This window comes from Colius striatus, chromosome 7 (genome assembly GCF_028858725.1).
Source record: "Colius striatus isolate bColStr4 chromosome 7, bColStr4.1.hap1, whole genome shotgun sequence".
Lineage (NCBI taxonomy): Eukaryota > Metazoa > Chordata > Aves > Coliiformes > Coliidae > Colius > Colius striatus.
This window is the reverse complement of record NC_084765.1, coordinates 17,612,197-17,739,679: the sequence shown is the minus strand read 5'-3', so window position 1 is coordinate 17,739,679 and position 127,483 is coordinate 17,612,197. Positions and strand designations below refer to the sequence as shown.

The window sequence follows — 127,483 nt, the reverse complement described above, 5'->3', positions numbered from 1 at the left end:
TTCAGAAATCATAAAATCTCTCGATCATTAGAGGCAGTGGTAGACGAAGGGATTAGGCCGTTCCTGAGCAGGGAGCATCCAGTGGATTCGCCTGCGAATGCAGCGGTTGAAGCCGCCCTGCCGACCCCTCATGGCGAAGAGTCGCCTGCCCGCCGTGCCTCACGCCGGCCAGGGCTTCTTTGCCCGGATGATGGTGACTGGTAATCGCGTCCCAGCAGAGGCATGGCCGATCTCCGGGACTCAGCCACCGAACGAGCACCCCTCCCAGCCTGTAGGAACGGCCGGGCTCCTGCGGCGATACCCGTGGGCCGGCGCAAGGTGCCGGGGGCCACGCCGGGGCCTCTGCCCGCGGCCGCGGCTGTGGCTGTGGCGGCGGCGGGGAGGCCCAGCGCGGCCCACTGTGCCCCCGTCCGCCAGGTGGCGCCAGATTGCCGCGCGGCCGCCGCCCGCGGGGGCGCGGGAGCCATCGCGGCGCCTGCGCGTTGCACAGGCGGCGGTGGCAGCGGCCTGAAGAGCCCCGCGGGGAGAGCGGGCGGCGTTGGTGGTGGTGGGGGTAGTTGTGGCGGTTTGGCGTGTCGCTGGGCGGCCGTGATCGCGCGCCACGATGCCTGCGGTATCGAAGGGCGATGGGATGCGGGGTCTGGCGGTCTTCATCTCCGACATCCGGAACTGTGAGTGGCGGCTGAGGCGCGATGGGGTTGGGGCCTGCGCCGGGCCGGCCGTTGCTACGGGCTGTTGCCCCCGGGGCTGGGGCTTCTTGTCCTCAGTTCCCTCTCTAATTCTCCGCTCTTCCCCTTGACCCGCGCAGCGGGCTGGTCGGAACGCTCCTGCCTCACGAAATGGCGACGCACCGCGGGGGGCGGTGGGGGAGGCGGCGCAGCGGGGGCGCAGACCAGGGCTTCTGGCTGCGGGCCTGGCTTGGTTTGCGCGTTTTGGTGGATGGGCAGGTTGGGGTGTTTTACTCCCGTTCCCCCTCGCCTTTGCGAAGGGGCGCTGGATGTTATGCTTGCGGCTCCACGGGAAAGGGGTGCCGGGAGGTTGGTGCTGCCGCCGTTGTTTATGGGGTGTTGGAGCGCAACTGGCATGTACTTGGGGTGCGAGTGGGTCAGTAGTGGACGGGGAGAGGCGGCTCTGGTCTCATTCCCAGTCCGGCAGCAGCTTTCAATTCAAAACGTCACTGGTGGAAAGCAGGCCTCTAAGGGCGCCTGCGAGCAAGGCCTTCTGCGGGTTGTGCCTAGGCTTGGCTCAGATGGGCCTTAACGTTCCGCTGTGATGGGAATCGGCCCTTAGGATCTGTGTAATGAAAAATGGGATGAAGAAGGGTGCGAGTAAGCATCCTCATAAGGGAAGATGAGGGAGTACGCCTGGGATCGTGCGGTGCAGAGATCCAATCTGCTGCTGCCTGGTGTGGCAGGAGAAGGTGTGTGACTGGAGCACACCTTGGTCCTCAGCTTTCCTTTTTGACTGAGAATGGCACCTGATAGCAGTTTAATATTAATCTCAGTTAGAAATCTAAGTGTATGATGTGGCAGGAATTGCCCGGGGAAGGGCTAAGGTCACTGTGGTTGTTGTGGTGAAACAGCTCTGTTTTGTCCACCTGTGTGCGTCTGTAAATTACTTGAGGCTACTTTAAAAGCAATGGCAGTAAAGTTCCCCCTTTAGCAGGTAAAGGAGATTTGCAGATTTTTTTTTTTTTTAAATGCAAGTCATGATGATCTAACTAGGCTTATATGGGAGTAACCACACCAACTTGGAAAAAATCATGTTGATGGCTTCTAACATGCACAAAATGAGACAGTCTAGATGCAGAGTGTCCTTAAGCTAAATTCAGGTGATTTGGACTTCTAGCTAGGTGAATGTGGGCTTTGTCTCTAAAATTCAAGGTGGTTAATCTTCCTTATGGCAGAAGCTGTCTCATTGTGCTTTCAGAACAGTTGCAGGTCTTTAGATTCCTTCAGAATTCATTCTTGTATCTGCAAAATAAGAATTACAAAGTATGTTGTATCAGTTCAGGTTCATATGGATGCTCTTGTGCTTTTTATCCGGTTGGCCTCAGTGTATACTGAAAATTTTCCAGTGCTCTGGTATTTTGTGCAAGCTGCATGTATAGCATAATTTCGCCTAGTGTTGTGCTATTTAAGACTTGCTGTTCTGTCTACCTGCTATTTTTTAGTTATTGCTTTCATTCATTTAGCTAGAAGTATAAAATTGTTTTTCAATGTCTCTTATGTCTTACCTCTCTAACACATTTTCTCAATCTTATTTTCAGTGGAATTCAGTAGAAAGGAATACAAGAGAAACATTCAAGCTCTTAGATTCCTAACTAATCTTTAGAAAGGTGGAATAACAAGATTTCAGGTTATAGAATAGAACAAATTAACTACTTATTTCCCTACAAGCTTGGCAGTGTGGGAACTCTGCTGGAACAGATTGGACAGTAAACCTCTCTTGCTCTCAGAGTCTGCACCAGGTGACAAAGATGTATCTTGCCTGTGGAGCAAATGTTAACACATTCACTGTTAAAATAAATATCAATATTTCTCAAATGTTTCGTCCCTGTCTAGACAGCTATTTGGAAATTGTAATTATTTTTGTATCCTTCTCATTTTCATAATGAAGAAAGTAACCATGTCTTCCAAATAACTGAGAAAGAGCTGATGATTCCCACTAACTAGCAGGTGATTTATGCAGCTTCCAGATAGCTGTCTAATGGCATTTGAATCTTTTTCCTTTAAGGGAGCTGCAAGTGTTGCCAGCTAATCGTGGGCTGGTGTATGCTGACTAACATTCCCAAAAATACTTGAGCACTCTCTAGAGACTGTGCTTTGCAGGCATTTGTATTGGCTTAGTTTCCATATTTTCCCTCTTCAGAGTGGGGAGCTAGGTATTTGTCAAGAATACAAAGTAACAGCTTTTCAGGTGAACAGAAGCTTTTGGCATGTAGATCTAGGAAAAAGTTCTGAGATAGGAGGGGAAACTGGACATCAGGTGCAGCTCTGAACCTCTCTTTATAGTCTTCAAGTTGGATTAAATACTTGACAGTTGCTCAAATGTGCAGAATGCCTACTGGCATTCTGAATTTCACTGGTAACTTTGGCTTTGTTGGGCTTATTTATCTCTTTGTAATAGTACCTTTAGGACCTGATGGTTTTAGTTCACCTACAGCCTTTCCAGAGTATGAGTAATGATGAGACATGATGTGTGTTTAGGTTGTTTTTCTGAAAGATTTTGCACAGGTAAGGAGTCTACATTATTGATGTTGCTAGAAATGCAGTTGTTGTGTACCAGTTGTTTTCAGATGAATGTACAGCATGTGATCACAAGGTAATAAAATAACCTAAACTTCACAGGGGTACTTATGTAAATTTAGACTATCTTTGGAAATACTTTAATCTTCTTACATCAAGTCTTCTTTCTTGGTCATTTGTACTTACAATGTCTGCAGCCCTAAATGCATCATTCTCTTACAAGTTTATTATATTACTGATTTGGGAGTGCTGCTTGTCTTGCCTATTTATTTTTACCAGTCTATTACAGGCTTTCAAAAAAGTCTTACTTGATAACAATTATCTGTGCTTACAGCTCTAGTTGATTGTGAGTGAACAGACAGCTCACACTGCCAGTCTGATTTTAATTGTTGAAAGGCTGATTGTCACTTCTGTGTTGGTTAGACTTATTTTTGGCAGTTGAGTTACTTGTTAAGCTTATCAATTCATATGTTAAATGTGTCTATGCCACATTACTATGAATGTAAAAATTACTCTGTATGTGACTTTTAAAACTCTGCTTAAAATATATTGCATTCTTTCCATACAAATATAAAGTGAATTTGGAAAATCTCATAGTATAAGAAAATTAATTATCCTACAGTTCCTGATAAATCTCCAGAATTTTGTTTTGGGGCAGCTTCTTGGGTAGGTTCATGTGTTTTACACATAGATCCTAGTACAGATGGCAGGAAGAGAAGTTTTGAAGAGAATAATCCTTTTAGATGCCTGACAACTTGCCAGTAGATGTGTGGGCTTTTCTAGAAACATGCTTAATTGGGTTGTTTTTAACAGCTGTGAAACAGTACAGCAAGTAGCTTTTTAGCTATATTATCTTTTGTAGACAACAGTAGAGTCAAGAAGGCTATAGATTGAAAGCTGAAGTACTGGGTTAATGCAGCTGAGTTAATTATCATGTAGTTAATGTGGCCCACTGAAAAAAAATTGCAAGGTGTGACCATACTGCAAAACAGATTGTGGTGGTAGTGGAACTGGAAAACTCTGAATCCTGTGGCTTGGTGAAAGTGCCATCCAGACTTAGCAGCTCAGGTCAAGAAGAGTCCTTGTCACTGCTTGAATGAAGTGTCTCATGAGCTAAAACCTAGCAGAGCCACATGTGTTGTAAGCATATGGACTCCTGCAGGAAATAGTTGTTCTTAAATGGTGTGTTAAATCTTTTTTTGTGTATGTACTGCAGAGCTGCTGAAGTGATTTGGCTTATGTAAAATGGTGCTTTATAAACTCTCTAGCTGACAGATACATCATCAGCTGTCTTTTTTTTTTTTGAGAATAACTTTATGCTTATCTGGTGATTAAGTACTTTTAAGTTTTGTCACTCAACCTATTCTGTTGCAACAACAGTATTACCTGCTATTCCCCCTGAAAACTAGGGAAGCTTGCTTTTTTTCCCCTTTCTTTTGGAGGTGGTAGTATAGAAATAGTTTCTATCACAATATTAAGTGTATACTGGTAACCTCCTTATGCACTGTAAAATCAGAAAGTCATATCATCTTGGTTCAATGAAGTGGGTCTACACAGAAGCCAAAGTCACTTTTGCTGCAGGCCTGGAGCACAAGAAAGTTTTTCATTTCCCTCACTACTTTAGATAACCATTGAATCACTTCAATGTCACCTCAAAAGTTGGACACAGGGAGAAGGGATTCCTTTTGTTTGTTCTCCAAATGTTTCTATGTATATTCTGTTCCAAGATACTATTCTGTTCTCCTTGGGGTATATTTTCTTTTTCCCTTAGATAAACACCAACAGATATTAAACAAATCTAAATTTTCTCATAGAAGTCAATGCATAGTTCTTTTTTTGTACTGGATGAGGAGTGTCCAGAGGCTTTATCCTGAAGTCTGACTTCAGTAGCTTTGCTTCACTGGAAGTGAGACTAGTGCATCAGGTTCTGGATAAGCAAGTGCGGATTAAAAAAAGTCCAGTTGGTGAAATTCGTCATATGATGATTACACTTTTAACTGAATGGTAGATAATGGAGGGCATTGCCTGTGCACGTGGGAGGGGTATGCATATAAATTAAACAATCACATGGATATGTATAGAGTTATTTGTTCTCCATGAGAACACAGGTTGAGTTGGGCACATACTGCTGACGTAGGGAATTAAAGCTTATCTCTTTCAGTGAGTAGGCTGAAGTTACTGTATTCCTTCTCTGACATGTAGGTTCTTATTTGATGTGTGTATAGTTTTAGAGTAGGACTTGAGTTATGTGTCTACACAGTGACTTTTCTTTATTTCATAGGACAATAGAATGGTTTGGATTGGAAGATACCTTCACAGTCATCTAGTTCCAATCCCCCTGCCATGGGCTGAGACACCTTCCACTAGACCAGGTTGCTGCAAGCTTCATCCAACTGGGTCTTGAACCCTTCCAGGGATGTGGCAGCTACATCATCTCTGGGCAACCTGTCCTAATGCCTTACCACTCTTACAGAGAATGTGGTCTTCCTGATACCTAACCTAAATCTCCCCTCTTTCAGTTTGAAGCCATTACTTCTCATCCTACCACTATGTGCCCTTGTAAAAAGTCTCTCCAGCTTTTGTATTGTTTAAGTACTTATCTTTTTGAAGAAATTTGATTTGCTTTCCTGTTACTCTTGCAAGACTGTGGCTGCTCATTTAATATTGACAATTTCTGTACCAAAAAAGCCCTAAGAGCATGCTACTTACAGCTATAATAGACACAAAGTCTTGTATCACCCACCAATATTTGAAGGAAGGTGATGTAAGTAAAACACAACTAGACTAAGATTAATCTGAGGAGGATGTGTAAAACAAAACTAATGTTCAGCTGATGGATTCTCTGTCTTAGCTTTCTTTCGATCATTTCATGTAACTCCAAGGGGCTAGGGTTTTTTGTTTGGGTTTGTTTGTTTGTTTGGAGTTTTTTGTACTTGCTGAAATTGTGCATGTTTGCCTGAGAAAAGAGGAGAGTAGGCAAAGGTGATAATTAATAGATCAGAGGTAGTAAAGAGCTAGAGTCTTTCATGTTGCATCCAACCTCTCCATTAGAGACACTATGAAATATAATGTGCTGAATTCGAAATCTTTTGCATAAAGGCTGCCTACCAGGACTCGTAAGGGGAAGTTAAGGACTATTGCAGAGGCTGTTGTGTATCTGCATCAACTAATGAGCTCATATAGGATTTTTTAAAGCCCCTTGAAGTAGCAACTTAGAAGTTTAACTAGGAGACTTTGGATAAGCCTCAAACTGTTCTATTATTTGAATGTGAACTGAGGCAGAAGAAAGTCCACAGTGACTTGTACTAAATCAGTGTAAATACTATCTTACACTCCCTTCAAAAGAGTGACTGTACAGTGTAGACTACTGTTCAAGGAAATGACTACTAAAATGCTCAGTCAGGGAAGGAGGAGGAGCTGCTTTATGTAGTAGCTTAGCCACACACTTCTGGTTTTACCTATCTTCTTAGCATAAAATGTGTCTTTTGATAGGAGGCAATATTGTTTTGTCAACTCAACTGCCAAATAGATGTTCTGTATATCATAAAGTCACTGGAATGTGAGCTTCCAGTAAGCTGGGGAAAGATCTGGTCTTAAACCAAACCCTATTTCTTAGTTATGCTTCAAACTCTTTCACAGTTTGACTGTAGTGGCTTTCATATTTTATGGTGCATAGTTAGAAATATGGTTGATGATAGGCACCTAAAATTATTAAACTTGTATTAAATTTCTGCAGTTAGAGTATCTGAATTATGATAGGGTTTGGAAGCCACTGCATGCTCTCCTGCATTTATTTCCCTTCCCTTATGAGGACAAGGAGTTAATGGATTACTGGATTACAGTAAAGCTCCAACTCCCTGCTGTTTCATGAGAAGTAGTGTTATAGGGGCAAATCTCTAGCAGCATACTAGAGAAAAGTAATTTATGTGGATAGTAATTCACTCACTGTACAAAATATTAGAAAATGTATTCTGCAGAGTTCTTAAATGTGATCAGTAGGTCACTGATCTCTTTGTGTCTAGTAATGGATATCTAATCACAACAGGATATCCTAAGACATGACAGTCTTCCAACTGCTTTTGTACAAGTGCAATCCTCAATGGAAAGGCGCTTCTTTCCTCTAATCAAACGTATCTTGCGAAAGGACAGCATACACTGCCGGTCTCCTTGATAAAAGGATGTTAATACATCATTAGGCAAAAAGCAGCTTCTTCTGTAGTCTTGAACTGGTCAATTTCTGAACAAAGCTGAAGCCACAGAAACATCTTGGAAGGTGCAGTACTTTAAAGCAGTCCCTTTGGATTAGTTGTACAGTGAGTTTGTGAACAATAGCACCAGCATCCTCTTTTAGACATACTCTAGTGGACTTGGAACTTGCACCTCTATTGTACTCTAAATAGTTTAGTCAAATGAAGGAATTTAGACAAAACCTGCAAAATGAGAGGGCTAGCATACAGCAGACTGCTCTAATGCATTGCTGTGTAACCTGCCTCACTTTTGTCCCCCTTTCCTGCTGTGCTAAATAAACCTACTGAGAGATTAGGGAGAGGTGGAGGGGTCTGAATTTGGTGTTTTAATTTATGAAGCTAATCGTATGTGTAGCAAATGGCTAATCTGTACTCTAGAGCTGTAACATGAGTATCCATCCTGCTGGCAGGTGAAAGTAGGTGTTTTTTTTATATGAAATGTAAGTACTATAAAAATGCTCTTTGAAGATAAGAATGGATGCACTGATTACTTCTTACATGAATATTTTTCTGTAAGTGTTGGCACCATTTTTAGTGTAGAGATGCTAGTATTTGTTTTGGTTTAGGCCTCTTCTTTCAACCAGTTTTTTACAGTTCCCTGACAGCAGAGTTTAAGACTGTAGCAGTCTCAGCATCATGCTTGTGAGGTGTTTTAGCATTAGGGAAGGCAAGTAGGTAATTTGATTGCTTTATGCCAACTAACGTGTGTTTGCATTACTTGCCCTTTAGGTGTTCAATGAAGCAGTCCTGCTTTCTGCTTTTTAGCTCCCTATCTGACCCTGCAGCATTACAAGGTGGTAGCAGGAATGTGTATGCCAGGAAGTAAACAGTGCTCAGGAACAGTCTGGCATTTTATCTTTTAAGAAGTATAGCCTTGAATCAAACTGATAATGAAAGTATAGCAACAGATTTTGCTTAAGAGAAGCTAGTAGTTGGGAGAGATACCACAGTCAAACTGATAACTCTTCAGTCAGCTTTCATGCTGCTAGCCTAGAGGACAGTGAAAACATAACAAAGATGAAAAATTCTCATTTTTGTCAAACAATAACTCGCTCTCAAGAAAAATATTTAAAAACATCTTTGAAATTGAGAATTTGTCTTTTGTGTAAGAACTGTCTTCTTCCCAAGGGGATGTTCTTAGCCACTACAGAGTTGCTGCTCTTAGCCTTGACAGTGTTTGTATTACTGCTCTCCTAAACAGAGAACTAGAGTAGGCCTGTCTTCAAGGCCTGTTTGATAACTGAATGTGAACAGAGAGGCATGTTCTGTTGACAAATGGTAGTGCCACAAATACTAACTGACAATACTACATGCCTTCAAGAAGCATGACTGAATGTTGGCAAGCTTTTTCTTATGCTAATGGAGCCTTCTGCCCAACATGTTTTATAGCTCCTTATACTAATAATGGCACATCTATTATCATAGAACCTCCAGAGGACCACAGGGCAAAAAAGGCCAAGAGGTAACACAATATAACGATTCTGACCTGTGCATAAATTAAAAATAAGTGAGTTATTGGGTGGGCTCAGTTGCACTGGCTGCTGGCCATACACAGATTGGAGCCAAATGAATACTAGGAACATCTACACTTCTGTAACTTTTGGTTTAAATGTTATCACTTCATTTGACTCACATGAACTTGCCTGCTCAGTATTTGTATAAACACTTCTATAGAAAAGTGCTTCTCTGTTCCTTTGGGAAGTAAATGTGTAGATTTGGTCAGAAGTATACTGGGATTTAAATGGTTTGTGTGAAAGCTAACAATTTTGAGTGGTTCTCATTAATCAGCATGGATGTGCTTGTTGCCTCAGACTTAGCTTAGGCAGTCCACAGTTAGTATAGCAACAAGTTAATCTTGATGGAGCAGGTGAGTGTTTGTGAGCCACAAACAGCCCTCCAATTCCAGCCTAGAAGCACTTGCTTAGTCCTGCAGCCCCTCTGCCAAGTATTAAGCTATGTCAAATGTTTTCTTTAAATGAACACATTCAACATCCCTTGTAACCTCATTTTCTTATTCTTCTGTGGACTGTGATGCAAAACTCCCAAAAAACTGAGGTACAGAGGTGCTATACGTGCAGTTCTGAAGCTCTTACTATGGCCCGTATTACTAAGATTTAAGAATAGTAATTGACTCTCTGAAGAGCTAGATGACTTTTGACATTCTCTAGTCTTTCTTTGCTAAACAAGATGGCAATTAGAGAATGGTGTGCTGCAGACTAAATTTACATTGCCTGATGAAGGCAGTAGGTAGCAGGAGTGGAAGCTGAAGCCTGGCAAACTGCCAAATGTGAAATAATTACTTATAAGTGCCTTAGACAACATTGTGGCTGGTTATGGCTTTGCTTGTGTACTCATGGAGAAAACTGTTTATAGTCTTCTAGTATATTTCTATTCTGCAAAATAGTCAGAAAAAAAACTTACTGACTTGTAATCACTTCTTTTAATAACTTGTTGTGGATATTTAATCATAGTCTTGCTAAACTTGCAAAAGCCTGAATAAGTGAAAATGAGAAGGATGTCCCCTGAATTGACGTGGAACATAGTGGACTTGTGCTTTGTCTTAAAAGCTACCCTACCAATCAGTTTGTACCCAACATGGGTGGAATGCAGCTCTGATAATTTCTTGAAAGTGGGAGCTGTATACCAGCCTGGAAGTACGGTGGAGCCATTACCTCTGCAAGCTTTGAAATGTAAGCCTCTAGTTCTGCACTTCTTTGGCTGTCATCAGTAGTGGTCTTGTCTTCCTTCTTATAACCATCTTTAAATTTACTGAAGTGTTTCTATTGATGATAAAAATCAAATATGTATGTAGAAATTCTTCAATGTGTGTTACCATGGCTGAGCAATGTGATGAAAACTTCTCAATTAATCAAACATATTTTCTTTGACATCCCCTGCCCCCCCCATCTCTCCCCACACACCCGCTTAGTGGGAAGAAAGATTTAGTTAAAAATTTGTCCTTTTTTTTTTGTTTTGTTTTTCCCCCTTTTTTCTGTACATAGAACAAACCGAAGCTGCCTACCGCTGTGAGATATTGTTTTGCTTTGTCATCCTCTAATGTGTGCAGTAAATTAAGTTTTATTAAGGTTGCTATATACTAGAATTGCTGGAGTTGAGGAAATCTGGTTTTAGATGCTTCAGCCTGGTTTTAACTTGTAAGTTAAGCAGGTGGTGCAGCACTCTAAAACTGCAATTTCAGGCACATATAGATAGTAATCAATAATAAGGAAACAATTTAAGACTTAATAATTCATCTCGATTTCCAATGTATGGAGTTAAACTATCACCAGGTCTTTATATTTGACCAGGTCTAGGTGAGATAATGTACTACATTCAAAATAGAATAGATGGAAGGAATAATTTAAATCAGTCTTTTATGTTGTTCAATTTTATTAACTTTGAGAGAATAAGCCTTCAGTTGTGAATTTGCTGTTTAGTATGAATGTTCCTGTCAACTCACTGCTACATCTGTGTCCACAGGAGGTGGGATTTTGAGTTTTGTATTGCTGAGGCTGCAGTCCATTTCTGCCAGAGGTGCTGACTTCACAAATTCCTGAAGTATTTTAGTCAAGCTTCCCTTAATGAGCTTGCTTGGGACACAAAGAACACAGTTTCTAGCAGTAACTGATAATCTGTGAGCATAATGGATAGATAATGCTGCTTTAAAAGTTTACTGAGACATTATGGCATTTTTTTAAAAAGGCAACCTTGATTTTTACCTTGGGCTAAGAAAACACTGTTTGACAAATACTTACTCTTGTTCCCCCTTCCTCCTGTTGTTTATAACAGTGATTATTGCCACACTTGTTGGTTGGGAACAATTGCTAATAAATCACAGTAAACATTGCAATGTGCTTTCCTTAGAAACTAAAGAAATAGAGCAAGGACCTAGCTCCCAAAGTGAGATAACAGTCTACTCTGGTTAGGAATATCCCAGACTGTTGATGTTCTCTGCTCCATTAATCTAAATGAAATGCAAAATCTCCAGAGTCTATGGTAATGTTTAATGAGATGTGCTCTTACTTGGTGAAAGTGAGAAGTAGTTAATAGTTCTAGAAATTAAAATTTTCATCTAAAGCAGATGAATTGCTGAAAATAAGGGAAGTGTTTTCAAGTCTTTAAAAAAAGCTTACAACATTGGAATGATGTTTTTTTCCCTTGCACCCTTTTGGCGTATGTTAGTGTGTCCCTCTGATCGGAGCATGGACTCAGGAGCCAAAGACTTACTTCATTCCAGTAGTGAATTCCTAAAGTTGGCAGTTATCTTAGACATGAACACTTGAGTATCTCTGCCATGTGTACCAGACAAATAATCTAATCCATTTAAGACAAATCTAAAATCTATAGTAGAAGACACTTCAAGCCTTAAAATTTATGTTGCTTATACAGACAATAGTGTTACTGTTTTAAAAACAGCTTGCTTTAGGTTGGCAAATTATATTGGAAGAAAACAGTGTTGCGTGATATAGTAGTGAAAACTAGTTAAACTTTGTGATCCTAACAGAGAGATCTTATAAACTGAGAGAAATATTCTTTGTTCTCTAGCCTTGCCATTCTAGAAGTTAATTGGTCAAAATAAAACAGTGATGCTGTCTCCTGTCTTCAAGGTGCATACAGAGGGCAACTACAACTTATGTTTCAGAACAGGTATCAAGAATTTTTGAGCTCTGAAAACACTTAACTTCTTAAAAGCAGTAAGTCAATGAATAGGTATAAGTAAGCACAAGTGGTGTTGGGGGATTTGGTATGGGGAAAATTGAAGTTCTTGCCAGGTGGAGTGCCTACTGGGGTACCCTGCACTACGTTGTTTTGAGCAGTAGCACTTAAATAGTGTTATAAAAAGGAAAAATTCCATTTTAAGCAAGTTGTAGGTATTTTGTTAAAAAAGCAAGGCAAACCAAAGTAGTTGCTTCTGTATACTTTGTACCTGACTCTTTTTCCCATTTGTACAGTGTGCTAGTATGATGAAATGTCTCTCTACTCTTGTGGCCATTGTAATAGGCATATTAATGTAAACCAGTTTTCTGGATATTGTGCAAGAGTTGCTTTTGGAAGTGTGTAACTTCAGTTTCTTTGAATCTAATTCAAGAAATTACAAAATAAGGATTAATTTACTCTTTGTGTGGGATTCCCTTATACTTTAAATCCTTTGCTGTTATGTGTCCTGAGGCACCTGTTTCCTTGAGATGCTTAGTCACCTTTATTTGGCCTGCTGTCAAATCGTCTTTGTTATCACTCACCTTTTCAGTCATTGGGTGGCACTGGAAGTTTGGACGTGCAAATGTAGTGGGGTATTTAAATGCTGTGAGTTCTTCTTTTGCTTATATAGAAGAAATGGGTGAGATTTGAAGTGCTTGGGAGTGCTGGTCCTGATCTGCTCTTCAAGCCTTGTCGCATAACCTCCTTGCATTGACATGACTGTAGTCATGATTGGAGTGGTATGAGGGTTGTGAAAGCAGGGCATCTGATCCTCTCTGCTAGCAAAATTGGACTACTTTCAAACAGGGACAGGAGACTTTTATTCACAGCCTTGTAGCCCAAATATGTGATGAAGAGTAAAGGAAGCAGGTTTTTTTTCTGCTGCTAGTTGATGTTTTGGAAACTGCTTGAAAGTTTAAGTAGGTATTGGTCTGACTTTCCAACAAGACCAAATAGCCAGTTCTGTATTGCTGAAGTGGACTCTGTTTCATAGAGTCATAGAATTGTTTGATTGGAAAACACCTTTAAGACTATGAAGTCTAACCACTAACGTGCAAAGTTAGTTGAGGTGCTGAGGGTTAGTGCTGGGCTTTCATCTACATGCTTTTAAATATCTCCAGGGATGATGAGTCTGCCACCTCCCTTGGCAGCCTGTTCCAATGAAGTTTGCTTCCCTCAAACTTCAACCAACGATGTATAATTCAGGAATTGGATCTTTTACTCTAACATACTCACTTATGTAGGAGATAATGGACTGAGACCCCTATAGAATCTCAACCATCAAAAACTAATATGTGAAAGCGTAATAAGCTGCTTTGGTTTGGACAACACAAGGATTACTTGAATAAGCTTCAATTATCAGAATTTAAACTGTGGCTTATTTCTTAAAATATCTAACTAGAATCCTAGTATCTATTCTTGGAAGCAAATGTTGATATGAAATATAAACTGCACTGAAAAGCCTAAGGTGGTAAAGTCACCTAATGAAATGTGAATTTTAAACACTTCAGTTTTTTTCAAGTGACTGAAAGACGTATCATGTCTGAGGTCTTTTGGCTGTTCGTAAGTTTACGGCTTTTCCTCTTCAGTTTTTAAAGCTGTTAAACTGAATGATCATTCAATAGAGAAACAGTAGATTGGCTTTTCCTTAAGGTGAGAAATAACACAAGATGTTTGTTTATAAGATTGTGCTTAGGAGACTTCCCTTCAGAGCCCTATCAACCCAATAATCAAATTAGAAATAAAATTCAGTTTTCTCTTGGTGTAAGGAACAAAGAACTGAAGTGTTTGTGCAAGTTAGAAATAAAGGCATGTCAGATTAATCGTATGCAACCGATACCATCTGAAGTCTGCAAAGCTTCTTGAACCAGGGAGGTCTTTTTAGCTTCTCAAATTCCCTTCTAAAGTGATGCTGTAGTTACTTCTGTGATGTTTGCCTTTACTCTTTCTCTGTTATTAGGTCTAGATAATAATTCCTCTTGATGTTTCAATGTTCAACAGCATGGTTGTGTTGAAAGAAGCTTAGGATGGCAGAGGGCTGTCCAAAGCACTGTATACTGATACATGTTTTTGTTGTTTTTTTTAAATTTCAGGCAAAAGTAAAGAAGCAGAGATAAAGAGGATAAATAAAGAACTAGCAAACATTCGGTCAAAATTTAAAGGTAAGTGATTTGATCATATTAAGCTTTATGTATTTGCTTATATGACATTCTTCTGTGGGTTTTTGTTTTGTTTTTGCATGTTTAGACTTTTTTTTTCTTGTCAACTGCTGTTGCAAGCAAAATGCTAGAGCAGAGTGTTAGAATAACTATTGGAACATTCCCTTCAATAAGGAACTTCCTGACAACCTTGTGATTCTTGGCTATAGCAGAAGGAAACTCCCTCCTATATCAAAGAGTTGAGTTACTGTTCACAACCTTTTTGCTTCCTAGCCATGTGACTCTTCAAACTACTTCATGACCTTCTGGAAGAAAACAGGATGAAGAAATGTGGGTAGATGTGATTATTTCTGGTGAAATAAAATCTGTTTAAACTTCTGCTTTCCCCTCTTTTCTTCCAGACTCCCTGGCCCCTTTAAGAAAGTAGTGGTATAGGATGTCTTACTGGCAGAATTAAGATAATGTTTTGTTGATTAAGCCATTTACCTTGACCACTCCCATAAGGAACAGTAATATGAATTGCATGAAACAAAGGATACACAGTGACCAATTCCATCCCTCTGTGTTCTAAGACACAGCAGTTCACTTTTAAGCAACACATGGTAGAACTCATGCTATGACTGTGTATTCAAGTTGCATGTGTGGTCTCAAATTTAAAAAATTCTGAATAGTAGTTGAGATGCTGTTGAATAGAGTTGTACGAGTAGTGACTGTGGCAAACATTCTTAAAATAGGTAGTATGTTTAAATAGATATGGGACTCTGTGTAGCTAGATAAGGTGTTGTGGTGTGGCGGTTGTATACTTGGCTTCAGAATTTGCTGTATTTTACTTTAAGTAGTTTACCTTAGTGATCTATCCTGACTTAGACTGTTGTCTCTATTTGGAATGCTCAGTACATTAACAAAGCCTGAAATAACTTTCCTAAACTTCATAGGGATCTGTTGCTACTAATTGGCATGTCTCTTAAAGGCATGTGAAGACCTGCAGACACTTGAGTGTCAACAGGAGCTTGGAAGGCAAGAGATGACCACAGGGCAAGACACTCAAAAGTTAAGATACTCTTCTAAATTAGAAGCCATCATGTGCATTGTGCTACCATTATGCTCTTTGAAATTTCAGCATACTTCATCCAAATTGAGGACTTCAGTTGTAGGGTAACTGGTGAGGTTTTAATGGCGTTTTTCTAGGATAAATAGAAAAAAACTTTCATTTAGTCACCTCCCTATGCTGTCACATTGTTTTTCAATTCCTTTTCATTGACTGATGTTGGTCTGTTTTTTTTCTAGAAGTAGCAGGTTTTGTATAGTCTGTTTTACAGGATCATCTCAATCACCCAATCCAAGTCTGAAACTTTTATTCATTTTATAGTCACAGTGATCATTTGTGTCTCTTTTTCCAGACAGTGACCAGCACATGCATTCATGTGCTAAGTATGTATTCACACTGAGCAACTATCATGTAACAACCATTGGAACAGCCATTTTTCTTAGTTCCAGCTGTATGAGAAAAATAGTTCATCCCATTGCCTAAGAAATTCAAGCATAAACTTAAAACTTAAAGAAGCTTAATTTCCAAGTAAGATCTATAGTAAACATAGGAAGCATATCTTTCAGATAGAGGTTGAGCTTAATTTAAAACTGTTTAAAAAGTTTAATCAAATTTTCGTGTTACTTTATCCTTCAACTGATGACAGTAAATTTATTAATCTAGAATATACAGCCACAAAGACTGCATTTGTTCTCTTAATCTGTTGAAGTAAAACTTGTCAGGTAACAATGTTATGGGTTATCAGCTGTTGATGAAATTCATTTCAGCACCTAAAGTCTTCACTTAATTGTTTAGATGGGACTTTTTTTTTCTAGAAAGCATCATGTCACTTTCTCTGTAGGTATATTAACAGGTACTCCACCTATGTTCTTCTGTCATCAAGAACAGCTAGAAGTTACTGCCTAGCTGGAAGCCTTGCTTGAGTCATGTTAACACAGAAATATAGTTCTTTCAGCAGCATAGCTTCAGGCTATATCACCTTTTTGTAATCTTGATGTGGTTGATGGACAAGTTTTAGTTTGTTAGCAAAACCTAACCAGTTTTTCACTAATGAAGCTGGAGGCTTTCATCAGATTGTCTTCAAATTGCAGTGAAGGTCTGAAAACTTCAGAGGACATTAAAAAAAAAAGCAAGTCCTGTGGGACCTTGCTGCCTACTGTGTGCTTGAAGCATGAAGGTTTTGTCAGACCTGCTTACTTTCCAGGTAGAGGTAAACATGCTGTTGTAAAGGAAAGCAATAAGGAAATGCAGAAAAGTTCATAATGGCTAAAGCTACTTAAGTACTGACTTACAGGAAGATAGGCTAGTTCTTATTGTTGGGCTGTGGTCAAATCCTATTAAGTAATCCTCTTTAGATAGGAGCAATTAGTTTCTTGCTGCTTACTAGTCCACTTCCTTGTGTTTACACTGGATGTAAAATGCGTCTGTCTATGACCTGAAATGGGAAAGATTCCATGTGAAAGCTATGCATTCTAGAAAAAATGATGGCTTATGAGTTTTGAGTAATAGAAGTTAAACTTGATTTGGGTCAATCTGTACCCACATACTTGTGTCCTTCTGTAAAGCTGTGAGAGTGAAAGAAGTGTATCTGTGAATGGTTTGGATACCATAGCAATCAAAATTATTGGTAAAGTTATTGATAATGAATTATGCTTTCTGGGTGTACTTCTGGTAAAGTATTTTGTCAGTGTTTTATCCACATCCATCATCCTGAGTCTTGTCCTATGAAGTCTATGAACATATGTCCAGAAGATTGCTAATGAAAGGCTGCTGAACACATAGAGCTAGCCTTCACAGTTCTTTTCTGTGAATGTCTTTCTAAAAGCAGCAGTATAAGCCACTATTATTAGTTTTAAGAAAACTTGGTAGTAATGAAGCCCTAAGTGAATTGAATTCTGTCAGAATAGCATTCTGTGGTTAATGTAGGTAGTTTGTTTTATCAATGAGTAATCACAGGTTAGAACTGTTGATGGCATAGTTCATAAAAACATGTTCAGTTTTGTTCTTCTCTTCTGCAAGGTATCCTGTGGCTTAAGTACCAAAATAGTTACAAGTACCTGCACAGTGAATTCTCTTCTGGTTAATTGTGATGCTGAGTTGAAGTGATTGAAGGAATGTTTGACTGTGTAGAACCAATGATAGGAGAATAAAGGTGCTTTCAGCAAAGTAGTATGATAACTATAAACCTGCATACCCTGTGTAGCATCCTTTAAGCACACTGGTCAGCCTCACCTCCATCCCTGGAAAGGTGATGGAACAACTCATCCTGAATGTTATCACTAAACATATGAAGAAGAAGATGGTTATCAGGGGGAGTCAACATGGATTCACCGAGGGGAAATACTGTTAGACCAACCTGACAGCCTTCTATGAGGGCATAACCAACTGGCTAGATGAGGGGAGAGCAGCAGATGTCATCTACCTTGACTTCAGCAAGGCTTTTGACACTGTCAACTGATGAGTGGACAGTGATGTGGATCAAGAGCTGACTGAATGACAGAGCCCAGATGGTGGTGATCAGTGGCACAGAATCGAGTTGGAGGCCTGTGGCCAGTGGAGTTCCAAGAGCGATCGATTCTGGGGCCAGTCTTGTTCAACATCTTCATCAATGACCTGGATGAGGGGACAGAGTGTACCCTCAGCAAGTTCCCTGATGACAGTAAACTGGGAGGACTGGCTGATTCCCTAGAGGCTGTGCTGCCATTCAGCGGGATCTCGACTGCATTGAGAGTTGGGCAGAGAAACCCTATGAGGTTCAACAAGGACAAGTGCAGAGTCCTGCATCTGGGAAGGAACAATCCCCTGCACAGTACAGGCTGGGGGTTGACCTGCTGGAGAGCAGCTCTGCAGAGAGAGACCTGGGAGTTCTAGTTGATAATAAACTAAATATGACCCAGCAATGTGCCCTCATGGCCAAGAAGGCCAATGGCATCCTGGGATGCATCAAGAAGAGTGTGGCCAGCAGGTCAAGGGAGGTTCTTCTCCTCCTCTACTCTGCCCTGGTGAGGCCTCATCTGGAGTCCTTTGTCCAGTTCAACTCAATAGGGACAGAGAACTTCTGGAGAGAGTCCAGCACAGGGCCACCAAGATGATCAGGGGAATGGAACATCTTTCATATGAGGAAAGGCTGCAGGAACTGGGGCTGTTTAGTCTGGAGAAAAGGAGACTGAGGGGAGATCTTATTGACATTTACAAATATCTAAAGGGTGGGTGTCAGGAGGTTGGGACATACCTTTTTTTCTATTGTAGCTAGCAACAGGACAAGGGGTAATGGGATGAAGCTGGAACACAAATCGTTCCACTTAAACATAAGAAAAAACTATTTGACTGTTCAGGTGAGGGAGCCCTGGCACAGGCTGCGCAGAAGGGTTATGGAGTCTCCTTCCTTGGAGGTCTTCAAGACCCACCTGGACATGTTCCTATGCAACCTGATCTAGGTTGACCTGCTTCTGCAGGGGTGTTGGACTAGATGATCTCTAAAGGTCCCTTCCAACCCCTACCATTCTATGAATTTTAGGTGAAAAATCTTAGCCTGAAGCCAATAACTTGTTTTAGCCTAAATGAAAATGAGACACGATTGTGACAGTTTGGAAGATTAATTTGGACCACTCCTTTTCTAAGTGTTTGAGGCCTTGGGAGTGTGAGGAGGTGATAGCTTGTATCTTTTTGCTGCATAGGTTTTATGTGAGCTTTGTGCTGCATGCTTCTTTCCTGCATGAGGACTGTACAAAAATATGCCAACCTTCATAATGCATTTTTTTCTTGGTTTATGTAGGAATCATTCAATTTAAGCTAGTTTCTTTTATGTAGCTCTCTTAAATGTTTTAAATAGCTTAGGACAAGACAAATGTCTGACAATGAGCTTAAGCTAGAGTTCTTTGGTAAATAATGATGGTGCTAGTAATTGTGCACTGGGTTAATTACCTGCCAAAGATGCAGCAGTTTGACTCACTGCATTGCTACAACCAGGGGACAAAGTTACAATGAAGCAACCGTAGCAGTCATCCTTCTCAAAAGTATGCTCTTGCTTGGAAGTAGTGGAAGTATGCTGTAAGTATCCTTTCCTTCCTCTGGATCTTCACATTCTTCAGTGTAGTCTGTTGCTGTTCTCTAGATGCTTACCTTTTGTAACTTACACTGTTAACAGACACAGATTGAGTATTTCTACTTCTGTTCTATCATGAAAGTATCTGGCAAGTCTGTTACCTGCCTTTTATTTAAAATACCCTTGTACTTATCAGTCTGGGATGGAAGAGACTGCACACCCCTGGAATAGCTGTGCTTTTTTTCAGCTGATGTAATGTGTACTGTGGTTTTGAGTTCTGATCTTGCTTCTGTGCTCCTAGCTCTAAAATCCTGAGTCTCTCTACTTTAAGGTGATTTTTTTTTTTTCTCTCTTGTTTCAGCATGAGGAGGCTCCATTGCTGAGGTCAAAGTGTCCTTGACAGTTACTTTAAATGCTTCTGCTTTAAGTGAGATAAGATACCTATAGTAGAGAAACTACACCCGTGCAATAAAGCAGAAATTGTATGAGTTAAGCATGGAGCCTCTTACGTGTTCAGACTGTAAGCTGATTTTGCTTCTGTGCTTGAGCTAAACTAGAAGTCTGGCTGTCAAAGTAGTAATTGCTTTGTAAATGAGTGAAAAATATCTGGTTTATTAATTTGTTCTGTCATTTTGATCTCTCTGTGTACTAATTAAACTTCCTACAAATCTATAAGCTGTTTCTGCAGTCAAAGGAATTTGGTTCTCTGCTTGCTTCAGTCTTGTTCTTTTTTTCTGGATCTGGTGTTAGATTTTAATTTTGTTCTGATTGCTTAGTAGGGTTACAAGAGTGTTACAGTAGGTGTTACAAGAGTGGCTTATAGATTTCAGATGTGCTTGTATATCTTAGCTTTGGTTTTGCAGAAGTGCCCCAATGTCAGTTGGTAATACCTGCTTTTTTATTTTATTATTTTACTTCAGTTTACTTGTTTTCCCAAATTTGAGCAAGTCTTCTCTATTGTTCCAACAAGATAAGCCTCTAAATACTTGTCTTACACAGAAGCTGTAACAGTAAGTTACTTTCCTGGCATAATCTTTACATTGTAGATGTGTCTGGTTACTCATACTGTCTTGTGATTATCTGAGGGCTGAATGAAGTCATCAGACAGAAAAATAGTAGTGTATTCTCTGACAAAGTAAACTATTGGAAATAAAACCAGGCTGCAAATACCACCTGAGTAGTAGACTGCTCTAGTAATATTCTGTTCTGGTAGTAGGAGCATATAAGTAAATACTAGATTATGGATTTGGATGGGTTGTCTGCCACAAATATTCAGACTTTATTTAGAGCGCTTTGACTGACACTTACGGAAGGACAAATACTGTCTTAAGAGTGTAGATACAGTCAAGGAACTGCACTTAGCTAGTAGTAGGGCTTCTTGATACAATATAGCACTGGATTGCTGTCAACTGCATGAAGGTAGGTCAATGTCAGCCTAGGAGTGAAGCATGCTGAATGCAAAGAAACTTATGGGTAGTATCTATTATGTTTTTTATAAGCCATTACTGCAGTTAAAATGGTAAGATTGTCTTGTCTTTGAGAGAGAGCAATCAACCATCTGAATGCTAGTGAGACTTAAGTCCTCAGGTTTCCTTACCCTGTACCCTCCAGTGAACATTTTCCAGGACTAAGCTGTCTCCTTTACTCCTCTGGCTGGTAGCAGACTTTCCAACTCTATAGCAGACTGGTTTTTACGTCTACTGAATTAGATTCAAAAGCAAGTGCTGTGTTTTTAACTGGTTGTCCAAATTAGAGACAGAAGGTGCTGCTTGTGAACTGAAGGGTCTCATAATGTGTTTGTGCTTTGCAGCCTTCCAAAAAGGAGAAAAAAAATGTGTAAGAAATGTATGCGTAATGAAAACCCACAGTTTCCTCTTTGTATAGTAGAGGTGGTGCCCAGAGATGTGAAAGTAGTAATTATTTCTTAATAGTAGTATTATTTGCTGATCAACTGATAATATTTTTTTTTCTTAGAAAAATTACTAAAACTTTCCAGGGAAAGCCTTTGAAAAGCCCACTGTGCTCAAAACCTGCTGACATGTTCTGAATCCTTCCTGTTTCTTCTGACTTGATTTGCACTACTTGCAAATGTTCCTGAAAGTATTTAAAAATCAGATGAATTAAAGGAAGTGGTTATGTATTGCAATAAAGATAGCAGAATAGGTGAAATTTTCTTCTGCTGCTGTTCAGGTGTTTACTTGAAGCTGGGGGAAACTGTACTATTTTAGCACATACTTAAGCAATAAGATTTGTTAGTAATGTTTAAAATAGAAGCTTTATAACTCTCTGTAAATCCAACATAGGAGGGGGGGAATTGTAGAGTTAAACTTGAAATTTCTATAAGAATTTGAATCAAAGACTTCTTCAAAACGCAGCTGGAGTTGGACAACTCCAGTGATACTTTGACTGTGATGCTCTTTTTCCTGAAATTGCTCAGCTAATTAAATTAATTTTTTTAAAAGACAATGATGTTCTAATATTCCTAGGAACTTATAAGGCTTTTAAAAAGAGTTCTAGTAACTGTTACTTGGCTTGGTTTAAAAGCTTGCCTGTTTCTGAGAACCTTCACATTGCCCTCAGTTCTGCACACAAGGGACAGTAGCTTCTGAAAGCTGCCAGTGTACTTTTCCAGTCTTAAGAAAAAAAATGTTCAGGTACTGGTTTGGCAATATTTGTCCACATGATGGAGAAAGAAGGTGCTTTTTCCTTGCTAGTAGGATGATGATGTATTTTGAGTTTGATTGCAGGGCATAGCTTCCATGAAAAATGCTCTGAGATCTAAGGACTGTGAGGGTGACAGAGCATTGGTACAGGCTGCCCAGATAGGTTGTTGAGTCTCCTTCTCTAGGGACATTCAAAACTCACCTGGATGAGTTCCTGTGTGACCTACTCTAAGAGGTCCTTCTCTGGCAGGGGAGTTGGACTAAATGATATTTTGAGATCCCTTCCATCACTTGAGGTCCTGTGACTTTGTTAGTCTGAGCTCTTAGTTTCTTGCAATGATATAATGCTTTGAGTAGATGGGAATTGCCACACCGTGACAAGTACTTTGTCATGAAAGTTGTTGTGGCCGAGTGTATACGTACTTTCATTTGCTTCTATTCTTCATTAAGCGATTGAGTTGCAGTATTTTGTCTTCCATTTTGATCTCACAAAGTCAACACCAGAGTCATTTGAGAAAGTGAAAGAGTAGAGTGTCAGTTTGACATGACAGCCTTTTCTGGTAAGGGGGAAGGAGCTGTAAAGATGGCTTCTGTAAGAAGTTGCTCAGAACTCTCCCCAGCTCTGAGCCAGATCCACTTCTGGGGCTGAGTCAATTAGATGCCTCCACGATCACTTTTTAAGAAGAAGCCGGAAGAGGAGGCTTCTTCCTGTTTGCTTTTCCTGTTTCTCCTTTCTTCCGTCCCTTCTTCTTCTCCAGCTGGTGATGCAAGGAGTAGGAACAGTGAGAGAAACAACCATGCAGACTCCGAGGTCAGTGAGAAAAGAGAGGAGAAGGTGTGCTGGAGCAGAGACTCCCCCGCATTCTACAGAGAGGACTGGTGAAGCTTTGATTTGTTTGCGTTTTGTTAAAGATGCAGCATCAAAGGCAGAGACTCATTTTGCTAAAGGCCCCAGACCAGGGGCAGAGACTCGTTTTGCTAAGAACCCTGAGCCAGGGCCATTAACTATGGCTGGAGGATGCTGTGTCCTGTGAGAGGGATCCAATCACTTCAGTACAGACCCGGAACCAGGGGCAGTGATTTTCTTCATTAAAACTATGGCTGGAAGAGGCCGTGTGCTGAGGGAGGGACCCTGTATCACTATAACCAGAGTAGGCCGTGTCTTAAAGTGCTGGTTGTAATTGTCTCATCATCCTGCTCCCTTTTTGCTTTTGTTCCATTCTATTTCTTGTAGACAGTAGAATAAACTTTCCTACTTTCTTCTCTGAGTCGAGTACTGGAGTCTGTTTTGCCCGGAACTGTAATTGGCAGTGAGCCCTCCCTGCCCTTGTCTTAATCCACAATAACTTTGATTATCTTTTTCCTCCCATTTTGCTGGGGCCTCTGCCGTCCTAACAAGGGTGAGGGTGAATGGGGGCACCGAGCAAGATACTGTCGTGGTGCTTCTGTGCTAGCTGGGCCAAACCATGACAGCCTGTGACTTTTGTTTGTTGACCATTGTTTATATTCTGACAGGTATCTGCAGTTCAATGTCTTCGAGACTGGGTTTTTTCACTTATAATGAAGTTCCAGTGAAAGCTATTTTCTGATGCATTTTGGTATCTTGGAGAGGAGCAAATAATAATGCTATTAAATACTATGGCAAGTCCTCAATTACTTAGATCTCAGCTACTAGAGGAACACTGACTAAAATGGATTCAGTTTACTTAGTGTTGTCTCCTGTGAATCATAAGTGTCTGGTAATGCTATGCAGCATTGTGTGTTCCTTTAATCAGACATCTGGAAACAGCTGATTAGTCGTGAGTTGGCATGTTTTTATTGTGACATGATATAAAGCCTGCTTGGTTTATTCACTGATTATTTCTTTTCCTTCTGGATTTCATGGAGAAGACCAATTGAAAATAAAGTCCTAAGAGCTTGTAGGAATGTTTTTTAAGCAGTTGAAAAATGTTTAAAAACTGAAGCTGTCACTCTGCCTTTTTCTGGAGTATTTCTTTTTCTTGTCTCTTGAGGATATCTCTGATCTGCATCTCCCTACTATGGTGATGGGAAGCTTCCATCCCACTTTATTGGGAAAATAATGTAACAGGAGGTATTAATTTCCCTGCTTCTAACAGCTTGCTCAGGGAAGTGTTTGAGTCACCATCCCTGGAGATATTCAGAAGATGTGGTGATGTGTTACTTGAGAACATAGTTTAGCTGGGTTAATGGTTGGACTTAATCTCAAAGGTCTTTTTCCAACCTAAATGATTCTGTGGTTCTGTGAAATTATTCCTTTGCTGCTTAAGCCAGAATTTAAAGGCCATAGCAGATAGACATGACTGAGTATCTGTTTCTCCCTCTGTCTATAGCACTTCCAAAGAGTGGGGAAAAGACCCCCATTTTCTTCTGCTTCAGTCTAGATATTTTGTTCTGGTTCTTCCAATATTAACTCAGATGACTAGCAGGGCAAACTGCCCTGGATTTTGTTCACAGACTCATCAGTAAAACAGCCTTATGGCAGCAAATTGTAAATGTGACTTGAAGAAAACATGTCTTTGGTCAGCTTTTTGCAGAGCTAGCTGTTGTCAGAGAATCTTGCCAGGATCCAGTATAGCAGGATTTCACTGCCATCAGTATCTTCACTAATGCTGCTTCAAGTAGCTAAGTAAAATGTGATCCATATTGGCTTTCATAGTAAGGACCTGAAGGCAACTTTTATTTATGCAGCATAAAAATAGCTTTAAGGTAAAGCTCCTTTTTGTTGGCAAATGATATGCTGTCTGTACCAGTTAACAAAAACAACTGAACAAAAAACCCCAAACAAAACAAGAAAAACCCCTACCTTAAGCAGGAAGTGTCTAAAGACTGTGATGTGAATGGTATAGTCCACATTAAATGGCAGTCATGTGCTTAAATGTCTTCTAAGTTGAATTAAAACTACATAAAAGAAGTTTCTAGAGTCAAAATAGAGAGTAACCCCTAAAAAATGTTTAGTTGCACCCTGTAGACATAACCTTTTATCATTGTCTGCTTTAGTGTGCCAGTATGCTTTTTCTTGGTTCACTGATTAAAATGGCTTTGCATATTGATCGTGATGTTCATTCCTTCACAAACTGGGTTGTTACAGTGGCAAGATTTCCACTGTTTGTATATAGTCAGTGAAAGCAGGGTGATGTCTATAGGAGCTTTAGGTGCATGTTGCACGGGAAATCTAACCTGCCCCTACACTCTGCACCAGAAGGAAGAACAGGAACCTTCTAGAATATTAAAATTCTTTATTGTATATTTAGTTGACTGTTACATAAATGTGAAGCCTTTTTTTTAAAAAAAATAGGCAACTTGTAACTTTTCTGGTAAAAGCGGTGAGTTAGGAATATCTTACCTAAACTTTACTTTTATGTAGTGTTATTGAGGCTGAACTTGCCCATCACTAAGGAATACAAACCAATCTGACAGACTAACTATTCTGGGCCCAGAAAAAAGAGGCACCAGCATCTAGCAAAATTTTTCTAACCAGACTAAACTCTTAACATTCAGGCTTCCTTGATTTAGTGAATTTCCTATCTAGCTTCTGATTTGGGATAGGGAGAGAATGTTCTGAAAAAAAGTGTGGGTTTTTTTCATGTAGCCATCTTCGTAAAAGGAAGTGCTCTGCTTGTGAGTTATGAACTGCTGTGCTGTTCCATGATACTTTTCCAAGCTTCTAAAACACAATATTCTATTTAGGGTGCAATTTTCTTCTAAAACTGAAACACTTGTGAATACTTCCATTTTGCAAACACTTTAAAGCTGTCATGGTGATCTGTTTTAATGTTGTTTTTTTCAAGGCTTTGGGATTTACCTCTGTCTGCTGTCTCAGTGGAATTACTGGTTTTATTTTGTTGCTGCTAAATGCTCTAGTGTATTGCACTTCAGGAAGTGTGTCCAGACATCTTACTATGATAAAGGTTTGATGGCTGGTTTAACAAGAGTACGTGTGTATGGAAGACCTATAGCTGCTTGTAACAAATGGGAAAATTGAGAAAACATGTATGTACTGCCTCTTAGCAAGAAAATACTTTATGGAAACAGCAGGATAATCAGGGACTAGATGATGGTACTTTACTTCATGACTGCCCTTTAGGGTATAGATAATGTTAAATGGATTTAACAGTAAAATCATCAGGTTTTGGAGGTTGAGTTTTTCCGTGAATGAATTTCAGATTTATCTAAATTTTTAAAACTAGCATCATGTAAATGTCTTGCTGATTCAGTGACATCTCAGCTTCTTCAGAGTTATGCATTTTTCTGTCTTGGACCATTAGAAAGAGCCATAAACTACCTGTGTTCTATGACTGGGAATGATTCTTTTTTTTTTTTTTAAACCCAGGAGATTTTTGATTGTCTGCCATCTCTTGATAATGGTTTGTGATAACTTCCATGTGTTTAGCATAAAATGATGTAAAGACTTAAAGGACTGAAAGTCAGAGACAAGTGGATGTATGTAACGTTTTGCTCCCTGTAGTGTGAATAAAAACTGAAATAATAAAATTTGTGACATTCAAGTACTGCAATGGCTGAACCCTCAGTTTGTCAGTCTTAACTGTTAGGTACAACTGTAAGCCTTGTTACTGTAAGATATGAAGTACCTCAGTGGAACCAGATATAGGACTACATAAGCTTAATTGTTCTTTGGTTTTTTTTACTTTTCAGGTGACAAGGCTCTGGATGGTTACAGTAAGAAAAAATACGTATGCAAACTGCTTTTCATTTTTCTCTTGGGGCATGACATTGACTTTGGTCACATGGAGGCTGTAAACCTTCTCAGTTCCAATCGATACACAGAGAAGCAAATTGTGAGTACCTCAATCTATAAAAGATAAACTATTCTGGCTAATATCCTACCTCAGCTGTACAGACTCTAAAGGTCTTGTCTTTGTTTCCCCACTGCACCATCTTAGAGCCTTATTTTGAATCTAGCAATGATTCTGAAACTTAAATATCTTCATTCACAGGGAATCTTTAACCAATTGTAAAACCTAAAATGTGCACTCCGTGTTACTATGCTCCTTAAGAAACTACCTCGAGTCTTGCATTACTATAACTTTTTACTTTTCAGATTATCTTTTAATCTTCCTAGGTAAGGTTGTGGTTATCAGAGATATGTAACTTACTAGTGTCTGAATAACAAGCCAAATTCTTGATTTACTCCCATTCATCTAAAATGATGTTTTGAATATATGCTGACAGAGACTGATGAAACACCTAAACTGATAAATTAGGATAACACTCGGGTCACTAATTTTTGTTTACTTTGCTTAGTTTTTCTAGCCTTCACTCTGCTATCTAAATACCTTTTTATACTCAGATGTTGGATATTGGAGAAGTGTGTGACGTTAACAGAGAACATCATCTAAATCAGCTAAAATCAATGTATTTTCCTTTTCTGAATCACAGGGATATCTCTTCATCTCTGTACTAGTGAACTCTAACAGTGAGCTGATTCGCTTAATAAACAATGCGATCAAGAATGACCTGGCCAGCCGCAATCCCACCTTCATGGGGCTCGCTCTGCATTGCATTGCTAATGTTGGTAGCCGGGAGATGGCGGAAGCGTTTGCTGGAGAAATTCCAAAAATACTTGTAGCTGGGTAGGTATGACATGCTTCCTTTTGAGTACAACACCTATAAACTTTTTCAGCAACTCAGTTCCATTGCAGCAGCTTAATCTGTGCTTTACAACTCTGCAGCCCTGGGTTTGCAGTACAAATAGTGACAATTTCCAGTTACTTTGATATACTTGAGCATGGAATTGCTTGTATAGGTGCACAAATACAACATGGATATTCAGATTATGTCAATATCTTGAATATCTTTTAGGGCTTTGTTGTGATCCAGTTCTTGTTCTGTGTAAAAGTGTGTCACTGAACACCTCTGAAATGTGTATGTTTTAACTTCCTTATCTCTCTTGGTGTTTACACTACAATTCTGTTACAAAGTGAAGCTCTTATTGAAATGGTCTTGACTTCAAAAGAAATATGAGAGCATTCTGTTACGTGAGCTTTCTTGCTTCCTCTACCTGCCATGTGAACAGTAATTCTGTAAATGGCCAATAGTCACTGCCAACTTTCTAACTTTCCCTTTGTGTAGCAAGAAGTCTCTAAGCAGACCTGGCAAATGTCTGGAACTGTAGTTAAGTAAACCTAAAACCAAACTTATGATTGCAGGGCTAATTTGTTTTGGAACTTAAAATGTCCCATGTGTAAACAACATATTTAAACTCTCATATGGATATTAAACGTTTTGGAATATGCATCGATCTTGGTTTATAACTAAACATAAAAATGTTATGTTGTGCAAGAACTGGATTAATATTCTAAATGTCAAGTGCTGGAGCCTGCAAATGTTGTAAATGTGCTTGCTTATGCAATGCTAATTCTAACTGTCTATTATGTGCACTTCAGTTGAGGACAAGAGGAAGAATACAACATGTGGTATCTATTTTCAGCAAAACTCTTAGGAAATACTTCTGAGCTCTCGAAACAGTGTCTCTATAATGCCACACTTAAATGCTGCTACTATTTTGCAGAGCTGAAATGTGATATGGACCAAAGAGGAGCTAGTATCTAATGCTCAGTATGGGTTGGGTCCGGTGGAGGAAACGGGAGAATCTAGCCTGTAATTCTACCTTTCCAGATGTGGAATTTCCTGTGTAAGGGTGTGTTTAGAGATGATATGCTTTGTGGCCCTCTCAGTTCTGTTGCTATCCTGTTCTTCACAGGCCTTGTCAGGTGCTAGTCTCCATGCAGCATAGTGGAGATAGCACTGCACTGATGAGTCATGGGTTTTAATAATATAACCTGAAAAAGTTCCGAAAATTACACTTAGTCAGCAGTCACAGACGGAGCACACAACCTGCAGTTCAGACTTCTGTGAACTTTGAGCTGTATTTGTTCTGAGATCAGTCTTCAGGGCCTCATTCCTACTGCATTTTGAAGAGAATAGATATCTAATATGCGTACGAGTCATGTCTGAGCAAAATGGGGACTGTCAGTTACACTTGCAACTTCAGTTTAGCTCCTTTGGCTTGAATATAAATTGTAGGGAAGGAGTAGACAGGGAGGGGAGGAATAGATTTGGTTCGGTTTTTTGGTTTGGGATTTGGTTTTTTTTTTTTTTTGGAAAACTGGTAAATTCATAAAGAATAGGGGGACTGAGCTTCTCTTAGGAATGTGAAGATTTCAGATAAACTTTCAGTGCTAGCATTCTACTTTTTAACTGCTGTTTGTACAACATGCTAGATTGACTGCTCTGTGGAAGGGAGTTCACTGAACTAGAACAGTAGCATCACGTTCTTAAAATTTCTGTGCCAGCAGCATGGATAGCAAGGTGAATGGAATTGTGCATTTCATGATTGATGATGGCTAGGTAACTTGCATGTTAGCTATAGATGCTGAAGCTACTGAGTAGGTAACAATTGGTATGGATACACAGGACCTATCAGGAGTTCCAGCTTTGGTCCCATGCTGTACCTTAAGTGTTTGACTTCTGTTAGTTTGGAAGAAGCTTGTTCTTGTGGTTAGGTGAGCTTGTGTTCATCTTAATGATGAACTTTCAATTCTGATAAAAAGATCTGAAATATCACTCTTAAGTTGCAAAGAATTGTTATATAGAGGCTACTAGACATATGTAGTGGTTGAAAACTTGACTAGTTAAACTTAGCGGACAAAATTAAGAGCATTTACTTTAACATGGGAAGAACTTAGTGAACTTCTGCTGAAAAGGTGCTACCTGGCCAGGGATGCTGAGTCAGTGCAAAGACTAGCATAATGCTGTCCTGCAAATCTTTCTGAGATTTACCTACTGTATTATCCGTATTTATATCTTGCAGAGATACTATGGATAGCGTGAAGCAGAGTGCTGCCTTATGCTTGCTGCGTTTATATAGAACTTCTCCTGACCTTGTCCCAATGGGAGACTGGACGTCTAGAGTGGTACATCTCCTCAATGACCAGCACTTGGTAAATCAGCTTCATTATGCTTCTCGGGCCTACTCTGTATAATAATGTCACTTGTGGTGTTTAATACACCATTGATTTACTACTTATTGAGTCTTTCAAGCAAGCGGGTTATTGTTTTCTTCAGGCTTGGAGAAAGAAGTAGAAGTTGCCCTGTTCTAGTTGCTGTTTATATCGATTTTTTTCTTAATAAAGCTTTGTTTGCCTCTTTATTGGAGACATAAGAATGGTATACACAAGTTCTTTTTTTGCTTTGGCTGTAAAGAAATTAATCTCATGCCTTGTGATGCTAAGTCATATTGTACAGGTGTAATGTTAATTTTCCTAGGCCTTTTAAGATTAGATCTGGACTACAAATGCAAGACCTGATTTATCAGTGCTTGGACTTCTTTGTTTTGTAGTGCCAGTGTTGTTCTTACCTTGCTGGTTCAGTAAAACCTATTGTTCTAGATCAGCAACTCTTTTTCCCTCTGCCTAGGTACTTTGTGAAAATAAAGCTTTTAAGATCTGTGCTTCAGCAGTAATAAGAATGTGCTAGTTTTCAGTAGTATAAAATGTTTGTTTTACAAAGCCCTCTCTTTCTGTTGGATTGTCAGAATTCTTTGCTGGGTGATCTGCTGCATCCTATTTCTTCTACTAATGCATCTCTTGTGTAATAAGATGATTTGCATCCAGGCTTTATTTTAATGTAGTTGTGTTATCTTAGATATGTTATCTAATCATGAGACAAAGCTAATACAAAAATAGCCTGAAGCACTCTGCAAGCATGACAGTATCATGTTGTTGAAAATCCTGTTGGATTTTGAAGATGTGTAGTTAGTCTAGCTGCTAAACAAATAAAGGACTTTTAAACCTGAGGCTTTGTCACAGAAATAAACTTACTTTTGTTGTACATTAAAAAACACTTGCAATGAAACATGTAAATGGGCAGCATCTTAAACTGTTATGAAATTGGATACATTGTTTTTTCCTAGGGTGTGGTTACTGCAGCTACAAGTCTGATTACCACTTTGGCACAGAAGAACCCAGAAGAGTTTAAAACTTCCGTCTCCTTGGCAGTGTCTAGATTAAGCAGAGTGAGTCCAATGATAACCCTGATAATGCTTCACTGTTGCTTAATTTGCCTAGCTTTCTAGGTCAGGTTAGCTTTACTGTACCATTAAAAGTGAAGATGGTTCAGTTTTACTTCATACAGCTGGTTCAGCTAAAGTCTTTTAACACTTGTTGCTTGAGGGCAGAAAACTGTATTGAGTTGCCCAAACTTTCTTGATGTTGTCTTTGGTATGCTCCAAGTCTGTGTAGCAGAAAGATGTCTTTCTCTCTCAGCTACTTGTATTTGAAAGAATTCTTCTGGTGCAGTGGGGTTTTTAACCCTCATTTTATGTTAGTCTTAACATCACAGAGTAGTTGGATTGAAGACTGGTTCTCAAAAATACAGCCTGTACTTCTATCTTTAGATAAACTTCTTAAAAGATGAGTCGTCTTCCTATTCCCTCTTCTGAGCTACTACTAGGTTAATCGTCAGTGTTTGATAATGTAAATGAGTGCAGGTGGGTTAAGCAGCAGAGATGTTACAGAGATGTTTCTGTAAGTTAGCATCTTTGTGTTGGGGCGGAGGGGGATTGTATTTTGGAAAGTATGCAAGACGTGGGAAGGTACTACTTTACAAATGTATTTTAGACTCATTTATGTGGCATTATATGCAAAATTTCTCATAGTTCAGATAAATTTTAACTTTTTTAATACAAAGGCTTTGGCTAATAGTTAAAAGCGAGGGAGTGCTGAGGGAGGTGCATAGCTGTTCTGTAATGCAACAGCAAGAATTGGAATTTCTTTGAGCAAAGCTAGGGCCAAACTCATTCTTATCCTGCAGTCCAAGGGGGAAAGGAAATGAATGAAGAGGGCTGCTCCCTCTGAAACATAATCTGATCTTTATCACATTTCACTATGCATATAAACCTCTTCTGTGAAAGCTATTGATTGTTTTTTCTGGATTATGAATATTACTGAAGGTATTAGTTGCTCTTTCTGCTTTAGCTCACTCTGTCATAGCATCTTGTGCATGAATTACAAGTTCATTGATCAGCAGTCAACTATAACACTATATTTAGGCTTTCTCTTGGCTGGATCTAAGTTACTGAACCAAAGAAAGTCAAGCTTCTAGCTAAACATTTTGGTGTTATAAGGTGATCATGTTCATTCTTTAGAAAAGCAAGTATACTTTCAGGAAGACACTTCTTAGACTACTGTATCCATAAAACTGGATTTCTAGTACTAGGGAACCTGATGGTTTACTTAGTGTGACAACTTGCACCCAATTCATCTACTGAATTAAGCATTGCTAGTAACATAGTTTTGTAAGACTCCATCAAAGGTGACCTACAGTGTTTTTTCAATCCTTCTCATGATTGTGCTTCACTTCAGTAGCTGATACACTGTCCACTTATTTTATAGATTGTAACTTCTGCATCAACAGATCTTCAGGACTATACATACTACTTTGTTCCTGCTCCTTGGTTATCTGTGAAACTTCTGAGGCTGTTACAGTGCTACCCACCTCCAGGTAATGCACAAATCATAAAAGTGGTCATCTCTTGTGCAGTATGCTATCTCCAAATTGCTACTCTGCTGTAACATTGTTGTAACTTGTAGTGCAAGCACATTGTCTTGAGAGGAGGATACTGAAATCTGAGCTCTTCAGTGTTTGAGTTATGTTATGTTTAATTTTAACAGAATTCAGAAGACTAGCTTAGAGTGAAGAGTCAAGCCACTGTGCATCTTACAAGCTAGTTGCCGCTGCTATTTCAAGCAATCTTTAATGTTATCAACTATACTGAATCTTTGAGATATATTGTAGTCCGGATCATGTTTGACTTTCCTCATTCAAACAGAACTATGGCTTAAAAGTCTCTTTCCAACTATATATTGGAGTAGGGTGAACTTTTCATTAATGTATAAGAATGCTTTGGTTAATTCAAGTAGTGGAGGGCCTAAGGTAAGGACTAGGGTGTTGAGCAAAATGTAGTTGTCCAACGGCTTGTTCTTCTCCAGAAGACCCTGCGGTACGTGGTCGTCTAACAGAATGCCTGGAAACTATTCTTAACAAAGCGCAGGAGCCACCTAAGTCAAAAAAAGTACAACACTCAAATGCAAAGAATGCTGTGCTGTTTGAGGCAATAAGCTTAATTATACATCATGACAGGTGAGCTGTGAGAACACTTATGTTATGAGAGGATTTTTACAGTGAGAAGTTATGACTTGGTCTTGCATGTTCAATGGAATTTTATGGGAGGGGGGGAAGGGAGGGAGAACAGAATATGAAATTGCTTGCTAGATTGAAACACAACCACAGCAATGGTATTGAACGATATTAATGAACTGTGTTGCTGTCAGCATTTTTTTTTATTGCTTTTGTTTTTCACTGCTTCTTTTTTTGGTGTGTTTTTTTTTGTTGACTCCACCACTCTAATCTGAGATAATTTGCTCACAGTATCTGAATTTTCATTTCACCAGCAAGGCGTACTAGCAGACACTGAGGCATTTTAAGAAATTTCCACTGCAGAAATATTGTTCTATATTGAGTGATTCCAAACCTGTTGCTTTTAACCCTTTCACTTTCTCTCCTATTCTGTGCAGTGAGCCAAATCTACTAGTCCGTGCCTGTAACCAGCTAGGTCAATTCTTGCAGCACCGAGAAACTAATTTGCGTTACCTAGCACTGGAAAGCATGTGCACGCTTGCCAGCTCTGAATTCTCACATGAGGCTGTGAAAACACACATAGAAACAGTTATCAATGCATTGAAGGTAAATATTTAAGTATGCGGTCTGTTTTGAGTATTGTCTTCACCCTGACACCCTCTCCCCTGCTGTCCCAAGTCCCCCATCAAGCTAATAATACTTGGCGGCGACAGTGAGTCATTCTCGGAAGTCTGCTCTAGGTTTTTTCCTTAGTTGTGCCAAATCTTATTGTGCTGTCTGTGATGCAGGTCACCTTCAGTTCTGCAGCGTACTAGCAAATCTGATACTTGTAGCTTTGACCCCTGTAACACTTTGGTATCTCCTCAAGCTGTAGACTGAAGATAAATAGTTCTTTCAAAAAGTGGAGAATGCTGGGAAGACAGATATTGGATGCTATTCCTTCAGCCCAGTAGCTTTTCTGGGGAACAGTACAGCAGATCAATTTCTACTGCAGAATCAGAAAGACAGGAAACCAGAAAGACAGATTCCTAGGCCACACTTGTGTGGAAAAGCAGAAGTCAAAAGGGGAAGACAGATTTGCATGTAAATTTAGTTGCATTCTTCAGAGTTTACACATTATTTTCTTCCAAGCCTATACTGTATCATATTTGCCTTCAAGGTATGTATCTATTGTAGCTAGGCTTCTCTTGATACAAAGCAAGCTCAACAGTAAACCTGCAGGTAGCAGGTGGCCTGATCATGACAGTTTCAGCCAGTTATTAGTGCATTTGTGGCCAGTGATGCCAATTACCAGTGCACAGCAGACTACAAACTCATTAATCCTGGTTAGGGTACTAGTGAAGTATTCTTTGCAAACTCCTTCATCCTGGAATCTGTATAATAGAAACAAAACCTGATTATTTGAGTTTTTGTAATACTGTCTAAAAGCAGGAAGCTGTCTGAAATCTCCAGTGGCCTTTTTCTATGTGATTGAAAGTAAGAATAACATGAGAAACTCATAGCTTATATGAAGGGTATATCCACTTTCATTCTGCATCTGAAAGATGATTTAAAATGCATTTGTCTTAAATTTGACTATGGATTGTAGTAAGTTTCATTTGAAGTTTTTCATGTGCTTTTCCAAATAAATCATCTTGACCTTTTTCTTTTTTGCAGACTGAAAGAGATGTAAGTGTACGACAAAGAGCGGTAGATCTCCTGTATGCAATGTGTGACCGAAGCAATGCCCAACAGATTGTGGCTGAAATGCTGAATTACTTGGAGACTGCTGATTATTCCATTAGAGAAGAAATTGTGAGATATTTATGATTTTCCTTATTTTTTTCATAGTTAGCTTTGGTACCATATATTTCACTTACTGCTGTGATTAGAGATTATTTTTCATGGTGCTTTAAAAATAACCCCCCAAATCCCTTAAGTTGCTAGACTAATAGCAAAGAATGTTGTCCATTTAGGTTAAAGAGGGAAGCCCTTTTGGAAACCAGGAATTTTTTAAAAACTTATTTTGGTCTTGGAGCATTGCATATAGAAAGTGAAGTGAATTTTATCAATGCTTGAGCAAATAAAATCTCTGGATCCAAGGGTTATATTCTTCTCTAGTCAACTGTTCAATAGCTTCAAAAATCAGGGTGATAAATCCTTGTTTGTAGACTGAACTGCATACTTCACATGATCTGAGAGCATCTTCACAATCTAAGGATTCCCAAAACCAACACATTATTAGCTAAGAGAGGCCTGATATCGCCTTCCTCCCAGCAGGAAAAAAATGCGCAAGTAGAAATACTCACTTGGTTACCATTCTAGGAAGCTCATTAAAACCCGTACTTATTAATTATTTGGCTCAGTTAAGTGCTAAAGTTTCTTAATGGGAGAAGTTAAAGTAGAATACAGTGTTAATTGATTTACTACTTGTACTCTCTTGTGGTGATCTAGCTGTCTTGGCAGTTAATATGAATTTCATTCTGTTAATTTGCAGCTCTTAGAAGAATAGGTCAGTATAAATGCAACCACTAAGAAATTATGTGATGGTCTGTTCCAATGCTGATTGTTCATTTTGGGATATAATATTATTATGATCTGGAAAAGCTATGTTTTGGTAACTCTTCTAGTTTTTGATCTGTCTCTGCTAGCTTAGTTTCCATTTTTTGTTGGTTTCTTTTTCTAGAGGTCTCCATTTTCCTACTTGATCTCCATGATGGTTTAGATGGTGTTTTTATAGTAAACAAGAAAATGTTTAATAGATATTGATTGCTTAGGTACACAGCTAAAAAGCCCCAGATGCACTATGTTCATATACATTATGGGGAAAGCATTATATACCTGGCAACTGGTGTGTTCTGTCAGTACATGAGCAAGCTGATGCATCTGAAACTGAGGCTTCTGGGCTACCATGGGATATCAGTAGTCTATGTGAAAGTGAATCTTGATACATAGCTTCTACTATAAGCTAATCCACCTTCTTTATTCTCTAACATGTGTTCAGGTTCTGAAAGTTGCAATTCTAGCTGAGAAATATGCAGTGGATTATACCTGGTATGTGGACACAATTTTGAATCTGATTCGCATTGCTGGTGACTACGTCAGTGAGGAAGTGTGGTACCGAGTAATTCAGATTGTCATCAACAGGGATGATGTTCAAGGGTATGCAGCAAAGACTGTTTTTGAGGTGAGAATAACTGTTTTTAATTCACTTTCAAAGTGAGGTACGAATGAAAGAAATGACACATGATCTAGGAGGTGTGTGCGCTTCTCATGTTAGGAAGGAATTTTTCAACAAAATAGTGCAAAAGCTTTCCGTAAAACTAGCATCATAGATTTTTCAGAGCCAGAGGCTATATTAAGTTGATGAGAAGTTTTTCTGACTTGTACAATGTAGAATACACCTGGTACTGTTCTGGTTTCAGTGAGAGAAGACAGGGTGGGTTCTGCTGAGTCTTTTGTTATTTTGGTGGATGACGTTGAATGGATGGCTTAATAAAGAAGTTATATTACCTGGAGAATTACTGAAATGTAGAAAAGATAGAAGCCTTTTATAAAGTGCCTTGCCTTTAGGCAATACTTACATTAGAAGTTCTTCTATAAAGTCAGATCACCTATTGTGCTTTTCTCTTGCGTGCTTCATAGTGCCTAGACCTATGGTCTGCTCTTACAGGGAAGTAGACTAGGAAACTAGACATGGAAGTGACAGAAAAGATTTCTTTTGAAAGATCAAGGGCTGTTAATGTGTTTTTACAGGCCCTTCAAGCTCCAGCATGCCATGAGAATCTTGTAAAAGTAGGTGGCTACATCTTGGGAGAATTTGGAAATCTAATAGCAGGTGATCCAAGATCAAGGTAAAAAACCTACACTACTGATTTACAATAGTAATACTTTCTGTAGAGAGTCTAATGTCTACTTAATATTTCTAAGGGCCAGTTAACAAATGATGAGTTCTTGCTAGTAATGCATTAAGGATTATCATGTCTACAAAGCTGAACCATTTCTTATTATTCCTGTCTTTAAAGCCCCCTCATCCAGTTCAACTTGTTACATTCCAAGTTCCATCTGTGTAGTGTTCCTACCCGAGCTCTGCTTCTGTCTACCTACATCAAGTTTGTGAACCTGTTTCCAGAAATCAAAACTACAATTCAAGATGTACTGCGCAGTGACAGTCAGCTAAAGAATGCTGATGTTGAGCTGCAGCAGAGAGCTGTCGAGTATTTGAGGCTCAGTACTATTGCCAGTACTGATATATTGGTAGGTATAAATGTTGGGATTTTTTTTTTATTATTCAGAACTGCTTAACTGTGTCATCTTTTAACAAGTAAGCTCCATTAAACCTTATCTGATTGCTCAGAAATCTTAACGCAGGATTAAGGATCTACAATATGAGTGCTGATTCTTTTAATCTCCCTAATTCAGCTGTGGTCATCTTTAATTTAGAGCTAAAATCAAAGTCGATACTCTTTAGTGAGGCAAGTGTCTGTTAAAGCAATGCTAATCTGAAGCTGGGAAGCCAGTGAAGGCTGGCACAGTGGAGGGCATTACAGGATTCAGATACCAGAAGGCTGTCGCGTTGGTTTGAAAACTTGGTGGTGGTCAGGGAACTTGTGCTGAATTCTAGGGGGGGGCGGGGGAGGAGGAAGAAAAATCTAAGTTCGTTGTATTTTAACCTGACGCTCTTGGGTCTGGCCAGAGCATGGCACATTTAATCTGGACAGATAATTAATGCTTTAGTCTGACTAGATCCTTGGGAAATCTGTGGTTTCAGTCTAGGATTGCTTGACTTAAGGACCATTAGGTCTACTATAATCTAATTATTTTTTCTATTTTATTTATCACTATACCAGAGAAGTTATAACCTTCTGGTTTAAACAGCTGCTTTGGAGAACTTTGGAAAGTTGCTTTAAAAAAAAAAAAAATCAAAACAAGTCTTACTCCATCACTGTACAACAACCTGCATAGTCATTTCCTGTGTGGATAATTGTCTGCTTTTGCTTCCTGCAGTCTATGATGCTATATCTCTTTAAAGATCAGAAGGTGATTTGGCTTTTTCTGCAAGTTTAGCTAATGCACTTTTTTCCTGTGATAAGGCTACAGTGCTGGAAGAAATGCCTCCCTTTCCAGAGAGGGAATCTTCTATTTTGGCTAAACTCAAGAAGAAGAAAGGCCCAGGCACAGTTACTGACCTGGAAGAGATCAAAAAGGAGAGGAGTTCTGATATCAATGGAAGTGCTGAACCTGCCTCTGTCAATGCCAGTGCTGTTGTGAGTTTACAAAGAGCTATTTAACTAATGTAGACAAAGTGCAAGTGAGAACAGAATGGCTTCCTTAAAGTGTCTCTGGAGATTTAAAACTTCTCTGAAGTATTAAGGCTACGGGTGTTTGCTGTAAAATAGCCAGGGATCATACAGGTACTTCCCCCCTACTGCATGCTTGGATGCAGCTTTCTTTTGGAAATCTTTATGTAAATGAGGACAAACTGTATGTAACCTAAAAGAAAAAAATCCTTTTGTGTTGTTACTTTAAAAAATACTGCTGTAAACTGAGAAATGAGAATCTCCTTGCTGGTGAAATTTCAGTGAAGATGAGGTGAAAAAAATAATATATTTAAAAGGAGCAACTTGAATTGCAAACTACCAGCTCTTTTTCTGCTGTCTAACATGATGGGCATTTTGCATCTTGTTTTGGGTTGTAATTGTTTTTGCCAGCAGTGGACAACACTTAACAGCAATGTCCTTAAATCAATGTAATGTTGTTTGTCTTTATTTGACAGTATTGTTTGAGTTAATTTATGGTAGACAAGGCTACAGTCTTGTTTATTCTGAACTGAAACTTAATTTTATTGTCAATTAAAGCTAGTAGGATGAATTGTTCCCATAATACAATACTTGTTTCTGGTTTTAATGACTAACATTACTTGTAATTATATTTGAGGTATAGGAGTAGGTTACCTAAGAGGAAGAAATATTGTAGCATACTCCCTGCCCAGTTTCTTACAGCATAATCCTTTTACATACTGCAGTGACTAAGAGAGTAAAATGTTCCAAGTGCAGCATCTTTGAATGGATAGGAATATCTTTCCAGCTGAAAAGTTGCCAAACTTACTTTGCATGCCAAATTGTCTGAGGTGATTGGCAGTTAAAATTGCATTATGCTTCACTTAATGTGCTGCAGCCATGTAAGAAACTCTTGTTACCTTCATCAGTGGCTTTGGTGTGTCCCTGGCTTAGATGCCAACAATGTGTTCCAGATTTCCAAATGTTTGTTTCCAATAGTTCTTACTGATTGGCTTTTGAAATGTTTTGTTACACTGCATGGAATTCAGGCTTTGGAATATATTATAACTTTGAGCTGGCTTACAGAAACAAAATTTTGGACTCAGTCCAAATGCACCTCATGACTCATCCTCACCATATCTGGCATGTTGTAGGCTGTTGATGTCTAGTATATTAACATTTTGTTTAACAGTCTCTGCTTTGCTCTTGCACAGGGCTTGGGCACGTATATACAGCCTCTGTTGCATGATTCTCTGTCCTGGCTACTTGATTTGTTCTATTTGAGAAAAAAATTCAAAGGTCTTGCATCTACCTTTTGGCGTTTGCATTTTGAACTAGCTATAGGCTCTGCCTTTTTCCTGGTTAGGTTTTACATTGTTTCTAAGGTTTGCCAAGCTTCAAAAACCCAGGACTAAAATTGATAGTCGATGTTAAAAGATGCTATGATGTTTTCTTTTAGATTTATGTATAAGCTACTGCCTTCCTGGATGGATTCTTCATGAAGGAAAAGCAATGCACTTGAATTTTATTCCCTAAAGCACTTCATTTCCCTTGAAACTAAGAGGGGGAAGAGAGAGGGGTGAAAAACATTGTCATCTTTCTTCTGCAAAATCAAATTCTAGACAGATATATTGTGGTTTTTTATTTAATGTATAGGTGAATGTAACTGTCTTCAAAGGAGAAAAATAAATCCACATCTGTAAATGACCTTAAGTTGAATTGCAAGATGATAATTGCATTCATAAAGCCTCCTACATCCATTCAAAGCTTGATTTGCAGTGGGGAGAGGCATCTTGCCATGGCTCAGTTGTCTATGCAAGAGATACAGCTTTGAGTTTTTCTGTAGTCTAACCCCAAAATGTCTTGTCTTCCCTAGTCCACTCCTTCTCCATCTGCGGATCTGCTGGGTCTGGGTGCCGCACCTCTCACCAACTCAGCTCCCCCACCCACCTCTAGTGGTAGCCTGCTGGTGGATGTGTTCTCAGATTCAGCTTCTGCTGTTGCACCTCTTGCTCCTGGTTCTGATGACAACTTTGCAAGGTAATTAAGTCACTCTGTAAGGAAACTGGAGAAGAATGTGCCTATTAAAACAGGATTAGAGAAAAAAATACCTGCAATAACTCTTGGTTTTTTTACAGCTTACTGAATGCTTTTCTGGGTGGTACATATGCAGCAAGAGAGGTGTTCTTGAACTCTCTGCTGGATGTGCATCTTTATTGGATACCTATTCTCATGGAAGAACTGAGTTTGTGGTAGTCAACCTGAGGATATTAGCCACACCATATTGCCTAGTTTCATGCTATTTTTATTTCTTTGTTAAAGTAAGCTGCTTGTGCATCCTGAATGTGGTGGTTATCTGGCCTGTTAAGAATATGTTTATTCTTATTTCCTTAAAGTGTTCTTGTCTCTCCACTTCTGGCAAGCTGATACTGGAACTGTGAAATGGATTATGTAGAAATATACCAGTTCTCAGAATTTCAAGATGTATTTAAATTCTTTTGCTACTATATAACAGATGTGAAAAGGGGGGAAAAAAACCCCAAGAGCTTTTTCTTTTAAGAGGCTTTGTTACAAGTGTCTTCCTAAGTACATTGCCTAGTGTAGTGCAGGTGCAGTGTGTTATGAATCCTGTTATTAGTAACATTCATGTGTAGCCACAGTGGCTTTCACTTGTCTAAAATTTTGGAAATAAATAGTACAAAAACACAATATCTTTAAAAAATAAGGTTTTTTCATTGGCCAAAGAATGTGTTACTTTTGCCAAGGACCAAATTTTGAATGATGGCATGACAAATTCATAATGCATATTAATGTAAAAGACATCATTAAACTAATGTGCTTGGATCACTGAGACTTTGATCAAAACTCTTTACTAGACCACACATTGTTGCAGGTTTGCAGTGCTTAAGGCTTGATCCTGTGTTTCTCTTGGAAGGCAATAAGTGGTGTTTAATTGTGCTACATAATACCAGGACTTTAAAAAAAAAACAAACCACACACAACAAGCTTGTGTAGCTTCTTAAAGAAGAGAGAAAAAAGGAAACCAATTCTAGTAGCTTCATAAGCAAAAGGCACCTAAAAAGAATTCTCTTTTTCTGCAGAAGAAAGTGTAGCATTGGTCTGTCTGTAGATGGTGAAATGCTTCTCTAATGATACTGAGAAGTTGCCTATTACAATTTCCTGCCTCTCTCTAGTGCTGTTGTCACTTTTATTTCTAATCTGTTATTTGGGTAAGTCATTCTCTGTGTGCCCTTATATTCTTACCAGCACTTGATACTTGCATGTGCTTAAGAACTGATTGTGCAGCTGTAGTTAGTGCCGCTAAGGTTTGTGAGGTCACTGCTTTGAAGTGCACATTTGTAGCAGTTAATATACATCTACCTTTATGGTTTTGAACTAAAACTTCTTTGTTATCACACCTAAAAGGACTTGGTTCTTTAAGAGGTATAAATTTAAGATACTGAACACCTTCATCTGTCTCCTGCCTTGGGGAAGAATTGCTGGTTCCTTAACAATCAGGGAGGGGTGGGGTGGGGGAGAGAAGTGGGGAAAACCATTGCCTAATGCCTAAAACCTTTCTAGGTGTACTGAGCTAGGGCAGCTAATAATTTTTTCTTGCTTTAAACTCAGCAGTACCATTTTTGAGGAAGGAGGTAAAAGAAATAAGTAAGCACTAAGCTGTCTTTACTAACTCCTATCTCTGTCGCTACTGCCTTTCTTCCTTTGTGCTGCCTGAACTAGCCCTGACCTGGCTTCATCTGAGGTAGTTTCTGAGGAACCAGCTGATACTGTGCATGATGCTGATGAGCTTTTTCACAAGTAAGCAATACTAAAACCTTGCAAGGCTGGGCAACTTCCAGAATATAGTTATAAAGCAAAACTATATTGTGCATTAACTTAATACCAGCAAAACTAGAGAAACGTGCTGTCAGACTTGTTACTAGAACACCCCTGTAGATGCTGTAGATTTTATGACCAGCTCCTGAAGACACATGTTAGAGTTGCCTTTACAGATGAGTGCTATCACACACTACTCTGCAATGAGGCGAGGCCAGTGAATAGTTTTGCAACTATTCACGAATAAAGGAAAAACATGAGAGTAAATAGTCAAAAGCACTGATATTTGAGAATATGTTTTAAGTGCCTTATACACAAAAGGCTGATGCTGGCCACCTCTTCTACTTTTAAGTGAAGGGTGACAGAAAAGATTGAAGTCACTTCAGAATGGGCTTTCTTTTGAAAAAATACAGCTCTTAGTCGACTTATGTGATACAGAATGCATAAAATAAGGGATTCTTTTTTCTTTCAGGTTTAAACAGTCAAAGCTTCAAACTTTTCAAATCTGCACCAACCTAATGAGTTTCAGAAGTTGTCAAGAATATGAAAAATACTAGTCTGTTGCCTGGTCCTTTATAGACTCTGTGTGTATATATAGCATATAGTGGCTTCCTTTGTAGTTTCTCAGACATCCTATCAAATAAAAATTTTGGTTCTTTTAGTGTCCTACAAGTGGTGGTTTTGGTTGTAAAAATGTCTTCTAACTCTGCAGTTTTCTGCAAAGGCCTTTCTCACAGACTGATGCACTCTAGGTTAACCACAATCTTCATCCTGTGTGTAAACCCTCAATTTTATGGCTCTAAATATTTTTAAGTATGGCTCAGTTTAAAACATGCTTTCCCTCTCTTCCCCTAGGTTTGTGTGTAAAAATAATGGAGTCTTATTTGAAAACCAATTGCTACAAATTGGACTGAAATCTGAATTTCGACAGAACCTGGGTAAGATCCTTTAGGCTAGGTTGGTAGCTTTCTGCATTATCAATCCAGATGCCAGCACAATATTGCAGATAGGACTTGCTATTCAGCTACTTGAAAGGGAAATGTGTTTTCAGGCCTAACCTGTCCCAGGATCTCTGCTGGTTGTGTGTTCCTGGCTTCTGAGTGGCTTTTTTTCCCCTTAATCTCTTTTTAGTAGCTGAAATGAACTGGGAGTGTGAAGTGGGACTAAGCTCCAGCTCTTGCTGCTGAGTTATCAGACTGAGACAGGCGGGGTTATAAAGGACTATTCTCCTCAATTCTTGTAGCTCACAGCATAGCTTATTGTAATAATAACATACACAATATGTTTCGGGCATATCTGTCATAATACATTAATGCACAAGATACTGAAAAAACCTAGGAAAGAGCTGGGAAGTGAGCACAGACCAACACTAGGATTGCTTCCTTCTCCATCACTTTTGGTACCATAATAGCCTCTGCACATAAAAAGTAACCTTTTCTGGCAACTGAAAAGATCCAGTTATGATTTAACTGCCTGTGTTACAGCTAATGTGTGAAGGTCTGATGGTTTGTTTCAGCTTATTACATTTTAAGCTCTGAATAGCTTGAAGAGGAATCCATGTAAATTATGTGCTTGTTTATAAAAGTTCTTTTAAATAAAGATAGAAAGACGGTGTATTAGATATTTGAAGGACATCAGTATGATTACATGTGGTGTACCTAAAATTCTGATGTTGTCTTTTCCTTCTAGGACGTATGTTCATATTTTATGGTAATAAGACATCAACACAGTTCTTGAATTTTACTCCAACAGTCATTTGCTCAGATGATCTGCAGTCAAATATCCTTAAATGCAGAAGTGTGTGTCTGTTCCTGTTTGGGTTTTCTATTTTATGCCACACAATTACAGTTCAGCTGTTGGATGAAGGCAGTGGTGTCTTTGAACAGGGAGAAATAAAACTTGTTGATAACTTTCTAAAGCTCTTATTGAAAGAACAAGTATTGAGCAGAGATGGAAGGTTATCTCCTTAAAGCTTTGTTTGCAAACACGCATCTTACTGTTGAAATAAGGAGAAACTGGGCTAAATAAATGTTGTAATATAACTCAGTAGCTTTCTCCCCTGTCATGAAGCAGCAGGGCTGTAAAGGTGGTGTCCTTCAATTCCTGCGTTAGTAGATAACCTCAGACTTGAGATGGAGGTACAAGACAATGTGCACACACAGATGATGATACTTGAAAATAAAATTTTGGCTTACGGTTTGTCCTTAGTGCTCAATATGGCAGATGTAGGATTTCTGGGAGTCTGTGTAATCAAGCTCTGTACTCAAAGCATCCCTGTAATGTTCACATCAGAAGGAGAAAGGCCTGTGTGTTGTTTTTTATTGTGAAGCCTGTCTGTGCCTTCATACCTTACTTAGGGCATCTTTCTTTTAAGGAGATCTAAATACTTAAAATTGTGAGAGTTGTTGCTTCTAGGTGTGTCAGTATGAAAAAGGAACCTTTTCTTCTGTACAGGAGTTGAGCTTTGAATATTTAGTAGCATATAGAGAATGAGTGGAAATGATGTGAATTCCTCATCTAGTTCATTGAAGGATTTGCTGGTTTGAGTTATCAATCCATTGAACAGTTTCCTTAACTACTTCTTATGCCTGAATCTTCAGACAAAACCTGTTGACCCCACAGTGGATGGAGGTGCACAGGTTCAACAGGTTGTGAATATTGAATGTGTGTCAGACTTCATGGAAGCTCCAATCCTGAACATCCAATTCAGGTAAAACACAAGATCCAAATGCTAGTGAGTTAATTAAGTGAAAGGTGTTAAATCTGTCCTGGTCTTCTGACTAAAGTCTAGAATAGGGACACACAAAGCTGTTTTGAGTACTTCAAGTACATATTACATGGAAAGTTGATGTAACTAAGCTTTAAGCTTCTAGGGAATATACTTGGAAGAATGTGGTTTAAAAAGCACAAACTAATCAAGAAGCAGCTACAGATAAAATGTCTCCGTGACTTCTCTCTCTGCTGACCATGTAAAACAGCAGTCTTCCTGTTTGCTTAGGAAACCTTGACAGGAATATACGCAATAACTTCTGCCTTCTGGAGACCATGAACACTTCTGCAAACAACTTGGACTGGAAATAGATGCAGCCAAAAATAGAGTCTGGTTATGTTCACTCAACGTCAGCCTTTGGGATATCCTGATTTCTGGGCTACGTACTGTCATTCTAGTCTAAACTGGTGCTTACTGATATGTTTTCAAAGGGGTATATTTTCACTCCTTTGGGTGCTAGCTAGAAGGATAACAACTGCTGCTGAAATTGAGATGCTTATTAGAAGTTCTGCCAATTCACTTTAATGTGCCATCAAAGCAGAGTAAATTTCGTCAGTGGGGGATTAAAACTATCTTAGAAATACCAGTTGATATCTGCAGTTGATGTATTTTCATCCTAAACAATTTCATCTTTGTGTTTACCTGAGTGGCTTGGTTGGTTTAGGCTGCATGACTTCTGGCTATGCTGTATCTACCATGTGCATTCTCTCCCACATGCAGGTATGGTGGGACATTTCAGAACCTTTCTGTAAAACTACCCATCACGCTGAATAAATTCTTCCAGCCAACAGAGATGTCTTCTCAAGACTTTTTTCAGCGTTGGAAGCAGCTGAGCAAGTAAGACTTTGTCTGTACTTGGGCTTGAGGGTCTTGTGGTTGGCAGAGGGAAGAAAAAAGGTGTATTAATGGATGCAACTGGTGTAGTGCCCCATTATAAACTCTCTCAGTTTAATGAATTGCTATCAAACAGTGCTATATAGAACACACGTTATACCATGTATTTGTCTTACCTTCTTTTGCAGTCCAAAACAAGAAGTACAGAATATCTTTAAAGCAAAGCACCCAATGGATGCAGAGATCACAAAAGCAAAGGTGGGTGGTAGTGTGGTGGTTTTTGTTTGTAGTGTAAAGGCAGTTTTATAAGGAAACTGTTCGTGATTTGTATGGCAGCTGGATCCTTCTGTGACAGTATGAGTCCACCTTGGGAAATAGACCTTTGGCAATACTGGGTTAAAGGGACTGTTTCTCAGTAGGGCTTGAACTAGTTACAGGCTGCAATAGCAAATGGAAACTTGAAGCTGTTTAATACATAACAATTTGGTGCTTAAAAATGACTGGAAGGTACTTCAATCCTTAACTGGAATAATTTATACTAGAAAAGAAAACAAATGTTTTTGGAACTGTCTGCCTTTGGCAAAAACGTGACTAATGTGAGACAGAAATGGCTTTGTCAAAAACAGGAGAGACTTCTGTTGAATCTAAGGTATTTCTCAGTTGTGTTTGAGAAGAATTTTTTTTTCAGGAACAGTTATTGGGACTGCTTTGTCACTTCCATCATTGGTATTGGATAATTCTTTAACGTCTTGAACAGTGCAAATAAAGGAATCTCCTGCCTGATTTGCTTGGCGGTTGTGTCTGTGCTTGGGTAGACTTGGTGTTGTTATCCTGCTATCCTCACATCTAAATCTTCTGGGTTTTCTTCATTAGATAATTGGCTTTGGATCAGCCCTACTTGAGGAGGTAGATCCCAATCCTGCTAACTTTGTTGGTGCTGGCATAATACATACAAAAACTACTCAGATTGGATGCTTGCTGCGCCTTGAACCCAATCTCCAGGCACAGGTATCTTTTTAAGTACCTACAGCTTTCATACAAGTTCTTATTTGAGCTAAATATCTTTATGTATCTCAAAATCCTTTAAGATATTTATTTAAAATTGCTATTGCAATAGCTGGCAGGTTCCAACAAGAACTTAAATGTAGCAGCTGGTCCTGGCCCAGTTTAAGCTGTTGCTTAATAAACTCCTGTTTCCTATTGGAAGAGATCATTGGATTATTCCAGACTTTCCATGGAGTCTCACCTTCTCTTGAAGGCTGGGAACATGTAACATTTATTAGGAAGAAGCTCTTCCCTGTGAGAGTGGTGAGGTGCTGGCTCAAGTTGTCTGGAGAGGCTGCAGCTGCCTCATCCCTGAAAGTGTTCCAAGAGGTAGGTTAGATAGGGCTTGGAGCAACCCTGGTCTAGTGCAAAGTGTCCCTGCCCATGGCAGGGGGTTGGAACAATATGATCTTGAAGGTCCCTTCCAACCCAAACCAGTCTGTGATTCTACAAATAATTGTTTTGTTCACTTTGGGCAAGATTAAGTATAATTTCTATTGCCCTTTTGAGTTAATAAAAGAAGGATTGGCTAAAAGAGAAAACGTAAGCAAATGAGCACAATGTTAATACTTTTCCTCAAGCATTTTGATAGAGATTTTATCAAAGTTAAGTGAGGACTAAAAATAAAGCTTGAGTGGTAGGTCTCCTGTTTTCTAAAGAAGTGGTAGTAGAGAGTCTTGAGACTTCCACATTTCCTGCTCTTAAAGAAAAACCTTTAAACAACACATTGCTGTTAAAGCCTAAAAGTATTAGAACAATGTTAACTGTCCAAAAGAGCTTGTGGATGTGCCCTGGCCTGTGATTTGAAAAAGCTGTGCTGCTCAGTGCTGTCTGCCTCTAACTGTTTACATTCAAAGTCTTTGCTAAAACCACAAGTAAGATGTAGCCATTACCTTTCACTATTCAACTGTGCTTTAATTTAATGCCAAGCTGTGTTTAAAAAGTAAGGAATTCTTTTATGTTCTTTTTCAGATGTATAGGCTCACACTACGAACCAGCAAAGAAGCTGTATCTCAGAGATTATGTGAACTACTGTCAGAACAGTTTTAATATTAACCATGTCAGTTTGGGTTTTTTCCATTTATATCACTGTCATCATACTGCAAATAAATGTCTTGTACATCACTGTCTGAGTACTGCAATGTTAACCAATGCCAGCTCCCTGCCTTAATAGGATTTGACCCTTGTTTGAAATTAAGACTATAAAATGTATAGTACAGGGAGATGACTTTTTAAATTAGAAATTACTTAGTGTGTTACACAAAGGTGGGAGGGCTATCTTGTACTCCTTTGTTTGTCGCTTTCTTTTGCAGAGGTCAGGCTTTTAAACTTGTTAAAGGGAAATTGGTTTAGATGTGGTAACCAAGGATATCAACTGGCAATGGTGAGTAACATTCTGCTGTGGTGCCTTTGACAGGTACTCCGTCTGCTCACAGCAGAAAGACTGGCTGATGGTGCTCAGGGTTATGATGATTCTGAGGGGCAAAACTCTGTAAGGTGGAACATTGCCTCACATCTCCTACAGGATGGGAGGGCAGATTCCAAGATGTGTTTGAATTTGATTCAAGTGAACATTTATGTTGTGTGTCACCAAACTTTGTATTTGAAAAACACCACAGAACCAGAGTCTTAAAGTATTCCTCTTGTAACCCTTTACATCGTAATGGTTTTTGACCTTTGAAAAGTAGATTGAACATAAAAGCTGTTCTTAATCCTTCTGCTTATCTCAAATAATGAGATGAGCTTCTCTGGCAGGTGGTGAGCATGTACATCGTTGTTCATTGCTAGGCGAACTGAAGTTAAATACCCTGTTCTGTGGTTTTTCTGTTTCCCATCAGACTTAGCAAGTAAAAGTCCTAATGATGTGATCTAATGAACTGCAGAGTCTGGTATTGTGTGAAAGTAGAGGTGGAAAGAAATAAGCCCTCAAAGGGCTGTCAGACAAGCACTCTTTTGGTTGAAAATGCAACTCTTAATATTGTCTGCAGTGTACAGTAATGTTAAAACTCAAGAGGCTGAATAACTGATATATGAACAGTTTCCCACCTGTCAGTGGTGGTAAAAGTATCCAAGTGATGTAGAAGACTTGTGTTGACTGAGAGTAGAAGGCCTCAAAATCTTCAGCTTTTTTGGGTGGTTTTTACAACCAAAGCCTTTGTAAATGGTTCCCCCTCAGCAAACACTTTTCATCCTCTCTGCTGGAGGAAGTGGATGCAGCTTTGGCTCACTCTTGTTAAGCCTTGAAGTGCAACAAAGGCTGCTGGAGAAACACAAAGCAGTGAGGTAGCACAGGGAGAAGTGGCAGGCGTTTGTCAGCGAGTGCTGTGGGTCACTGTTAACTAAGTCGGCCGTTGCTGTTGTGAGAACTAAACCTGGAGGAAACCTGAGGTTTTTTAAAGGTAGCCTGGGACTGGTGTCTCAGAACACATACAGATTAGTACACCTGTGAAATAAGAGAGTCTGTTTGATAGTGGTGGCATTGAAGATACGTTTAAATGAGGCTTCTGTCAAGATGCCCAGGCACACGATGAGACAGGATTGACAGATGGAGTAGGCCTGGCTTTTGTCCTCAGTGCTTTGAGTTAAATGGTGCAACTGAGTGACTGTAACTTGGCTTGGTTGAAGGCTGGTGATTGTACTTGAGTCCAGGTGAAAAATGAGCATGGATTTGGCTGTGATGTGTGGATTTGGTTAGATGTTTTTTGTTTATTTTCACAGCGATGGCTGGTAACTGTGGATGCTGTGACTGAAAGGTTGTCAATAGACCTGGTCCTTCTGCTATATTTTTTGAACAGTTGGCCCCTCTATGGCCTTTCAAGTAATTAATCGAGACTCTGGTTAGAAATGTCTTTCAGAATCTTCACAAGGAGTTCCTGCAGGAAGATTGGACAGTTGGCAGAATGCTAATAGGCTTCCTTACCTTTGGTCCTTTGGATACTAGATGTCTCCTCTTTAGTCCTGTTACTTCAACCCTGCTTTTGGCTGCTACGTGAGAAATCCGATGTATGAACTAAGGGGAATCTTAAGAAAGAGAGGAGGGAGCTTCTACATCACTTTTTCCGAATCTTGTTGTGTATCTGTCCCCTGAAAATGTTCTGTGCCCTCATTAAAGGACACCTTGGGATGCTGCGCTACTTTAGTTCCCTTTGTTTTGGTTCGAGCTATGCTAAAATGTGCATTAAAAATGGGGTATGGAGGGGGGTAGGGGAAGTGTCTTTTCAGTGGTGACTGTGTTAAGCTTATGACTGTTCACACTTTGTATTAAATGTCAGCTCAAGGAAGCCATGAGCAGAAAAGTGAACAAATTAAGGACAAAATACTTGATTATTTTTTTTTGTGAATGATGGTTAACTTACCAAAGTGATGTATCCTGTCAAGCAGACAAAGTAATTTCTGCAGTAAACAGTGTTATTGTTTTAAAGTACAGTATTTTCAGGCATTGACATGTGAAAATAACTGAATAGCAGAGCAGGTAGCATATGTTCATTCTTGACCTACACTCCAGTATGTAACATTTATGGTGATCGTCTTATTTGTATAAAACAAAGTTCTGTCAAATTAAGTGGAGAATTTTCATATAGAAGACTATATATTAGACTATATTCATCAGAAGAACGTATTAAGATAAAATAAATGATTAGAACAGTAATCAAGCTGTCCTTCTTTTGTCTGGAGGCGTGAAAGTGTAATGAATACTTGTGTGAACTGGTTGTTCCAGGACAATTGATGTGTGGTGGTCAGTGCTTTTCTGCTGTGTTGTCAATGGAGCCTCACCTGACTTGCAAACCTCTGCACCCCTATGCAGGTTATGGCCCTTTTGTTGAGGTGTGTGGTCCTGTTATAAGATTGCTCTGCTGTAAAGAAAGCTGTTTGTAAAACCTTTCATCCTATAGTGTGTAAGAGCAGTGTGAAGATTAGCAGCATAGGCTAACATTGGGGTAGAGTTGAGGCTGTGAAGCTCACACCTGTGTTATATACAGACAGGACTTGTTTAAAAAGTGTGTGTTGACATCAAAGAAGACTAAACTGCTCAATAACCCCACTCGAGCTCTTAAGTGTGTGTTTCAGGTTCTTTGTACTTCTCTGAAACTTGCTAAAAAAATAAGCATCAGGAGCTTTTGTGCATTCATGTAGCCTGTTCTTGAATGAATTGCAGACACAGTAGTGAAGATGACTTTCTACCAGCAGGAAGTAGAAACCCGTTGAGAGTGATCTGCCAGTGTCCTGTCAGAAGCACATGGTCACTGACTTCTTGCAGGGAGTGTCCTGCAAACTGCTTTGCCCAAAAGCTACTGTATCGGTGTTAACGATGGTTCTGGAAGTGTCTCAACATGTTGTATATGTGTATGTAGAAACCACGCAATCTGTTTTTGGTTCACATACCACTTTGCTTTCTGACAGCAGCTGCATGTGGTGACAGGCACAAGCACGATGTCCACATTCAAAAGGAACAGGTCTCCCTGTTGTCTCTTCTCCTGGGGAAGTAGCAAGCTGTTCCACCAGCCCAAGCTCAACACTGAGACCCTCTTAGACTATTGTAATTTAAAATAATAGGTCAAATAATGAGAAATAAGGTAACAAATTCAATTCTTTCTACTTTATTTGAAAGTGAAAATTGTGTCACCACACAGTATGTGGGCCGGCTTTTAGCCTCAGGTTAAATGTGGCACTGAGGCCAGACCAGCTTTGACCTGGTCTGCCCATTCTGCTTGGATTTTCCTTTTCCCTTCCCTGCATCATTCCCCTCCCCATCCTCATCAGGTGCAATTTATCTGGTACAACCTGTCCAGGAGCCCTAACTGCAATGAGCAGGTGTGTGGAAGTATTACATTCTGATCAGTGTTTAATTTAAAACAAATTCCTGAGGCCACTTGGGGGCCTGGCTAGTGTATGCAGCTGTCTAAAGTACAGACACAGCCCCGAAATACAGGAATTTCTGCAATGAACCTTTTTTCAGGATTCTCTGGGTCTTGGCATGGCAGCTGGAATTCCTTCCGGAGAAGCTGGAGAGGCTGACAGCAGCCGCAGGCTGTGGTCACTGCCATCCTCTCCACATTCAGCCTGGGGGAAAGAGAGGGAGGCTCAGATAGGATTTGTATGACATCATTTCAAGCTTACAGCTTTTAAAGTATTTGGAACACTGGGGTGTTTTTTCTTATGGTGGAACATTCAGAGGAAGGAGCGTGACCCTAAGAGTTGAAGGTTCTATTGGCTGCAGAACTGCAAGCAGCAGTGCAGTGGTTGGCTCTATTTTAAATTCCTGAGCTGACTGTGTGGCAGGGTGAGTGTCCTGAGCCTCTACCTGCCTTTCTGAGACTGCATTTTCAAAGGCCTTATTCCTATTAAGCCTCAGACCTCGCTGGAAAACTATGGAGCTTTGATTTCCCTCTTGTACTTCTGAAAAATCACAAAATACGTTTAACTTTTTCTTAAACTGAGTACTGGACTACTTGCAGTTTGCAAAAGGTCTCTGGTGTGATCTGTTAATGAAGCTGCCAAGTTGTGAGTCTTTTTGTACTGCTTATGGAGGAAGAAAAATCTTCCTTCCTCTCAGTTGGTGTCACCAGAACCAGAGCGATACTGCCAGTTCTGGGCTGTGAGGACAGTTCACAAAGCAGTAGAAGCCTTGCGCATGTCTTGCTGAATTAAGAGGAATAAAGCCCAGGCTGGTGAAGCAGTAGCTGGAATAAGCAGATTGAGGTTTAGATTCTCTTCAGATGGTGCTGCTGTGCTGTCATACTGAGCCTGTTCAGTGAGCTGTGCTGCTGGCCCTGCTCCTATCTTTTTGTTGGGAACCAGGTGTATAAATGCAGGCTGGAATTTAGCAATTGGGAACAAAGTGTTATGGAAAAAATTACTCTGGTAAAAATCTCCCTACAGGGGAGAAAAGTATGCTTGATTTCAATGAAAACAAAACTGTTTTTTAACCACGACTTTCTTAGTGATTGTGGTGAGCCTTAAGAACTAAAAACCTTCCAGGCTCATAGCCCTTTTGCCAACTCTCAAGATAACATGTCCCTCACTTGGGGTTCAAAATGCTGGGGGATACCTGGACTCACTTGAAAGGGGGTGGCTTCTATACACCAGGATCAGTTTAAATTAGTTATTGCAAAAGTGGAACCCTTCATTGCTTTCCTGTTCTTGAACACTCTATTTGCTTGGACTGTTGGGAATCTAATGACCTTCTGCTTCTTTTGTCTCAAATACCTGTGAACTCTGCAGTACTGCAGTCAACTCAGTTTTACTTGAACGTTGATTCCCTCCATAATCTAATGAGGAAGCAGAACTGGCTGTCCTGAGGCAGCACTTGGAATAGCAGTGTGTCCCTGAACTGCACAGTCAGAACTATGGGACAACTGAGGTGTTGCATTTAGGTGAGATAAAGCTCTTATTTTGCTGTCTTGGCTATTTGAAAACAGGTATTTGTACTCTTAACTGACCTATCTTCAAAACAACAAACCAGCTAAAAGCAACCTGCAGCACTGATGTCTTTAAAACAAAATAAAATACCCTGAAGAACTTAGGGAAGCAAAGACACCACCCTCCCCTTTACACAGTCAATCTCTACATCCCAAATGACCTCAAAAGCCATGTTTCTAGTTCTCTGGTTTAGTCCGCAGTGTGCTACTGCTGCAGAGGTGCCCACCACCTTTTCCCCCCAGACTGATGGAGTGGTTCCAGGTGTCTCAATAAGGCAAAGAAACAACTGTGGTACTGCACAACCCCCCAGCTGCCCTTACTTTGTTGAAGATGGACACGATCCTTCACATCGACTCAAAGTGATATTTGTAGAACAGCCCTTATAAGTTATTCTTTCTTCATATTTGACTTCTCTACAACGCTCTGCAAAGGTAAAAAGAAAAAATGTAGCAGAAATTATCTTGGGCTTCTCGAGTGACCTTTACTGAGTGTCCAAAGCCTTCGTGCTTATTTTGTGGAAAACCACCCCTCTTGGCATGAGATAAATAACAAGTCTCAAGTGAGAAGGTTTTAAACTAGACACCTTGGAGGACAGCTAAGGAAATAGAAGTGACTAGAATTAAAAATTAGGAAAAAAAATGCTGTTAGAATCTTGTGTGAAATTAGTCCAACAGCTAAAAAACTGTAATCTGCTTACAAAGAACACAAAACAGTGCGAATAAAACAGCCAGCTGGCTAATTCTGGTGGAGTTATTTCTAGTTCACAGATTCTGTAATAGATTTAACTTGTTTGCAAAATGCTTAACTTATATTAAGGATTGATTTATTAAGCAGTCAGTTGACAGCTTCATCGCCCACCCACAGTCTGTTGTTCCTTACTAGACAACATGTGCAGTGCTCTGTAGAGGGAATGACTGTCAGAAGATCTGGTGTCTTCTCCTGAATTGAAAGTCACTGAGCACTTCATGAAGCAGAAAGCTGACTGACAACCCAGGCTTTACAAGGAGTTTGAAAACTGTGTTTGAAGCTCATACTAAGGAGAATGAAGATGCTGAGTGCTGTGAAGGACATTGATACACCTCTTGCTTGGCTCCTGTATAATGCTCTTGGGAGCACACACAGGTTCCCTACGTGAAGTAAAATTATGAATGAAACCCCAACGCTGGGATGGGGAAAGCTCAGTTAATACTCAGTAGTAGGAACTTGGGAATTTGTCATTGAAAAATAATGTAACTACTAACTCGAGACCAGCCTGAGTTATGCTGCATCTTACACATGAAGAGCTAGGAGCTATGCCAGTGTCTAACTTTCCTTCTGGACTAAAAAGTATTGTTAGTACTTTTTCAGCTCAGCTTAGGGCTGAAAAACTGTACAGGGAAAGATCTTGTTTGCAATTTCCCAAACTCATGACAATGTAAGTACTTTTAAGGGCTGCCCGTTCACTGCAAGGAACAAATGTGGTAGTCCTGTGGGTGGGAAGATGCTGTTCTGAAGCAGAAGAAGAATGTACATCGAATCTAAAGCAGGCACCAAACCCATGGTTTTAGTGGAGGAAAATCTTTCCACTTACAGGCGTTCATACTTGGATTCCTATTCTGTGAGGTAAATATTATGAGGAGGCAGGGCAACAGAAAGAGCCCGAGCTCCTTGGGTCCAACTAGTTTCCTCATGCTTGTGTAGTCAGTCAGTTTGAGCCTTGTTTCTGCTAAAAAACCTGAAGCCAGCCTCTTGGGTACTGTCATCTGTGGAGCAGCAAGAGGAAGGGCAGACTGCGTTCAACCATTGGTTTGGCAGATAGGTAGTTCTGCTGTGCCGTGGTGGAGCTGATGGACCTGTATGAATTGCGCTCTGCTGGCAGGTAACACTGAAATAGAGCTGCAAGGTTCTGCTGTGGGTGACTGCACCCACTGCTCTGTTTTGGCTCTCATGTTGCTCTTTGAGATCAGTAGTTAACCATAACTGTAGCTTCCTTAGTTGACTGTTTGGGGCCCTTTGTATAAACCAGTCTTCCAAAGTAAGACTCTGGGTCACGTCTTGGATGACTAGAGTGGAGTGTTCTTCTTTGTTCATTTTCTCTCTCTTAGAGGCGAGTTCCTAATTCAGCTGATGTGATTGTAATGACAGAATGGAGGACTTTGTGTGAAGATTGACAACTAAGGAAACAGTGTATGGTCTGTGGAAACACTTTGAACATGTGCTTCAAAAATAAAAAAATACAAATCTTTATCTCAATTTTAAGCAGCGTGGTGAAAGGGCAGGCCTGCAGGATGCCACATCTCCCTCTTAATTCTTGAAATAGATGAGCAAGTAAAGGCAGGGACTTGCAGGAGTTGAGGTTGCATTGTACTTTCCTTAGGAATTACACGATAAAGGACGACAAACAGCAAGAGTGGTGAATGCCAGGGGAGAAGGTGATAGGAAACAAGGCAGTATGGTATGGCTGAAGTACACTTTCCAGATATTCTCCTATGTATGATGAATTTTCCCAAAAAGAGAATGAAAGCACCCAAAATGGAAATGTTTACTCTCTTCTGGATTAAAACAAACATACAGAACAGAACCACACAGGAAATCCACCTGTTCACAGGTGGAATAGTGCAGATGTTGTTCTGATTTATTCTTAGAAGAGTTAATGGGTGCCCCAGGCTAGAAAACACAAACACAGGCAGATTTTCCTTGTGTATCCACACCAGTTTTAATGACTCCTGTACTGTAAATCCTGAAGTAGGAAAGTTCCATCTAAAACCAGTACAGAGGACACTGCTGCTTTATGTGCTGCCTTTCTCATGAAATTGTGCAGAAACTGTTACAAAGAGTGTGGTATGCCTTCAGGCAAAACCACCAAGGTTCTAATTATGTGCTGGAGCCAAAAATAAACATCACTGTACCTTGAAAACTGAGAAAACTCTCCTGCAGAAGAGAAACCAAAAAAACTGCTCAAGTATGCAGGAGTCCATGAGAGCTAACAGGAGGACTGCAGGGTAAGCCCAGAGCCAGCCTGTATCTGTCCTACACTGCATAATGGGGATTTTCACATTAAAACCCAAGGGATTTGGTGGCTCCCCGATAGATATCTTGTCAACCTCTTTAATGCACACTTTGTAGTGTATAGAGCTGAGGTCCTGTTATGAAATCAAAGACTTCAGACAAGTACTCTACAGAAAACAACTGCAGAAAGGACAGGGGAAAAAAAAAAAGTGGAGGCAAGGCACACAAAGGTGCTACCAGCAAAGAACCTGGGCTGTAAGAATTCAGTCCTGAAAGAAAAGTTGTGATTAAAAACAAATGCATCATATAGGAACCAATATGAATGTACTGTACCTTGCTGCACTGTTACTGGTACAACAGAAGACAAGGATGTTGAAAGTCTAGAGGTGAAAGAAGGCAATGATGTGGTGTGGGTGGTGGTTAATGTCGTCGTTTGCAAAGATGTCCTTTCAGTTGACTCTGTTGAAGCTGTAGTAATGACAGCAGGAGCAAAAGTAACTGTTGTAGACAAAGCACTTGGATTCAAAACTGCAGTGGACTTGGCAGGAATACTGGTAGGAACTGCTAATGAAGATGGTTTACCATGTGAGGTAAATGTGGTGTTTGGGGAGTAAAAATATGTAGTGCTCTCTGCAGGCCCAGATGTCGCAGTGGTAAGGGTTGTAGGTGTGGGCTTGGGGCTGGTGGCTGGGGACATTGTGGAAGAGACTGTGGCCATGGCAGCAGATGGCAGCCAAGTGCTGAGCGCACTACTGGGGGCAGATGGAGAGCTGGGACTCGGAGATGTCTCTGTGAGAGGGGCTTCTGTGCTGCTGGTGGGGCTGGCCTTACTGGAGACAGAGGTCTTGGAGGTGCTGCTGATGGAGGTGGTGGCGGTGGTCTTCTGTGTGGTGAGAGGGGGCACCATGTGTGGCACAGCTGTCTTTTCATGGGTAAAAGCTGCTGGGGAAAAGCACAGTTCAGCTGAGGGTGGCAGGCTGGGAGGGAAGGTAAGGGAAGCGGGTAGAAGCCAGGACATGCAGGAAAGGCAGCGCTGTGCTGCACTGAGTGTTACTGGGCAATTGGGAGCAGTGAAACTCTGGCTCCAGCACTCAGGCTCCCTGTCTAGCTTCTCTTCCAAAAAGGGAAAACAAAGAGAGCCCCTGGACAGCGCCTTCCAACATGCACAAGCATGCCTTTTTCTGGAACAGGAGCCTGTCCAGATGTATGTGTCTCCACTAAGGAACCACCACAGGACACTGCTCCTCCAAGACTGGCAGGCCAAGCCCTGTTTCACAGCTCTGTGCCCCAGGGTCATAATAAAGGTTGATGTGATATGTTTATGGTGAGCTGCTTCGGCTTGGTAATGGGGAGGAAGCTGCAATTTTTCCCCTGTAAACAGTTCATGAAACTTCCCGTCTCTCAGTTGGATCCATCTCCAGCCTGGATGGGCCAAGCTGGTGCCTCTGCCATCACTACTTAAGAACAAAGACTTGTATTGTGTAGAAGGAAGTGGAAGAGTAGGATTAGATTGAGGCAGCTGTGCAGAACCTAGAGTCAGTGAGGAAGGGAGGGAAGGTGGGTGCTGGACCAGAGACCCCCCCCCCCCCCTTCCCCCCAATGCCTGGGGTGAAAACACAGGCTGTCGCCCTGCAACTCAGGAAGGGCAATGGCAGCACTAATAGTTGCCAACAGCTCGGGGAGGATCCCTTGAGAGAGGGGGTGATTGTTTCACACTCTGACGTTGAGGAATCATAGAGTTGCTGCAGCACTTGGTGTGAGCACATTTTTGAGTGGCCTGTGCAGGCCTTCCCTGCCTGTGAGGACCCTGCGCTGGAGCAGGGGAGGACTGGTGAGGAGTTCCTCTCCTCAGAGACATGGCAAGTGGCAGCCATCAGGAAAGAACTGACTGCACCCCCATTCCCTGCCTCCCTGCACTGCTTGGGGGAAAGAAGGAAACACTAGGATTTGTTACCTAAGCCTGGGAAGATCAGAGAGGTGGGGCAAAAGGGATCTTAAGAGGCTGGCAATACCATTCTTTAGTGACTTGCTCTGTATTGTTTTTGGTTGGGTATTTATGTTTGTTTATGTTATGTTTTGGTTGCTGGTGGATTAAATTGAGCTTTATTTGTTTCCCCAAGTTGAGTAGTCCTGTGTGTTTTGCTCTCTTGAGCCCTCCCTGCACTTAGGGAGTCACAGAGGTAATTGGTACTTTTGTGAGGCCCAGGAGTGAGCGAATCACTGATAAAGGTTCCTTGATCATGGCTGGGCCTGAACCACGACAGACATCCATGCCAAAGTTCCAAAGCGAAAGGAAGAGGAAGAATGGAAGTCAAGTACCAAAGCAACCCTGAGAACTATGTGCAGATCAGAGGGAAAAAAGGAATGAAGGCAGAAAGGAAGGATAGAACCGTGAAAGCTGGGATGGGCAGGCAGAAAAAGGGGAGAGGATTGTAATGAGCCTTACCAGGGTATGAGGAGCTCAGCCATGTTGAGGACACACTTGAGGATGGGGAAGATACAGTAGATGGCAAAGGGCTGGTTCTGGCTGTAGAGAGTGTGGAGGACTCTGGTGTAGGAGACTCTGTTGGTGCCCTGATGGTTGGAGAAGAGGGCAGTGACCTCAGGGTTGTAGGTGTGGGCTTGGGGCTGGTAGCTGGGGACATTGTGGAGGAGACTGTGGCCGTGGCAGCAGATGGCAGCCAGGTGCTGAGCGTGCTGCTGGAGGCAGATGGAGAGCTGGGACTCGGAGATGTCTCTGTGAGAGGGGCTTCTGTGCTGCTGGTGGGGCTGGCCTTGCTGGAGACAGAGATCTTGGAAGTGCTGCTGATGGAGGTGGTGGCGGTGGTCTTCTGTGTGGTGAGAGGGGGCACCATGTGTGGCACAGCTGTCTTCTCATGGGTGAAAGCTGCTGGGGAAAAGCACAGGTTAATGGAGGATGAGGGCAAGACAGAAGGTAAGGGAGTTGAGCAGAAGCCCTGGGCCATGGGCATGTGCAGGAAAGGCGGTGCTGTGCTGCACTGAGTGTTGCTGTGCAATTGGGGGCAGTGAAAGTCTGGCTCCAGCATACAAGCTCCCTGTCCAGCTACTCCCAATAAAATGGACAGGGAAACATCTGAAAGCAATGTGGAAGCACCCTCTGCATGGAAGAGGAACCTCTCCAGAAGTGCATGTAAGCTCCAATGAACCAGCACAGGACACTGTCTGCCCCTTCCAAACTGCCATGTCAGGCCTCAAGGGACAGCCCTATGTCCAAGGGCTGTACCAAAGTCCATCTGTACCAAAGTGCCAAAGTCAAAGAAAGCAGGAATGCAGGTCCAGTAGCAAAGCAATTCTGAGCATTGTGTGCAGATCAGAAGGAAAATAGCAATGAAGGCAAAAAGGAAGGATGGGAGCGTAAAAGCTGGGATGTGCAGGCAGAAGCAGTGGAAAGGGTTGTAATGAGCCTTACCAGAGTGTGAGGAGCTCAGCCATGTTGAGGACACACTTGAGGATGGGGAAGATATAGTGGATGGCAGAGAGCTGGTTCTGGCTGTGGAGGGTGTGAAGGACTCTGGTGTAGGGGACTCTGTTGGTGCCCTGATGGTTGCAGAAGAGGGCAGCGACCTTAGGGTTGTAGGTGTGGGCTTGGGGCTGGTGGCTGGGGACATTGTGGAGGAGACTGTGGCCGTGGCAGCAGATGGCAGCCAGGTGCTGAGCGTGCTGCTGGGAGCAGATGGAGAGCTGGGACTTGGAGATGTCTCTGTGAGAGGGGCTTCTGTGCTGCTGGTGGGGCTGGCCTTGCTGGAGACAGAGGTCTTGGAGGTGCTGCTGATGGAGGTGGTGGCGGTGGTCTTCTGTGTGGTGAGAGGGGGCACCATGTGTGGCACAGCTGTCTTCTCATGGGTGAAAGCTGCTGGGGAAAAGCACAGGTTAATGGAGGATGAGGGCAAGAGGAGAAGGGAAAGTTTGTGAGCAGAAGCCTTGGACCAGGGGTGCATGCAGGAAATGCAGCATCTTGCCACACTGAGTGTTGCTGGGCATGGTGGAGGAGTGGGCCTCAGACTCCTGCTGTCAGCGTCCCTGTACAGCTTCTCTCCCAAAACTGGGGATTAGGACAGTGCTTATAGGACACCTTCCAATGTACAAGCACCCTCTGCTTTGCCCCACCAGAAGTGACTTACTGGTTGTGTGTCTCCTGCAAAGAAAAGGCACAGGACACTATCCCTCCCAGCCTGTCAATCCAGGCCCCAAGGGACAGCCGTGTACCCCAGAACTAAAGAAAATGCTGATGTAAAAGAAAGAGGGAAGAGCACATGCTAAAACAAGAGCCTGAGTGGTGTGTGCTGTTAAATGGGAACAGAAGAAAAAAAAAAAAGAGGAAGCATGACGGCTGGAAAGGGTTGTAATGAGCCTTACCAGGGTGTGAGGAGCTCAGCCATGTTGAGGACACACTTGAGGATGGGGAAGATGTAGTGGATGGCAGAGGGCTGGTTCTGGCTGTAGAGAGTGTGGAGGACTCTGACTCTGTTGGTGCCCTGATGGTTGCAGAAGAGGGCAGTGACCTCAGGGTTGTAGGTGTGGGCTTGGGGCTGGTGGCTGGGGACATTGTGGAGGAGACTGTGGCCGTGGCAGCAGATGGCAGCCAGGTGCTGAGCGTGCTGCTGGGGGCAGATGGAGAGCTGGAACTCGGAGATGTCTCTGTGAGAGGGACTTCTGTGCTGCTGGTGGGGCTGGCCTTACTGGAGACAGAGGTCTTGGAGGTGCTGCTGATGGAGGTGGTGGCGGTGGTCTTCTGTGTGGTGAGAGGGGGCACCATGTGTGGCACAGCTGTCTTCTCATGGGTAAAGGCTACTGAGAGGAAGGCATAGGTTAATGGAGGGTGAGGGGAAGAGAAGAAGGTAAGGGAGTTAAGCAGAAGCCCTGGGCAATGGGCATGTGCAGGAAAGGCAGCACTGTGCTGCACTGAGTGTTGCTGTGCAATTGGGAGCATTGGAACTCTGGCTCTAGCATACAAGCTCCCTGTCTAACTTTTCCCCCGAAAATGGAGGGGGACAAGGAGAGCCCCTGACAGTGCCTTCCAATATGTACATGCACCCTCTGCCTTTCCCTAGAAGATGAGCCTCTCTAGAAGTGGATGACCCTTTCATGGAACTAGCACAGGACACTCTCTGCCCCTTCCGAAGTGCCCTGTCAGGACTCAAGGGACAGCCCTATGTCCAAGGGCTGTACCAAAGTCCATCTGTACCAAAGTGCCAAAGTCAAAGAAAGCAGGAATGCAGGTCCAGTAGCAAAGCAATTCTGAGCACTGTGTGCAGATCAGAAGGAAAATAGCAATGAAGGCAAAAAGGAAGGATGGGAGCGTAAAAGCTGGGATGTGCAGGCAGAAGCAGTGGAAAGGGTTGTAATGAGCCTTACCAGAGTGTGAGGAGCTCAGCCATGTTGAGGACACACTTGAGGATGGGGAAGATGTAGTGGATGGCAGAGGGCTGGTTCTGGCTATGGAGGGTGTGAAGGACTCTGGTGTAGGGGACTCTGTTGGTGCCCTGATGGTTGCAGAAGAGGGCAGCGACCTTAGGGTTGTAGGTGTGGGCTTGGGGCTGGTGGCTGGGGACATTGTGGAGGAGACTGTGGCCGTGGCAGCAGATGGCAGCCAGGTGCTGAGCGTGCTGCTGGGAGCAGATGGAGAGCTGGAACTCGGAGATGTCTCTGTGAGAGGGGCTTCTGTGCTGCTGGTGGGGCTGGCCTTGCTGGAGACAGAGGTCTTGGAGGTGCTGCTGATGGAGGTGGTGGCGGTGGTCTTCTGTGTGGTGAGAGGGGGCACCATGTGTGGCACAGCTGTCTTCTCATGGGTGAAAGCTGCTGGGGAAAAGCACAGGTTAATGGAGGATGAGGGCAAGAGGAGAAAGGAAAAGTTTGTGAGCATTAGCCCTGGGACCATGGGCATGTAGAGCAAAGGAAGCTCTGTGCTGCACTGGGTGTTGGTGGGCAATTCGGAGCAGTATGTCTCTGGATCCTGCCCTCCAGCTCCCCATCCATAATCTCCCCCAAAAAGGGAGAGATGCCAAAAGAGCACCTGGACAGTGCCTTCTAATGTGCACTAACATGCAGAAGGTTGGAGGCAACCTTGGCTGCAGTGACCATGAGATGGTAGAGTTCAAAATCCTGTGTGGAAGAGGCAGAACACAAAGCAGGATTGTGACCCTGGATTTCAGGCAAACTGACTTTGGCCTCTTCAAATACCTACTTGGACAGAACTTGTGGGATATGATTCTAAAAGGTACAAATGCCCAAGAATGCTTGTCAGTCTTCAAGCACCACTTCCTCCAAGCCCAGGATCAATGTGTCCCAACACACAAGAAAGGAGGAAAAGGAGACAGGAGGCCTCCATGGATGAGCAAAGATCTGCTGGGACAGCTCAGGCAGAAAGCAGCCATCTATGAGAGGTGGAAACAGGGGCTGACTTCTTGGGAAGAGTATAGGAACATTGCCAGGGCATGCAGGGGTGCAACTAGGAAGGCTAGAGACCCTCTAGAATTAAATTTAGCCAGGGAAGTTAAGGACAGTAATAAGGCATTTTTCAAGTACATCAGCAGCAGAAGGATGGCGAGGGGGGATGTGGGCCCGTTGCTAAATGCTGAGGGTGCCCTGGTGTCTGAAGATGCAGAGAAGGCTGAAGTACTGATTGTCTTCTTTGCTTCAGTCTTTATGGCCAAGGCTGACCCTCAGGAAGTCCAGTGCGGCAAGGATAACAGGATGGCCAGGACAGCAGAGGACTTGGTCTGGATGGAAGAGGAAGAGGTTAAAGACTTGTTGACCAAGCTTAAGGCTCAAGTCAATGGGTCCTCATGGGATGCATCCTAGAGTGCTGAGGGAGCTGGCTGATGTGATTGCTAAGCCTCTCTCCATCATTTTTGAACAATCATGGAGGACAGGTGAGGTGCCTGAGGACTAGAGAAAGGTCAGTGACATGCCAGTCTTCAAAAAGGGCAGGAAGAATGACCCAGGAAACTACAGGCTGATCAGCCTCACCTCTATCCCTGGGAAGGTGATGGAAAAACTTATCCTCAATGTTGTCACTAAACATATGAAGGAGAAGATGGTTATCAGGGGGAGTCAACATGGATTCACCAAGGGGAAATCCTGTTTGACCAACCTGACAGCCTTCTATGAGGGCATAACCAACTGGCTAGATGAGGGGAGAGCAGTGGATGTCATCTCCCTTGACTTCAGCAAGGCTTTTGACACTGTCTCCCATAACAACCTCATTAGAAAGCTCGGGAAGTGTGTCTTGGATGAGTGGACAGTGAGGTGGATCGAGAGCTGGCTGAATGACAGAGCCCAGAGGGTGGTGATCGATGGCACAGAATCGAGTTGGAGGCCTGTGGCCAGTGGAGTTCCACAGGGATCGGTTCTGGGGCCAGTCTTGTTCAACATCTTCATCAACAACCTGGATGAGGGGACAGAGTGACCCTCTGCAAGTTCCCTGATGACACCAAACTGGGAGGACTGGCTGATTCACCAGAGGCTGTGCTGCCATTCAGCAGGATCTCACTGGCTTGAGAGTTGGGCAGAGAGGAACCTCATCAGGTTCAACAAGCACAAGTGCAGAGTCCTGCATCTGAGGAGGAAGAACCCCCTGCACCAGTACAGGCTGGGGCTCAAACTGCTGGAGAGCAGCTCTGCAGAGAGAGACCTGGGAGTGCTGGTTAATAATAAACTAACCATGAGCCAGCAATGTGCCCTCATGGCCAAGTAGGCCAATGGCATCCTGGGATGCATCAAGAAGAGTGTGGCCAGCAAGTCACGGGAGGTTCTTCTCCTCCTCTACTCTGTCCTGGTGAGGCCTCATCTGGAGTCCTGTGTCCAGTTCTGGGCTCCTCAGCTCAAGAGGGACAGAGAACTTTTGGAGAGAGTCCAGCACGGGGCCACCAAGATGATCAGGGGACTGGAACATCTTTCATATGAGGAAAGGCTGCGGGAACTGGGGCTGTTTAGTCTGGAGAAGAGGAGATTGAGGGGGGATCTTATTAATATTTACAAGTATCTAAAGGGTGGGTGTCAGGAGGTTGGAACATCCTTTTTTTTCTGTAGTAGCTAGCAACAGGACAAGGGGTAAAGGGATGAAGCTGGAACACAAAAAGGTTCCATTTAAACATAAGAAAAAGCTATTTCACTGTGCAGGTGAGGGAGCCCTGGCACAGGCTGCCCAGGGGGAGTGTGGAGTCTCCTTCCTTGGAGGTCTTGAAGATCCGCTTGGACGTGTTCCTGTGCGACCTGATCTAGGTGATCCTGCTTCTGCAGGGGGGGTGGACTAGATGATCTCTAAAGGTCCCTTCCAACCCTACCATTCTGTGATTCTATGAGTCTATGACAAGCACCCTCTACCTTCCCCTGAAATATGATCCTCTCCAGATACGTGTCCGCTTCAAGGAACAAGCACGGGGCATTAACAGACTTGCAGGTCAGGCCCCATGAGAGAGCCCTGTGTAGCAGGGACATAGCAAGTGCTGAAGCCAGGAAAAGTGGGAAGTAAGAGCAAGTGATAAAACAGCAAAGACTGTCATGTACTGGTAAAAGGGAAGAAGGTAAGAGAGGAAGTGTGAGCGTAAAAGCTGGGAAGGGCAGGCAGAAGCAGTGGAAAGGGTTGTAATGAGCCTTACCAGAGTGTGAGGAGCTCAGCCATGTTGAGGACACACTTGAGGATGGGGAAGATGTAGTGGATGGCAGAGAGCTGGTTCTGGCTGTGGAGGGTGTGAAGGACTCTGGTGTAGGGGACTCTGTTAGTGCCCTGATGGTTGCAGAAGAGGGCAGCGACCTTAGGGTTGTAGGTGTGGGCTTGGGGCTGGTGGCTGGGGACATTGTGGAGGAGACTGTGGCCGTGGCAGCAGATGGCAGTCGGGTGCTGAGCGTGCTGCTGGGAGCAGATGGAGAACTGGGACTTGGAGATGTCTCTGTGAGAGGGGCTTCTGTGCTGCTGGTGGGGCTGGCCTTGCTGGAGACAGAGGTCTTGGAGGTGCTGCTGATGGAGGTGGTGGCGGTGGTCTTCTGTGTGGTGAGAGGGGGCACCATGTGTGGCACAGCTGTCTTCTCATGGGTGAAAGCTGCTGGGGAAAAGCACAGGTTAATGGAGGATGAGGGCAAGAGGAGAAGGGAAAGTTTGTGAGCAGAAGCCTGGGACCAGGGGTGCATGCAGGAAATGCAGCATCTTGCCACATTGAGTCTTGCTGGGCATGGTGGAGGAGTGGGCCTCAGACTCCTGCTGTCAGCGTCCCTGTACAGCTTCTCTCCCAAAACTGGGGATTAGGACAGTGCTTATAGGACACCTTCCAATGTACAAGCACCCTCTGCTTTGCCCCACCAGAAGTGACTTACTGGTTGTGTGTCTCCTGCAAAGAAAAGGCACAGGACACTATCCCTCCCAGCCTGTCAATCCAGGCCCCAAGGGACAGCCGTGTACCCCAGAACTAAAGAAAATGCTGATGTAAAAGAAAGAGGGAAGAGCACATGCTAAAACAAGAGCCTGAGTGGTGTGTGCTGTTAAATGGGAACAGAAGAAAAAAAAAAAAGAGGAAGCATGACGGCTGGAAAGGGTTGTAATGAGCCTTACCAGGGTGTGAGGAGCTCAGCCATGTTGAGGACACACTTGAGGATGGGGAAGATGTAGTGGATGGCAGAGGGCTGGTTCTGGCTGTAGAGAGTGTGGAGGACTCTGACTCTGTTGGTGCCCTGATGGTTGGAGAAGAGGGCAGCGACCTCAGGGTTGTAGGTGTGGGCTTGGGGCTGGTGGCTGGGGACATTGTGGAGGAGACTGTGGCCGTGGCAGCAGATGGCAGCCAGGTGCTGAGCGTGCTGCTGGGAGCAGATGGAGAGCTGGAACTCGGAGATGTCTCTGTGAGAGGGACTTCTGTGCTGCTGGTGGGGCTGGCCTTGCTGGAGACAGAGGTCTTGGAGGTGCTGCTGATGGAGGTGGTGGCGGTGGTCTTCTGTGTGGTGAGAGGGGGCACCATGTGTGGCACAGCTGTCTTCTCAGGGGTAAAGGCTGCTGGGAGGAAAGCAGAGCTCAGCTGAGGATGAGGGCAAGAGTTGAAGGGAAAGAGAATGAGTAATTCTGGGATAGAGGCTTTTTACTAGGTTTGGCCAAGGAAAGTAGCACCATGACCCACTAGTAATTTTTTTTTTCAAGATAAATGAATGAGGCCATGACCTCCAGTATGTCCCATCGCATCCTGCTGCTTTTAACATTTACAGGCTGCTGATGGTTTTGAAGGATGTTTTCTTGCAATTCATCACTTTCTCCTTCCTCCTGCAGCTCTTGAGAAGATAAGAACTTTCATGTCTGGTTCTAGTGGTTGGCAGGTAGTCTACAACGTGCCTGCAGCCGACTGTGCTAGGAAAGATCCATGGGAAGGCTGATGCTAATGAAGGGGCAGGTATTGGCCGTGGATGACTCTTAGTTCTCTCTTGATTAGAGCACTCACCTGTTACTACTTTACTAGTTGGAGTCTTAGCTCTGGTTGGCTCCCTTGCTACAAAGAAAGGGATGAAAGAAAAGAATGTTTGAGTCTTGGGATGCATTCTAGGCAAAGTATGCAGTGGCATCTCCTCAAAGAAGGCTGTCCTTTTCAACACCAAGACAACTCAGGTCTGTGGGGCATGATGGATCTAAGAGAGAAAATTCAGTCTGGAGTTGAGTCCACACCTTCCTGCCCACCCTCCACTGGTGGCTCTTTTGCACTCAGGATCAGCATTGGCCAATGAGGTGGCATTTGTTGACCCACCCCTTTGAATGGAGTGCATGCCTTGTGTTCTGTCTCTGACCCAAAACTGTCCTGAGGTGTAAGCTCGAGACAAGTTTTTGGTCTTCTGTTCCTGTCACTGTGCTCTCTCAGGGCACCACTGTAAAAGAGGAGGGAGCGTGTCTTAGCTTTTCTCTGACTGCTAGTTGTAAGGCAGGAACTCATGGATGTCTGCACCTTAGTTAAGGCTGTGCCCTAGAGCCAAACTGCTGAAGTGGCAAGGGAGGGTGATGCAGTCAGGGAGAAGGATGCAGTCAGACTCAAGTGTGGACTAGTCCCAGGATCTTCCTGGGTCCTGGAAGTCCCAAGGGAAGATCGGTAGGAGTTGGGAATAGATACCAAAACTGAAGCCAGTGTGGGACGTGCTGCTTAGGAGAGAATAGTAGGAGCTGGAAGGAGCAGGCAGAGCAGCAGGAATAGCAAGAGGGAGCCTTACCAGGATGTGATGGTTTCAGCCGTGCTGAAGATGCAGTTGAGGGTGAAGAAGCAGGTGAAGTAAAGGTGGGTAAAGAGCTGGGGCTTGGAGACATCCTTGTCAGTGGGACTTCTGGGCTGCTGGCAGGGCTAGCCTCTCTTGGGACACTAGTGCTACTGGTGGATATGGCAGGGGTGGTCTTCTGCGTGATGAGATGCTGCACATGTGGCTTTGTTGGTGGTCTTTGGGTGACAACTAGGGAGAGAAAAGCACAAGCTGACTGAGGATGACAGGGCAAGAGGGGAAGGGAAAAAGAATGTAGGTAATTTGCAGACAGAAGCCCCAAGGTAAGAAAAGGCAGGACTAGACTCCTCTGAAACTTACTGTGCAAGAGGGAAAAATGGGCCAATGCTTCCCTCCTAACCACAAGAAAACATGGGAAAAAGAACTGGGCCTGAAGCGTGTTTTGTGACAATTTAGCAGCCCCTGCCTCTTCCTGCAGCTTCTGAGGGAAGAGCAGCCTCTCTGGATATGCATGTCTTTCCCCCAGGGTGTTCCAGACTGGGCAAAAACATAATCTGGAAAAGCTGGGGTAAGTGAAGCAGAGTCTCAGGCTGAGGACATCTCTCAGCTCCCTCTTACTCACCTACTGGGATGTGGTGGTGCAGAGTACTTGTTTGGGCTCCCTCAATCTCTGTAAAGAAAGGAGGAATGGATGTCAGTAATGGTTGGGAGCTTGGTAAGGTTCCTAAAATGAGCTGTGATACTTATTCAGAGGAAGCTGCAATTGCTGGCACGAGATGACCCAGATGTGTGCCTCCCAACAGCACTCCGTGGGAGAGCTGGGAGAGAGTGTTCACTCGCCTTTGCACTACAATAGATTTCCCACACACACTGTCCCAGTGTCAGTTGCTAACCTTGCAACTCACATACAGCCGCAGAGGAGACTGTCTTTTTTGGCACATGCAGCACCTGACACCCCAAAGTGTAATTTCCTTTTGTGACTATTTATTTTTGGGAGAATTTGTTACAATGGAACACATATTCCGCTGTTTGTGAATCTTCAAGAACCTGCTTGGAAGCACAGAGAAGTGATAGCTTTAAGATGATATTTTGGATGTCAGATGTTTACTCCATTGGCAAGACACATAAGTTTACATTTTCATTATACTTCTTCAGTTATTCATGTCCTTTCCTATTTATTTGCAATGTTAAGACAACTAGTAAATATTCTTGGGTTTTTATATAAGGAATACATTGACATGTGTCTTGTGAGTGCTGGCTTTACCTGGTAAATATCAAAAAGTTATATTTACCTACTGTTGTTGGTTTAGGCTCGCTGAAAGTTGTGACCTGAGTTGTGGTTTGAGTAGGTACTGAGGTGGTTGTTGTTTCCTCTCTGACAGTGGTCTTGAAAGGTGGTGTTGTCAATATTATTTGCTCTGTCTCTGCTGAAGCAGCAGTTGATGAGACAACAGATGTAGGCTTTGGTTTACTGGTCATGGTTGTTCTTGTTGAGATAGTTACAGAAGGGGTGCTGACGGTTGCAGTCATATGTGGTGTGGTAAAAATTGATGTTGTGTGTTCTTTTGGAGTAAAGATAAACATTATCATGTGAGTAATCAATTCATTGAATCATTATAAATAAATTATTAAGAAGATACTCATATTCCAGAGACCCAGTTCTCATCTTTCGGATGTTTTCTGTGTAATCATTTGTATTTGTGTTCTCATAGTTCTTGCCAAATCCTTTATACTCCTGTTTGCTTTCAATTGTTTCATATTTATATTTGTTTTCATGTCCTATATTTTTCCTGTATTAGATTTTTATTTTCTTAAGAACATTTTTCTAAGAAGTTAGTTTTGTTGTCACTTATTGGCTAAAGTCTGTATGGGCTTTGTCCAAATGACAGTTTCACTGTCTGTTCTTAAGTTCCAACTCAGCCAGGTTCAGCTTTCCCTTAATTGTATTACAAAGCTAAATAACATCATACTACTGGACTTGCCTTGACCCAGTGCACAAATCATCTGTCACAATGGCAGCCTTTGAAGTTGTATTTTGACTCCCGTAGGACCTCTTTTTAACTCTACTTCCCTTGGTAGCCTGGGTGTAGGATGGCTTGTTAGTAGAAGTGTGTCTTAGTGGGAAGACATGTTGTTATGAGTCTACATAAGCCACAGAATCAGAAAGCAGTTTATGTTGGAGTAATCCTTGTGAGAGCAGGACTGTAGAACCCTAGACAAAGGTGCTACACTGGTATCTGTGTAATTCTGCTTCAGAACCTGCATATATTACTCAGAGTTAAGAGGTTGGACGCTCCTTGAATATGACTGCATAGCTGTTATGGCAAAGAGATTGAAGCTGGGCTAATAAATCTAGCTGGAGCTGAGCTGTCACTCTGTGTATGGAACTTCAAAGTGCTTGTTGGATGAGTGACACAAGTGGGATTTTTTTGGTTGTATTTTTAACCTATATCTATATTCTTTCTCTTTCTACACACTTTTAATCTACACTTCTGAACATTTCTAGTTTACAAACTGGCCTCTGGAAGCCTGCTTTGCCCACTTGATGATTTGGAGTCTTATACATGGATATTGAAACAGCTTGCAATGCTTCCCTCGCAGAGTGATATCTCAAATTATAGTGAACCCACTCTATATTTAGTTATTGTAGACAGTAACACTAAAAACCTACCAGTTATTGACTTTACTGTGACAAGAGATGATGCTGGTGAAGTTCTTGGAACTGTGATTTTTGAGGTTATTGTTGGATTTGTAGTCTCAGTTGATAGAGTAGCTGCAGAAGAAGAAATACCTGGTACTCTTGGTAGGGTACTTGTGGTTGTGCTTCTTGTTACTTTAGGCTGCACTGTTGTTACTAAAAAAAACACCAAAATTAAATAGTTCTTGATAATCTATTTATATCTATATAAATTTTAAAATATATTTTAACTAAACCCATCTACTTAATAACTATTAGTAGTTTTAACTGCTATTAAAAACCATTACCTTTTAGGTGTAATATTTAGGATAAGTTATTAATCTATTCTTTTGCTATTCTGTGCAGTGAAGACATTAAACAGGAATTCTTGCAGAATAATTGTACGTTTTTTTCCATCAGTTTAAACTGAATTTGGCATAAATAAAATACTGGCATGTAGCAGCAGAGAAGGAATTATATTTTATTATTCACAGAGACGACAGTGTAAGGTTTTACCAATACTCTCTGTCTTCAGAGAAATGAATGGAATTTCTGACAATTTTAATGTCATTATTTATAGATTCTTTTCCTGGTTTAGTCTACAGGTTTTTGTATACTCAATTGTACATTTCTGTGGAAACCTTCTTAAATTGTTGAAGTGTTATATGGCCAGTCACCACGAAGAATTATGATGAAAATTTTGTGGGATTTTGTACATCACAGAATGGTTTGTGTTGGAAGAGATATTTAAAAGTCATCTACTTGAACTGCCCTGCAATAAGCAGGGACATCTTCAACTAGATCAGGTTGCTCAAAGCCCCATTGAGCCTGACCTTGAATTTTTCCAGGTATAGGGCATCTACAGCCTCTCTGGACAACCTCTTCCAATGTTTCACCATCCTCATTGCAAAAATTTCGTCCTTATAGCTAATCTGAATCTATCCTCTTTTAGTTTAAAATCATTACCCCTTGTCCTATCAATACAGGCCCTACTAAAAAGGCTGTCCCTATCTTTCTAATAAGCCCCCTTGAAGCACTGAAAGGCTGCTACAAAGTCTTCTCAGAGTCTTCTCCTCTCCAGGCTGAACAACCCAATTCTGTCAACCTGTCCTCATAGAAGAGGTGTTCCAGCCTTTTGATCATTTTTGTAGCCTTATCTGGACCCATTCCAACAAGTCCATTTCTTTCCTTGTATCAAGGACTCCAAAGGTGGATGCAGCACTGCAGGTGGGGTTTCACTGGAATAGAATGGAAGTGCAGCAGGTCCCTCAACCTGCTGGTCGTCCTGCTTTTGATATAGGCCAGCTTATAGTTGGCTTTCTGGGCTGTAAGCACACATTACTGGTTCACATCCTGTTTTTCACCCACTGGTACTCCCAAGTCCTTCTCCACAGGGCTGCTTTCAATGCCTTCATCTCTCCATCCTGTGCTGATACTAAGGGTTGCCTTGATCCATATACAGCACCTTGCACTTGACCTTGTTGACTGTCATGAAGTTCACATGGGTCCCTCTAAATGGCATCTCAGCCCTCAGGCACTGTCAACTGCACCACTCAGCTCAGTGTCGTCTACACATGTGCTAAGGGTGCACTCAATCCCATTATGCATCAGAGATATGACAGAAACTCTATCAGAGGTATTTCTTTACTGATATCTAGAAGTGCTTAAGAGTACACTCAGGAAACACTTCTCCCAGTATTTCTTTTTCTCTTAAGAAGTCTAACAAAGATTTGTGGGAAAATATTGGTAATAATTATGATACCAAGTTATTTTTCACCATTTATCTTATCCATGTGAAACTAGTCGTGCTACTATACCATGCAGAACCCAGATGTCAGCATGTAACTACTAGTTTGGTCAACTACATAAACTAACCTGTTGAAGGTGAAGTTGTTTCAGGTGTGGCACTAGTGCTTTCACCTCCTGTTTTGTGAAGGTAGAACAGAGGTTTGTGAATGAAAACATATTAAAACATTCGAAACAAGGCAAATTTCAGATTCAATTCCAATGATCGTGTTAATTAGTGAGACATTCCTGCAAATGCTTAGTATTATGTATTTCAGTGGTAAACTTTACATCAAAGGACTTAATGACAAAGAAATCAATACATCTCAACAATAAACATGAGTAAATTTTTGGTACTTTTCTTATGCTTTTCATGCATAAGTGCACCTCAGTTTTCAGGGATAATGGAAACATGTTTTTTCTGTGTAAATGAGACCGCTAGCTCAGATTGTGGTTACACAAGTTAGGATTCTGTGATACAAGAAAAACTGTCCTTGAGGGGTTTTTTAAAATCTGCATGGAAATCCAAACTGTGCACCTAGAGTCTATCCAAATCATTCCTAATAAGGTAGGTTTTCACAGAAACAAACCATATGGTAATAAACCTTAAGTTAAAATATTTTTTTAAAAAGTCTCTAGAAAGATATTTGCTAAGTGGAATCCATTAGGTAGGTCTGATCCTCTCCTATATGCTCTCTTTTTTTATGAAAGGTGGTGAATTCACCTGACACCTGCAGCTCTGCTGGGGCAACCCCTCATGCAGATGGGAACACCAATACACTTTGAGGAAGATTCAGGTTTTGAAAATCGGGTTTTTCATGTTTCTCACTAGAATCAGTCAGGGTCATCCGGCTTCTGTGTTATAGCATTCCCTACCATAATCTGTATTTTAATTAGTTCTGTTCATTCCTTTATTTACCAACTGCAGTTTTACATATTAACAGTACAGTAACAGGGTTATTTTGAAGGAAAGTTATGTTTGGATGAACAGTCATTAATTAAAAGTTACTAGGAAAAATACCTCCTCTGAGGACTGTTTTCCAGTTACTATAGAGAAAAAATGAGTATATAGGTAGCTGCTTACCACATGGCATGCATCTTTCCTTCTCGTAGTCAAAGTATTCATCATGAGAGCAGTTGTAACAGCCTGAAGAAAGAGGAAGAGAAGTTTGCTTTACATTTCTCAGAGAATATCATTTCATTTATCTTCTATTTTGGTTATTAAAAAAATGTATTGATAGCAATAGCTTCTGTTCAGGTAAACATTTCCAATGTCATCCTCAGAAAGTGTCTGCCTATGTAGCATTTTTTTTGATTTCTCCAACTATAACCGTTTGTCTAATAAAAACTTTAACCGCTTTTGCCACTTGTTTTCTTGCTTAAGTAAAGTACATTCTTTTCATTTGGTGTAAGTCAGGGAATTTCTTCTCAAGACAGGCTAGATGTAGTACAGGTACTGAACTGATTATTTAAAGCAGTAGTGGTAAGGTAAAGATGAGCAAAACTGCTTCAAAGATAGCATGAACTAGCACACCATCATTTAACTGTGGTATGACTCATTTTAAAAACAGCACTGAAAATAATTACTATGTTACTGTTTCCTGGTTTATGGTAGTATATAGTTTATTACCTTCAATGTTGACATATTTATAGCTTTGGTTTGGACAGTTACAAGGTCTGTAATGCCAGGTGCAGTTGTCATTGTTGTAGGCATAGGAATAGGCATCACTGCTTCCTGTTTTTTTGTGAGAATTGTAATACTCGCAATAGACAGCTAAAAAAGGTAAAAGCAAGAGTGAAATCAGAATATTTCAAACAAATGGCATGTTGTTTTCAGAGGACTAAAAGGAGCACAAAATTAATGAACTATTTGAATAAAAAATTCTGTCACTGAACTTATTAGCTTCAGATGTAAATTGAAATTCATACTCCACTGAAGTCAGCTTCCTTTTTTTTTTTTTGCCAATGAATTATGCAGGCATTTCCACAATAGTTAATGCATAATATAGTGAAATGTTGAGACCATCAACTCAACATGATGCTGGAGATGACAATTCTAGCCTTGATTTATAATACATTCATGGATTCATAAGTTCTTAAGGGTTGGAAGGGACCTCAAAAGATCATCTAGTCCAACCCCCTCTCAACATTTATCCTCCTTCCCTCCATGTACAGTGTTCGGGAACACCTTGATATCTTTTTTCTGTGTTACAGTGTTTCAGCCAACACAGCTATCTTTATTTCCTCTACATCCACACAGAAGATGATTTCATTATAGCTAAAATGAAATGTATTTTTCTACAATTTCTTACTCCCTCTGCTGACAAACTTGACAGTTTGCTCTGAAGTGGCAGCAGAAGAAACAGTTTCCTTCCTGTGACCACATTATTTTTTTCTCCCATTGTAAAAAGAGATCTAATATTGTGGTTAATTTATCACAAATGAAAACTACAGATTTCAAAACCCAGCTGACTGAAGTCAACTATTTGCCCATAGAGAAAATGCAATTTAGGAGGTGCTTATTAAGTAATTGCCCATGTTGCCATATTAATATACTCACAGTAACAATAGTAATCTCTTAAATCTGTTCAAAGGGTGCTTAAATAAACTTACGGCAGAACTCGGGAGTCCTCCAGTCAATGCAGATGCCTTTATCTAAGCATGCCATGGCATATACTGCAATGGCATCACACATGCATTCACAGTCCCCTCCAATGTCACAACCACAAGAGTCTCGAACACAGGCCTCATAATAGGGCATACGATTCACCTGCATTGGAAGGTGAAGTAGTGAATTTCCTAGGTTTTTGTCGTACCTATTTCTTAAGAAGGTGGTTTTCCCTGGGGTAATACATGTTCCATTAATGAGTATAACTAGTATTTTCTCTGAATGATTATCAAAGCAATTACAGTCCCACTTTGTGCAAATCTTTTTAGAAAGAAAGCATCTCCACATCAACAAAAACTGAGGATGTTTTGCCAGATATGTATTTCTAAATTCATACTAGTCTTAAACAAATTATGTATAATAAGTTAAAAAACCCAACCTGTTTACATTCATTCAGGTACAATTGTTTATCAGCCATACACCTTCCAAGAATGTGTGTGAGCACTTGCAGCATTATCTGCATTCGTCACTTATTTTCACCTTCTGAAAACAGGTATTTTCCTTCAGAAGACCTGGTTCTGATGAACTCTGTAGTATTTTCATTTATACAAAGTGGGCAACTGAAATAAATAGAGCTGATGATATCTTAGTCTTAAGCTGATCTGCATCTTGTAAAAGTAACGCTGTTGGTTTATTGATGAGAACAAGGATTTGTTTTTTTCAGGCTTTTCTGAAGTTTGGTTTTCTAACAAAGGCTAAACGGTTTCAAAAGAGTAAACAGTGCACTCATCAGTGTCAGGCATCATCAGTAAACTGACTAATTTCTGATACTTCAGTCTTCATTCTTTTTTCACTGTAATATTTTTAACTAATCTTTTAATGCCATACTTAGCATGCGTGTTTATAAATGGGCTGGTGAAATGCAAATATGGAAGATTAATATAAATAAGAGCAATAATATCTTACATTTGTTTTATTAAAACATTTTGGGGAAAAGAAAATCAAGTGTTGGAGTGTGAGAATTTAGGAAGTATACATATGATGCCTATAAACAAAAAGAAAGCTGCATCTGTTCTTACCTTATTGTGACAGGCAGAAAAGACTTGGCTGTTGATGACGGAACATGTCTTTTCTGCCCATGCTTTACGATAAGGGTTCTTGCTACAGGGGTCCACTACAAAGTATACATCCCCACAGAGAGGATTCTCTTTCCAAGAATTGACAAACTCCAATTCATTTGATGCCACATACTTGCTTCGTGTTTCAAAATCATCCTTCATATTGCCATTGTAATTCCCACACAAACCACATATAGTTTCCTAGATTAAATGAAAGCAGCAATGTCAGCAACTTACAATCACTTGCCTTACCTTTCGGTCACTGGCAGTTTCCTGTGATTTAGCAGTGAATGTCATCTACTAATACTTTCTCATACATCTTTGTATTCTTTGCCATCATAAAGTGTCAAGACAACTGTCATCAAAAGTGCAGTTCAATCGGAATTGAAAGACAGTTTACTGAGGAAATTATTCTGCAATACCTGTGTTTCTCTAGAGATTTTGATGAAGAAGTTCATGTGCTTATTCCAGATAAGGGTCATGTTGTATTTTCCTGGGATAATGATATCAAACATCAGGTGAAGGGCATTCGTTTTCACATTATATTGTACTCCAGGATTTTCCCCAGAAATACTGTAGGTTTCATCTCGTAGTACAAACGTCAAATTCTGGAAGAAAATTTTTCTGAATATTATAACTTACCAAGCTTCAGTATTTTATTTACTCTGTGTCACACCACTGAAGATCAGATGCTGAGCTACTATAGGCAGTCTTGCCACTCCCAGTTATTTTTGATAAGTCAGAGCAGTCAGGTGAAGTCCCCAGTGACTGGGAGGAGGGAAACATTGCACTCATTTTTAAAAAGGGTGGAAAGGAGGGGCCTGAGAACTACCAACTTGTCAACCTCACTTCCGTGCCTGGAAAGATCATGGAAGAGATTTCCCTAGAAGTTATCCTAGAGCACATGTAGGACAGGGAGGTGTTTCAAGACAGTCAACATAATTTCACCAAGGACAAATCTTGCCTGACCAACCTAGAAGCCTTTGATGATGGAGTGACTATATCTAGCTGAATATGTCTTTGCTCATTTGAGGAGGGTTGGATTGGATGATCTTTAAAGGTCCTTTCCAACCCAAACCCTTTTATGATTCTACTCTATTCTATGATTTTATTTTACAGAATATTTGTGCCCCTGGAATTATTTTGTATGCATATGCAAGTCCTTACAGGAAGTAAAGCTGTCTGTCCTTGTTCCACCCTCCTTGTTGGATGTGCTAGCACTCTGATTGCATTTGGTGGAAATAATATTGTCACCTACATGCAGCCCACAAAGCAGATGAAGTGTGTTTTCATGCATTCCTATGAATAATTAAAAAGTTACAGCAAAAATAGCTCCCTATCTTGAGGTCTTTTACTATCTCCTAGTCTCAGGTGTACTCATATGACTTCACTTCTGTCATACTGTGGTGTTGCAACGTCTAGATAATCTCTCTTGAAAGGTTTTTCTGGTGCATGCATTTATGAAACTGGACCTTAAGAAAACAAACTTTTTCACGATGGCACTGACCAGCTGAAACTGCCAGTATTGAGTCAGTATTGTGGAAAATCCATACTGCTTGTAGTGACTATTCCTTTGGATCAAATCTCATTTGCCCATATTCTTGTCTCTGTCAAGTAATGAAGGACTTTGAGATAATCTGATACTACTGAGTATTAGCATCCCATAGAACTAGGCAAGGCCAAGTACAGAGTCCTGCACCTCAGGAGAAACATCTCAAGCACCAGTACAGGCTGGTGGTTTACCTGCTGGAGAGCAGCTCTTTGGAGAAAGACCTAGGAGACCTGGTTGATAATAAACTAAACATGAGCCAGCAATGTGCCCTTGTGGCCAAGAAGGCCAATGGCATCCTGGGATGCATCAAGAAGAGTGTGGCCAGGAGCTCAAGGGAGATTCTGCTCCCCCCCTACTCTGCCCTGGTGAGGCCTCATCTGGAGTACTGTGTCCTGTTCTGGGTTTCCCAGCTCATGGGGGACAGGGAAGTGCCGGAGAGAGTCCAGCTCAGGGCCACCAAGATGATCAGGGGACTGGAGTATCTTTATGAGGAAAGGGACTGTTCAGCCTGCAGAAGACTGAAGGGATCTTAATTAACAGAAGTTTTTAAAAGGTACATGTCAAGAGGATGTGACAAAACTTTTTTGTGTAATGTCCAGTGATAGGACTGAGGGTAATGGACAGAAGGTGGAACACAAAAAGTTCCATACACTGCCTGGGGAGAGTGTGGAGTCTCCTTCTCTAGAAGTTTCAAAACCTTCTTGGACGAGTTCCTGAGTGACCTGATCTAGGTGAGCCTTCTTGACCAGGGGAGTTGGACTAGATGATCTTTAGAGGTCCCTTCCAATTCCTACCATCCTATGATTCAAAGATTCGAACTAAGAACAATAAAACATCCAATTCTAGAGGCTGTCACACAGCAGTAGACATGAAGATAACTGCTCATTGCTGTCATTTCATGGATTAATCTCAGGTAAGATCTGGATATATTTTGAACTGCAGATATTACCTGGACTGGGAGAGGTTTTAAAAGATTTTGTTTATCAATCATCATGAAAATTCCTGAATTTCATACTATTGTTTTCTGAGTTTGGTGGAGAGCTGGGTAAGAGTTTGTATGTGTGTGTGAAAAGCAGTATCTTTTGACCAAGAAATTCACTGCTGAATCAGTGAAGGACAATATTTTATGACTTCTTTGTAGGCAAAAAATTTGGACACTGAAATATTGACATGATAACTAGAAAAAAAACTGGTAGTAATTCCTCCTAAAACTAAAGCTCTAGATTTAGCACATAAATTTACTAACAACTTCAAAGTTGCAGGTAAAACTTCCAAAGGGAAGGAAACTTGGACTTACAGTAGTTATTCAGCTGGGTGACAGCAAATTGAAGATCTTACCCCAAGGTAAATGCTGATGGATCTGGAGCATGTAACACCTGATTTCCCACAGATGACATTCTCAGTAACAATTTTGAAGGAAGAAAAAGGTCTACTAACACTGCAGCCATCCTAAAAAAATCAAAACAAAAGCACAAAAAGCACAAAACCCCAGTGGATTCTGGGACTGGAGTCTTCCAAGTTCAAACATAAACGCATAAAAGCAAAAAAGAAAGCTTAAATATGTCATGACTCTGATTCTGCCTGTTTGGGAGGTAATGGCCTCTAATTTGGTAGTCAAACTAACATCATTTCCCTAAAAGATATAGTTGGCTATTACAGAATACATACATATCAATGACTATTTAAACATGTTATTAAATTGAAAAATGGTTGTAATTGCATGAAAAAATATGGTTTGAGAAGTATTTTCATCTTAAGTACTGAAATAAGCAGAAAAAAAAGACATTAAGTGTTTATAAAGATTGAAAGTGCTCTCTTACAGAGGCATCCTAGGATATTTTCATCAGCCAGTTTAATCAAGCTATTTCTTGATGCTAAGATACTGACAAAACAAGCAGTAAGAGCAGATTACCATAGCTAATATGTATTCACAGTTGCCATCAAACACAAAACGCTGTCCATCAAAAGTGGTAATGTGGCCTTCTCCATACAGATTACAAGTTGAGGAACACTTTGATTTCTGGACACATTTCCATTTGCCTTTTGTGCAAGTGCTGGGAGTGAGAAGAAAAAGCATACTCAGATTTCAGAGAAATGCCACCTCAACCTGCTTCTTTTTATACACACGCACTTTTATACATAAGATGTTCATTTAAATGGCTTGTGTACATTAAGACCAAGTTACAATTAACATAAGAACCATAATTAAAAGTTATGGACCACCTAGAAAATAATTCACAATAAAGAAAAAATCTTCAGTTGTTTTTACTTTCTTTTCTCATGAGAGATAGGATACAAAGCTCATTTATTTTTGCTCTTAATGAGAACAGATGTCACTGTTCTGTGCAGTATGGGTGGTGGTGACATTTGCTTAATACTAGATTAGTAACTGGAAAGAGAGTAAAGTACTTTGAGAATGTTGCTAAAGAGAAAAAAACCGATATTTTGGGAGGACTACTTTTATCTATAGAAAAGAAGGAAAATGGTGCCCTCATCTTTGTTTAGGTGGAGCTGCTTATCCTTCGCCTTATGTAGTTTACAGTTATAGGCCTTAGAGGATGCCCTTATTGCCAGATACATCTAGGGTAGAAATTATCTCTGAAGCCAATATCATTACTCTTTTATCTATACATATAAATTGTCAAATATTAAGCACCTCTTTATGACCTCTGAGCTTTGCATTCAGCTGCTCCTATTTTCTACTGTCTGGTCAACTTAATGCTTTTGTTGTGAAGTTGTGCAGTTTAGTGAAAAGAGGTTCTCAATGAAAAGCTGTGTAATTCTTACCAGATCTCGCATTCAGTTTGAATCCGTTCACCTTTTCTGTAAGCAAGACCACCATATTCACATGGACACTCCTCAGCTGGAACACACCTGCCATCGAGGTTTTCATATAGCCCATCAGCACAGACACATCCTGACTCACATTTAGTGGGTATCTGGTAAAGATCAATAAATTGCAAAATGAAAACAAACATGAGATGCATATTATCATGTGTGTGGTGACAAGAGCGAACTTGTGCTAAGTTCTAGTTTTGACTTGATTTCAATTGCGTGATTTTCCTCATACTAATACACTAGCTAATTGAACTAGTTGCAGTGAAGGTATAAGATATACTTGTGTGAGATACTAAACATACTTGAAGACTGAAAAATTTCTTTCGTTGCTACCAGTGTTTTGAACAAGGTACACCAGAAGTTCTTTCTATGAAGGAAGCTAATTGTAGTTCTTTCACTTTATCTAAGAGATATAGTGAAAGGTGTAATATAAAGTTGTAATAAAACCTTATCAGGACAGATTAGAAGTCCACTTAACCTAGGTCTCCTGCATTCTGTGACCATCAGCAGCAGATAGTTGGGAAGCACAAACCACATGTTCCATCAGTTTCCAGTGACATGCAGTACGTGGAGTACCTGAGCTAGAGATGATACTCATGTAGTTAACAGAGTTTAATGGATTTTTATTCTATTCATTTAACAGGAATGCAATTTAATTCCTTTAATTACTTCTCAAATATATGTACATTTAAGCATCCACAGTCTGTACCTAAGTCTGGTATCTAACTAACTATATTAACTAGAAGAAATATCTCTTTTCACTTCACTAGAAGGAATGTAGTCAAATCCTAAGTAGCAACTAAAACATTCTTCCTCTCTAGAGAGGATAAATATCCCAGAGCTGTGGAACTCACACATTCGATTCCAGTAGCCAGCATCTGACAGGTAGGGGCACATGCAGCTCCATACTTGTTTTCTAAACTGTCAGAACATGATACATATTTCTTAGGAGCTTTGCAGCTTTCTAGGAAAAAGGAAGGAAAAAAAAACATTGGGGAGATTGTGAAGTAGCAATTTTACAACACAGGAAAAAAGAATATATTTCTAAGTAAACCATATGAGATCCATACCTGCAGGATTTTGAGGTCTGCCTGCACAACTTAGCTTCCCATTAACACAGTAGCTGGGGGGAAAATAAGAGACAACATTTCAGTACAAATCTCTCCTAAGATTTATTTTTGTAAAAGTTTCATGTTTCTCTCACTGGAAATGTTTCATTTATATTATTAGCTCCTCCCTATCCTTCAAAATGGAACACGAGCCAACCTATGTCTCTTTACCTTTTGTAGTACACAGTAACATCAGTTTTGAAAGCAAATAAGAGGCCATTCTCTATTACAAGGACCTATCAAGTAGTTCTTGAGGTTTATGTATAACCATCCAGATGATTTTGACAAAATCTCCTTCTGAGATTAATAAGATTTTACCTATTATTTTCTCATTTTTTTCATTAACATTTCCAGGCTCAAGGCAAGCCAAATACTTTCTGTTTATGTAAGAATCTTTGCATTTTAGAAAAGGGCAATAAAGTTATCTTAAAAATTATGCCTTTGCATTTAAAAGTCAGGTGACTGTACTGGTTTTCGCTGGAATGGAGTTAGTTGTCTTCATAGTAGCTCAATGGTGCTATGTCTTGGATTTGTGACCAAAACAGTGTTGATAACATGATGCTACATTAGCTACTGCTGAACAGTGTCAAGGCCTTCTCTGCTCACATTGCCCCACCAACGTAAACAGGATGGGAGTGTGCAGGAAGCTGGGAGGGGATACAGCCAGGACAGATGACCTGAACTGACCAAAGAGATAATCCAATCTATACATCATTCTAAGCAATAAAGCTCAGGTAAAGAAGGAGTAAGGAGGGATGTGTGGATTTATGGTGCTTGTCTTCCCAAGTAGTCACTATGCATGAAAAATTCATACTTTTCTGGAAATGTTTAAACATCAGTCTGCTGATGGGGAGTAGTGAATTCATTCCTTACTTAGCTTTGATTGTGTATGCTGCTTTGCTTGTTAAAGAAGCTTATTTTTGCTTATTAATAATAAAGTTATTAAACTGTCTCTATTTTAGCTTACAAATTTTCTTGCTTTTGCCCTTGTGATTCTCTCCCACATTGGCTGGAGTGAGCAAGTGCTTGTGTGGTGTTTAGTTGCTTACTGCCATTAACCTTTAACAGAGACACATGAAGACCCCTCCTCTCCATTTTCAGTTTGTTAATCTTTAAACTTGACACACTTACCAGGTAATCCCACCAGTTACTAATGACTGGTCAGGCAAGATGTACTTTCTGTCTTCTAAATAGCAGGGACAGTAAGATTTACGAACACATTCATTCTTGTGGTTCAAGTACACGCCTTCAGGACAATGACAGCCTTCAATAGGGATGTCAGTTGGGTAGCATTCCAAGGCTTGGTTGGAAAGTGACAAGCATGTCCTGCCACATGCCTGAGTGTTGTAGCTGAATGTTTGATTTCCAGAACAAGTAATGGCTGTAAAACAAGTCAAGAGTGTATCTTAAACTTCACTTATCTTGGGACAGATAACTGTGCTCACAATGTGCTACGTATATTGTGAAAACAGCTTCAATGCTTAACGTTTCCTATTGCTTCTCTTCCTGTGGATGTGATGTTATAGCAAAAAATATTGCAAACCAGTGCTTAACACCAACTATGTAGGTGTTTGGAAGTGTTATGACGGTTAAATATCTTATTACTTCTTTGTGGGTCGTGGAATAAAATAGTGCAAAGAGAAGTTTTGCAGAAATACCAATGTGGTTTTGAGTAGCTATGAAAGCTATGACTATGTCTAAGTTGCATAATAGCAAAAAATCACATCTGCAACCAGAGCTTTTCCTAGGTTTTTCTAATGTTGTGGTACAGTATAGCTTTATTGATCTATCTATTGCATCATTTAATTATTAAGTCTTGGAAGCATCTACATGGTCACCCGAAAGCACATGAGTAATCTTTTTCATGTAGTCTTAAAGTAACAATCTTTTTCTGAAGAAGATTAGAAGAGTATTAAGATGCTGGGTATCTGTTATCCCATTTCTGCTTTCCTTTTCTTTCTGTTCTCTATTTTCTTCATTACTCTTGAGATGATTTGGAAACTGCTTAGAATACTACTTTCCTATTTATAGGTTTTGTTGCGTTATGACCCATCCTGTGAAGTCAGCAGCTCCTGGGAATGTGACTTTTATACCTGCTGGTTGGCCTACTTGTGCAATAAGTAGTTATTTCATAATAACTGACAAGTAGTTCTAAAATCTGCTCTTGCTCTTATACTGTTTTGTAATAGGTGAATCAAACGTGTGACTATTCTAAATGGATGCAGATAGATCTATATGCATGTATTCATCTGATGACAGACTATTAAGAGTTGGGTTAATTACTTACTACAATTGTCCATGCTGTTTCTCCAGTTCTCAAGGATTAAACCCATTGAACTGCACGCTCGTGCATATGATCCCAGGGCAGAACAAATATAAGGAAATGTCTCTTCGTAATTACAGGCTTGGTAGACACATCTCTGAAATCCAATACATGAAGACAGTACTCTGTTACTGGGAAGCAGACATTTGGAAATGCTAAACACTGGAGGCATTTAAAAGATGCATAGATGTGATGCTTAGGGACATGGTTTAGTGATAATCACAGCAATGTTAGATTTATGGCTGGACTCAATCTTAAAGGTCTTTTTCAATCTAAATAATTATAAAATTCTGTGATTTTATGTTGAATTGCAGAGGTAAGTCATGCAAAATACATTTTATTGTATAACTGAAACTGATGAAAAATCTCAGATTGCTTGATTGACATGAATGAAATATACTCAGTACCTAAAAAAATGCCTTTTTTTATTCACTGATTTTTATTCCTAATTTTCAAAATGTTTTTTGGAGATTGGCAGATATAATGAGCTCAATTATATACATGGGAAAAATCAATATTTTGCATAGTTAAAGCTGTGAGCATGGGCAAAAACATCAGCCGATTCATAGGGATAGGACTGGTGCCTTTTGAACAAACAGATTTTTAGTGTGGTGGAAAATTAATTTTCAAAACCACATTTGTTCCTTAGCTTCTGTGCATTCCTGATCCAAATGAGTGGGATGTTGTATATGAGTACATTCTGGTTCATACTTGGACTCCCTCTTTACAACATCAATCATAATCTCCTACCTTGTAGAAAGGAATAGGGTTCACCACAGCATGACATCTCTCAAACACTGTACCCTTCTTGGTAAGAACAGAGCAATGAGTCTCAGCAGATATTTCTAATGAAAGAAAATCATGGACATCAAACAGATAAAGCTAGGAAAAGGAAATGAAGATATGAAAAAGAAATTCAAGAAAATTGGGACACACTACTACAGCTGAGCTTTTGGCAATGATGGATTGAACAAAATAATAACTTCTCAACTTGTTAGTTTGCAGTCTATACTTCTGTTCAAAGAGCTTGGTGGGGCTTGTCTTTTTTTCTTTTTTTTTAAGACCAACAGCAATAGAGACTTAAGGAGGCAAAGCCTGGATTTCAGACACAGCACTGCTAAGCAAGTTTAATTGTGGACATCACAATTGCACTGGAAATATTACCACAACTCTCTCATCCATCATCTCAAGCCCAGATATCTAGAATGGTATTGGATAAGCTTTCACTAGATATAAATTCTAGAAATCAGAAACAACCTATTGGTGGCAAAATTTGGAAAGCTCAATCGTCTCAGGTCTCTGCTTCTCTCAAAGTCTCTTCTTTATCTGGTATGGGTTTATGGAAATGTCAGATAAAGCTAGATGGAGAGATTAATTACAATAAAATCATCTACTTACTGTTCAGTTGACTCAAAGCGCAGGGGTCGGTATCTCTCTCTAAAGCAGGAAGACAATTTCCTGCCCTCCAGGAATCTACAAACAAGGAGGCTGTCCCTTCAGTAATATCCATGCTAGTCATGAAGTCATCTGTAGTGTCTCCATTGTAATTGCCACACAAACCTAGTAACATCAGAAAAGCAAGGGATGGCTGAAAATTAAAGGATGTGGACCTGATGGTCTGTTTCATTCTATAACAGTGAGAAAATAGATTCAAAAGTTCTACATGAAGTATCAATGAATACTATGGGTCAAGTAGCCATAAAATCTTCATTATCCATACATTCAGTCACTGAGCCTCTGTCTTCTCAAGTTAAGATTGTTCGCTTCTATTCACTGACAATTTAATACAGAATTTTTTCTCTTGTTTTTAGGGGAAAGGCCTTCTCAGTGGTTTTAAATCATGTAAAAGAGAAAAGCCATTAAATACTTCTGCAGTTACACTTATTTCCGTATGTACATAAAATCTGTAATGAAAAAGTAGATACTTTTAGACTTTTTCAAAAGCTAAAGCCTCTCCGTAGTTCCCCAGAGATAATTAGAATGCAGGATGTGCCTTTGTGGCTAATATTGCTGTGCAATAAGTGTAGACATCTCCATTTGGTCCTTTACAGCTGAGAAACTTTTAGATTCTTAGGCTCATTGTGTTTATAGTCAACATGGATCAGAGAATCAAGTGCTCCAGGATGTGGACACCACACAGACTAATTTTTTGCCTCTTCATTGTGTAGTGAAGAACATATTGAAAAAGACACACATAAACCATTTGAAAAACAGCATTATTACCCAGGAAAAATGTCATCTATCTAATTTCCTTGATGGATTTTAAAGTTATTTGTGAAGAACAAATTCTTAGCACTTTGGTTTTCCAGTCCAGGTATTTCTGGGATTTTTTTCTTTGAATCCAGATAAGAAAGCTTATTCCTTAAAGGATGAGTACTAGGCTTTCAAAATTACACACCCTAAATTTTCTTCTTCACGTGGAGGCTAGATTTCTTACCTAGGGTTTTGCCTTGGAATTGTGATCCAACTTTTACGTAAGCCTGGAATACAGGTGATGTTTGAACTACAAGTTCCACCCCAAATGTTGTGTACATTTGAATGTACATTGAGGATTGTCTGAAAATAGTGATGTCTCCTAAAAGAACAATTTAGAAAAGAGATTCTGATGAATAGGTCATTGTGAAGTAGTGATTTTAATGCATATTTAAGTGTTACAGCATTCTATCTACAAGTATTGTTCCACACAAAACTCTCCACAGAGGGGGAAAGGTAATGGGAAAGAATTTAACCTTCCTCTAAACCTCTGCTATTGGTGACTTTGAGCCAAAAGATGCTGGGTTGTGCAAAACATTTAATGTAATATGGATTTGGTGTGTATCCCCTTTTCTTTACCTGATCTGTAAGGCAGCCGCTTCAGTTCATCATCATCAGTAAGGAGTTCGTTCTGAGAAATCACAATTTTGTCCTGTAAGAAAAGGACATGGAATCAGAAGTACTTACCTGTACTGATGGTATTTATATGTTCTTTAACTTGAGAAACTGTGTTGTCAATGACCTATCTAATAAGAAAATACTGATTTTTCTCTCACAGATTGCTTTCACTTTTCACGTTGGAAATACTCTAACTTAATGAGTTGAAGGCAACTGAGATCTTTACTATGCATGCATAAACTGGAACATATCTTTACTATCCATCTACCATATTTTTTCCAGTTTATGCTACTAGCAATGACTTTATTTATTTTGCTAATCTGGTTACTGAAAAGCTGAATATAACCTGTGGAGGGGACACCTACCTTTGTAGACAGGTAAATTACAGCAGTAAGTGATGTCTCAGAATGAGAATAACCAGTCTTTTCATATACAGCCATTAAGGTTCCATTGTGTGGCAGGTTGGAACTCTGGAAGAAAACAGTGAAAAGGGAAGTCTGTGTCACAATAACAATGATCTGTAGAATCAATGTATATGGTAGGAAGACCTCAGTTTGTGTTCCAATAAGAAACAGAGACTAAAATACATCAATTTGATATTGTGAGTTTCTAGACTGCAGGAAATTACCTTCATAAGAACATAAGTGCAAACCCCATGGAACCTGTACGATCTAGAATCAAACGTGGTAACAAAGGAGCCTCCTTCCAGTGAACACCTTCCAGGGCAGGGCAAGTCTTGGCAGTTCCATTGACCCATTGTACATTTACTGAGGAAAACAAGAAGTTCAGTGTGAGGTTTTTCTCACACTAAGGCACTATTTACCAGCAGAGGATGTGATCCTCCTGTCTGGAGATTTTGCAGTAATGGATCAACATGCAGAATGGGTTAGTGTACACGGTTTAACATTCTTATAATTTCTCAACTTTATTTTTCACTGTTTTGAATTTTTTCCTTACACTGTAAAAGCTCAGATGTCATTTAGAAGATCTCATTTTGCATCACTTTTCCCCTTTTACTTTCCACACTTTGATTTTCTTTGTCTATGAAGTTGTTCATCTTAACTCAAAGTGCTGAATTTGTGTATGGACTGTCAGTAAACTTTCTGAATAGATTAATCATGAAAAAATGTCTTCATCTTTACAGTTCTGAGGATAAAATTCCATTACTTATCCTTTATTTTATTTATTAGAATTATGATAGCAAGAAAAATAAGACAAAAAAAATCCACGTAAAAAAAAAAACCAAAAAATCTCGATTTAAAAAAATAGTGTTCAGTAATAACTTTCTATTGCAAACCAGAAATTTAGTGCCAGTTTGGTAATCGGAAATGCTGAGATTGCCAGAAAGAAATGGAAAGTACTGGCTATTTGTTTTGTACCAATTTTATCTCCTCTTTTACAGAGGAGATAAAAATGCCACTGTTTTGTGTGGCCTGAAGGAGCCACACAATATTTATAGAGGTTAATTAAAAAAATAGACATGTGCATCTTCATTTATGAATACATGATTTATGGCACTTGAAGGTGGCCTCAGAAATGATACAACACGTTTGCAGCTGCTCTCTGAAAAGTTAGACTAAGTTTCCCAGTTGCTTGGTGAGGATACCGTCCATCCTCTTACAAAAGTAACTGTTGCTACTCACCACGTCCTACATGCTGCTTTCATTGTTTCACCAGGAGCATATATTTTCCCATTTAGTGTACATGGACACTGCTTAATGTGAACACATGTTCGATTCTTTGAGATGTCATCAAGAACTGTTCCTGCCAAGAAGAGAAACAAAACAAATCTTTTTCTTGATCCTTACTTAGCACTAAAACTATTATAGATTGAATGCCTTCTAAAATTAGCTTACAAAAGCTATTTTTGCACAGTGTTGCCCATACTTAGAGACACCACATGTAAAACATTTCCTTTTATTTAAAACAAAATGGATTCTTTACAAGTGATAACAGTGTTTCTCAACTTTGTTATAAGAAAGTGCAATTATCTTCGTCTGAAATTGGAACTTAATTTCAAATAACAGTAAGACTGAATGTTTTGGGATTTTGGGTTTGGTTTTTGTGTGTGTTATGACACTAATTAATGTTGGACATTTTTAAGAATTGACACATTCCATTTCCTAGAGTAATAAGTATATTTTTAAATACATAGCTCGCAAAACATTACTTTTGACTACTCTAAAATGGTGATGATATTGATATAAATATATATAAAATATATATAAATATATATTTTAGTTCAGAACTTTATGCAGGTAGGATTTAATTATCTGATCACGTCACAGTCTTGTGAGGAAAATGCTTTTACAGCTCTGTTCTTGCTAACATTGATCAAGACTATTCAAGACTCTGGTTATGTTACTTAAGATAGTGCAGTTCTAGCAACACAATGCCCTAAAATGTGGTGCTAGTTCATTATTAAGAAATCTATTCCACTTGACTGGATATATGCCAAAAGCATTGGCATGGGCCATTTAGGATATGATTAATACAGAAATGTTACCTTCTGGACAAAAGCAACCATAGGTACAGTGACTGGAACAGCTGTACTCTGGGTTGGAACAAGTTTTAATACATGGAGAACCACATTCTTCATAGATTTGGTTAGCAGAACATTTTCCCACAGCTGCAACAAACAGGGAAAATGTTAAGATTTTTGAAGTGTAAACAGCGATTTCTGGCACTAATGGTCTCTCATCCTGCCTCAACACTCAATTCATCATCCATGTATTCATCAATACCATCATCTTCACTCTAGTTTTTATTCATTTTTCGTGCTCTAATTATTGGAAACTCCTTGTGGAAGCCTGAGGAATAGCAGGCTATATTGCAGCCTATTAAACTACCATAAATCAGATTTTCTGTAACAGTTGTAGGATTTAAAGAATGCAGCTCTTGATTTTCTTTAGAATTCCTGTTTCTCAGACATTATCTTCTTTTCAGAATGCATCTACCTAGCAATTCTAATATATGGAACCCAAAATGTATTTTATTATATGACAAATTCAAGCAGAGATTTTTCCTTATCTCTAAGAGTAAAACTAAGTGAGGTAGGGAAATAGAGGTAGTTAGAAATGAGGCTAACAAAAAAAGTAATAAAGACTAAGAAGTTCATCACCTTTATATATTTAGTATTTACTTGCAAACTCTTAGATTCTCAGCTTTGTGTTTTGGGGGGAAACAAAGGTTCCCATTTTTATTTTTTTTTAAGCTTTGCCTTTTATCACTTTACTATCAGTCTTAGTAGTGGTCCAGTGGCAACATGAAAACTACTGTGAACTGAGAAAAAGACATTGTGGTTACTAAGAATTATTGTACAGTTCTGCAAACGTGCACAATGCTTTACTAATATTTATCTGAATCTATAAAACGCCATGACAAGTTTACAATTTTGAAGAATTAAAAACAATTGCAGACCAAAGAATAAAATGTGTTACCAATTTATGTAAGATGAATAACCTTGGAAAAGAGAGAGAGTAAAATTATTTCAAAAATAAGTGCAATTTTGAAGTGTCAGGGATAATAATGGAGCTTAGTATGGAATGTTTTCCATAAGTAGGAGGAAAGAATGAAATAAATCTTAAACACAAAACAAAAAAAATGAAGAGTGGCATCAGTACATGAAGACCAAGAGGAGAAAAGAATATGACACCAGAGACGCAGAGAAGGTAAAGTGATGCAAGGCCTTGTAAGTAACAATGGGGAGACAATAAACTGTGACAGGTTAAACAACGACTTCAGGAATCCAATTAAATTTTGATGTCACTGTTCTTACCTGAAAATCTAAATAGTAAGGAATCTTAAGGACTTTTGAAACAGAACAAGAACAGAACAAACAAAAAGTTAATCAAAACGTTGATAGTAAGTAGATACTTGGAAAAAAAGTGTGCCTTACCATGTACAACTGGGAGACTACTAGAGGACTCACTTTCTATTTGCTTCCAATCAGTAGCTGTAACTAAGAGGGCTGAGAATCTGAAAATGGACTACTGAAAACCTCCTGTGAATGAAAGGAGCTGTGATAATTGTTACCAAAAGTGTTCAAAGACTTCAGAGGCCATTTAAAAGTTCACCCTCTTCACTGGCTAGTTAGCAAAGTACAATAATGAATAAAAACTACTACAAGAGAACAGCCTCTTGTTAGAAGTCTGAGAAATTAAAGAGTTTTCACTTTATGAATGTTTGTCTTTTATGGACATTGATCTAGACATAGGGGCTCCATTTCATGCTTTTTCCTTTTCCTTTGAGGTTTCCATGTGTTCCTTAATGCTTTATCAAAGACAACTGTTACTCCCTTAAGAAAATAATTTGTGTGATTCAAAACAGTAGAGACTTTTTTATCAGTTGATTTAAATTCCAGTTAATAGTCACTCTTCTCCTATGTAAGGTATAATAAGGTTAAGTACAATCTTGTATGAACAAAACAGCTGAACTCACAGCAGAAGTTTTCAGTTCTCCAGTTGAACACCATTTGATGGGCCATAGCACATTGCCTTGAATACTCTGACAGCGTAGAGCAAGTGCAATTGTTTTGTCCTGGCTCACTACAGTCCTGCATATCAAGCTGGCAACGAATGACAAACCCATCCTTTGGCACACTGCAGGTTGGTGACACCAAGTTAAGCAGCTGAGAGCAGATCATGGCCTAAATAAAAAAAGAAAAGAGTTCCAACTAGTGTTTCTCCCATGAAAATCACAATAGAACGTTGCTGATAATTATGATTTTCTTGTTTTGTTTGCTTTTCCCCCCCCTAGAGTTTAGTTATATGTATTTGACTTAAAATGCATGAGAAATTCATGAATAGAAAGAAATATTCTGTAATGGAAGGACCTTGACATGTTGAATTAGTTTCACTTCTTAATAAGTTGAAAATTAGGTAAAATTAGGTTATTCTTTCAGTATTATCAGTACCCTAAGAATGGCTGAGAACACTACTGGCATGGAATATGTTGTCTCATAGAGAATCATTCAGTTCCAGCATAAACATCCCCAATGGAAAGACAACACTCATTCTCCTTTAAGCCAACATTTGATATGATTGTGTTGCCTATCCTGTTTTCTACTGCAGGATAATATTTCAAAGAGAAACATTATAAAAAGGTTAGACCTCCCAGGCAACAGAATAAAGTAATTTTTCAGTATGAATACAAGTAATATTTACAACTCTCTTTTTCAGAAAAGTATCTTCCTCACAGGACTCACAGAAACTCCTGTTCTTTATTCTTGCTCTTCTTGTTAAAGAGATGCACTAATGTTTCCCTGTTTTCGTATTCTGGGAAAGGAAGAATCTCAAAAGGATTCTAGCTGGCTCTTCCTCTGTCGTATGAAAGCTAAACTTTTTTAGCAAGACAAGTGGTTTCTATGTTCAAACTAAGAGATCCCTGGGTTGCTAGAAAAATAAGATGAAACAAAGAAAAAAAGAAGGTAAATTTCCTATTTCAAGAGGAAACTTTGTAAGCATTCTGCAATTACTAGCAATCCACATGCTGTATAAAAGTAAGCACATGACAATTGCAAAGATTATGTTCTTGTGAGAAAGTACAAATGGAACCAAAGATCCTTCTATGTAAAGTGAAGTGCTTTTTAGAGGGCAGCAAGGAGCACTTGACATTAGGGATATAGTGATATTATGATCTCCCAGGTAGAAAAAAGAACAGGTTGTGAGATAAATTGTGGTCTTCATCTCCTCAGCCTGGAAGATCCAACCAGGAGATACTCAAAATCTGCTTGAGCAGAGAAGTTGGACTAGATGATCTGAACAGATCTCTTCCAAGCAAAAACCATTCTATAATTCTGTAAAATCTGTGTGGGAATACAAAATTAGAGTTTTCTTAGTGAAACATCTTAACAAGACCATCCTAAGTGGGATTTGGTTCCTGCATCTGCAAAAGCTAAGAAATACAGCCTCTCTAGTTCTTTGCTGCTACCAACGTTCCTCTTTCAACCGTAGTTACACGGGTGCATCATGTTTCAGGTACTCTCGTTTACATTTCGTCTAGGACTGGAAGTGATACCATTTGGTAGTGGTTGGCCCTGTTATGAACTCTGGTATCTGGCAATATGTTTAAAGTATTGTTGGATGTCTTCAGGTCTGTACAGCCTATAATGTCAGGTATCTAGCTGTCCAACAGAAAGTTCTTAAAACCTTCACCGATTTCCATGACTTTTCTGGGATGATCTGCATTAAATTTCAGAAAGCTGTGACCTAGATGCTGGGAGGTTTACATGAACAATATAAATCCAGCCTCAGAAATGTCCATAGGGCTTTTTTTCAATATGCGTTTAAAAGCAAAGAACTCCTTTTTTTTTTTTTCCTCACATCACGCTGTACAAATTTTTAGTTTATTGATTGTCATTAAACTCAGTTTTCTGAAACCACTGGCACTCCATTGTTGCTTTCTATCTGTCTTTCCACTCTGTTAAGAACCATGCTGTGGAAAAGCCAAGAAGATCTTTCTTACATATTTTTTGTGAGGAATGCTGGAAATTGATAACTCCTCAGACAGGCAGATCTCCGATGGATCGTCCATTTTTTGTAATGCAGCAAATTTATATGTATCCAGCAATTTACCTGTAAATTGAAGGGCCATAATTTGTCAGGAAAAAAGGACACATATATTTGTTTACTTGTTCCTGTGATGTATCAAAGGTCACATTTTACTCTTGGACTATGAAAGGTCCTACTAATTAATCTTCCTATTGATAACAATTACTTCTTTTGCTCTATATGTGGAGTCTATTCAGTAAAGCATAATTTTATCATCTTAATTATTTTTGTGAGCTATATCCTAGTCTATCGTATCTGCTACCTTACTTGATGTCAGCTGTTACTGTTTTTCTGCCACCTGTGTTGTATTTTGGAATTCAAACCTCATCTCCCATTCTTATCTTTTCCCCTACATGTGAAATTAAACTTATTGCAACCCCAAAAAACATTGTATACTTTTCAGAATTCTTTTCTGTGACATGTACAGAAAAGTTCATCTACCTGTGTTGATCTGAGATTAGTTTACTGTGCAATTTAATGTCTCCACAGTAGCACTGTTGTATAGAATGGCAGTGTTCTTTTAAAGTAAATCTTCCAAACATCCTCACTACATACAATTTGATTTCCATTGTGGAGTGGTCTTGGCATACAGAGCTCCTTTAAGATGAAACCAAGCCAGAAGATATGCCTCAAAAAGCATGTGTAATGAACTGCAACTGCTAACAGGCCTTAGTTTGATGGACTAGATTAGAGTGACTCTGAAGTGAAACACCCCAAACAGCATATAGCACAGATGTTAAGACCTCAGTACCAACGATTTCGTTCTAAAGATCCACCCTTATTGGGACATACTACTTGTTAATGTTCTTGTCCATTATGTTCTTTTTAATGTAGTCTCATTCTTTCTTTTGCCTAACATAATCATTTCCCTCGCTGTGCCTTACTATGAACCTAGACTGCTCTGAAAGTCAGGTGAGAGAAAGTGTGATCCTTACCACTTGTTTCTAAAACATAAGAGATTCCTTATACGGGTTGAGGAACCCACAATATTATCATCATAGCAAATAACAGTGTGCAGCATAATCATAGGATAGGTATGTTGGTGACCTATGGGAGTGCTTTACTCAATTCTGAAACTGAGTGAGCAGTCAGAGCAATGTTAGTATGGTATTAAATTTCCACTTTAGCTCAGTTTAACCAGTTCTTCCGTCTGACTTGTTCTTATATCTTACCTTCACTCACAAATTCATTCAATTCATAACCATCGTAATTTCCACACATTCCGCAGGTTTTCCCCATATATTTTTTTTCAGTCACAACCTAAAGAAAAATAAACCAAAACATTTAAAAGGATCACCCTAAGTAAAATCTAATATACAAACAAATTCAGTTCAAGAATCTAATCACAGGTGATCCTTCTCTTTAATTGGAGTAATTTGATTAGAGAAAAAGATTTGGAAGCAGTAACTTCCTTTCCCAATAGGCAAATAATGATTGTTGTGATTTTTTATTTATTATTTAATAAAATAATAAGATTCTAAGATGTTTACAGAGAATTGAGGGGGAACAATTTTCTAAGGAGATAGAAAAAGTAGAAAAGGAAATCATGTTCTTTCTGTGCTCATACTGTTGCTGAGAAGGTATGAATTTCAGGTTTGTTCTCTTAAGAAACTGGAAGTTACAGGAGGAACATCTACTTTCAGAAGAAGGTTATTCAAATGTCTGTTGCTCCAGAGAGTAAAGGATATTACTTCTGGCTGTAATTAATTAATTATTATGAAAACCTTAGATCAGAGGAAATAAATGGAGTATATGTAGAATATAATGTGTACTCAGCCCAGTAGCATTTCCTGTTATATGTATGATAGTAATGCTGGTAAATCTTCCAGACAATTTATTACATAATAACCTTCCTGTTTTAGCAAACTTTCCAATTTAGAATTCAGTATCTTTTGTGGCATTAATATCACAGGTCACGCTACAAAGAAGTATTCTTTAAAATATATCAGGGGTTTTGGAAGGAAAACAAACATTGAAAGATTCAGAAAAAGGAAAGAAACAAAGGAAATCATATGTTTGAAACTAAAAGATGTCCAGGGGAAGCACAGTAGAATTGATGAAACTATGGCATACATTATTAAATTCTACACAACTTTAAATAACTTTGTCATTTCTTTAACAAAACATTGTAGCTACTGGAAGAGCCTGAGGAAAGTTTAAACTCTGTTAAAGTGTTCACAAATCTCAACATTGGTGTCTTTAGTACACTACCAATGCTGGATGTAAGAGGAATAAGAAGGCATATACAGTAAAGCTGTTTATGTCAAGAGGAATTGATGAAGCAGGGAAAAAAGAAATATCCAAATAATAAACACACAAAATAAGCACTCATTAAGTATAAAGAGATCTTTAAATTTCAGTAAGCCAGTCAGAACTTTTCTCTTCTGCTTTATGAAAATGTTTTACTAACCATGAGATAATCATCATTGTTCCACATGACAACTAGCTCCATCTCCATCAGCCTGGCCACCAGTTGGATGTTGTGTCCATAAGGTGCTATTTGAATTCCATTGCTAGTGTAAGGCAACTTAATGACACTGTAATAAGATGAGAAGAGAAACTCATGTTCTACTACTTCTACTACCACTACTACTCAGGTATTAGTTATATTTTTTAGGTATAATACACATACAGTCTATATACTTACAAGAACACAAGATAGAATTATTTTCCTTTGTAACTCTAACATTTCAAGACACATTAAGACTTTTGTTGATTGAAAAACAATGTCAGCAGTTTCACAGAAGAATCACCAGATAGTTGCGTAGTTATTATACTAGTGAAAATGTTTTGCATCTTCACTTGCTTTGATTTTATTTTAGTTATATGTTTCAAGAAGGGGACTGGAGCATCTTCCTTATGAGAAAATGCTGCAGGAACTGGAGCTGTTTAGTCTAGAGAAGAGAAGACTGATGGGGGAATCTCATTAATCTTTAAAAGTATATAAATGGTGGGTGTCAGGAGGTTGGGACATCCTTTTTTTTTCTGTAGAATCTAGCAACAGGACAAGGGGTAATGGGATGAAGCTGTAACACAAAAATTTCCATTTAAACATAAGAAAAAATTAATTTACTTATTGTAGTCAAGTAAGTATAAAAAGATATAGACAATCTAGAATAAATTATTTCCTGTATCCACCTGTACTCGTAGACAAAAACACTGCCTATCCGATAATAATGTTGAAAGCTTCCCTAGAGAAATTTCCTTGAATGGGAGCAAATTGTCTAGAAAAATGAATGATGCAGAACTCAAAGTGTCCCATCAATGTAATTCCTAGGTTTAATAGCTGTTTCCTGGACATAGTAACCCTTGGAATAATGCAAAGAGTCAGTGGTTTCACACATGAGGACTTCTTTGTAAGCCCTTCCAACATTGCTCTGATGGATGTTCAAAGTTTCTCTTGTTCCCTATGTATGTGTTAGTTTAGCACAGAGTTCAGAGCGATCTAAGTCTAAAAACAAACGAACACTAAGCAAACATTGGCATTTCAGCTAGTATCTACCAAAGGACATAAGTCATGTCATCTGTGCCTGTAGTGGAGACAAGATTAGTCTTAATGATGAATGTCAGGAGGTTGAGGCATCCCTTTTTTCTATAGTAGCTAGCAACAGGATAAGGGATAATGAGATGAAGCTGGGACACAAAAAGTTCCATTTAAATGTAAGAAAAAACTATTTCACTGTGAGGGTGAGGGAGCCCTGGCACAGGCTGCCCAGAGGGGTTGTGGTGTCTCCTTCCTTGGAGTTCTTCAAGACCCGTCTGGACACATTCCTGTGTCACCTGATCTAGGCCGGTGGACCTGCTTCTGCAGGGGAGTTGGACTGGATGATCTCTAAAGGTCCCTTCCAACCCTACCATTCTATGATTCTAAGCATAAGCAGAGTGATAGTATCTAGGAGATTGTACTTTCAATGTGAAAACTGTTTTGATCTGACAAGTTTAGTTTATCCCTTTGTCTACAAAAAGGTACTCTTAAGCTTGATTCAATCAAACTGCAAATGAAATCTAGAGAGTGTGAATGATTGATAAGTAGAAATGGGAGTCCAGCTAGGTGTCCCAACATCTGTAATTTGTTAATTTATTTGTGATACAAAGTAGCCTTCTTTACCACAAATACTTTGTAACTACATGCTTTCTTTTAAACACCTTTTCCCCATTCATCATAGAATCTTACCCAACATTCCTAACAGAAATGCTGCCTTTCTCAATAATGACGACAGAAGGTCCCAGCTCAATAATGATCCTCGCGATTTTTTTGTCCAGCCCACGGCGGAACTGGATGTTGAAGTCTGGACTGGTTTCATCACATACAGTTGCAAAGATATAGTTGCAGGTCCCAGTGAAGTCATACTGGTATTTATCAAAGGTTGAAAAATGCCCTCCACCCCATGTAGAACAGGAATCCTTGCTCAAAACTGTGCAAGTGAAAAAGAAAATGGATTTAGGTCTCCTAACAACATATTTGATCATTCTGATTGTCATTTCAAATACAAAGAGCAGAAAAAGCCAGCAAGTTTTTACTCGGATTAATTACCTAAACAACATCCTAGCTATTATTTTTTTTTTATTTGTGTAATCTCAAAATTTTATCTCAACTCTTGAATTGAAACATTTGGTGCCAGAGCAATAATCTAATTCACTCTAAGTAGAGAAGAGCTTCCTACCTTCCTAGCTTGGGAAACAGCCTTGTACCTCTTTCATGGGCAATATAAACTTTTACTTTCTTATTTCAGCCTGCTTGATATGTTTGCAAAGCTGACAAGTTTACTATTAGAGAGACTTTTAACATTGCAGGCACACTTATGAAGTCATGTGTGGCATTATTGTATCATGATTTATTGCACTGTGAGATCACTAGATATCCAAAAATAGTCTTCAAAGCCCAACTTTTAAACCCACACTTTTTTGGCTCTCTGTTTGTGTCACAAAGTTCCAGACAGCTTTGTAAATACATGGAATGGTTTGATCAGTTTCTATTTTTGAAAAGTTGGCACTTTTTATCTGAATAGACCTATTTTAGGAGATTCAAATGGACCCTAAAAAAGAGATACAACTCCAGCACTTCATGGTAGCTATTTCTATACCTACCTAAAGCATTTGAACAGTCCCTTTGTGGTTGCTAGAACTACTGAAGTAAGTTGGTTATACCTTTCCAGACGCAGATTATTACTCTTCATTTTTAAACTTTTTCCTTATAGAGTTACATGAAGTTCAGGTGTCTTAGAATATATCTTCAAATTATGACATATCAAGTAAGTCTGGTAAAGTCTACCTGCAATTTGTATTCACTGCTTTAAAGCAAAAATATATTTTTTTAAACTCTCAAAGAGTGATCAAATGACTACAGAACTCTACTGGTTTTATTCATGTAACGTGGAAAATACTGTTTCCCAATGAGCTGTTACCCGTTGGCAAAAAGTACTCTTCCTCCATACTTCTATGCTGTCCATAATTACAGAATCTGACTGGAAAATAGGAATTGTCTAATCGTTATCATTGATCCTTAATTCCCAATTCCAACTGTTTTAATATATTGTGCTCATGAGAAACTGACCAGCAAAGCCCATTTTTTTTCAGTGTATCAAGGAATAATTATCTGGGGTTGTACAATGGTTAGAGTCCAAAAAGTGTCCCTTTCTATAAATATAGGAGTGCCTTCAGCGTATTTGCTTTTAGTTAAATCTTATCAGAGAAAAATAACAAATAAGAATGTTAATAACTCAAGAAAGTTTAAAACTAGATTATGTATTAGTCTTTTGCATTTAGGTTTTATATCTAGTGATATCTAGAGGTTTTCTTTTAATTTGTATATACCCATGCCCTACTGTTCCCTTTGTTCTAAGAGCAGATGGATGAGAGATGTGTTTCTGAATACTCAACTCTTTTTACCTTTAGGATGAATTCCATGCAATTTTTCCATGCTTGTGCTCAATGAGAATCCACCTAATATCAAGTAATTGATGGCAAAAGCAAATTTATTATATTCTTTTTGTCTTGCACCTCTGCATTTTCCTCAAACTAGATTAAGAATTCTATTGTCAACCATTGAAATGCAGCAGCTTTTGCAGTACATACAGTTGCTTTTTAACAGTATGTGATAGTAAAACACAGTATTTTGACATAAAACATTTAGATTATGAGGATTACTGGGAAGAATATTTGTAAATAGAATATGAGAGAATTTATTTTTTAATACTAGGACTGATTTCCATATTTATTTTAGAAAAGACCTAGAGAAAATTTTGTGTTTTCAGGAGGGTTACAACCTTCTGTATCCTGCCTTAGCAGAAGAGCAGCGTGTCCTATAGAATACAGTATATCATGTTAACATGATGACATCTGTTCATTCTTGTCATGGATGTGGAAAACTAAATGTTTAATGAATGAAATTTAAATTTGAAAGTCAATACCTTGCATCTTTTCAGAAAAGAATGTGAAAGTTGTATTGATTTTGATCAAGGGTTGACACAGACATTTCCAGCAGTAATCATTAAGAGACTGCCTGAGGGAAGAGTTCCATCAGGTCAAGCTTCCCCAGATACTCTCTCAGTCCCCAATTATTTTCAATTCAGGAGATTTTGTGAGGCTATTGGGATTTGTCTGCTTACTCCCCTTGTGCTCTGGTTTCCAAGTACTTGTCCAGCCTTCTTTTGAAATGAAGAAAAATTTATTTGTATCAGAAAATACCACAATCACTGTTGTCAAAAGTTAATATTTTATTGACATTCATCTTTCTAACAGTACTTCTGATAGCTAATATTTTTAGTATTTTAAAGCTATGTTAATTATTTTGTGCTTTGGCATGACACAGACTTTTATGCGAGTCAGCAGTATCGTATTATCTTTTATATTTCTTAGAAGGACTAGAACAAATTTGCAGTAAGTAGGTAACTGGAATTAATTTTACTCACAGATTTGGGTGCGTGCACAGAAGCCGTTCTTAGGAGTTAAGGAAAAAATTCTGGGAAACAATAGCTTCAGCTGGTATGGTTGGATGTTAAAACAGAAATCTGTCTGTACCCTGACTCCCAACTGCTGGCTATAAAGATGAGGAAGAACTATTCCATATTCTGATCTTTCTCTTGCACAATAATTTGTTTTAACCTGCAATCTTTAAAATAATCTCATATACCTAGCCCGAATGGATAATCAGCTTTATTTCATTTCTTGTAAAAACAAGAGTATCAAAAGAATCCATTTCCTAAATTCCCTAAATTCTTAGATAGTATCAGTCAGTAATCTGCAGGAATGAAAAAATCAAAGAGATCATACAAATAAACTTAATAGCAAAGTTCTAAATATGGAAAGCTACTAAACTGCTCTACAGTTTCTATCCTTAGGCATCAAAACCTCAACATGGCACATTAAAGTACTTTCCATTTATGGCAAATCTTACTAGAGAAAGACAACATACTTTTTTATATGCAATCTCTTCATTCAGAAGAGCTAATGCTTTAAAACATAGGCACCTTGAGGCAAAGACTTATTTTTATTTTGCATTTGGCACAGTGCATTCTGCAACATAGAACTGATGCTGAATAGAGTCGCTACTCATAGCTGCTATGTGAACATTAAATGCCAGGTCGGGCACTTACTTCTTTGCAGAGATTCTTTCTGTTTTTGGAGAAAAAAATGGGGCCAATAATTTCCTTCAAAAGCTGTGAAAGGAAAAACACAATAGGAAGATGTTATCCTCTGGTCACAGGGAAGCTGAATGTTTGGTTATTTTCTAATTTTTAAACATAGTGCAAGTCAAAGCAGGGTCAGCACATATGAATTTTGTCCTGCCAAACAAAACTGAACAGAAATTGTAGTGTAAAACCACATAATTCAACTTGTAATAAAATCCTCCTTCTTCTGCATCTAGTAAAATGTTACCAAAATCTGCCAGAAATCCTATACAACATGGGATTTCCTGTATTTCATCCTCAGATTCTATCTTCCTTGTTAAAAGAAAATGTGGGATAAATCTCTCCTCATGTTTTTTGAATTCTTATTCTACCATTTGAGTAGAAGTAGTGGAAACAGCCAAAACTGGGAAAATATGGGAAAAGTAACATCCGATGTGTTCTTCACAAGACTCATGGGATCTGTAGCTGAGGAATGGGAAATCCCCAGGCCTAGTTGTTGCATTTGTTGCTTATTTGCTCAGGACCAAATAGCCTGTAGAATCCAAGTAATTCTCTGTTACGTGTTTATGATCTTTTGCAAGAAGAAAATTTTATATCAGAAGGTTTCTTTGATCATGTAAACCATGCCAACTCCACATATGTATCTATATAGGTACCTATAGGTACACTACAGCTTTGAAATCTTCTGTTACTTCTTTATATACTGGAAAGAATAAAAGCCTCTGGAGAGCTCAGCAACTGTAACAGACACTTTAGCCAAATCCACGCTGTTCTCCTGAATGTGGGGTGATATTTGTCATGTGGTATCTCAACAATTGTAGGAAAACAGGTAAGGTTCTGCCCTGTATGTGAGGATAGATTTAAGTACAGGAGGGCTATCTGGAGTAAGAGTTTCAGCAAATGCCTTTGCTTTGGTTCTGAGATACAGACATATCCAACTTCCCCACCAGTCTGCGCCTCAGTTCTTCTCTGAAATAATACTTGTTATAAAAGATGTTATATGGATAAACTAATCTAAGCTTTTAGGAGCTAAAAGTACTGCAGTGGTAGAACTGTATACAGTCAATATCTAGACAAAAGGGAAATAAGCCAAGGATGTGAGTTCAGTGACAGCAGTGCTCCCGTCTCAAATGTTACTCTAATGACACTCAGTTTTTTAGACTTTCCACAGGCTGTGAAAGTAAATACAAATTTGCTGAGTACAATTAGACTTGCAAAATATGTCTCTAACAATGGATCATGCATATTTTATTTCATATTATTTCTCTCCATTGGTGTAAAGGAAGCTTTAGGTTACTATTCTGCAGTCAAGGCAGAAGTTCAGTGAGATGTATTCTCTCTATCCCTCTTCCTAGATATTTGGCGCACTGCAATGGGATAGTGGTCTATAAAGAAAAAACTGAAAGTTAAAAGTGCCACATAATATGATTTTCTAAGTTGGAGTAAGTTACCAACATAATAACTTCTCGATATACTAAACAAGAACATTTCCACAAGAAAGAAACAGCCTAAAGTGATCTCATTAGCAAGAGTTGCAAGATGCCATAGCTACTGCATGGCTAGCACTTCAACTTCCACAGTTCCCTGACATGCTCATTGGAAAAACATTGTAGATTCTACTCATGTTGCCTTGTCCTCTACAATTGGTCAGCACTGGCCAATAATTGTTTGCAATTTTGCCAGTGTTTCTGTACAACCTCCATAGCTGCCTGCAAATCAGCAGGCATCTCCAGAATACAGCATGCTTCTTCCTCTGTCCTTCCAAGTTCCTTGTGAACTACAAACACTATGTTAATGGGATTTAAGAGTGTGTAACAAGTGCTTTCAGAATGTATTTGATTTGCAGGAATTGAAGATATACCTAAAATGTTATTTCAAGTGAGATCTATCTAGAGAACCTGATGTAAAATAAAAAGTCTAATACTTTGTGGACATAGGCTTTAGATCAGAACAGACACTTTGGATTACAAGGCTCGTTTCCAAGCTTTTCAAATTTGAAATTCACAAGTCTCAGCATGCCAAACAGTTGTAGAAAAGGCAGGCTTGATATAGATTTAAAAATTTAATGTAACAACTAATCTGGACTACATGGAGATGTGCAAGAGTTATATTGAAAATAACTAAGGATATCAAATGCACTTTAATGTTTTGGTCAAAGAATAGCTTGTAAAACAAATAGAAAGCCATTCACTGACTACCTCTCAATCAATCTGTATCCTGTCAGAGCAAACTATTAAATTAATTACAGTATGGTAATTATTCTCAGCATTTACATTCTATTTTTTAAAAAACTCTGAAGAGACTAGTAAAATTACCCTGACAATGCTATTGGCCTTTCAGAACCACATAAAATGTCAGACTGTATAGATGCAGCAAGTACTGTGGCCCTAAGCAGAAGTTGTATCTGGCAACTATCTTTTGAATTTTCCACTGAAAAGGCTGTCCTACTGGTAAATCACATTTCTGAACTGCTGAAATCTTCCTTACTGATATTTTACTGCTACTGGAAGTATTTTGTTTTCTTTTGACAAATAAGACCAATTTTAGTTCACACTAAATATTTTTTTTTTTTAATTAACTCAACAGAACTTAAAAAAACCTTTCACTTTCCTCAGATAAAGGAATTTTTACTTTCAATTTCTACTCTAGTTGGCCCAACCTCCTTAAGAATTATATCTGTCAGAGTACAGTTGCTATGTGGTCAATCTGTCTAGTTCATGACAGCAATAGAATCCAAACAGAGGACTTGACTTGCTGTGAAGAAGTCATTTTACTCCAATACTACAGTTACTATGGGACATGCCTACAGGAAAATGCATTTTTGTAATGTAATGACTTCAAAGGATTTCACATTAGCTAAATGAATAAAAAAAAAATTCAATTTGATGTAAAACATTGAAATGAAATGTTTTTTTGTACTTCCAAACAGAAATAATTAGGGATTGCTGTTACGTAAAGGGTTCAGTTTTTATCTTCTCATTTGGGGCAACAAGAAATGTTGAAATGTCAGAAGACCTAGAAAAGACAGGAGCTTTAAAATAAATTCTATTAGCCTAAAATGAAATTTAACAGCAAGAGTAGTGCTAAAGTCACAGCTGTAATATCAGTAATCAGTTACACGTGTTCATGATGATTTCTTTTCTCTATGGAATTATTAACTCCCTCTATCTCTTGTAAAACAAGTTGGCTAAAAAGAATAAATCAAGTTATATACTCAGTAAAAAACTATCATGACTGTACATAAACATCTTTTAAGGATATATGCACAGTTTTGAATATTGAATAGTGGCAAAGCCTCAATTTAGTCAACAAATCATCATCTCTTGTTAAGTAAAAGAACTAATAATTTTAAGTTGGTTTTAAAGTTTTCTAGCTTTTTTAGGTTGGTTTGTTTTTTTTTTTTTTTAAATCAGGCTATTGGATGTTTACTGCTTTTCCTGAGCTATCGAGGGAAAGAGAAAATAAGTCTTCCAGTTTCCATCAGACTTCACATAAAATATATGTGCTTACAACAAATATTTACATTTCTAGTTAGAGACAGACTCGAGGTACAGAATTTGATGCAGATCCATGAATAAGACAACTGGATTCCTTGCTTTGATTTAATTAATTTTAAAGAGACAAGACTTGGATACTGAGTTCAAAATAATTAGCATCCCACATGTTGGCCAGTTTTATAACCTCGCTACCAACTTCTTCTGGTTCAGATATGCCTCCAAATGTCCTATTTTAAAATCTTACTTGACAGAATTAAATCTCTATTTGTTTTCATCGTCTCCAACCTTGCATGGCATTTCAAGGCCCCAAAATGTTGATACATCCCAAAGTAAGAATATTGCTCTATAAGAAGTTTCTAGATCCTATTTTTAGTCTTTTTTGTTTAAATTCAACTGAAGTTCCATCCTAGACAATACAGTCCTTTACAGATGAGGCCCTATGTGTAATTTATGAGTTTATACCTAAAGCTTGTGGCTGAGCAATGTTTGACAGTAATTTTTCATTTTATGGTTAATAGTAGTATTTATACTAATAGATCTACTCATCTAAAAGATGAAATCATGTAGAATGAGAACTTTCTGGCATCTGCATTTTGGGTGCATGATCAGATTTAACCTGGATTACAATGGTGCCAATACAGCGGATGGCGTACCTGACTTGTAACAACATAGCTGAGATTAGAAATTAGCTCTCACAGCCCACAAAAGGGTTGAGTTGCTTTTTTTTTTTTTTACTGCTACAGTTTAAGTTAGTGATTTAAGAGAGTTCACGCAACTTGAACTTTATGGTTCATTAAACTTAGTACAATACAGAAAAATAAATTTAACTAAAAGGCTAAAGCAAGTATGCTCTTTAGCAGCTTGCAACCTGTTCTTGAAATCAGAACTGTAGCAATTGATAAATACAGAGAATATACACAGAGAGGAAAAGAAATCATTAACTTAAGTAATACCAAGCCATGGCACAAAAAGACTTTATCTAAAACAATCCGTTAAAACACCACAGGAAGAGGAATGAATAAGAAGGCAGAGTACCTACAAAGACAATGAACTTAGTTGTCAAGTGTTTTTAAAAAATCAGAGTCATCTGATATTCAGATGTAAATAAGATAGACTAAAGAATAATGTCAAATAATATATGGAGGATTTTTAGACTGGAATAATTTGCCTCTTTTCTAGGACAGGATTCTTTCTATCATATCATTCCTCATAAAAGTGATATAATCACATAGATCATACTTAACACTTTTTATAGTTTTCATCATCACTGTACACAGAAGATATAGAGCTTCCACAATGACATCACTAGAGCACTGCAACATGAACACCTGAATCATAGAATCATATAATGGTAGGGTTGGAAAGATGAAGGCACACGACAGCTTGGACACAAAATGTTAAGACCATTAAAAAATATTCCCTGTATCTAGGGAATCAGTTTTAGTGAAAGATCCAACAAATCAGTAACCACATTTCTAAAGAGTGATAATAACAAATAATTCTACTTACTATATTTCATTTCTACTGTATTTATTAAATAGAGTTGTGTTCTAAGGTGCAGTGAGGGAGAAAAAATGTGTAAACTTCATTCTGCCAGATTGCAGAGCAATATCTGAACCTCATGTATTGTGATATTATAACACAGTCACCCATTTTGTTTAAATACATGGGTATTTTCCTTCAACTCGTATACTAAGAAGAAGATGGATATCTTAAACTTACCAGCAGACTGCAGAAAACTGCAGAAGATGAGCAGTATTACTGTTGGAAACATGATGCATGCCCTAACTGGAGAGTTTTTTTCTCCTCTGTTCCAAATGGGCAGTGCTGCTGCTGCCACTTTCTAGGCTTACCTCTTCAAGCTTGGATGCTTTATATATAGAATTGCAATGCCCTCCCTCATTCCCATTGCTTTCAGAAATTGCAACAGCAGAGCACCCGCCAAACAGGATCTCCTCTTTATCAAGTTCAATACATATAAATGCCATTTAGAAAGAAAAGAAAAAACACAAACCTCCTGTGGTTCATTATTATTCTTACAAAATTTTATAATGGCTTCTATTTGTAACAGCTCAAACACAATTTACTGAACAAATTTGTTATTATACCAAAAAGCAAGAAGCAAAAAGACAAATAATAAAAAATTATCATCACTATCTGATAATGAGAGGAATAATATTGGACCAGTACACAAAGGGGAAAAAATGAAATGCAGGAGCTTTGGAACAGCTGGAAAGAATGTGTGGATAAAAGATGGTAAGACATTAATTAACAGAGATACAGATCTCAGATTTTTTTTTCTTTTTTGTAGCCATTCTTTCATTAACTTCCACTCACCTTCCTGAGTGATTGTGTTCATCCCGCCCCCTGACTTTTCTTCTTCTTTTTTTTTTTAAACTCTGTAAAGTATATGGCTGACAATAACAGAATACTGACCCTAAATTCCAGCTGAAAATTTTCTACAACAGAATGATGACCATAAATTCCAGCATTGCCTCATAACAAAACAAAGTAAATGAAAAAAAAATCAAGAATAATTCTTCTCAATGAGAAAAAAAAATCTATTTACTTAAACACCAGACAGTTAAGAAAGAATTTTACATCAAGAATTTGACCACATCTACATACTGATCATTAGCATAACTCATGGTTTCAACTGGACTGTGAATATTTAGTATTAAAATTCTCCACCAGATAAGACAAGAACAATCCACCTTATACTCTGTTGCACTTGATACATCGTGTCTTTTGTTTACAGATCCTTTTAACAGATTTAATCTTAATACAGTTAAAGTACTTGAACTTTTAAAATTAAATTTAATAATGTAGGAACTACCATTTGACTCCAAGATTTAAATCTTGTATGTGACTTTTATGTAGCTCCTTTCTGAGCTGCCTGAGTTCATACAATTTAAAAGTGCATAGTCACTGCTCAGCACTTTCTGAGTAAACAGACCCTTTTTCCAAAAGGCATCAACATACTCTGTACCACCTGTCACTTCTGAAATTTTGGATCTAAGTGCAAAATAAGTCCTCAAAACAACCTGAATAATTACCCTGATACTACAATAACACTAGAACTATCAAGATTTTAAAGTTCTATCACATTATCTTCTGCCAAATCAACTCTAAGTCCCTATTAATAAAATACAATTCAGAATTTCAGTTTTCACACTTTTAGGAAATAACTGCTTTGTGAAGATCAGGAACTGTAGTGCTCCCTAACAACTCAAAATTGATCACTGACAGTGACACACAAAAATTTATCTTTCTCTGACAGAAAAGATGAAAAAAAATTGTCCCTGTTTCAAATAAGTAATTATTTTCACTTGTTATGTATTTACATAATATTTCTGTCATGTAGTAAGAAATTAAACCAGCTGATATCAATGAGCATTCAATGACTTGCTCATTTCCAGACCAGGGCACTTGAGAGCAACATTTTTGCTATCAAATGTACCAGACTGACTGGTTATAAAACTAAGATCATTAGTAATGCATGAGAAGATACCAAAACCTTTATGTATCAACTAATAGCTATTTTTCCTCTTCTATTACCATGCCTTCAAGCTCTTCTCTGAAGCCTCTATGTTTACCAAAACATTTTATGTCTTTATTATATGAATCTTAAGAAGAACTCAAGAAATGCAAATACTGGCAAAAGTTATTACAGATACTTATCCAAAATATTGTCATTTTCAGTTCCCCACATTTGTAGCAATGTTCTTAGCTGATACTAATTCTTTCTGAGAAGTTAGGATAAAGATTTTACCTTCTGATATCATGGTAGAAATTTCACTGAATCAGCTTAAATACTTATGACTCAGCAAGTAACTTGTGGTTTTTAGGATTTTTTTTAATGAGGCTATCTAATAACAATGTAAATATAATTGATCAAAAGATATAACTACATTTAAGTCAATACTCCAGACCAAGAAATTATGTCTGCTGCAGGACTATGAGAAATGACAAAGTCTGCACTACACAAATAATTTTTTTGTGGTAGAGCTTTATGAAAAATTGTCTATCCAGCTGTAGTGAGAAAATGAAGCCTCTAATTATCAGTATTTTTTCCATGTCATAATTATAACTGATTTAATGAAATCATTAACTATCAGAAACTGGCATTGTACAGTTGAACAGAGATTGTTGTGGCTATATACATTATCCAGTTACATTTTCTCAGTAAGTCTAGTTGACTTTCCAGCATCTGGAAGACTTCAAGATGTCAAATGAATTTATGTCAAACCAGAAATTATGGATATCGAGAGAGGCATAACACTTTAAGTATCAGACTAGTTTAACTCAGCTAGGAAATCATAGGTATATCAATTCCAGAATATTTTGATGCTTTTATGAAAATCTCTAAGAAAACATTCAATTTCCAGTAATTTACTGTCTTTGTGTATTACTTAAACAGCTTTGAACACATTTGGATAAATAGCTACCTGTCTTTATAACGAGTCAAACCAAAATACAGCATTTGATTAGCCCTAGGCCTTGTGGGTGTTCAAATAATTTCCAACTTTTGAAGCTTGTGCCTGCAAGATTTGTTTGTTCTTTTTGTCTACAGTTTGATAGCAATCTGACACAATAGCTGGTCTGATGGGACTTTTTTCTTTATGCTCTGATAGCTGATTTTCTGTCATTCAAATTTTAAAGCATTGTAAGATACATTGGTTTAACATGAGACTTTTAAAATCATACTTACTTTAACTTCCAATTTATGGAAGTGATGATTGGCCTTCAAACAAACATTTTAGAATATTTGCATCCTTTGTGTACTATGAACATAACATTTAACATCTTAGCAATGCTGTATCAGAATTAAGTAAAATAAGTATCTTTAATAAAGATAATCTTTATGGTTTACGACCGAGTTATTCTACATAACTGGCAGGGCAACCTCAGTTTCCGTCTGCAGTCAAATGGAGTGTAAAATTTCAGTAGGAGAGCTTGACATTCCAGAGAAACCTGGGGCAGGAGGCGGGAGTCGGTTTAGACAGTCTCAGGTAACACTATTTGTTTTCTACTAACTATATGCATATTTGAACATATCTGGTGTGAATACAGACTTGGAAAGAAGTTTGAAATTCTTTGAACATGAAATTGGAAAATAGGATTGTCACATGAAGGACATTTCGGGCAAATTTTTATCCAGTATCATGTCCAAAAGTTTGCCTTAAAAATTTCACAATAGGTATAACAGAGTACCTAATGATAATTAGGTACCTTTAGTACCTAATTCATTTTTAGATCTGTGTAAGATCACCTTGTGGAAAATTCAACACTGAGTAATAGTCACAAATAGGGAATCTCCTCAGTAAAGTACTTTGCATTTGGGAAGAGCAGAAGCACACCTATCATCTCATTGACTATTTGGTCTGAACAGTATTATCTCTGCTATATAAGGCAGAAAAATTATATTTTTAAAGGACAAGGGAATATATACTGACTGTATCTCTCATGCAAAATTTGCTAATTATTAATATAAACAGAATTTAGTCATAGACTGAACAAAGCTTTAAATAATGAATGAGAAATTTATTATGGACAGAGACGAAAATAGCAACAACTTGATTAATCATTTCTCTGCACTACTGAGGAAAAAAGTGCAACATTTTTCATTTCTCCACTACAGTGGAAAGGAATGTAACAGAATATTCATGTGCTGTAACACAGACTGAATATTTTATGTTCTAGTCTTCTGTTCTCACAAAAATAGTTTAAATGAAAAATTAAAGAAAGAAATGCAAGTAGTCAGTATTAGGCATTTTACATAAAACTCTTTAAATAAAGGCCAGAAAATTCAATATTATGAACATATGACAGGAAGGAAAAGAGGGATTTGATGACAAGTCAAGTCATTGACTTAATACAGTGAAGCATTACTGCTTCACCTTACATAAGGTAATTTCTTTACCATTTCTCTATTTCAAAATAAATCAAAAGATCAGGATGACTGGAATTACTATGCTAAACATAAGAAAACAAGCTCCTGTTTTGTCTGTCTGTTAGGCATTGCTATCTTTCAGGTAATTTAGCCAAGGAACAAAGGATCACATACTTTGCTACTTCTCTGAGCTTATTGCACACATCAAGGCTCCTGTCTAGTTGTCTGATTAGCTGGCAGGCAACCAGGCAGGCAGGCACCACATCGCAGCTGGTTGCTCTTGCTGCCAAGATGTTTTCCAAAGTAATTGACAGTAAAATAGATACATACTCGAGAATGTTCCAATTGTGGTAAAAAAGACATTTTCAGCTTAAAAATATTCACCACAAAAACCCAGACACTAAATAATCCATCTTATAGTTTTAGCAGAAAACCACAATTCCTTCATTCTTGTTAATCGTCAAAATCAAGAGTACCTAGAAATCACAGTGCCTACAAAATGGTCCATAATTCTGGTATTTATTAGATATAGTCTTCAAAACAGATGAAATACCTCACACACAACCATAAAAAAATGCTGTTGAATAGACTGTTAGTGCTGCCATTTACTTTGAGCCAGCTCTGCTATCCTTGAGTATCTGTCTACAGATATTTGAATGTAAATTTTCCTTTAACACTGTAACTTATGTTTTGCTGCAATGTACAAAGACATTTGGCTGTGGCTGTAGGTATTACAGAGGATTTAATTTCTTGTTTTACATTGGTATAGACAAGAAGTGAATACCATCTAGAAAAAAACTAACAGCATTCTGTTCCACAAGCAGCACTCTTACACCATTGCAAAAGAACTTTTGTACTTAAATGACTGCAGAGTCAAGTCTTTCCCACATACTTGTTAAGGAAAAACAATAGAAAATAAATATTAAATGCATGCCTCAAAGTGATAAAGACTTCATCATTTGGTACTTAACTTTCCATTATAATTTGTTGGGGACAATGGCCTGTGACCTCCTCCTGTTGGCTTTGTGCCTCTGGCATTTAGTTTGATGAATATCTTATACTATATCTGTGGGGATCTCAGTTGGTGTCATTCCCTCTGTATTGTGCCAACACAAGAGGCTGAGAAAACCTGCCACTCCCACAGTGCTCTGAAGCATATCCACTGACCTGAAGACAAACTTGGACAAAATATTTGAAGTGTTTCTGGAGTAAAACATTGGAGGAGGAGGTAGGTACATGCACAAAACAAATCAATATCTGCCACTGAGAGAGTGCACTCTTGTATGACACTGTGTTATCCTTCCTGTGCATCAGAACACAGGGAAAGCAAACTCTGCTCTCATCTCCTGCTCCTGAATTCTGTGTTGTTGATGCTGGTTTAAAACTGATTTACATTCTGATCTCTGGAGCAGTCTGGGCTGCACAGTTTGTTCTATAACAATCATAAATTCTGGTCATTTTAGCTACAATGCTGACAGAAAAGGACAGAATGACACAACTGTAGACAGAGGAACCGTAGCCATACTCTTGTTTGCCTTCTATCTCTTGATACTTGTGTATGACTTCTTAATTAAGATTTCCCTCAAACACTATAATTATGAACAAAATCTGTGCGGTATCTCTTAAGTAGTCTGTAGAGGAAGACAATTCTCTCATTTTCATTTGCTTCTAGTAGAGGGAATAAAGGTATTTTTTCTTGACTATTCATGATGACTTTATATCAAAGTCTCAGAGAAGGATTAGACTTAACGCTGAGCTAAATCCAAGCTTGGTGTGTTCCTTTTTTTTTCACAAATAGAAAATGTTGGCACATTCAATTTTTTTTTTTTTTTAAATTTCTAATGTGTTATCTTTTCCTCCAGGTTGTTCTTCACCATGGAAAACACCCTAAGAGTGCAGATAATTTTTTTTTCTCATCTTTTAGGCTTTAATGATTAATTGTTATTCCTTTTCTAAAGGAAATTCAGGAATTGCCCTGAATTATACATCAACAGCTCTCCTGAGCAGCATGCATTTCAACTCCATTCAACAATGGAAAGCATTACACATGAAAGCAGCTGTGGCTCATATGTTTCTAGCTTGCTTAGAACTCAGTTCATTAAATCAGGTGAACAGGAAACAGCCTAAATTATCCTAATTGCTATACTCACAATTGCCATGCAGCTGCACTAAACCTACCCTATGTAACTATTTTTTTCTAAGTCTGATTTGAACATTATACTCCAGTTGTTATGTCATAGGTCTATTAATTTAATAATCAGATAGGTTTTAGTAACAGATATAGAATGAAAAGCAAATATATTGTGCTAACCAGGGATCCATTAAGCTTTCACCTCCACTGGTAAGGAAGTAAAATAAACCCTATATTTACACAAATATTAAAAGCTGGGAACAGAAAGTCAGTGGTAACTGTATGTTTAACTTGGTCTTTAATGGGTATGTTTTAGAAGAGATAGTCTGCAACAGATGCTAATATTACATATCTGCTAAGATAATATGCTCACACATATACTTTTATTTACCCTTTACTTGATATTTTCTAATACTATTTTATATATTTTCGTTGACTTGGATTTTTTTTTCAAAAGATGGATATTCACCTTTGACAAAGCTCTTAGAATTCTAAATCATAATAGAGCAGATTTGAAAAACACAATGCATATCTTGTTCTGAAGTTTGGATACCTCTTTCCATTTCTAGAGTAATTAAGTTATTGGGAGTATGAAACAAAGCTAAGAGTGTAAAAAGCATGAAGAGATTAATGAACTTGGTTTCCATGCATACAGTTTCAAGAACAAAGGACAGTATGGTTATTTTTCCTCAGAAAAGTGGCCAGAAAGCACTATGTATCGCGAATTGTAAGAAGAATGTATTCATAGAAAGCATACATTTGCTTGAAGCAAGAATGAATAACTTACATTATGTTTGCATATCTCTACTTTTGACTACTACAAATAACATAATAGAACTGCAGCTGCAACTTGCAACCATTATTTACAGCTGCTTGGCCTCTTAGTCCAGACATCTATATTTCTGTCAGGTCTTTCTGTCAGTTGATCGCTAAATGTATTGAGACTTCACTGCATGGAGAGATTGGCAGCCATTTTGTGTTTCTTTACATGTAGAACAAAGATACCAGCATTACATTTTATCACACAGACTTCACATTTTTGTTCTCATTTTTTACCCTAATACATGCTACAGATTCAAAGCTGATAGCTCTTTGCTTCTATGTGCAATTAAGTATGATCAAATCTACATGCTATTAGTGATCACACTGTTACAGCAAGAACAGTTTTTCTCATGGGGAAAAAACCAGATTATTTGAAAGGTCTGTGTAATTAAGTAGACAGGCAGTTTTATTACTCCTAGCTTCCTAACAAAGATTAAACATAATAAAGTATGAAGTGTCAGTTGGACAATGAGAACTAAGTATTAAACTGCCTCTATTTGGCAATTTCACCTTTAATTTTTTAAATTGCGCACAATATAGCATTAAATGGCTGCATTGTGACATGTAGTTATATCGTTAATATCTCATGCTGAGATTTTCTCCCCTTGGATCAGGTAGTGGATGTCTCGTATGCAAATGTACAGGAAAATATCAAGAATTATTTAACTGAGCTTAGGTAGGATTTAGACTTAATTTTAGTCCTTGCACTTGTCAGTATGACTACTCCCTTGTGCTCCTTGTTAAAGTAATTGCTAAATTAGTAGTGTGTACTCTCAATGACTTGTTTTCCACCTTCTTTATTCTAGACTTTCATTTTGGGTACTACTTTAATTACTGACTTGAAATCTATGGTTTCTCGTTCTTCAGTTTAAGAGTAAACTGAAGGAGGAGTAACAAAACCATGTATATATGTTATGTATCTACAATACAATATAAACAAGATATTTGACAAACATATATTCTCTCTCAACTGCAATATACTGATTGTTTTCTAGGAAGTGAGACCATACATTGTTAAATGCATCTAAGATCTTAGACAAATCAGCTGGATGGCTTAACAAGCTTCTACATATTTTCCACCTGGTAACACTTACTGTGTCTATAAATGTGCATACATATGTATATACACAGAGATAAATATACACACACACACAAATGTATATACAAATGTATATACATGTACATGTATGTATATAGGTACATACTCTTGATGTTTTCTGGGAAGTTCAGAAAACTCTGCTGGATGGATTTGTTGACAACTCTATGCAAGACTGAAAATGTAACCAATTAAAGTGCCTAATGGAGCCCAAAGCATGTGAAAAAAATGCAGGACTAGGTTTAGTTTCACTGATGTAATTCTGGTATGACATCGGTAATTCCATTTCAGTTGTCCCAGTTGTCCCAGGGCCTGTGACTTCCAGGCTATGTATTATATACTTATCTCAGTTCCTCAATGTAGCATCAGCAGAGTACTGACTTGTTAAGAATATGAGGTATATGAGAACTTGAAATTGCCTGTGGAAAATCTGGCAAGTTGAATTGCTCCTTTGTTTACATATTTTTGATCAAACAAAACTAATACATCCAAGAATGCTGGCAGTTACTAAAGTCTATGAGAAAGCTCTCCTGTACTTTAAAGATAATACTCCCCAAGTCTCAAAAGCAGTGGAAAATTCATCTGAGAAGTACCACAAGATAAAAACAATTAAAAAAAAAAGAAAAAGGAGGAACTTCATTTTTTATAATCTTTACCTGTCTTCCACATAGTTCCAGGCAAACCTCATTTTATTTGTGTTTCTCTGATCTTACTTGAAAAACTAGAGCTTATGACGTTTACATATACTCTCACTGATTCCTACAACTCTTTACTGTGTGGTGGAATATTGCCTATGTAAACGTGCAGGTTCAAGGAAAAGTCATGTATTCTGTGCCCTCACAGAGGAAGTATATTTTTTGGTTAGTCTGGGATTTGGAAACCTCTGGATTTTCAATAAGAAGTAGGCATTGCAATGTCAAATGTTTCATACAGAGTCAGAAAACAATAGGAAGGTCGCCTTTTTGTTTTGCTTTCTTCTGCAAGAACTGCAAATACAGATGCAAGAGAGCTTAATTCTCAGAGCACTTTTACTGACTTCTGCTAGGCTTTATATAGGAAGGGAGTCTTCCCACACAGCTTTATTTTGAGGACTGAGTCAAATTCAGTTTCAAACAGCATACTGCATTCCTACTAATTGCTACCACTATACTGTCTTCTGCTGTATCACATTTATGATCTTGTTTGAATTGCTTAAAGTAATGCATTGAGAAGCAAGACTACATGTCTTCCAGGTATTGGTTCAATTTCTTGTTCTTTCACCATGAGGAGATATATGTAGTGGGGCTCTTGTTTAAAGAATTGATTTTTATAAACACCATTAAATGTAGTAGAAATGTTGAGGTCAATTCCTTGCACGTGATATGGCAGTGCTGTCTGTCTCTCAGGTAAGCTTGTTCCTCTTACAGGTTATCTTGCTGAAAAGGCTACTAGATTGCTAGAAGAGCATTGCTGATGACTGTAGCCTTTTTCTAGCTTTTTTTTTGTCTTTTTTTCTTTTTTTCCCCAAAAGACTGAAGAATACTGAAAACAGACAAGGGAATCTGATGAAGATAAGGACTGAGACTGATTTGAAATTGTATGGCAAGGCAACACAGGTAACAAAGGACATGTATGATATACTTGTAATGGACTGCTGAGAATGTGCTCTGAAGTATTTTTCATTGGCTCCCATTTCCCACATAGGGAAATCTTCACATCCAGATACATGCTGGTTCTTCCAGCCAAGCAGTAAAAACGGTGTGTCATTGTTTGGAGAGACGTTTGTCAGCTTCATATCCTTTTGTCCAATGGGAGACAATAAAAGAATTGTTTGTAGCCAGTAGCTGATATCTGAGAATACTTGTGTATCACAGCCTATGCAGATAAATGCAGATAGTTTTTCTGCAGAAAGGAAAACTTCACAAGGGCTGTAACCTACAAACAGCTATATTCAAATGTTACTAAAGTACATTACTAACTGTCCAAACACTGCTGTTAGTTTTGCCAGTATTAATTATACTGCTAATACTTTGTTATGCTTGCAATGATGATGAATGCTGTTGAGAAAGATGAAATGGTGTTTTCCAGAAGTTTTTACAGCAGCTAAACCTGAATGCAGGTTTTTTTAAGATCTCACTCCTCACATCCTATTTGGGTTGTGAGCAGTGAGAGTGGAGGGGCTGCTGTTAGGAGATGGAGGCTTTCTACAGTTTCCTACAACTTCATGTGACCATGCTAGAACACACGCAACTTAATGCAACTTGGATCACACGATTCTTACCTGGAAAGAACTTTATCTTGGATTCAGCAAGATAACGAATCTTGGCCATTCTCTTGACAATCTTTGCCAAAGACATTCATCATTTTTACAGTCATTTATATACAATTGCTTTCATAACACTAAGTCAGATAGGGAAACCAACAGGTTGCTGAAAAGGCACATTTATTGCCCATGCAGCCTGTCCCTGAATGAAAACTCTTTCCAATTCCACAGAAAAAAGCAGTGCTACACTTAGGTCACTGGTCTCTGTACTGCTACACCGAGTTGCATTACTGAGATTATAAATCTAAAGATTGTTTTTTTAATAATATGTAAAAACCCCTTGTATATGATGTTCAAGATTTTGCACTTTAATACTGTCTACTTGCAGAATCAAATCTTAAAGGGAGCAGAAGAAGGTAGTTTAAATGATCATGATTAAAAATCTTGTCAGCAAGCGTCAAACTCCACAGGTACTTCAACAATGACATAAAAACGATTTACCACATTGGGATACCCTTCAGTGTTTGAGGATTTGAAATATTTATAACAATGTTCTTTAATGGATACAAACATAATAATACAGAAAAGGAACCTGACTCTGGGGTTTTGATTGCTTATTGCCAGTGAAGATGCAACCCATCTGCTTTTTTCACATTGCTTTTCCAAGTACACAGCCCATTTTGAAGCATCTGGATTTAGTGCAACTGGGTTATTGATTCTGACAAAAGTAACATTCACTTATAGCTACTGGCAAGGAAGGCAGGATGAGAAACTCTCATCATTACTAAAGTATGTACTGTTAAGTATCAGCATCTAAAATGTCCACGTTATTAAAGAAGAAGGGTTAAAAAATGGTTTCCCCAACTGTCTTCATCAGACTCAGGAGACATAAAATATCATCAAGATAACTGCCTCTGGATGTGACAATAATGCTGAACCACATAAAGACCAGTAACATACCTTGAGACTGGTGACTAAATATTGCTGCTGAATCCAATATGTCATTGAGCTGGAGAATCTTTGTCTGATCACCCATTCAACATGGTACTATACTTGCTGTATCCAATGCAGCAATACAAAAGCAGAAAAATAGCACAAGAATTTCTAGAAATTATAAAGGCTCTATTAACAAGGCAGTTAGGAACCTTCTGGGACTTGTGATCTTAACAAAGCAACTTATTGTTGCTTTTGACAGGATCAAGAGTGCAAATGTACCAAAAACTTACCATCAGTAAAGACACTGCAGATGCTCATGAAATCATAAGTCTGAGACAGACACCTTCAAATTAAAATTCCCATTTTAATTGTTGGTTTTTTCCAGTACTCCATGGAATTTCCAAAATTCCATATAATTCCATGCTGTCTTAATATCCTTACTTTGGGATCATATGAGAAAGAAACTTCTGCAGATCTTTAAATAGTTTGGAGCAGTATGTCATCCTACTCACAGTAGATCAGATAAACACAACTCATGCTGCCTTCGAGTCAAAATTTGAACATTTTGTGGTTTCTGAATTTTTACCATGTTTCTAGTTCAAATAATGAAAAAATCCTGAAGTTCTTCCCTGTCTCTCTGACACCAAATTTCTCCACATACCAGTGCAAAAATAGGCAGAAATATTCAAAAACAGCAAGAAGTTACCAAGATGTGATTCTGTCCTTTCTAACATGGAAAGCGAGACTTTTGGTGATTATCTGTGACACAGGAGTTGTTCTCAGACTTGCCCAACTTAGGCCTGAAGCACTGAAGGTGTAATATCCAATAACTTTAACTGAACAAAAATCATAGAATGGTAGGGGTTGGAAGGGACCTTTAGAGATCATCTAGTCCAACCCTCTTGCCAAAGCAGGTCCTCTTAGACCAGATCCACTTAGCAGCAGGCACAGAAGTATTTATCAGTAAAATAAACAGAAAGCCAAACCCATCCCTGTAATTAGGGCTTCAATATCTCGTTTGTGGTTTATATGGAGTGAAGTACAGTGCTAAAGTGTCTGTCTCTCCAATGACTAGTTAAATCTTCCATTTGTAGCCTCCATACTGCTGAATATTATGTTAAATACTGATCATTCATTACAGGCTTAGTTACAATCCAAGAAAACTGATCATGAATGCGCTGTGCTGGCAGCTGTGGCATATTCAAACTCAAATCTTGAAAATTACTCTAGAATTTCCAACATCAATGTAGACTCATGGAGGTGTGAAGGGATGTCTGATTAAGAAAATCATCTTGTCAGCTCAAACCATTTAAATCCATAAACTCACAATCAAATACATTTATGACAGTGTATCCTAAAAGAAGTTAGCTGATCACATTAGATATATCAGAAGTACCACATCCATCTATGATGCAAATTTAAACTGGTAGCCAAAAGTTATTTCTAGCAGCTCAGAACTACTACAAACACACAGGAAATAATAAATAACAAAATTGTTTCTCAAAATGCAGCAAGTCACTTAATTTTTCAGAATTTCTTTGGAAAAAAAAGGATCCAGACCCTGAGATCTAAGATTCTAGACTATTCATTGGCTCCTTTTAGGGGAAAAAAACACTATCTTCCTGGTAGCGTAGACTGATTTGAAATGACCTAAGGATTTAGTGTCATTGAAAACATCTGTTGTAACATTCCCCAACCTTCAGCAACTGATTGTGACTCATAGGGTGATGTGTTTGGTAACCAGTGTTTTCACCTCTTGGACTCAGGAATTTAACTAAAACCAGCTGCATCTGAGTCTTCAGCAGTGCACTATGGTAGGTGGAGTCAGACTATGTAGAGGCCTTAGAGATGCCTGCTCAATAAAACTGACTTCTCCTCAAATATGGAACAATTGCCATTTTAAATAAGTCTCTGAATGCTTTTGATGAACAAGCAAAAACGAAAAAAAGTAATAGGGCAAAAAAAAAGGAAGACTAAGCACAGCTCTCTATCCACAGCATATCCACAGCCTTTTAATGTAGGGCATATTTTCCCCTCAGCACATACCCCACTACACAGTCGCATCTCAGGACTCTCATCTCTAGGAAGCCATACCTGGTCCTCATCCTCCATGCTCTCTGCAGCTGCCCTCACAGCAACATACAGGTTTGGCCCCACCCCCCCTTCCCCCCTGCACATACCCAGATGCTCTCAGGGAACATCCTACCTTTCCTGAGGGCTGCACTTCACAGATGTGGCAGCTGCTATGAGGAGGGCAGAGGCAGCTTTTTCCTGTACCCCTCAACTATGCTCTTTTAAGGCAAAATACTAGAAAATACACAGTAAAGTGAACATAAAATGCACATTTTTTCCTTTACTTTGAAAAAAAGAATTAAAGTGGAGGATAGGCTGATGAGGCTTGCCAGGTACTGTGCTTTGTGACATGTCACTTGTACGAATAGCAGAGAATGCTTGCATGGTGAGTTTCACAAGGAAATGAGCTGAGGTACTTTAGTGTCAAAATCTACCTCCTGTCGCTGTATCAGGAGGATTTATTTACATTTTGCTAGAAGACAAGAACCATCCTGAACATGAGCTTTCTTCACCAGTCACTGAAGGAAGTTTCTGACCACTGCAGGGTGAGTGAGACTCTCCTGTCAGCAGGCTGAGGAAGCCATGTTCTGAAAGATGCTCCCTGCAGCCATAGCCTCTAATGTGTCCCTCAGATGCCTCGTTTGGAGTCAGTGATCACCCTGTGATCCATAGTGCCTGTGGTTGCAGCTTCCTGAGGCCATCGCTTGCTGTGAGTGGTTCAGGGTGTGTGTGGTGGGACTGAGTGCACCCTGACTGGGTGGTTATCGCATGCAGCAAAATGTGAATGACATTCAGCTACACCAAAGATTTTTAAACCAAAGTATAAATGTTTGTATATGATGCTGGTCTGTGTGAACCCAGTGGAGTTTTTTTCAGGCCTAGGTCTATATTCCGTGTCAGTGTTGCATATGTTTTCACTGCCCAGAATGTTCTCCTCTATGTTCTCCATTTGTTCTCCTCTATGAGCACAGCAACCCAACTAAATATTTAAACCTGAGTTTTTAACACCATTTTACTTCTGTAGTTTTAAAATTTGTTGTGAATAATGAGCATATTGAGTTGTCTCAGAAAAAAAAAATCTTGGTAAACATTAGGTACCTGCTTGAAAAACACCAGATTACAACAATCAAAGACCGTGCCATATTTATAGCTTTCCACACTTTGAAGGACATCACAACTTAGCATGTGAGTGAAAAATCTCCCCTAGTTCTGTTTCCTCAGTTTAATTTGAACCTAAACCTTTTTGTTGCATGTAATTTTGAAATTGTTGAAGTACGTCACAATAATAAAAATATTAGTAACATACAGAGATCATTTATGTAGCTATAGTATATCAAGAGAATTTTGGTTCATATGTCCTAGGCCAAGAGCAGGAAATTAAATAACATTATTAAAAAAAATTAATTTGTAGATCAGTAATAATTTTGTGGGGTTTGAGAGGAGTGAGAGTGGAGTTTGCTTGGTTTTTTTGTTGGCTGTAGATATTATTGTGCCTGTCAACAGGTACTTTGCTATCTCTGGAATCCAGGGTTCTGAGGAGTTTAATAATCTCCAACATTGCTTTTAGATCAAGGAATCTAATAAAATTTAAAATGTTTACACTTAGCTGAGTTTCCAGGACTTTAACTACGTAATCAATAGGTAGAGCATGTTTACATGTTGCTAGCAGTCAGTGAGTCACTATTTAGTATTTGCATTTAGTGATGTTGTTAATTGTGATATCTCTGTAAGTTTTGATTACAACGGTTGTGATTGTGATATCTCTGTAAGTTCCATACTGGTTTTCTTACACTGCTGGTCTAACAGCCAAGTTTATCTCATCTTCTATATATGGTATCTGAAAAAATTTTCAGAGTATTTGTGTATATTTTTTTTAAGGACCAAACTGAATCCTCTGAAGCAAAGCAGATGTGTAGGAAAGGGCTACTTTCCAGTTAATTTGGCCTCTTTGGATCTAGGAAAGTTCTCTACTCCCATTTGAAGTCAGTGGGGAAAAAGAATGTATTTTGTATATATTACTAATTATCAGGTGTTATCTAGTAATTGGTATGAAATTTGTGAGGATGGAAACTTTGTTTTTTTCTATGGCACAAAAGAAATTTGTGTTCTAGTTTTGTTCTCTGAGTGGGATTAAAAAAAAATCACCTTTTTTTTACTTTGAGAATTATCTTATATTTTCTTCATAAAATACTATCCAAATAGGTCTTAGTGAATAATCTTAAACAATGTGTCTTCTATTTTTTTGTTCTGAATTTCAGTTCAGCATGTCTCTTATTCCTTCCTGCTTTCATATTTTTCACTTTTATTTCCTTCCTATTCCAAAAGCAATAAAAGTAATGCTTAGAAGGTGAATAAAACCATCTAAGAATCACCGAATCATTAAGTTTGGAAGGAATCCAGCTCCCTGGCTCAAGCAGGGCCACCTAGAGCTGGTTACCCAGGACCACGCCCAGATAGATTTTGAACATGTCTAAGGATGGAGAATCCACCACTTCTCTGGACAGCCTGTTCCAGGCTCATAGTAAAAATGTCATCCTCACTGTAAAAAATGTTTTCTTATGTTTTGCTGGATCCTCCTGTTCTCCAGTTGGTGCCCATTGCCTCTTATCACAGGGCATCTCTGGAAAGAGATTGGTTTCAATTTCTTAACATCTTCCCTGCAGTTATTTTTATACATTGATAAGATCTCCCCTCAGCCTTCTATTCTCTAGCCTAAATTGTCTCAGTCTTTCTGCTTATGTAGAGAAAGCATTTTTAGCATCTCCAACATTTCAAATGTTTCAGGAGTTATATTAAATTGCTCTGATTTCTTTGCATGCCTCCTGTCAATTGCCTTTGTATTCTTCAGTAAGTATAACAGAAGTAGTTCCTTAGAGGGAATAGTTACTATTAGTAACCATTAGTTATTCAAATGGCTAAGACTTATTGCTTTTTATTCTAGTGATCTTTCCTTCCTGCTGTCTGAGGACATTACTTCTGTCCAAGATCCCAGCTCATCTCTTTCATGTACCAAAGACTCCTTAAGTTCTTGACCATACAAAAATACTAGACACTCTCTGCTACTGCCTACTGCACAAGTGCTCTGCCCAAATGCCAGGCAGAAGGACTGGAATCACTGGGATGTCAGCAACTAGGAAAAAAGTTGATGTGTCTAGTCTAAGGCATAGACACTTTCAAGGCAGTCAGAGATGGTAAACAGCATTCTGTAAAAGGCTCAGATCTAGAGGTCTCCTACAGACCTTAGACTGGACTCCTGGCTCTGAAATCATGAGATGCAGATGCTGGTTTTATTTTAAGGTGAGCTTTTCCTGTAAGGCCTAAAATGTCATGACTGATTTGCAAGATTTGTTTTCTCTGCCTTCCTATGAGTCACACAGCCAGATGACTTCTAGTTTAGAGTATAGACCTATCGTTCAATCTCTTCTATTCCCCATTATTAACTACCAATCTCAGCATTCTTTTATACTTCCCAATCAGCATATGGATAATGCAACTCTATCAGGTAGGAAGAAATTTACTTGTGCCAATCCAAAGATGAGGATACTAGGAGAGGAGGAGACACCACTGGAAATAGATCTGATTTTACTAATTGACTGACAAGAATTTATGTCAGGAGCTGTGTCTCTCAGGGTACCCTTAACAACCATTCACCAGCATAAACTGACTACTTTCTCTGCACTAGCCTATACTATAGAAAACTGGATATGATCCTATGCTTATTTTATTCACCCTTAAAACGTCACTCCGAGTGACTGTGTGCATTCCTAAATGCCCAAAGCAAACTGATGGAGCTGCTATCTTCCATGCAGTTTTGCATTGTCTCTGCTGTGTAGGTCTTTGTTTAGGCTGAGTAGGTATCACAGAGGTGTGAATGGAAAGAAACTAATTTGATGTGCACAGCTCCCTCTGAAAAGCATCCTCTCTGAAGTGTATATAACACTGTACAGATGCTTCCTCTCTGTGAAAGGAAACACCTACAGTTACAGGAGTTCTGATACATCAAACAAGGAGATAATTAGGAAAAAAAAATCCTTTTATTAAGCATAGCAAGTACATGCAATGTAAAGGGGAAAGATTTATTTTTGTTCTTCTGGTCTGTTTGTTACAAAATAAATAGGTAATTAAAATGGTACTTAGTGACTCTTCAGATTTGTATTAAGTCATGTATTTGGGGGCTTTTCATTTCTGCTTGAAAGGTCTGGATAAGACTTTCCTGTACCAGGCAGCCTATGACAGAAGTATCATTCTGTATCATGGTAATTCATATAAAAATACTATCTCTAGAAATGTGATTGGAAAAACGTAGATGACTTCCCACATACCTAATCATATATTTCTGTGAAAAGAAGTAAAAAGATTTGGTAAATAGTATAATAGCATATAATAGATAAATGGTGTAGCAGCACAATTTTCTCGTCTGGCTATAGGAAGAAGTTTCTCATTTTCCCTCAGTATGGGACAGGAAATCCGTTTTATCATACAGAGAATCCGTGTGCCTTGGCAGTTCTGCAGTTTAAACTTGATTGCCCACCCAGAACTCCCCATTGTAATCCTCAGGTAGACTTGGCTGCTTCTGCAAGCACTCCACTGTCCCTTAATTGATTAATATTGCTTCATTTATAAAGTTCCATGGGCAAAGGTGACATTTGTATAGTTGCATTTGATAGTGTTTGAAATATTGCTGAGTATAGAATGGCTGTTACATTTGACAACACAGTAACAGCACTACCCATATTTTATATGCAATTGTACAAAGTGGTTTGGGCATTTCTGAGTTGGAAAGCCAGAAAATTCTTGTTCACATACAAATTAATTATTTAGAAAAAAAGGTTCACAACTTTTCATTTTTGACATTACATATAACAGTAAAAATTTGGACTTGTGACACAGAGACAAGCTCTATTGCTGCGTAGGAGTCAATCCCTGGATTTACACAGGTGTAGCACAGCGATATTTATATTCTTATAAATTTATGCATATTCATATATTATATTTGTTGATGTAACAACTGCATGAACACAACTGGTACATTCCTGATGAGCAGTGAGCAGGAGGTTACTGTGTAGGTTGTTGACAGTTGAGAGCAGGTGTGCTTAGTGATAGACGCTTGGATTTTTTTAATCCTGCTCTATACATGAACAAGGAAGTTAATTGTAGTGATCTCATCACCAAATCATTGAATTTGCCCTCAGTGAATTTACCTTATCTAAGTTAAATTTATCCATTATTATTCAGGTGATAAAGGGAAACAGCTGAAAGGAACTGTTTTTTATTTTCCTTTGTTTTTTTTTAAGAAAAGTAAATACACAATTTCAGTGAAAATCATATTTTTCAGGTTTTTAATATTTTAGATTTATGGTGTGATCTATCATTACAGTTTTAGCAAATGATTTCTTAATATTCCCATGTCTTTATCTAGCATTTTTAAAAGAAAAGAGCAATGAATCAAAGCCTGGTTAACATCTAAATTCAAGTTTTGGAGTCACTGCACTTTTACTCAAAAGGAGGATGTAGCTTCTCTGAGGCAGCACAGAGTGCCTGAGCCTGAGCGATGCTGAGTTAACAGTTGTACTCAATAATCTTAAAAGTCTTTTCCAATCAAAACAGTTCTGTGATTCAGGGAATTTAAAATTAATATATTAAAATATTTCTTACAATAAATAGTATTTTAATAGTGTCACATTAGTTGAGGAACTGCCTTGTCATTGGGTGGTCTGAATGCATCACTGTCACTTGCTGACTCTTTTTTTCTTCTTTGATGCTCATTTATGGCCGGGTGCTAGCTTTATCTTTTAAAAAATTTATATCTTCTCCATTGCATCCCTGGGCTACATATAGGTGAAAAACTAACATTAATATATAATTTAAAGTATTCAAAAGCATAATTATAACCATGAGACCTTAAACAAAACTTTGTAACATGGTGTGCTTAAATACCTGAATGCAACAGTTCAAGTTAAAATATACTTTTGGGAAACAAGTAATAGAAGGAATATAAACCCTTTTTTCCATGTTCCCAGGGAAAAAACCAAATGCTAAGAAGATTTTTAATGAGTCAGTTGTCTACTGACAAAGTATCTTGGTATTCTTTTTTTCCTCTGGAATGATTAGTCAACCCAAAGGAAAAGAAGGGAACATTTCCATTTAAAATAGCATGAAGTTTATAGGGTGACCATTAATCCCATTTGGGATGGAATATGAAATAATAGTCATCCAAATAGAGCTATATTCTTGAAATTCCTGTGCAATTTCTGTTTCTGAGGAAGCATAATTTTTCAGGAGTGATGTGCGTATGACTAGTTGTAGAACACAGATTTTACTTCATTTAGCATGAGGTCACAAAGTGCCCTGAGAAGCTGATACATACTTCTAGTAGACCATCTTCATTAGTTAGAAAAAAATATAACTTCAATTGTAGACACAATAACATTGCCTAAGTAAATCATATTCATGAGCTGAGTTTCATGCCTGGTTTTCAGTGCCTGAAAGGTTTCTACTAGGGAGCATCAAATTTTTTTTTATAGAACCCAACTAAAACCTGATTTAGAGCCACTGTAATAGTTGTTAGATATCATTTCAAGCAAACAAATACTTTAAAAAGAAAGCCCAAATGACTATTACCTTTTTCTTCTCACCTCTCACAAATTGGATTATGGATTATCACAGTGAATTTAGATTTTGTTAGATTCTTGGTTAAAAATCAAAGGGAATGGTAGTGTGATGCTATCCAGGTGGAACGAGATATATTCTAATCAGTTGAATAGGACTGAGTAAGGAAGACCTGTGTATTTATAATATGGTGTATGATTCAGTGTTAGGATTTTTCACAGTTTGAGCATTTCTTTCATGATACCTGGCTAGATTCCAAACACTGCTCCTAAATTTTTAATATCTGGACATAAGTTGCTTTGTATTTGTTCATAAATTAAGGCTTTTGTTACAAGATGTAGGCTGATTAAGAATGTTAGCTAGGAATATGGCTAGAGTTTTAAAAAAATATGCTAATATTCTCCTGAGTGAGTAATTTCTTTCTGCCACTTCAAGAGCTTAAAAAAAAAAAAAAACACTAAGTAGCTGGAGCTGATCTTGGAACAGGATTTTAACCTCTTCCCCTTGTGTTTATTTCTATTGCTTTAACAGATAGCAACTGTTCTATAATCTTGGAGCCCAACATGATAACGTTCTTTAATTTTCCCTAACCAGCCTGGCCATGTAGCCCACAAAGTCTGATTTAATGTAAGGAAAGGAAAATATACGAACTCTACTTGTTTTCATAGTGATAAAGTTGTCTGGATAAACTCTTGCTGCATGTGGTTTGAGTGAGCACGCTCTACGTGGTAAGCTTTTGTGAAAATGGGAATGGACTCTCCCTTGCCAAGCAATACAGTAAATTAACAAATATCCTGATCATTTATCAGAGCTGGAAATGCAGGTGGACGAATTCACAGCAATAAACTCCCAAATGTAGGCTGATGAGCAGTTTTACTACACCTAGAAGAGATGGGTGGGTCACAAATGTATGTTAACATTTTTCCCAGTGTCTACCATGTGAACAGAATAAATAAAGGGGAAAGCTTAGTCTGAATCAAGAAGGATGCTCTGCTTGCTTACTTGGAATCTAAAAAAAGGCTGTTTTCAGCTTCTCAAAAATGTAGACTCTGGATTGTTGTCAGCTAGTTAGAATTATGCTATTATACATTGACTGTAAACTATTTTGATGTTAACTTCAGCTCAACTGAACAGGATTTTTATTGTAAATAGTATTTCTAAGTATTAAAATTAACAATATTCTGCTATTCCTTTTTGTGGCTTTATAAGACAAATAATCTACACCAGTATATTATTTTGTGTGCAATGGCAGTGTGAGAATAATGAAAAGAATTCAGGAAAAGACAGAAGAGATCATTTTACCAAATTTATATAATTACTCCTTGTAGAAGAGCAGGATGACTGTTTATGGTGTCAAGGCAATCTGTTCTGGGACATGGAATAACTCTACATTGTTTTTTTACTGATGGGAACATATCACTTGCAATTGCCAGGCTGTACATATGTTTGCATTTGAGAAATTATGCTTCTTAAATGTTTTCTGCCTAC

The 127,483-nt window shown here is 39.0% G+C and overlaps 2 protein-coding genes across 8 annotated transcripts; one reads left to right on the top strand and one right to left on the bottom strand.

Moving 5' to 3' along the window:
• Positions 1 to 495: 495 nt before the first annotated feature.
• Positions 496 to 48,154, top strand: AP2A2 (adaptor related protein complex 2 subunit alpha 2). Of its 7 annotated transcripts, none has more exons than XM_061999095.1 (23): positions 496 to 671; positions 14,287 to 14,355; positions 26,783 to 26,925; positions 27,527 to 27,720; positions 29,961 to 30,090; positions 31,062 to 31,163; positions 32,542 to 32,650; positions 33,142 to 33,289; positions 33,724 to 33,892; positions 34,943 to 35,080; positions 36,270 to 36,452; positions 37,022 to 37,119; positions 37,291 to 37,522; positions 38,359 to 38,532; positions 40,421 to 40,584; positions 42,286 to 42,363; positions 43,237 to 43,319; positions 44,071 to 44,160; positions 44,968 to 45,091; positions 45,872 to 45,988; positions 46,174 to 46,243; positions 46,859 to 46,993; positions 48,002 to 48,154. In XM_061999095.1, the coding sequence occupies exons 1-23, from the start codon at positions 605 to 607 to the stop codon at positions 48,077 to 48,079; spliced, it is 2,895 nt and encodes a 964-aa protein (XP_061855079.1). In that variant the 5' UTR covers positions 496 to 604; the 3' UTR covers positions 48,080 to 48,154. The 7 variants fall into 7 exon arrangements, with proteins under 7 accessions (XP_061855079.1, XP_061855078.1, XP_061855074.1 ...); XM_061999094.1 differs by having other exon boundaries at positions 33,139 to 33,289; XM_061999090.1 differs by lacking the exon at positions 42,286 to 42,363.
• Positions 48,155 to 51,912: 3,758 nt separating this feature from the next.
• MUC6 (mucin 6, oligomeric mucus/gel-forming) lies at positions 51,913 to 105,967 on the bottom strand. The gene is made up of 40 exons (XM_062000378.1): positions 105,916 to 105,967; positions 100,661 to 100,723; positions 97,240 to 97,480; positions 95,476 to 95,602; positions 94,238 to 94,325; positions 92,980 to 93,089; positions 90,955 to 91,162; positions 89,021 to 89,143; positions 88,158 to 88,278; positions 87,143 to 87,281; positions 86,880 to 86,984; positions 86,476 to 86,548; positions 86,081 to 86,218; positions 85,042 to 85,203; positions 84,394 to 84,488; positions 83,608 to 83,740; positions 82,452 to 82,701; positions 81,282 to 81,334; positions 81,066 to 81,175; positions 80,161 to 80,312; positions 79,286 to 79,427; positions 78,712 to 78,822; positions 76,244 to 76,429; positions 75,783 to 76,022; positions 74,709 to 74,865; positions 73,726 to 73,869; positions 73,180 to 73,242; positions 72,186 to 72,233; positions 70,305 to 70,487; positions 68,256 to 68,303; positions 67,631 to 67,864; positions 66,877 to 66,924; positions 66,006 to 66,437; positions 65,059 to 65,499; positions 61,814 to 62,254; positions 59,868 to 60,311; positions 58,884 to 59,327; positions 56,771 to 57,379; positions 53,770 to 53,872; positions 51,913 to 52,090 (listed from the first exon to the last, which is right to left on the bottom strand). Exons 1-40 carry the CDS (start codon positions 105,965 to 105,967, stop codon positions 51,913 to 51,915), a joined length of 7,239 nt encoding a protein of 2,412 aa, XP_061856362.1.
• Positions 105,968 to 127,483: the final 21,516 nt, after the last annotated feature.

Excerpts from the sequence above, each read along its gene's own strand:
- AP2A2 (XM_061999094.1), top strand. The coding sequence starts at position 605 with ATGCCTGCGGTATCGAAGGGCGATGGGATGCGGGGTCTGGCGGTCTTC. Across the intron at positions 35,081-36,269 it reads ATTCCATTAGAGAAGAAATT|GTTCTGAAAGTTGCAATTCT; the intron begins GTGAGATATTTA and ends ACATGTGTTCAG. Across the intron at positions 46,244-46,858 it reads CAGAGATCACAAAAGCAAAG|ATAATTGGCTTTGGATCAGC; the intron begins GTGGGTGGTAGT and ends TTTCTTCATTAG.
- MUC6 (XM_062000378.1), bottom strand. The coding sequence starts at position 105,967 with ATGTTTCCAACAGTAATACTGCTCATCTTCTGCAGTTTTCTGCAGTCT. Across the intron at positions 78,823-79,285 it reads GTGAATACATATTAGCTATG|GATGGCTGCAGTGTTAGTAG; the intron begins GTAATCTGCTCT and ends TGATTTTTTTAG. Across the intron at positions 59,328-59,867 it reads GCTGAGCTCCTCACACTCTG|CAGCTTTCACCCATGAGAAG; the intron begins GTAAGGCTCATT and ends GCTTTTCCCCAG.